This window comes from Asterias rubens, chromosome 2 (genome assembly GCF_902459465.1).
Source record: "Asterias rubens chromosome 2, eAstRub1.3, whole genome shotgun sequence".
Lineage (NCBI taxonomy): Eukaryota > Metazoa > Echinodermata > Asteroidea > Forcipulatida > Asteriidae > Asterias > Asterias rubens.
Window position 1 is genome coordinate 13,386,296 of NC_047063.1, and position 126,388 is coordinate 13,512,683.

The 126,388-nt window shown below is 39.2% G+C and overlaps 5 protein-coding genes, 3 long non-coding RNA genes, 1 other non-coding gene and 1 pseudogene across 11 annotated transcripts; 6 read left to right on the plus strand and 4 right to left on the minus strand.

Annotated features, from left to right (window-relative positions):
- Positions 1-7,898: 7,898 nt before the first annotated feature.
- LOC117303385 (monocarboxylate transporter 12-like) lies at positions 7,899-12,167 on the plus strand. Its single transcript, XM_033787567.1, has 4 exons — positions 7,899-7,956; positions 8,700-8,846; positions 10,197-11,057; positions 11,468-12,167. The coding sequence occupies exons 1-4, from the start codon at positions 7,899-7,901 to the stop codon at positions 11,593-11,595; spliced, it is 1,194 nt and encodes a 397-aa protein (XP_033643458.1). The 3' UTR covers positions 11,596-12,167.
- A 7,053-nt stretch (positions 12,168-19,220) lies between these two features.
- Positions 19,221-23,581, plus strand: LOC117307036 (monocarboxylate transporter 12-like). The gene is made up of 4 exons (XM_033791672.1): positions 19,221-19,626; positions 20,180-20,326; positions 21,522-22,385; positions 22,973-23,581. Exons 1-4 carry the CDS (start codon positions 19,416-19,418, stop codon positions 23,098-23,100), a joined length of 1,350 nt encoding a protein of 449 aa, XP_033647563.1. The 5' UTR covers positions 19,221-19,415; the 3' UTR covers positions 23,101-23,581.
- An 8,067-nt stretch (positions 23,582-31,648) lies between these two features.
- LOC117303423 (craniofacial development protein 2-like) lies at positions 31,649-32,542 on the minus strand. The gene has a single exon (XM_033787618.1). The coding sequence runs from the start codon at positions 32,540-32,542 to the stop codon at positions 31,649-31,651; it is 894 nt and encodes a 297-aa protein (XP_033643509.1).
- A 902-nt stretch (positions 32,543-33,444) lies between these two features.
- LOC117303433 lies at positions 33,445-38,005 on the plus strand (annotated as a pseudogene).
- A 16,712-nt stretch (positions 38,006-54,717) lies between these two features.
- On the minus strand, positions 54,718-68,031 carry LOC117304977 (inter-alpha-trypsin inhibitor heavy chain H4-like). Of its 2 annotated transcripts, XM_033789651.1 has the most exons (17): positions 67,657-68,031; positions 65,366-65,525; positions 64,465-64,608; positions 63,495-63,706; positions 63,216-63,326; positions 62,503-62,641; positions 61,689-61,967; positions 61,164-61,449; positions 59,858-60,438; positions 58,774-59,005; positions 58,381-58,470; positions 57,699-57,761; positions 57,651-57,668; positions 56,906-57,028; positions 56,042-56,155; positions 55,437-55,802; positions 54,718-55,053 (listed from the first exon to the last, which is right to left on the minus strand). In XM_033789651.1, exons 2-17 carry the CDS (start codon positions 65,504-65,506, stop codon positions 54,887-54,889), a joined length of 3,066 nt encoding a protein of 1,021 aa, XP_033645542.1. In that variant the 5' UTR covers positions 65,507-65,525; positions 67,657-68,031; the 3' UTR covers positions 54,718-54,886. The 2 variants fall into 2 exon arrangements, with proteins under 2 accessions (XP_033645542.1, XP_033645534.1); XM_033789643.1 differs by having other exon boundaries at positions 57,651-57,761; positions 67,657-68,030.
- A 2,517-nt stretch (positions 68,032-70,548) lies between these two features.
- Positions 70,549-84,298, plus strand: LOC117304990 (inter-alpha-trypsin inhibitor heavy chain H3-like). 2 transcript variants are annotated; one of them, XM_033789665.1, is made up of 14 exons: positions 70,549-70,566; positions 72,354-72,511; positions 74,660-74,803; positions 75,549-75,736; positions 76,008-76,118; positions 76,516-76,654; positions 76,926-77,207; positions 78,542-78,827; positions 79,131-79,678; positions 79,961-80,228; positions 80,532-80,588; positions 80,967-81,143; positions 82,614-82,982; positions 83,620-84,298. In XM_033789665.1, exons 2-14 carry the CDS (start codon positions 72,359-72,361, stop codon positions 83,841-83,843), a joined length of 2,946 nt encoding a protein of 981 aa, XP_033645556.1. In that variant the 5' UTR covers positions 70,549-70,566; positions 72,354-72,358; the 3' UTR covers positions 83,844-84,298. The 2 variants fall into 2 exon arrangements, with proteins under 2 accessions (XP_033645556.1, XP_033645563.1); XM_033789672.1 differs by lacking the exon at positions 70,549-70,566 and having other exon boundaries at positions 72,351-72,511; positions 80,970-81,143.
- On the plus strand, positions 73,098-73,170 carry Trnas-aga. Its single transcript has one exon. It is a non-coding gene; the product is annotated as a tRNA-Ser (tRNA).
- LOC117305004 lies at positions 81,861-85,942 on the minus strand. Its single transcript, XR_004520640.1, has 2 exons — positions 85,209-85,942; positions 81,861-82,141 (listed from the first exon to the last, which is right to left on the minus strand). It is a non-coding gene; the product is annotated as an uncharacterized LOC117305004 (long non-coding RNA).
- Positions 85,943-87,683: 1,741 nt separating this feature from the next.
- Positions 87,684-93,533, minus strand: LOC117307052. Its single transcript, XR_004521018.1, has 3 exons — positions 93,430-93,533; positions 90,314-90,487; positions 87,684-87,883 (listed from the first exon to the last, which is right to left on the minus strand). It is a non-coding gene; the product is annotated as an uncharacterized LOC117307052 (long non-coding RNA).
- Positions 88,602-98,604, plus strand: LOC117307053. Its single transcript, XR_004521019.1, has 3 exons — positions 88,602-88,745; positions 94,501-94,684; positions 98,570-98,604. It is a non-coding gene; the product is annotated as an uncharacterized LOC117307053 (long non-coding RNA).
- Positions 98,605-126,388: the final 27,784 nt, after the last annotated feature.

Consider the following 126,388-nt stretch of genomic DNA (forward strand, 5'->3'; position numbering starts at 1 on the left):
ATAGGGAAAAAGACGGCATGGAATGTATGGAATGTGTACCCTGAAGCGACTGAAGCCTTTGAGGAGTTGGTGACCATGCCAGATAACATCAGCCACAAGTCTATTGCCTTGATGCAGCGTTTTGTGGTGCTTCTTTACTGTTGAACCAGTGACCTTGACACTGTTAATGAGGCAAGAAAACAACTGTTTGCAAATAAGTCTCGTTCAATAGAGAATATTCCACCGACCTTTGCTTCCCTTCTTCAACACATCAAACGTGCTTGCTTTCAAAGTAATTGTTGGAAGTTCTGTCTTCATCCTGATCATCATCAGCCAAGTCCTTCGGATTGGGGATGGACAAAAGTGTCCGGACTGTGGCATCCCTTTTGGACCACACTTCCAGAAGCATCCAAGACATGCTCGGAGTTACTACACTGCTCATGCAAGAAGTCATGCGGTGGTCGCTGCAAGTGTGGAAAAGCTGGATTGGCATGCACTGTACTATGTGCATGCTCAGGAGAATGCCAAGATTAAGACCTGTTGTTGTGTTCCAAGAAAACCTGCATACCTTATCAGAGTACTATTTTATCCTTGTTGACTTTTTGTGCAATCACTTGGTTTAATTCACTTTCAGTTTTTAATAGGCAAAAACTAGTTCGCATTACCAAACAAGCCAGTAGGATTATTGGTTCAGATAATGACGGTCTTCAGGAATTAGTTAAGAATAGACTTATGAGTAAGTTCCACTTTATTTTGTCTGACAACACACATCCCCTTTACCCACTGATTGTTCACAACAAATCTGGTAGGATCCGTCAACTAAGCCTTAAGACTAACAGGTTCAAGAACTCATTTTTACCTATTGCTATCCATAATTTTAACTGTGATTTTATTAGATAACTGCAATGCATCCAGCCCTATGTACTGTCTTAATTGTTTATTATTGTTTTATTTGATTTTCTGGCATCTCCTGTGCAATTTGGCCTCTTTTAATTTGGGGAGGGGGTCCACTACCCAATCATGCTTTAGCGTTTGACTGTTTGTTTGTTTGTTTGTTTGTTTGGTTGTTTGTTTGTTTGTTTGTTTGTTTTTTTTTTTTTTTTATATAAACTTTCATTTTTTTTAACTTACATTAAGGTTATTGTTTATGTAGTATTGTGGTAATTCTTGTGCAATTTTACATTTTAATATTTTATATGTTGCTGTACAATAGGATTGTAAATTTCATGTATTTTTATATACTTGACGAACAAACCATTCAATTCAATTCAATTCAATTCAATCAATACTTGCAATGTCCTTAGCTATAGATATAAAATGATTATTTATCAAATTAGCTACATATTCAAACTTTCCATTGCAATCAACCCCAGGAACAGTTATGGGTGGCTGATCTCGTCGGCCTTGGGTGAGTAACTTTATTTGTCGGTGCCAGCCAGCAGGGTCATTGGTTTTCAGATGTCGAACAATGAAGTTATATTAGCACACAACTGGCGTATCAGCCCTAACATAGGCTAGTACAACCCTTTAGCTTCGATCTGAAGTACTGTCTGTGTAGTCCAGCAGGCAGGTAGGTTATTGGTACACCGACCTTTAGTTCTGATATACTGTTATCATTATTGGTTTAATGACAATATATATGGGGTCACATATAACACAAACGAAACACGGGCAACAAATATAATATGTACAGCGAAGGGCTTGTTTCTATTGTGGTAAGTGCAACCATGGTGCAACAGGCAATACTTGTAATTTTGTCAGCTCTTCAAGCGTTAAAAACAGTGTGAGGCAACAGTAATCAGCAATCCTGTGAACAAATGGTACACGACACGGTAGTTTCTCTAGCTCTTTTTCTGGTAAGCACATTATTGTTTTGTGTTTCAGTAAGTATCATGTACAAGCAAGACTCAGCAAGTAGATATTTTTAGGTTTTAATAATTAAAAAGAAACTAAAGGGCTACTTCAGATACACACATGGTGTTACCGCAATTCACAGTGATACCTCATATCACATGCCTCAAATCACATACAAGCTATTGCAATTCTAACGTTTTGATTTTGCTGTACAGGTGTCATTTATAATTGAGCAACTCAGTTGTGCGGTATGGCATCTCAACGAAGACCAGTTCATCACCAGGACAGGGATCCTTGGGGTTGGGTCATTGTGGGCGCAACATTTGTCGTCTTATTAATCACATACGGAAATCTAAAGGCTCTGGGTGTCCTGCTCCTAGCCATGCAAAATGACTTCAAAAGTGACGTATGGATAATTGGTTGGATTGCCGTACTATACAACTCAATGAGTTACCTCTCTGGTAAGAAACTTACAGACTTTTATCCATATCAGTACATGGATTGAAAAGTACAGCATAACATTCACCTTACTCATGAAGCAGGCCCATATGGGGCCCGTATAGGGAAATATAAGGGCCATTTCGACCGGGGCCAAGTGGTGCAAATATGGGCCCTTACGTGGTGTGGGCTACAGGGAATATTCCCATAGTGAGTCCTAATAGGCATTTCTGATAAAACTTGAAGTTTACTCCATTAGTAAAAAACATAAATTTTTCCATTGAATAGTACTTTTTCACCTCTCGTTTTAAAACTAAAAGTGGTGGGCGTTTCCCGATCATTTTCATTGTATACACATGAAATCTACATATCAACAGGATCAAGTTAACCACAATGCTAGTTTTGGTATTACCAAAAAGAAAGACTTCGTTATCTATTGCAAGGGAGAAATTAGTCTGTTCTTTTATCCATGAAAACACTGAGGACCAAAAAGAAATAGTATGGGTGCAGGAACAGAAAAGATGGAAAATGGTCTCTTCTTCTTTTTTGCAGAATGTACATGTACAGAGATTAGTGTCGGTCTTATTGATTTAAACAAAAATGAATTAGTGCCCAGGATCCGATGGATTAATCTAAATTGAAACCATCTTAGTTTAGTGTCCACAGTACATGAGTAGGGAATGTTAAAAATCAAAGACCACTTCGAAGAATCGAGGTTGGTATTAAGTTTGACGTTCCACTTGTCAATAAATTTCCTTTTGACCTGTTTAGATAGGACTAAAACATGATAGATTCTTTGTGACCCCTTTTTGTCCTTTAAAAGGACTTCAAGGTTGAAAGGTAAAAAAGGAAAATTAAGATGCGAGTGTTCTATCAAGATGTCCTTAAAGGACGACTTAATAGCTCTTAACACCCCACTATACTCCAGGAAGTTAGTGTGGACACTAAATGTGTTCTTGAAATCTTCAAGAGGGAGAAAATCCCCATTCTCGTCAATAAGATCACAAATAAACTTAACTCCTTTGCTTTCCCAATGTTTATAATAAATACACTTCCCACCAACTTTAATTTGATCATTAAACCAAAGCGTGCTCTTTAGTACCTCCACTGTAGTTGTGGGTAAGTGGACCCGAGTAAAATTAGACCACGATTTGAACACATCGAGCCAAAAATTGGTATAAATTCTTTGCGTACCCACACATTTTGCTGAGCCACCTTCCAATAATAACAAACGAGTAATGCCAAAAATATGATTACATAAAGTGGACCAGTCTGACGACTGGTTAGCCTTGTAAAGTCTACGTAACCAGGTGATTTTTAAAGCGTCTATATAAGCACGGACATCAACCATCCGCAACCCACCCAGACCATAATCTTGGAGCATTTGGTTTCTAGCAACACGGTCGTGTCCTTTCCAAATGAAGTTAAAGAACATAGTGTTTAATTCTTTGATCATATTACAGGGTGGGTCGGGGATGGTTAACACAAGGTAAGTAAGTTTAGACAAAAGTAAAGATTTGACAACGGCAATTCTCCCTAGAACGGTTAAGTGTCTCTTAGACCAGTTGAAGATTTGTCCACGAATGGAACAAATAACTCTATTGTAATTTAACAAAACCATGGAACTTAGGTCAGTAGAAAACTCAATACCAAGAATTTTAAAAATGTGCTCATCCTCAACCCAGTTCACCTTAATCTCTTCACAAAGCTTTTCACCACAACCCTTCTTAGAACCAACCCAAATGGCGTTCGTTTTCTCAATGTTAACTTTCAATCCAGACATACTTGCAAATAGGTCAAGAATTTTAAACGCTGCTTGCAAAGACTTCTCGGTGCCATTCAAAAACAATACCGTATCATCCGCATACTGGGATATTCGAAATTCTGTACCCTCAACCTTAATACCTTCAAGAATTTTGCATACCAACATGGATAAAACTTCTGCACACAAAAGGAACAAGTAAGGGCTCAATCCGTCTCCTTGCCTACAACCTCTCCCGATCTGGAATGATTCTGAAAGGAACCCATTAACTAAAACTGATGACGAGGCTTGGTTGTAAAGTACCCGGATCCATTTTGTAACTGAGGGACCGAAATTAAATTTATCGAGCACTTTAAAAATAAAATCGTGAGAAATGGAATCGAATGCTTTTTCAAAGTCAATAGAAAGAAGTAAACCCGGAATACTATTATTATCAGTGAGGTTCAGTAAATCGTACATCAACCTAATATTTTCTCCAATAAAACGGTCTGCCATGAATCCTTTCTGACTTTCATGAATGATAAAGGGAAGACAGGATTTCACTCTCTCTGCAATACATGCCGAGGCAATTTTGTAAGATGTGTTCAGCAGCGAAATGGGGCGCCAGTTTTTCAAATACTGCCGAGGTTTGTTCCCTTTTGGCAGGAGAGTAATAATCCCGTATTTCTGAGTGACCGAAAGTTGACCTGAAACATAGGCACCATTTAATGAACGTAAAAGGTACCATGAAAGGTCGGGAGCAAAAAAATTATAAAATTCAAAACTAAAACCGTCTGAGCCTGGGGACTTCCCCCCTTTCGCCCTTTTTAACACTCGCATTAGTTCTTCATGGGACAGGGGCCCCTCAATGCTATCACATGTTGTCAGAAAGAATACTCTTGTCAGCCGCAGCAAAAATAGAGTTTAAATCAATATTATCTTCAACTCTCCGAGTAGAATAAAGTTTTTGGTAGAAATTCCTAGCCTCCTGTAAAATGTCATTGGAACTAGTAAGTTTACAATTAGCGTCATTAATAACACATTTCATCGCTTTGTTGACGAAATTACGCTTCTCCAAATTTAAAAAGTACTTTGAGGGTTTTTCACCACCCTCCATCCAACGAGTCTTAGACCTAATTAGAACACCCTCCATCTTAGCTTTACGGAGAGCAACAAGATCGGTCTGCTTAGCATTTAAAAGATCAACCGACTCAAGATCACCCTCCGAAACTTTAACAGAAAAAACACTAATCTCTTTCTCAAGCATGGACTCTGCTTTTCTGGTTTCTTTCGTCTTCCAAGCGGAGAAGAGATCGTCTTGGATCTAATTTTCATCAATAACATTTCAAAAAGAACTTGATCATTAATAACAAAGTGAATGTCACGAGGATGCATTTTTCTTAGGCTGGAGCGTAAATAAGGGCAAGCGGCATATTTATCTACCAACTCCCCAATAGTGTCTTTAACTAAATCGGAGTAAGTATTATCAGTCAAAAGTGAATTATTAAATTTCCAATACCCTTTACCACGTTCCATGTCGCTAAAATCCAATTTAATATCAACCAAAGAGTGATCAGTTCTGTACCCTGGCTTAGTATCACTACAAATAATTTTAGAGTTAAGCTCCGAGGAAATTAAAAAATAATCCAACCTGGATTGTTTCAGAGTTTGGTGTTGTCTCCAAGTGTATCTACGAAAATCTGGATTGTGAACTCGCCAAACATCTATTAAATCAAAGTCGTTACATAAACTAAGCACTCTGTTTCTAGCCAGAGGATTATTCAAATTAATGTAATTAACACAACCAAGGAAATCATTTAATATCAAGTTCCAGTCCCCACATAAAATAGCATGAGTATTATCCAAATCATTCAGGGCAGTACATATATCATCATAAAAGCCAGGGTCATCATTATTTGGCCCATACAGGTTAATCAGGGAGATATTGTACTCTCCAATTTCCAAATCCAAAATTAAAAAGTTACCATTGTCGTCATTTTTGACACGCTTGACTTTATACTCGAAATTGTTATTAAAAAGGATAGCAACTCCCCTGGAATTACTCCTAAAAGAACTAAAAAAAACACTCAAAACCCCATTCATTCCGGACAAGATTTTCCATGCCCTTATCAAAATGAACATCTTGTAAACAATAAACAGAATATTTTTTACTTTTAAGAAAATTAAAAACATCTCTTCTCTTGGCTAAGTTTCCCAACCCTCGGCAGTTCATCGAGGCTATCGAAAACTGACTATTTTCCATCGCAGTTGTATTTACGTGAGGAAAAAAGGAGTGTATTGGCAATCATTATAAACTTACTTTTCATGTACATACTAACAATTCTTTAATTAAAGAAACGAAATACAAGATAGAAATATCACAGTGAATCGACGATATGAAAAGAATATATGCTGCCCTGGATTTTTGCATTGACCCCACCCACTCTCCAAACCCCTTGCATCCCACAAGACACAAAAACCCTTCCCGCAAACAGAGGATGAAAAAAATCCTCCCTCCAAACCCCCCTGAAAAAAAATCTTCTAGGTCGACGAATGACCCGCAAAAGATGGATCATTGGGATGGAACCTACTAATACACAAGAGCTCCTTTCCAAAAAGCATAAAACGAACATTAAAATCGCCCCGAATGGCAGTACTGAGGAAAAAATTGTACTCAACTAAAGTCACAGTTTTCTTTATGAAGAAAAACCCCACCAAAGTGGAGAACATAGACTGGTTTTTCATCTCGAAAGGTGAAAGGCCTCACCGTTACTCGATCGCCATTTACCAGCGAAAAATCGCAGCTTTATACCTTTATCGTAAAGAGCCTTGACCTCGGTTTTCCATCGTTTCTTTTCTTGCCAGTCCTGCAATGTGAGGTCGTCCAGGATGTGTAGCTGTGTACTCGATCGCCATTTACCAGCGAAAAATCGCAGCTTTATACCTTTATCGTAAAGAGCCTTGACCTCGGTTTTCCATGGTTTCTTTTCTTGCCAATCCTGCAATGTGAGGTCGTTCAGGATGTGTAGCTGTGACCCCTCCAGAGCTCGTCGCCATTCCTTCATTACCCTCACTTTATCTTGGTACGAAAGCAGCTTAACCAGTATATGGGGTGGTCGACCGTTGTTGTCCCGTCCGTCCCGGTGGGCACGCTCGATTCGCGGGGGGTTTGAGTCCCAGTCGAACTTACTAGTGAAGATGTTGGAAATCTTTTCTGCACAGTTTTCGCTCTCCGACCTGGTCACTCCCACCACACGAAAGTTGTTTCGTCTTGCAAACCTCTCCTGCTTGTTGATTTCCTCTCCCTGTTTGGACAGACGGTCCTTCACCTCAGAAAGTTCCCCTTCGAGGGCGCTGACGGACATCTCGAGGCCCATTTTAGCCTTCTCTAGAACAACGATTCTCTCGCTATTAAACTCTATTGACGCAGCCAGTCGAGCCTCGAGTTGCTGCTGGCCCTCCACTAACTTGGAGAGGGTAGACCTCACAAAGTTTTCAAACTCCAGGTGGTCGTCGTTGTTATCACCGACAGTGTCGCTGTCCTCGCCTTCCGAGGCTACTGGAAGCTTGGCGGCAGGGCTTGCTACACGGCCGGTCCTCTTTCCCCCTCGTAGTTTAGGCGGCATGGCTATTACTAGTGTGAGTACTCAGTGAGCACGGTTGGGCGATTATATTCAATAGACGCGGAGCTCTTTTAGTGCACGTCCTTTCCCTACGGCGTCATTAGTCCATCTGCATCATAATATGGGGAAAATGAATCCCATTTGGGTAGACTATGCAGTACCTGGTTTGGGTTTCTTCTGGGGGAAAACTAGGGCAATCCCATATGGGCCAAGTATGCAGTGTCCCACATTGGAAAAATGTGGGTAATCCCATATGGGGAAAAATGTGGGCAATCCCACGTGGGAAGAGTATGCACGTGACCCATATGGGCACCATCCTGGGTAAGCCCATGATTGGACAGGTTAAAGCAAAGGCCCAACACCAGTATCATGCGAGGAAAATGTGGGCATTCACATTGGTTGAATATGCGAACGACTATTAATGTGTGTAGAGAAACACTTACGGACAATCTCATACAATCCCATACCTAACGTGTTGGAAAAAGACTCCAGCCATTGGGGACCTCGACTTTACGGGGTTAATATTCAATGTTCAAGTAAAAACCTGGGTGAAAAAACTATAGAAAGGCCCAAATAAGAATAGAGAAAACCCCAAATAAACCAATCATTGTGGTTATTGATATAAAAAGGTTCGTCTGGTTTTCTAGGGAAATCACCTATAAGCAATAAAGTTATTGTTCAGCACGGTTCGAAAAATCAACTTGTCAGGGGAGCCCACACTGTTTCCATGTTCAATTACCATGTTCAATTAGAGTGTTATATTAACATGTAAATTTTTATTCCCAAGGGCATGAATGCAAAGACTCAGTTCAGTTTGTCAAGTTCAGTTTGGTTCTATAAGTGTTCTAAAAAATGAGTGTTAACAACATTTTTTGGATTACGAACAAACGTTAGGTCACTGCATAACCGAAGACCGTCTCGCAATAAGTTGTTGCGCTTGACAATGTTACCAGTCTTGTCTCTGTACAGATGCTGTACACGCAAATTGTCGTACTTGTCTAGTGAAAATAACTTGATCGAATGCTTTTAATATATTAAATGAGTTCATAACTGTTTGGATGCAGGTCCCATTGTCGCCAGCATTGATCGTCTCGTTAGCAGCAGACGCAGCGTTGTTATCGTCGGTGGAGTAATGGGGTCTGCTGGATTCATTATCGGCTCGCAGTCGACTACGGTGTTACAGTTAACATTTTCTATTGCCATTCTATCAGGTAAGAATATACGTGACTTAATTCATTCTGATGATTTGTTTCAATGTTTCATTCGAATACCAAAGGGCCGGGGAAGATTTGAGGTTCAAGTTGTGTTGTCACCATCTTCCTGTGTAAGATTTACATTTAAAGCATCTGTTAATGCTCATGCGCAGCACATTGTTGTCCATCGTTTACGTTTAAAGGTAGTGGACACTATTGGTAATTACTCAAAAAAGTAATTTTCCACGAATTTGATTTCGAGACCTCAGACTGAGAAGTTGAGGTCTCGAAATCAACCATCTAAATGCACACAACTTTGTGTGACAAGGGTATTTTTTTCTTTCATTATTTTCTCGCAACTTCGATGACCGATTGAGCTCAAATTTTCACAGGTTTGTTATTTTCTGCATATGTTGAGATACACCAAGTGAGAAATCTTGTCTTTGACAATTACCAATAGTGTCCAGTGTCTAGTGTCAAGTATTCTGTTTGAATCAAATAACAACAGCTGCGGCATTACCATCGGTAAAATGCAGTGAAATGGAGTCGAACACCGCGGAGCGTTTTTTTTTTTTTTTTTTTTTCATTTCATTCCATTTTATTTGCCAGCAAACATGAAAAAACACAAGTATTAAACAAATTGCCCATCAAAGAATTACAAGAACAAGCTATAATGGTTAATAAGAATACAATATGTAAAAACACAAGCAAATTACTGCGAAACCTGGCCTGGCCGCGGGAAGATATCAGGATTGTGTAGGAAACACCTCCAGTAGAACACAAAACACTGGAGACAAAACAAAAGACAAGAACCCTGGCAGGGAAAGCCAATAGCGACAGAAAATCACTTACAAAGTGGCTGACCTTTTGGTTCAAGACAACAATCGAAAATTAACATGACAAAACAAACCCTCCAGTGTATTACCCACCATCAAGCCAAGCAAGGCAACTCAGAAATAAAAGACAAGCAAAAAATGCCAATAACACATAATAATTTAAACAAATAAAGGGGTGAGATTTTGATTTCATTTGCGATGATGCATTGATTGTAAACAATCCATTCTGCGGACTTGTCCAATAGTCATGTTTTTAGACAAAAACGGCAATATCAGCATATTAAGCAGAATGAGCAGCAGTGTCAGCAGCAGCAGTAATAGCAGCAACATCAACAGCAGCAACGACACAAACAGCAGCAGAAGCAATCACATTAACACCACAAACAGCAAGCACCAGAAAACGCCAATTTCCAAAGGAATCAGATCGCGATGAAATAGTTGGTTGGGGTCGGTTTATCGATTTCCTCATCTTCTACAAATCGTTACTTTTCAATGAGACTTTTAGCTACTGTCTCATTCTTTTTCTCTGCAGGTATAGGTAAAGCTTTGAGTATTTTCCCCTGCAATGGTGCTCTGGCGTCCTGCTTCACTGACAACTATTCCGATGCAATTGCGTTAGTAGGATCAAGTATACCAATCTCGATGATCGTGTATGGTCCCCTGACACAAATACTTCTGGATACATACGGCTGGCGTGGAACCATGCTGATAATGGGTGGTATTACTTCCAACCTTGTAGTTTGTGGTGCATTGCTTAAAACTCCTGCAGTAGCATCACCAACAGATACAGAACAGTACCAACAGGTACCAAACGATGCAGCGAACGGTGACATTTCAACGGAGGGAGACGACATTCCTTGTGCTAAATCTCACCATGGAAAGTGTTTGACGATAAAGGAGAACATCCAGCGTGTCTTTATCTCCATGGACTTTAAATTACTGGCAAACACAAGATTCATATTTCTAACTGCGGCAATGAGCGGCTATGATTTCTGCTTCGCTGGGTGGATAGTGTACATGGTGTCACACGGTATATTCCAGGGGCTGAGCAGTTACCAAGCTTCACTGTTACCAACATCATTCGGGATTGGATACTTCATCGGCAAGTTCGCAGCTCCTTTGTTGGATCGCACCCGGTTCAAGCTTCATACATGCACATGGGTTTATCTTGGCTGCGTCCTCATGTGTGCCTCGTACCTCACCGAAGCTTTCATTGTACCGTTCCATGTGCAGATGATCGTTACGGGTTTCATTGGAATAGGACAAGGCATTACATCGCAGTCACATGACGTCCTTGTACGGTTTTTGACGTCCGTTGATCGGCTCGTAGCTGTGCTGTGCTGGCAGGCGCTTATAGGTGGATTTTGTGGGATTGGAGGTGGATTGCTAACAGGTTGGTATTAATTAAGCACGTTGGACATAGTTTTAAAGTTTTTTTTTGTGTTATTTTAAAATATAATAACTAACTCATCTCAATGACTTCGATTATGATTATGAATCTTACAACCAAGTACATGTTGATTACTTACAAGAGACAATACTTATTCTAGTCATTGTGAAATCAGCGGTTAGCTTAACTGGTATCAAACCTGCCACCTTCTTTTTGCCAGTTCTGCAGCCTTGACCATGATGCTTTTCCCTCCCGAAAGCAACAGAGTAATACAATTCTGAGTCATGGGGACTCATTATAGACCACCTTACAGTGGGCGAAAAACACACTGACGGGAACTGAATCTTGACTATCACAATAAAACACACAATTAAATGAAAACTATGTCATGTTTTTCCGTTGTTTGCTTTCAGGGTTGATTTACGAATGGACAGGAAGTTTTCAAGGGGCTCTCATTATGTACAGTGGCATCATGCTGATCTCGATCCTGTTGTTTTTCATATATGAACAAATAACAAAGCGAGAACAAGACCAATGCTAGCTGCGGATCTATGGATTAGACAGCAACCAACTAACTAAACCCGGCCCCAAATAACAACGAAAACAAGATAAGAACGAAGAAAATGATTACAATTGGTTCATGACATACGCCCTCATAGGGCTTCTGCTTCCGTATATAGTGCGGCGTACCAACTTGATGCATCGGAAGTTCAGGACCGATCAAGTTGCTTGTGTCTGAAGATGAATTTTGGGAATCAGCCACTCCTGCACCCCGTATTGACACTGGCTTCCAGTCCGACCGGAAATTACGTAAAATACAGTGAAACGGAGTCAAACTCTGTGATGTGGAGCATTTGTTAAGTTTTTGAATACCTGTCCGACGAGATTATGTATAAATTGTAAAAAAAAAAAAAAAAAACATTCTGTGGACTGGTTCAGGAGTCATTTTTGTTTTCCTCTTCAATTATTAAACTTGGATGTGTATTTATTTATAGCTAATGGCATTGAACTGTCCCATGAGCTGCAGTATTTTAATTCAGTAAAAATTGTGAAGAACGCTGAAACGAATACTGTTGTGGTTTTCCATTTACTGGGCGAACTAACACGGTTTAAGGAAGTCAACCATTTGACTCCCATAAATGGCCGACCGTGTTAGTCGACGGAGTAAAAGAAAAACCATGTAATTTCGAGTCATGTTTGTGTGGATCATTGTATTCTACATTTAAAATATCTTTCTACCCATATGCATATAATAACAAACGGTTACAAACGCTTTTCAAAGACCAAATCGACCGATCCAAGGCAACGTGTTCATTTAAGCTCAGATAGGACTGTTCTTGTACCTATTAGTTCTGCATTACACAGTGGTGTGATTTGCTCTTCCACTATTTGTGTCAACCACCCAAGTCTGTCGGAAATGGGATGAATACATCTTTTTAACTACATGTCATTTGTGAGGGAGTTTTATAAAGTAGCCACGAGTATTAGAATAATGCGAAAGTCACCTGTAAGTGGTATTTTGTCAAAATAAAGCTTTTGTCACAAAAATGTCTTTTGATGAGTGGAATATTAATAAACAATTAACTAAGGTTTAAAAAAATTAGTTTCCATGTTATTTACAAATTAAAAAATAAGCCCGACCCGAGAGGGCGCTGTTGGTTACGTCAATCGAGGACCGATATCTGAATAGAAAATGTGTAGTCTGGCCCCGTACTAGTCTGGTCCCCTGACCAAAGATTCCTTGACGTCTCTCGTTAAAAATCTTAGGTCAGGTATCACCCACGGTTAAAAATAGCGCATGACGCAACTTGTCAGGGTCGGGGGTCATCTCCAGGGAAACCATGTCTGCACTAGTTGCGATGATAACGTAACCCTCCTCCCGACGGCCGCCAGGCCGGAGGAGATTCTTTTGATCGGCAAATGACAATCTGGTTCAACACGTATAATTTCGACAGCTAGTCACCAGATTTGCCCCATTTTTACCACTTTCAAAAATCACTCAAGTCAAAACACCCGTGAGAAAATATTTTGAAGAAAAAGGACAAAAACTTACCAGATCCCGGAGCGATTTCCATGGTTTATATTTTGAACATGTCGCATCGCTTTGCAAACGCTTTATTTAGGCACAGCGCCTTCATTGGCTGTAAATAGCAAAAACTCCTGTATCTACGGCCGACAAGACTGACATTTTGATTCAATACCGACCATCAACGATACTGTCCGAATGTTGACGACAACACATTCGGAACATTTCGGATAACTTCGAAAAAGGAGGAATTCCTCCTTTGGTCACGTGATTTTGGGTGATACCGGACCCTAAATTCGACAGAGCCTAGTCGGGGATTTTTGGGTCTGGGAACCAGACTAGCCCCGTACACTACGTCTGGATACCTGATCGGTATGATGCTCACGTACAAAACTACGTTCACGGAGCAGACTGCACGCACTGTATGGCTGCTGTGCGGATGGTCCACTTGGATTAACCAGCACGATGAACCGCATGCAGTGCCAACACAAGAAAGTGACACTTGGCGCAAGCTAAAAACATGCCCTCAAAGTTGAAACAATACCTGATTTTTTTTTTACGGTAGGCAAATGCTCTTTTAGGTTCGTTACCTCTTTCAGGTATCTTCTTCGACTTCCCCACTAGCTGGAAAAATGGTTGGGATGGCGTCATGTCTTAGAAAATAACTTTTCTCATCATGTCAAAATGTGTAGTGTATGTAGTCCGGATTCTCGAGGCACGACGGCTCGAAGTTTTTGCTGCACAGCGCTGGAAAAGTCGTCGGACCGGAAAAATGGGCGTGTTTTTGCCCGAAAAATACTCTCGCGCATGCACGAGCTTTAGTGATGACCGCAAGGGACCTTGGGCCACTGGTGGTATGTGGAATGAAAATAGTTGTGGCATGGAGGAGAAATAAATGGGGACCACACAACCTGCTTTTCTTCTACTATCGCTTCACACAATGGTGTACAGGTTGTGATGAAGCAATCTACCTCATATTTCTTCAGCCATGGTCTAACCATGGAGATATACCATCCATGGTCTACAAAAAAGCAATTATTTTTAAACTGGACACACTTGGTAATTATTGTCGAAGACCAGTATTTCCTGCCAGTATTGTTTTTTTGCATAATTTTGTGTGCTTGACCGGATGCATAAGTGCTGTTTGTAATGCAGTGTACTAATTTAAAAGAAACAAATATTGTAATGTTTGAAAAAAATATATATATATTTCCAGGTGACTTTAGTTGTTGTTGCAGCCAAATATTAAAGTTGTTGCATAGTTTTTTAGTCAAGAAAACTGAAAAGGAGATGCATATTCATAGGGAGGTCTTATGTACTGTATATACACAACAATTCAAACCGGTATAAACACAATTTCAGCTGTCGTGGAAGAAAACGTTTATGATTAAAGGACTGACGCATAAAACCAATTTGATCCCATTTTAAGGTTTATCTGAAAACCGATGAGTTTAAGGTACAAGTCTTGGCAAATCAGCAATCATCAAACATTCCCACGAACAAGACCACATCATCGATTGGCATCAAGCCAAACTCATCGCACCTGTACCTGTACAGTCCTCCTGGCACCAACGACGAGTCAGGAGGCCATCGAGATAGAAGCACATCATACAGTTCCATAGGGTTCTTCATCAACGACATATGGTCCCTCATCCTCAAGCCCACCCATTTTAGCTGCGCACACACATCCAGCCAGCAAACAACTCTTACGCATCGCCGACAAAGAAAACTTGGATCGTTCCCGCCCAAGTGGCATCCATCCAGCGCTACTTGCTCAACCACCACAAGCAGCCCAGCATTCCCCTGAAGACGAACAAAGTATACTACTCGAAACGTCGAGACCAAACCGGCTCTTTTCAGTGACATTCACTTCTGCACGTTAAACCATTGTCTTTTTATACGACCTAAACATTTTCAAAAAAAAAAAAAAAAAATCATGGCTCTCATTTTTGCGTGACGTCACGCCAATATGGCTGATACGCTCTTTGTAAACACAATTTACTGTTGCTACTTTTTGTACCCGTTTTGTATTGGTTTTGGCGATGAAATTCGTTCTTAAATTTGGAGCCTTGTGTGGGAAAATGTTATGTACTTCTCTGCCACATGCAAAATGTCATGTAGGCCCTATATATTATATGAAACACTGTGCTGTGATAGTAGTGGATTTTTTTTATATATATTTGTTTATTAAAAAACGTCTATGGGTGTGTTTCTTATGGTCAGCCATGACATTCATACGTTTCTTGTTCTGTTTGTCCATTAGGGTGGACCTTAAGTGTTTGACGTTACATAGTATGGTATCTTGTAACTGTTCAAACTCTTCAATAGAGCATGACTCCTGGAGTTGAGACTCAGTGTTTGTTATCTCAAGTAACTGATTATCAATGAATTGTTGGCATTGATTTTCCAGCAACTTGATCAAACGGAAAGACGTATTAGTGAGTGTCTTGTTCCATTTCTTCAAAAAGGATGGGTCAAGGTCCCCAAAGGAAGGGGTACACTTGATCTGTAGGCCTTTGGGAATGATACGGGACAAACGATAAAAACGGTAGTTATCAAGATGTGACATGTAACGGGTGTTCTTTTCCTTAAGCTTACGAAGCTTGCGGAAAGTGCACTTGGTGTCGGGAGCAAGTGCCATAATAGATGGGGGAATACAGTCAAGGGGAAATATCTTAAATCATTCCTGTGGAGAGAACGGGTTATAAATCCTGTACAAAATTGATTATTAATTAACAGACGTGAAAGCAAAAAGTAAAATAAACCTGCGAAAGCATAAGGAATGTAACTTTGATGTGAATTATTGTTTGCGTACAGCACGGTGGCTTTTGACATCAGTCATGAGTAAATTTGGTAAATTGCTGACAGTTCATCGTATGGATGCCCGGCGCAAAACCACACTCCTAATGCACACCCATAAAGATTTAAAGAAGGCTTTGCATCAAGCTCATGCAAAAATTCGTTTGCTGAGGTTAAAGCAAAAAGATTCAAGTGATTCCTCTCCACCACTTGCAACTGATGCAAGCACCAATTTTAATTTGTCACTGGAGCACACCATCCCAGAGATAGCAAGGAGATTAAAACTTCAGTCAAGAACAGTCACTGAATACTATAAGCAAAATCCTTTGGCAGTTGTTGAGTTTAATTACGAAAAATTGCTTGAAATGATAGACCCTGTCATATTCAACTTTATATCTTTCATTACCATGAGTGACAAAGAGCAGAGGCATGCACATTTTTCTGATTTCCAAACATATGCACTTCCCTCTGCTGTAAGTGATCAAGCAAAACTTCAGCGGTAAAGGCGTTTGAATGCTATTTTGATCTTGCACTTCATTTTGAATGAGTGCAATAATTACCCTTTTCACATTGTGACTGCAAACTGCATACGTCGCTTATCAAATTCAAGTAAACTTATGCAGATGTTTAACAAGGCTGCACTTTGTTTCTCCACATGTATGACTTATTTTCACAGAGATACATTGGATAGATTTCTTGAAGAGGTTAAGGAAAGTAGATCTGCAAATAATAAACTTTCTACCTTGCATAAATCTTCCTTTACTATCCTCTCAGTAGATAATGTAGATGTACTTGCATCATATGCAGCAGTTACTTCTAAAGGTTTTGCTAGAAGCTGGCATGGAACATCCATTATGGCTCAGCAAACAAAGCCTTCAGAATTATTGTCTGATGTGGAACTATTATCAGGTAATAAGACATCTGACTTCTCAAACATTAATATCTTTGGTGATGGAGCTTGTTTCTATCGGTGTCTTGCAGTTTTTGGAGATTCAAATTTACTGAAATGTCCAAGAAACTCGGTTGGACTTCCAACATTTCTTTATTAATTAGGCAAGGAGTGTGTACTGTTTTAGAAAACCATGTAGGTATTTTTGAATTATTACCAGATGCGGAGAGACGGCACCTTTTAGAAGTAGATTCAAATAAGTCGTATCCAGATTTCATTTCTCGAATTAAGGATGACATAAATGCTGGTACTTATGCAGGTCACCTTGAGATTTGTGCTGCGTCTTATGCTACCCAGACTGCAATTAGAGTAAACCCAAAAATCGGCACAGAGTTGAAAGAAGTTGCAAGCTACCCTGTTGATAAATCTGTTTTGCATAACGATTATCATATACATGTATCTTGTAAACACCTAGTTCAGTTACGTTGTGTGGTCATTTCAATCTTCTGTTCAAAGATTGTTGCAGACCTGTCGGTATTGGATCACTTGTCACTGATGAAGCAATGCCCCTTATTTTTGACCGCGCGAGGGCGCTATAAATAGTATTTTGATCACTTCCGGGGGTACACGCGATTCGCCCTGCACAAATTAATAGGCGTTCTGTCACTTTTGTTGCGCCGTAGTTTCAATTTGCTTTAGAGGTGGATTATAACGGCTCCTTTAAAAGTCTTATTGTCTGTGATGGATTAGATGTCTGTGGTTATAATGTGTTCCAATCTTTAAAAACTGTTTTGGGTATGAATGAATATACCCCCGGAAGTGATTGAGAGCGCCCTCACGCGGTCAAAAATATGGCCCATTGCATCTGGTAATATTTTTGATGATTGGCAACTGCCAAAGCATACAAACATTAGCTTTCAGTTGAGTCTTATTCATTATTTCAACAGTAGCACTGACATTCTTTCAGAATTGTTTGATGATATCAGTGATACCAGTGACATGAACGAAGAGACTCAATTACATGGCACTCAGGTAAATTTTGATGGTGCAACAGTTACATGTAACAAGCCAAAGCAAGTAGTAAAAACTGAATTGAAGTCACTAAAGATAGTCAGTCCAGTCATTTTGTTCACAATCATGAAGAGTCTGATACACAAATTTGGCTCCATGTACAAGAGTGTTTGTGTTCAGTTGTTCAAGTTTATTCTATTGACCGTGACATTGCAATGATTGGTCTGCCATTGCAGATAAGCAACAAAAATGTAATAATTCAGTACAGAGCCAAGCCTGGTGATGTTAAGTGTTTACATCTGCAAAAGTTCAAAGATTGTTTACATAGAGATCCTGATCTAGCTGGTCTTGTTGACAAAGGCTTGGATGTGTGTAAGATTATTCAAGTCATATTTATTTGTAGTGGCTGTGATTTTGTGTCGTACTTTGTTCGTTTAGGAAAGCGATCATTTTTCAATACATTTTTTTAATATGCTGCATTCATTTGTGGATTGTTTACGGAAAACACTGAAGGGCTGCTTTCAAACACCAACCTTAATGAGGATGATGATCTTGGGTTATTAGCATTTTACCGTTTCATTGGTTGTGTTTATTTCACAGCTCACCGTAGCTGTCTGAACAAATATACATCTCCTGTGGAACTGTTTTAGACTCTAGATTACCCAACTAAGTATGAGTGTCATATTAAATTCCTTGATATAATACGTAAGGCTACCCAGGTCGAAATTCCAGTTGAACCTAGTTAAACTGGGTTTAACTGGAACTAGTTGAAACCAGTTGATAAACTAGTTAAACACAGTTAAAACCAGTTGGTTTAATATGGAAAATGGACAGACACCAACTGGTTTATAATTTCAACCTAGTTGAACACAGTTAAACCTAGTCCAAACCAGTTGGTTAATATGGAAAATGGACGAGTTTGATCATTATCCAGTTGAACCAGTTGACCCCAGTTAACTAGGTTCAACTGGAATTTTGACCTGGGTACTTGGAAGGGGACTTACGAAGATGAGCTACTTCCTTCTAACTTGACTGTTTTGAGTATCCTCAGAGATGACGAATACAGCGAATGAATACATCAATAGTGTATCTACCATCCATACGGTAAAATTCTTCTGCACAGTTTCGTTAACTATTTAAAAAAATTACTTTTTTGAAGACCGTTATTTTTGCACAAAGATCGCAATGTTTTTGGTCCCATATTTCCTTGTTTTGAGCCCCAAAAATGGTGTTATATTTTTTGTAGGTACAATAAAACGTTTTTGCTCCGGTATGTGATAGTATTTTTTCGATACAGTATTTAATAATCCAGAAATGGACGTAACAAATGAAATAAAGCCCTATTCAGACCGGTGCGCAGTGACTGCACACACACAAAAGGAAACAGTACGGAATGTTGACGTGATGAGTGCGCAGTGACTGCACACACACACACCCACACCCAAGGAAACAGTACCAAATGTTGACGTGATGACCTTCCATGTTAATAAAGTGGCCAAGTAGTCGTACCATGGAGGAATAAATTCCTGTATATCCCAGCAGGCAGGTCACTTGGTTGATGTTAGCTATTGGTTTCATCCGTTAGTATTCTACGGTGCCAGGTGCCATTTGCAATTGAGCGACTCCGCTGTTCTTTATGGCTTCTCAACGAAGACCAGTTCACCACCAGGACAGGGATCCTTGGGGTTGGGTTGTTGTGGGCGCAACATTTGTCGCCTTTTTCATCACATACGGAAATCTGAAGGCTTTGGGTGTTCTCCTCCTAGCCATGCAGAATGACTTCAATAGTGACCTGTGGATAATTGGTTGGATGGCCGTTCTATATAACTCAATGAGTCTCCTCTCCGGTAAGACATTTATGCGTAGCCCTTTATCAAAAACTTTACCTGAATGGGAAAAGTACTATATAACTCTGACCTTAACAATTAAAGCGGTTCGAAAAGAAGGGGAAAAACGTTAAGGGAACCCGCACTGTTTGCAATTCGATTTCCATGTCCAATTAATTACAGTATTATATTGACACGTAAATGATTCCTAAGAGCAATCCTTCGGAACCGGAGTTTTTGGTTAAGTTTGATAATAATGAGTGTACAACAGAAGTGATTCGTTTATTATTAATAAACGTATAGCATTATTGAAACCGAAGACTGACTCGTAACGACTTGTTGTGTTTAACAGTTTTACTAATGTTGTTTGTTTACATGTCAATTGTAACAATTGTTGAAGTGTTTTTTATATTGCGAAATTTGTGCACGTTGGTAAGGTTTAATAAGCGTTTATTTTAGATGCTAAAATCCAACAAGAAAAGTGATTTGAGTGAGAGGGTAGTTACAAACCGTGTACTGTCTTTAAAATTATATCTCCCTTGTTTTTAATGAATGTATTACTGTTTTGATGAAGGTCCTTTTGTTGCAAGCATTGACCGTCTAGTTAGCAGCAGACGCTGCGTTGTTATCGTCGGTGGAGTACTGGGGTCGGCTGGCTTCATCATCGGCTCGCAGTCGACTACAGTGTTACAGCTAGCTCTTTCTATTGTCATTCTATCTGGTAAGCAAATAAATAAACAAACGCCTGGATATTAAAACAAACCTGGCTTGTGTCTGAACACCTAACCAAATATGTTTAATGACCGAAACTGAGAGCAACCAAAACAGCAGCAAGGCAACAACAACGGCAGCAGCTAGCAGCAGTAGCAGCACCAGAAGCAATAACACCAATAAGCACTGTACGCAGCAACACCGGTAGCAATAGTAGTAGCAGTACAGCAACTAGACTTGATTCAAGTCCCATTCTCGTGTGAGAGGTCCTTCATGCATATCACTCCAACATGCTCCAACTTACTAGCAAACAACGTGGGATACACAGTACAGTGCGCGCTCGTCGTCAAAGTGCACGTTGTTATTCGAAAATCTCCCCAAATGGGGAGATGTACAAAACCAATGGGAGCGTAGAAGCGCTGCCATGTCGGTAAAGTATTCATTGTACCCTGTTACATCACAGTAGAAGAGGTTGTAAGGCACGCGTCTATACGCCGCGTGCGCGTGGGGCGGGTAAACTCATTAGCAGGCAAGGGGGTGTCGGTGTCATAAGTCGTTTTATTGCACTTCCCAAAATTCATCTTTTGCAAACAAAACCGACCCCAGTGTATGTTACAACGTATTAACTTAAATTCAAATGAACATTTAGTGCTTTATTTTTTTTTATAATTAATTGGTTATTCAAAAATAAATTTCAATCATCAACTAAGTACTTAACCCACAAAAAATAATGACAAATGAACTAGTTTTTTTTGTTTTGCATTTGATTGATCAAAACGTATCACGTAGCAATGTTACATATTCATAAGTGAATACATTTACATACCCGGCGACTGTGACATCGTCAAGTCCCTGCCCCGCATGCGGAACAGGTTGGGAAATGATGCAGAGCATCACAAAACAGTAGTTTTCATGGGGTGGCACGGGATTGGGACTTGAGTCAAGTCTACACAGCAGCAACGCCAGCAATAGCACTAAACCCGCACCACATACAGAAGCACAAGCAGCAACAAATGTGAGCAGCATCAATAAGAGACTCTACAAATTTTCAAATGCAATTCAATTCAATTCAATTCAATTTTATTGAATTGAATTGAATTGAATTGAATTGCATTCAATCGATGAATTAGTTAAGTTGGTCGGTGGAATTAAATATTCCTCTGTAAATGACACGTTTGACTAAAGTAAATTGTCTTGTTATACAGGTCTTGGTAAAGCTTTGAGTTTTTTCTCCTTCTTTGGTGTTCTGGCGTCCTACTTCAGTGAGAACTATTCTGTAGCTATTGCAATATCAGCATCAAGTATACCAATCTCGATGATCGTGTATGGTCCCCTGACACAGATACTACTGGATGCATACGGCTGGCGTGGAACCATGCTGATAATGGGTGGTATTACTTCCCACATCTTAGTATGCGGTGAATTGCTTATAGCTCCTGCAGTATCTTCACCAACAAATAGAGAACAGTACCAACAGGTACCAAACGATGCAGCGGATGGAGACGACATTTCAATGGAGAGATACAACAGTAATTCTGCCGAATCTCACCGGGGAACGTTTTTGACGATAAAAAGGAGCATTCAGCGTTTCTTTACATCTATGGACTTTGAAATACTTGCAGAGAAAAGATTCATATTTCTGACTGCGTCAATAGTTTGCGTTGATTTCTGCTTCAATGGGTGGGTAGTATACATGGTGTCACATGGTGTATTCCAGGGGCTGAGCAGTAACCAAGCTTCGCTGTTACCAACAACCTTTGGGATTGGATACATCCTCGGCAAGTTCGTGGCTCCTCTTACGGATCGCACCCGATGCAAGGTTCCTGCCATCAGATGGATTTATCTTGGCTGCGTCCTCATGTTTGCCTCATATCTCACCGAAGCTTTCATGACACTTTTCCCTGTGCAGATGATCGTCACATGTTTCATTGGAATGGGGCATGGTATTGTATCACAGTCACGTGACGTCATTGTGCGGTTTCTGACGTCCGTTGATCGGCTCGTAGCTGTGCTGTGCTGGCAGGCGCTTATAGGTGGATTTTGTACGATGGGAAGTGGATTGCTAACAGGTTGGTAATATAATGTTACTTTGGTTTGGAGATGTTATGTGCAACGTTACAAATTGTGTTTTCTCGCCTCGGCGACTTCCTTTCATGCGAATTCACTTACTCGCCTCTTTGACTTTGATTATTGGTATATTGCGCACTATATAAATTGTGATTCAGTTAACTAAAGACGACAAACCTTATCCTAACTATTATGTGAAATGTGGTTAGCTCGCCCGTTTAGAACCCCGCACCTTCTATTTGCCAGTCCTGGGGTGGATTTCACAAAGGTAGTCCTAACTTAGGACTAGTCCTAGGCAATGCTAAGAGATAGGACTCGTCCTAAGTTAGGACCAGTAACTCATCCTAACTTAGGACTGGTCCTATCTCTTAGCATTGCCTAGGACTAGTCCTAAGTTAGGACTACCTTTGTGAAATCCACCCCTGCAGCCTTACCAGTTGACCAAGGCGATTTGTCTCCCTCCCCAAAGGAACACAGTTCTAAAGTTCTGAATCGTGGAGACTTTTTAAGACTCCCCTTACAGTGTGCGAGCTCTGACGAGAATGGGCAATCACAATAATACTCATGTTATTGTGTTGTTTGCTTTCAGGGTTGATTTACGAATGGACAGGAAGTTTTCAAGCGGCTTTAATTATGTACAGTGGCATCATGCTGATTTCCGTCATACTGTTCTTCGTATATGATAAAATAACGAACCGAGAACAAGACCAATGTTAGCTGCGGATCTCTAGGTTAGGCAACAACCAACTATGCCCTAAACATAGACCCCAACCCCCAAAACAATTGTAATATTTGTGGAGTCCTTTGTCTATCCGTTGAGGGCCTCCATTTTCTTATAAACAGTATAGTGTTACGTGTACCAACTTGAAGCTTAAACAAGGATGGCAATAAATTTTGTTTTTGATAAGCATGACCACACGAAACTTAATCAAGAGACAAGGAACAATATGATACAATTCTTCTTTAAATTGCATTTTACAGTGGATAAATTAAAAGTGGTATAAAAAGAGACCAATAGAAAAAATGACAAACATAAAGGGCAGAAAGGACTAAAATCAGGATAGGAAAAACAACTCACACGATCCTGGTGGCTAATCCAACTACTTGGTTAAGCTTCAAATACAACTGTTCATGTATACATGTTGTTTCTGCATTAACGTCACCTGGAAATATAATTTTTTTTCTTTCAAACACAAGAGTATATGCTTACGAACAATAAGAATTTTTTTTTATTTTTATAAACGTACAAACTCACGACTTGGTCCGTACATGTACTTTGCAATTGTGTTAACTCTACGCATTACAGGCAAAGTCTGCCTCGATTGACGTCACGAACAGCGCCCTCTCGGGTCGGGGTCTACACTTAAATTTGTAAATAACATAAGAACTGATTTTTTTAAACCTTAGTTAACTGTTTATTCACATTCCACTCATCAAAACACATATATTAGTGACAAAAGCTTTATTTTGAAAAAAATACCACTTCCAGGTGACTTTAAACAGTGGGATGGTATTCATTTTAAAACCGCTATTCCTACAGTGAACTGTTTGACTGAGGTTTGACTTGCCCAAATTGAGTGTCAACCTCTCAAGTTTGTCCGATGTATTATTTCACATCAAATTATGACATTTCAGACAGAAATATTTCAAGGGATGTTTTCAACTATCATCATCATTAGACCGTGTAAGTTTTATGTAAATCTGTGGTCTTCACGTTTTTTTCTTACCAATTCTGTAACGTTCCTTTAATTACAAATGACTTCATATGGAAGTATATACAGCCATCATTATTTTGTAAGAATAATGCGAATAATATAGCCAAATATTCAATTTGCTCCTTAATTACGCAAGGAAACCAAACAGGAGATGAATATCCAATGACAGGTCTTATAAGGAAACAAAAAGGTAGCGACGAGTTCTCAAACGGCCGTTAAAACCGGCAGGGTTGTGGCTGTGCAATAAAAGGTCACGACTCTGGCACGTTTTAAACGGTCGTTTATGAACGAGTCACTCATATTTTATTCCAGTTCTAGAGACTGTGATACACACGACATGAGCGTGGGCGACCAACACTCAAAGCCAACCGGTCTTAAACAGCTCCAGCTGGTAAGGGACCGATTGCGCGACCAACGTCACGTGACCTGAGATGGGTATTAAAGCCAAACTAAGAACAAGCAGATGTTTATTACCTTTGTGCAAAAGTTGGAGCAGGCTCAAGAGCCAAAGATCTGATGTATACAAATTGTGAAAAAAATGAAATAAGTAGTTCTTGAGTTCGGCTGGAACCGAAACTCAAGGTCAATGGGGTCGCACTCGATTGTCGAGATTTTGAAGAACTTTCCGACGACATGATTCGTAAACTGTAAACAACCAATGTGTTGTAAAGAAGTCTTTTTTCAAATATTAATTTTGATTTAATTTAATATAGGTTTTCTCGGTAAATTTCGAAAAAAGAGCAGCCAATTTAACCACCAAGCTATTCTATTTCGCGCAAAATCGAATGGTACTCAAAAGGGTCATTCGATTTCGTTTTGGGATTAGTCAAATGTAATTTTGCGTCATTCGAATTAACAAAATAATTATTCAATTTAACAATTCATCAAAGCAGCATTCAAATTCGCAGACGCTTCTTGAGGCGTGTGTGTCACGAAAATGAATGACGCTACGCTAAATTGAACAGAGTGCTTAACGAATTTGACTCGACCCAAGACGAAATTGAATGGCCGAATTCTGAATTTGAAACGCAGTAACAACTGGAAAAGCAAAACGGCTTTAATTCGAACGCATGAAAATTAAATTGACTGCTCATTTGCCGAATTTGACCGAGAAAACCTATACTGAAATATACAATTTATAATATTTATAGGTTTTCTCGGTCAATTTCGGAAAATGAGCAGCCAATTTAACCACCAAGCTATTCTATTTCGCGCAAAATCGAATGCTACTCAAAAGGGTCATTCGATTTCGTTTTGGGATTAGTCAAATGTAATGTTGCGTCATTCGAATTAACAAAATAATCATTCAATTTAACAATTCATCAAAGCAGCATTCAAATTCGTAGACGCTTCTTGAGGCGTGTGTGTCACGAAAAAGAATGACGCTATACGCTAAATTGAACAGAGTGCTAAAGGAATTTGACTCGACCCAAAACGAAATTGAATTGCCGAATTCTGAATTTGAAACGCAGTAACAACTGGAGAGGCAAAACAGCTTAAATTCGAACGCATGAAAATGAAATTGACTGCTCGTTTGCCGAATTTGACCGAGAAAACCTATAACATTATTGTCCCGCGTTTCATTGTGTTGACAGTAACCACTAGGTTGCATTCGGCCGCGTATTCTACAACAAAGAGTAAAACTAGTTGAAAAAACCAGTCTGAATCATATCAAACGTATCACGTGTTGTTCCAAGGGGTGATCTACCGGCAATTATGGCCGAATCGAGGTGAAAATCGGTAGTTTTAAAGTCGGGGTTCGAACTTGTACAATGAAAGCGCCATACCGTATAGAAACAGTTTTCGTAAATCTGTTGTTACGGTGGGATTGATGAAAATTCTGACATATCTGTCTAATAATACTAAGCTTCACACTGTCAATTTGCCAATACATTACACATTACTTTTACTAAAAATGATGGTTAAAATAATCGAACCCATATAGTATCTCCTTTTTACCGATATTAAGGGGCTCTTAAATTTGTAAATAACATAAGAACATAAGAACTGATAATGCCACTTAACATTTTTGATGGACGTGTTGCATATGTACCTTCTCTCTCACATGGACGCAGCCAACCTACCGTTTCTAGAGTACCCTCTATTAAGCAAACCAACAAGAATTACAAGTTATAGTTCAACCTTAATTGACAATATATTAACAAATGATTTTCTGAACCATTCTGCTGGTATTTTAGTAACCGACATAAGTGACCATTTACCTGTATTTCTTATTATTGATCAATTTAAAGAAAAAAATCAGGGTGAACGAAAATATGTCAGACGTGATTTTAACATGAATAACGTAAAATGCTTTAATGATGATCTAAATGAGACTGATTGGAATTTTTTAAAGTCTCCAAATGATATTCATGATATATACAATACTTTCCTAGAGCATGTACAAACATTGTATGACAAAAATTTCCCTGTTCAAGAAATCAAATGCCGTTATGATAAATATAAGTCTCCATGGCTATCGGATGGTATTTATAATTCCATAAGAAGGAAAAATTACCTGTATAAAAAATTTCTTAAAAACCCTACTTTACAAAATAAATCTTGTTATACTGTATACAAAAACAAGTTATATTCTTTAATTAGAATATCAAAGAAAAATTACTTGAGTAAAAAATTCAACCAAGAAAAAGGCAATGTGAAAGGTACATGGAAGCTCATCAATTCATTATTAAATAAGAACAGGCAAAAAGCAAACCCCTCGTATTTTATTCAGGACGAAAAGAGAATAGATGATAACAAAGAAATTGCCGATTCATTTAGTGATTACTTTGTCAACATTGGCACCAGGCTTGCCAGTAACCTCCCATTGTGTAATACAGCGTTTGAATCTTTTCTGAATAACAGATGTTCACATTCTCTTTTCTTGACGCCCATTACGCAAGAGGAAATAGTGGATATTCTTAACAACATTCCTCATGGTAAAGCGTCTGGCTGTGACGGTTTAAATTCTTTTGTTATTAAACAGGCTAGTTACTCACTAGCGAAGCCATTAGCTGAGCTTTTCAATATGTCTTTAGCTTTAGGAATTTTTCCTGACGGGCTAAAAATAGGCAAAGTTACACCAATACATAAGAAGGGCAAGAAGCATGATATTAACAATTATAGGCCCATAACAGTAGTATCTATTTTCTCAAAAACTTATGAAAAGTTAATATATTCTAGATTAAACTCTTTTATAAGCAAAAACAATATTCTGTCTGAATCACAATTTGGATTCAGAGAAAATCGCTCAACTGACCTAGCAATTACGTATGTAGTTAATAAATTATCACAAGCTATTGACGATAAGAACATCTCTGTTGGTATATTTTTGGACTTGTCCAAGGCTTTCGACACGGTTAATCATGAAATCTTGCTTCGTAAATTAGAACACTACGGTATCCGTGGAATAGCATTGGACTTGTTCAAAAGTTACTTATCAAATAGAAAACAATTTGTTTCGTATAATGCTGTCAATTCTATTGATCAACTTATTTCTTGTGGTGTTCCTCAAGGTTCTGTGTTGGGTCCCTTACTTTTTATTATTTACATCAATGACATTTGTAACTCATCTGATATTATTTCATTTTGCTTATTTGCAGATGACACAAGTTTATTATACAGTCATAATAATGTAGATGCCGCGATTCAGAACCTTAATTTGGAACTTCAAAAAATAAGTACTTGGCTTTTAGCCAATAAGTTATGTATTAATGTCCTAAAATCTAATTATGTTATATTTTGTGCAAATCAATATAAATATACTCAATCTATTCCCTTAGTTCTAAATGGTATCAGTTTGAATCAAGTGAAAGTTACGAAATTCTTAGGTATATATATTGATGAACATCTAACTTGGAAATATCATATCAATGATGTATCAAGTAAATTATCAAAAAATGTGGGTATAATGAATCGTTTAAAGTTTTTCTTACCTAGTAATATTTTATTGACCATCTATAATTCTTTTGTTCTGCCGTATTTAAACTACTGCATTCTCATATGGGGTGGTTCTTCAACTCGGTGTGAGAGACTATTTACTTTGCAAAAGCGGGCTGTTCGCATAATTTCTAATGCTGGTTATCGTGATCATTCAGCCCCACTTTTTAAACAATTTAAACTTCTAAAATTAAATGATCTTTATTGCCTTAATTTAGGTAAATTTATGTATAAATACAACCATAATGCATTACCTTCTTGTTTTAACTCTTTCTTTACATTAACTTCAAATATTCATTCTTATGATACTCGAAGTACTCGTAACAAAAAACTTTATGTCCGTTTTAACAGAACATCATTGTTTAGAAATAGTCTTGTCCAACGTGGTACTACATATTGGAATAGTCTCAGCGATTCGTTAAAATCTTCACCTACTTTGTCAAATTTTGCTAAAAAAATTAAAGCACAGTTCTTTAATTCTTAGTTTTGAATGTAAAGTTATGATATATTTTCCGGATGATGTTTTGTCTTTGTACCTACATGTATCATGTTTCTATGTAAGTCAGTGTTGTGATAGTCTGTTGGTGTGTTTATTTGTTTGTTTGTTTCTTGTCTGTCCGTAGGTACGGGAACAAAAGCTTTTGCTTCACCCTATGCCTAAATGTTGTCCTGTCTGCGATTATTTATTCAACTTCCGTGTAAATTGTTATTGTTTTTATTTTATCTCTGGTTTGTCATTATATACTCATTATCATGTATCGTAACTTTAACGATATACACAAATGTAACTTAATGCATGGCAGCATTGAAATAAATGTGAATGAATGAAAAAAACATGTGTTTGTATTGCATCTCCATGCATAGAGCTAGGACCTAGGTCTATGGTCCATGGTCCGTCCGGGGCCGGTCGTCCGCAGCGCTACAAATTTAAATAGCTTACTTTAGGACGGGAGCGTTATGGAGTTGCACAACACCAGAAATAAGGTGCTTGATACCAAGTAGCCTCATCTTCCTAGCAAACAAAAACAATTTTTTACCGTCCTGTGTGCTGCCGTCCCGAAAGGTCGCTACTAAGTCATGCATAGCAGGGTGCTTGCATTAAGAGCCTTGGGCAAGGCTATAGATGTAACAGCTCTATAGGAATTCTGGAACAAAAGCAGAATTTGTTTTTGTTGTATGCAGTTGGAATTTAGTTTGTGGAGCGCATCCGTGCACGATGGAAAACGGGAAATGTGTTATAATAGCCAAGGACATCCACTGACGCTTACCCAGGTATAGAGTGCAATACAAATGGAACATTACCAAGAGTGTGCGAGAGTACAACATATGCCGGTGGGTAAGTGTATGAGCTTAACCGTTGTTTCCCTGTCGGTCTGGTCTACTATTATCATACTGATTGAATCAACGGCAGTGGGAAATGGGGGTAACACATATAGTTAAGAAAACACACATAAATGGGCATTCATCTCATCTCATCATCTAGGCATTGTCCATCCACTGCAGGATGTAGCCCTCTGTCAGATCTTTCCAGGTATGCCGTTCCTTTGCTATCCTTGTCCAGGTCCCCCCCACCAACTTTGTTATGTCATCCCTCCATCTTTTCTTCGGTCTGCCCCTGGATCTTTTTCCTACTCGGGGTTGCCATTCTGTGGTTCTTATGGTCCATCTGTTATCTGTCATTCTTGACACATGGCCTGCCCACTTCCATTTCATTGTGCTGACATATTGGATAATGTCTTTGACTTTTGTTATATCCCTAATTGCTTGGTTGGGTATCCGGTCTTGCAGTTTAATCCCTAGCATCCTTCTTTCCATTGCTCTCTGCGTGGTGGCTAATTTCTTGTTTATCTGTTTGGTAGTTGACCATGTTTGGCATCCATATGTTATTGTTGGGAGTACACATAGGTCAAACATTCTTTTCTTCAGGGAAATTGGTAGTTGTTTGTCGCATAAGATTTCTTTGTATCTTCCAAAGAGACCCCATCCTGATTTGATTCTTATGGATACTTCTTCTTTGGTTGTGTCTTGCATTTTTAATGTTTGGCCAAGATACTTGTATTCATGCACTTTCTCTATAATGTCGTTATCGATTCTGACAAGACTTTGGGAGTCGATGTTGGTCATATATTTTGTCTTTCCTTTGTGCATTTTAAGTCCCAGTCGGTTGCTTTCTTTGTGGAGCCTGTTAAATTGTCTTTCCAGGCTTTCGATGGAGCTAGCGAATATAGCCACATCATCTGCAAATCGTAGGTTTGACAGCATTTCTCCATTGATGTTTATTCCTTCCTCCTCCATCTCTGCTTTCTTGAAAACTTCTTCAAGAGTAGCGTTGAAGAGTTTTGGAGACAGTGGGTCGCCTTGTCGGACCCCTCTGGATATCTTGATTTCGGTTGATATTTCATTGTCAAGATGAATTTTAGCTGTAGCATCTGAATATATATCTTCAAGGAGGTTGATGTAGGTTTCATTTATTCCTATGTTCCTTAATGCTCTAAACATTGCTGGATGTTCTATGGAGTCAAAGGCCTTTTCGAAGTCCACAAAGCCGATGTATAGTGGTAAGTTGTATTCGTTTGTCTTCTCTATGATCTGGTTAATTGCTTGCATGTGGTCTGTTGTTGAGTATCCCTTCCTGAATCCTGCTTGATCTCTTGGTTGATTCTCATCTAAGATCCTTTCTATTCTGTTGTGTATTACTCTTATGAATATTTTGTACTGGTGCGAAAGAAGGCTTATTGGCCTATAGTTCTTAACTTCGCTTTTGTCTCCCTTCTTGAAAAGTATGATAATTTTCGCTTCCTTCCAGTCTTTTGGAATCCTTGTTTTGTTCAGAATGTCATTGAATAAGGTGACCATTTCTTGAATGATTACTTCCCCACCTACTACCATTATATCAGTTGTCACTTGATCAGTGCCTGGAGCTTTGTTTCTTTTCATTTGGTTTATAGCTGTTTGGACTTCCGAATGTAGAATTGGTGGTATTTCTATTGCATCCGGGCTTGGTATATTTGTATCTTCTCCTGTCTCTACTTCTATTTTTGAAGCGTACAGTTCTTTGTAGAAGTCGGCACATATTTCCAGTATTTCTGTTCTGTCTGTTGTTTTCTCGCCATTAGGTTTTTTCATTGAGCAGATTTTTGGTTTGTTACTGTCCTTGTCGATCAGCTTTGGACCCCTTCCGCTTTTAATGATTGATTCAATCTTTTCTGTCCTTCTTTTCCTTTGTCTCTGTCTCCTTTTCTTTTTGACAAGCTTACTTGTTTCGCAAAGCTCAATCTTCTCATGTAGTGGTAGATTGCTCTTATTTCTCAGAGACTTTCTTCTCTGGTCGAGTGTTTGTATTTCTAGGTCATCCTTTGTTGGAACCTGCTTCCTAGTATCTTTGTCTCGTTTGGCTAGTTTGGTTGATTCCTCTTTTATTATATTGTTGATTTCCTCGCATCGTTCATCTATATCGATGTCTTTTCCTTTTAGTACCTCGAAACGGTTCTTGAGGTTCAGTTGGAATTTGTCCTTGTTCTCCCATAATGCTTGGTTGTTTACCATCATGGGTTTGGTTCTTCTGATTGTTTTCAGTCGGGCTAGTTTTTTGCTGATGGATATTTTTGTTCTCACCATCCTAAGTGGTCGCTTCCAATATCTACCTTGGTGATGACTTCGCAGTTGTGTACGATACCTCTCTGGCTGACTAAGCAGAAGTCGATTTGATTTGTTGTGATGGCGTTTGGGCTCCTCCATGTCCAGTATCTATAATGCGGTTTGTTGAATAGAGTGTTGGCAATGATGAGTTTTTCTTGGATGGCGAACTCTATCAATGTATTTCCTCTATCGTTCCTTGTACCTGTGCCAAATGGGCCAATGCATGAGAATGTTTCATCCTGTTTTTTTATTCCAATTTTAGCATTGAAATCTCCCATTACAATGGTGTATTCTGACAGTCTGTTGTCCTGTAGTACCTTGCTTAGGTCCTCGTAGAATGATTCAATGTCCTCTTCACTATAGTCTTGAGTTGGTGCATAGACTTGCACAATTGTCATTGTCCCTTCTTTGATGAGGTTTATATTCATGGAAATTATCCGGTTTGAGTGTTTAGTGAATCCTTTCACATGATCCTTAATTCTTGGGTGAATTATGAAGCCTAGACCTTTGTTGTTTGGATCTTCTTCCATTTTCCCTGAGTCATATATCCATATCCCGTCGTTTGTTTGGGTAAGTCCCTCACCGTGCCTTTTGGTTTCACACAACCCTATTATGTCCCAATTGAAGTCTTCTATTTCTTCCAGAAGTCTTTCTAGATCATCTTGTGTTCTTAAGGTTCTTGTATTGTATGTACAAATGTTCAGGTCGGAGTTGCCTTTCCTCTTTCTTTCAGCCCCACAACTCCCTGGTGAAGGGTTTAATCGTGACGCGTCATGTTGAGGTCTTCCCTCTGAATTTGGATTTGGCATTTTCCTTTGCTCCATTTGGCCTTGAGCGTTACGGCCTCTCTTTTCGTTACTCTTCATATCTGACAGGTTTTTAGCCATACACCGACGCGCTGGCTAGACGTGTTGCCGGTGGGTTTTCGATAAGGTGACCTTCCTGTAGCCTTTGACTGCATCCTGCTGTCTTTCCCACAAGGCAGTGGGTGGGTGGGGTGGGTTGAGGTTATTTATGGGCGCCTCATACTCGCCCGGTGATTCCTTCATTGAGCACGATGAGGTATTTAGTTAGAGTAGCTGCCCCACACAGACTACTCCACCTCACTCTCGGAAAACACCGCCAGTTGGTCCGCGACTGCTTATTTGGCTATTTCGCAGCTAGCCTCCATATCTGGAGGTCACTCCACTATCCGCCACCTGTGGACGCGTGAGGTTGGGGATTGGTCGCCCCCATTTGTTTGTAAAACAAATCCCTCAAATGGGCATTAATATTGCATAATTATTTGACTCTCAATTTAATCCTATGTGCAAGTCCGTGGCTATGGTGTCGTGTTACAGATATAATTGCCTTGAACTTTGGGAAAATACCCCCTTAAACTTGAGTTTCTTATAATATTTTATAACAATGTCTACGGTTAAAATTTGCTATAACTTCCTGAAACGAAAATGCAAGAACCCTCAACTATGCTTATTTGTTAGGCGATCTGCAGTAACATAGAATTCAAACTGCCTCTAGCTACCGGGCAACCGGTGGTCTAGTTGGTATGACACTGCTCTAGAATTGCAAAGGTCGTGGGTTCAAATCCCACCCGAGTTAAATGCCTGTGATTTTTTCACAGGATTCGGGAAAGTACTGAGTATACAGTGCTACACACATCAGTATATATGGGTAAAAACCAAAAACTAATATTCGATCTTATGTAATTGAAACCTTTTATTTTGTAGGAACAAGTATCATTAACACTTTAGCAGCTCAGCTGTGCGTTATGGCATCTCAACGAAGACCAGTTCATCACCAGGACGAGGGCCCTTGGGGTTGGGTCGTTGTGGGCGCAACATTTGTCGCCCTTTTCATCACGTTTGGAAATCTAAAGGCTCTTGGTGTCCTCCTCCTAGCCATACAGAATGACTTCAATAGTGACGTGTGGATGATTGGTTGGATGGCTGTCCCGTATAACTCAATAAGTTTCCTATCCGGTAAGAAACTTACGTGACCTTGTCAACATTTGAACCTGGCTTGAACGAGCACAGTAAACAATACCCAAGTTAACAATTAAAACGATTGCCAGCAGAGAGCCTGCACTGTTTGCAATTTGAGTTTAATGTTCAATTTCGGTATTTTTGACGCATCAATTCTTCCCAAGGCAAGCATGCCGAGAACAGGGGTGTCAGATTAAGTTTTGTAGTGATGATCTGTTCAACAAGGTGTGTTTTGTGAACAACAAGGATGTTTGATTATTATTAATAAACGTGGATCATTGTATAGCCAAGGACTGACTCGCAACAGTTTGTTGTGCTTACCAATATTACAAATGTTGTGTCTGTACGTGTCATTTGTCATACGTTCTCAGGAAAATAACTCGTTCATCAAACTGTTTCATATAATTGCCCGCGTTTATAGAAGCCATTTTTGTTATATATTTCAGTTGCGACAGTCATAGCAAAGTGGTTTTAGGTGAAAGGGTGGTTACAAGTTTTGTACTTTGTCTTTACGTATGAATCTTCCATGGTTTATGGGTTCAATACTGTTTGGATGCAGGTCCTATTGTTTCCAGCATAGACGGTCTCGTTAACAGCAGACGCAGCGTTGTTATTGTCGGTGGAGTACTGGGGTCAGCTGGATTCATCATCGGCTCGCAGTCGACTACAGTGTTTACAGTTAACACTTTCTGTTGTCGTTCTATCAGGTTAGAATAAACTTATACTGATGATAGGTCACAATATTTATTTGTTTCACAGCGTTCTTTGAATCTCAAATAGCCGAGGTGAAGATTTGAGGTTTCGTTAAACACCATCTTCCCCGAAACAATTTGTGTCAGTAAAGCACCGGATTGTCATTGTTCCCATTTCATTTCGGTTGTTTTAAAAACAATAATAGCAAGATACAATAAACACTAGGTGTTTGGCTTCCGGAGTACAAGCCTGGGCGAAAAAAAAAATCATTGCAGCTTGTTTTATTCTCAAAACACGTAATAAATGATCGACATGAAAAAACAAAACAAAAATCAAAAAAACACGCGGTGCCAAATTTAAAGGCACCTGGAAATAGATTGTTTTTCCTTCAAACATTAGAGTATATGGTCCTGAACAATAAAATAATTTTTTGAGTAATTGTTTTTGACGATTATATGTTTAACAAACTAAATAAAGTTGTGTGGGGGTGACTCCGCCTACCCCTTTTGTGACGTCAATCGAGGAAGACTTTGCCTCGATCGAACATCGAACCCACGTACGTGCAAGTACATTCAAGGCCTGGACGTGAGTTTGTACGTTTGAACAAGTTTTTTTCTTGCATTTTTCCGGCAATGTCAACCAGGTGTATTGCTGCTGGATGCAACAAAACAACTAAAGGTGGTGTCAGTTTGCCAAGTGTCCGGTCCGACGTCTTTTCCAGCGCTGTGCGGCAAACACTTCGAGCCGTCGTGCGTCGAGAATCCGGAATACACTACACATTTTGACATGAAGAGAAACGTTCTTTTCTAAAACATGACAACATCCCAATAATTTTTCCAGCTGGTGGGGAAGTCGAAGAAGGTACCTGAAAGAAGTAACGAACCTAAAGGAGCATTTGCCTAACGTGAAAAAAAATCAGGTATTGTTTCAACTTTGAGGGCATGTTTTTAGCTTGCGCCAAGCGTCACTATGCTGTGTTGGCACTGCATGCAATTCATCGCGCCTCGGACAGCGCCCTCTCATATTCCACTCATCAAAACACATATTTTAGTGACAAAAGCTTTATCAAGGACATTATGTATACAAATTGTTAAACAATTATCTAATAGATGTTAAATTTGCATCGGGGATAAAGAATATATATATTTGTTATACCCATACACCGATGTGTGTTAGCACTGTATACTCGGTACGTTCCCGAGTCCTGTGAAAAAAATATATCACAGGCATATTACTCATCAACAATATTATCATCAACTCTGCCAAAGATTTCTAGTCAAAATGTATTTGGACTGTTTTCAGTTTGCCGCTTGAGGGCGCTCTAACATTTGGTGACGCCATTGGTCTTATTTCTTTAAACCGGACCAAAGGTCTACATGTCAATCTACAAACCATTTAACAACGCCTTACAAAGCATCCCCAGGCACCTCCGGTTCGGACATATCAAATAAGTTAGTTGGTCGGTGGTTCAATTACCTTTATATGAGTGTTTTTTGTTTCCAATAAAAATTTAGCAAACGTCACTTTTCTTTTTGTACAGGTCTTGGCAAAGCTTTAAGTTTTTTCTCCTTCTTTGGTGTTCTGGCGTCCTACTTCAGTGAGAACTATTCGGTAGCTATTGCGATAGCATCATCAAGTATACCAATCTCGATGATCGTGTATGGTCCCTTGACACAGATACTTCTGGATACATACGGCTGGCGTGGAACCATGCTGATAATGGGTGGTATTACTTCTCACATCTTAGTATGCGGTGAATTGCTTATAGCTCCTGCAGTATCTTCACCAACAAATAGAGAACAGTACCAACAGGTACCAAACGATGCAGCGGATGGAGACGACATTTCAAAGGAGGGAGACGACATTCCTTCTTTCAAATCCCACCAGGGAAAGATTTCGACGATTAAGGGGAACATCCAGCGTTTCTTTACATCTATGGACTTTAAAATACTGGCAAACAAAAGATTTATATTTCTATCTGCAGCAATGAGTTGCGTTAATTTCTGCTTCAGTGGGTGGGTAGTAAACATGGTGTCACATGGTGTATTCCAGGGGCTGAGCAGTAACCAAGCTTCACTGTTACCAACAGCATTCGGGATTGGATACTTCCTCGGCAAGTTCATGGAACCTTTGTTGGATCGCACGCGACTGAAGCTTTCTACATGCACATGGGTCTATCTTGGCTGCGTCATCATGTTTGCCTCATATCTTATCGAAGCTTTCATGATATTGTTCCCAGTGCAGATGCTCGTCACGTGGTTCATTGGAACGGGACTTGGTATTGTAACGCAGTCACGTGACGTCCTAGTGCGGTTTTTGACGTCAGATGACCGAATCGTAGCTGTGATGTCCTGGCAGTCGCTTTTAGGTGGATTATGTGCGATGGGAAGTGGATTGCTAACAGGTGGGTTACATAAAGTTACTTTTTTGCAGCCGTGTGCGATGCCGAAACATTTACTAAATGGCCTGATTGACTTCCATTCAACTTATTCACAAAATAAATAAATTAATAACTGTGATTAAGTAACTAGACGACAATACTTCTACTCATTGTGGAAACAGCGGTTAGCTTCAAGCATTCCACCTTATGCCCAGAAGTCATGCAGCTGACCTAAGGCGACGTTTCTCCCTCCCGAAAGGAACACAGTATAAAGGTCACATTTAGGTGGACATTTTTAAAACACCCCCTTACAGTCGGCAAAAAGCACACTGACGTGCACTGATGTTTAACACTCAAAATAAAACTATGTTTATTGTTGTGTTTGCTTTCAGGGTTGATTTACGAATGGACAGGAAGTTTTCAAGGGGCTCTCATTATGTACAGTGGCATCATGCTGATTTCGATCTTGTTGTTTATCATATATGATAAAATAACAAAACGAGAACAGGACCAATGTTAGCTCCGGATTTTTGGATTGAGCAACAACCAAGTACCCTAAGCCTGAACCTAAAAAAAAAGAAGCAAAAACGAAAAATCAGTACATTGGTGCAGTCGTTTATCTAGCTGGCCCTCGGAGGCTTTACACGTTCTTTTTTAAAATAGTACAGCGTATCAAGATGCAGCTTAGGCTTGCTTTATTTTCCAGAAAGAACACTTAGTCAACCCTCTGTACTTAAAACTTTAAATAAGCAAACTTTCAAAGTTCTAATCTAATAACAAATCATCAAACACCGAATTTATTTTCTACTCACCACGGTTCCATCACTCACATGAAGACAAGATGACAAACTTGAAGAAAAAAAAACTCATGAGGGCCCAAAAGTGTGTTTGGGTCAAAGGTTGTACTTTACGCTTTGTCAATAGAATTGAAGTCTTAAGACACGATTGATATCAATCTTTTCTCACGTTCGATTGATCTTACGCTAAGATTGTTTTTTATGAAACATACTTTTACAATTAATTGTAGACTAAGATTGATTCAGAAATATTTATAGTTAAGATGAATTGTATACATGTTCTTATGAAACATCCCCAGGTAGAATACATGGGGCCCTTTTTACCGTTGAGGAAAGGATCCCACGCCTTTGGACTTGGGACAAATTTTAACTCGTCCCAACTCCTAAGCTGTAAAGTTCCATATCCATAGACCTTAGGACGCAATTGAACCCATCCTAAGTGTAGGACGAGTTACTCAACTCAAGATAGTACTGAGTTTTCAACTTTGTAGTAGTCTTGTGTTTGGACGGTAGACCATCTTTTTTTAATGTATAAATCATCTGATGAGGTTCGATGCTTGTCACCGCTTTCTGATCTAGAGGGAATAGTCTTTTATAAGAACGCATTATCTAGAGGAGCTTGTATAACTTTAAGAACCTGGGATGGAGTTTCCATAAACAACATGTATGTTGGCGATTCCGTGGTAACACGCGTTATAACTCATTAGAGGGTCCTTCATCATTCTCCATTCTCATCTACGGCTGCAAGACTAAAATGATTTGAGTGTTCATCTTTTGTATTTAAAACCCAAACCCAATCATCAATTTAAAATAAAAGATCAACTGGTTTAGCTGAGAGAGCTCAGCGAAAATCGGTAACACGCGTTACGCTGAGTGCAAAGGCCAAACAAAAGTACAAACTTGTATCTAAATTTTGTCCTAAAATTAACCAGTCTACAACAAATTGGTGTCTTTTGTCATCAAGTACTATGCTAAAGGTTTGTTAAACTGGAATAATCAAAGTAATTCAAGTGTTACTTTTTTAGAAAATTGCAAAATTGTCGGTAACACGCGTTACAATTTTCCACATGCTACATTGTTTATAAAATTATGTTATTTCAACTGTCGAGTTACAATTTCTCTAAAATATCAACCAATATCGGTTGCACAGGTATCGATTTCTCATTTTTAGAACATCGGACAAACAATTTTGAAAATGTTTGTACGTCTCGTTGTCTTTCAAGAAGTAAACGATACACCAGAAATACTTGAATGCATTTTAGTTTTCCATACCGGTACATTTTGCCCGAACAACATGATATGGCCACACACGTATATATGTGTATGCAAAGTGGAGACCTTCGAGCATTTCGCCTTTTCTGGGACGGGAGATAAGTTTGGGGCTTATCCATGAATGATGATAGTAGAGGACAATAACATGGCTGACAGCATCCACTGATGCTTGCTTAAAGGAACTCGTTGCCTTGGATCGGTCGAACAACATGATATGGCCACACACGTATATATGTGTATGCAAAGTGGAGACCTTCGAGCATTTCGCCTTTTCTGGGACGGGAGATAAGTTTGGGGCTTATCCATAAATGATGATAGTAGAGGACAATAACATGGCTGACAGCATCCACTGATGCTTGCTTAAAGGAACTCGTTGCCTTGGATCGGTCGAGTTGGTCTTTGAAAAGCGTTCTGTAACCGTTCAAGTTCGATGACCGATTAAGCTCAAAGTTTCACAGGTTTGTTATTTTATGCATATGTTAAGATACACCAACTGCGAAGACTAGTCTTTGACAATTACCAATAATGTCCACTGCCTTTAATGGAACTCATAGAACTGTACAAGCCAGCCAGGAGCCTCCCATCATCTCCAGATACCAAACTACTATTTGTAGTACCCAAGCCCATAGGCGACAGAAGTTTCAACGATGCTGTCCAAACATTCAGGAACAATTACCCAACAACAGTCGCCACTCTCATTAGCAGCTTTAAATATATCAATTATAAGTTATTTGCTTAATAAATCACTCACGGGTGTTTTACTGTATGCTTGTTGCTTCATTGTGTTTCAAGCGCTTACTTAGACGATCTCGTAGTTAGAATGCAATATAAATGATCTGCAATAACAATTTGTATTTCTAATGTAATCAGTAAAGCTCACATTAATTAATTATGAGTCAAGGTCACATTTTTTGTAACGCCTGTGCAACTTTATTTAGTAGTTTAAAGGGACACGTTGCCATTGGTGGGTCGAGTCGGTATAAAACAGTGTTATTTTATTTGTTTTTTATTTTAATTCGTGGGACAAAAAAGCAAACACTAAAACAAGCACAGGCCGTCCAGGGAAGGGCAAACGTCAACAAACATTCATCAAAAAAGATGTTCCCTCCCAGACCTTGCTCATAAAAAGTACACATTTATGTACTATACATTAAACACTCTAAAATTGCAGTACAAATTTAAACAAACGATGGCAAGTAAAAAGCAATTACACAAACGATATACACAAGGTACTTTTTCAAAATGTCCACAGACTCACACCAAACCTACAGGGCCCGAAGACAATGACAGTAGAAAGCTCTGCAGCCCCTGAGAAATGAGCGAATCGAGTCACAAAACATATTGCGTCTCAGTGAGATGAACATAATTTTAGTATGCAAAAACCCATCAACCAGCCATGATATTATACCAAAACATCCCATAACTGACCAATAAGCCCCTGCACGCCAAAACTGAGACGAAAATTAACTTGTTATACACCAACTCGCCCTATCAAAGGAAATGTGTCCATTTAAACCCTTTCATAAAATGTGCATACGTGTAGATTGTTAAAATGGCTTATGTACTTCAGAATTTACATTTTTTAAATTGTGAAACCATGTAAATCATCAACTAACGGCGTCATGAAAACATTCCACAGAGCTGTCATTCACTAGTGCAGATCTAACACAGCATGAAGTGTAAAGAAACAGTCTGGTGTACACAAATCGTGTTCCAATGATAGAAGTTATTATAAGTAATTTACATTTTTGTTTTAAGCTTCCGGCTTGAACGAAACTCAAGGTCAAATGCGGTCACACTCTGGGAGCAAATGTTTAGTTTTTGAAGACCTTTCAGATGAGGATGATGAATACACTAAAAAAAAAAACAATGTGTGGTTCAGGATGTTTTTTCTTTTTGAAATGTTATTAAAATTTAATCCAATTCAATTCAATTCCATTTAATGTAATTCAAATCATATCATTACCCGTCCGCATTCAAACTGTCTGATGGATATCAGTGTTATTAGTTGTAATTTATTTATGAGTTTCGCTTTAGAGAAATGAGAGAGAATATGAAGACGAAGAATTAACCAGAACAGAACAAACACAATTTTAAAAAAGGAAATAAAAAACACAAATAAAACCAAGATTTGTCTTTGTAATTTCCCACTTGTGTCAAATGTTGAATTTGGCGGTATGGGTCAATTCTGAAGGTGTGTCTTTCTTTTGTGTCTTCGTTAAACTGGCCATTCCCCGAATACAATTTAAAGTTTGAGCTCTAGTGAGTATTTTTGTAGAATTAACTCCTCCTTCAATTACAAAGATGTTATTGTAATTCTCATATAAACTTAAATCGATTATTGTAGACTTGCCCGTTGTTTTAAGTCTTGTTGGCCTATTGCCCTTTTCACTGTGTGGTGTTTTTTGATAAAGATAATTACATAATCGTCATCATGTGGGTTTTACTTTCTTCAGCTGTGGGATATATAGTCCTTCCTCCCATTGGTGGACATCATACAGTCCTTCCGAGATGGGGGACATTTACAAGTCCTACATCAGTTGGGGACATACAGTCCTTCTGCAGTTGGGCGACCCACAGTTTTCTCCACATACAGTCTTATTTAAGTAGGGGGACATACAGTCCTACAGTTAGGGGAACATACAGTCCTTCTCCCATTTTGAGACATATAGTCCTACTTCAGTTGGGGGACATACAGTCCTTCCCAGATGGGCGACATTTACATGTCCTACATCAGTTGGGGGACATTCGGGCCTACAGTCTTTTTTCAGTTGGAGGACTGTGACATACAGTCCTTCTCCCATTGGGGGAAATACATCTACAGTTGGGGACATACAGTCCTTCAGTTGGGACACATACAGTTTTTCTCCACATACATTCCTATTTAAGTAGGGGGACACAGTCCTACTTCAGTTGGGCGACACACAGTCCTTCTTCAGTTGGGGGACACACAGTCATACTTCATTTGGGGGACATATACAGTCCTTCTTCAGTTGGGGGACATACAGTCCTTCTTCAGTTGGGCGACACACAGTCCTACTTCAGTTGGGGGACATACAGTCCTTCTCCCGTTTGGGGAAATACAGTCATTCTACAGTTTGGGGACATACAGTCTTTCTTCGGTTGGGGTACATACAGCCCTTCTTCAATTGGGGACATACAGTCCTTCTTTAGCTAGAGGCCATGCAGTCCATTTTCAGTTGGGGAACATTAGTTTCTTCTTCAATAGGGAGACACAATCCTTTCTTAAGTTGGGGACATGCAATCCTTCTCCTATTGGGGGTCAGTCCTTCTTCAGTTGGGGGACATACAGTCCGTCATCATTGGGGGACATACAATCCTTTAGTTTGGGGACTACTCAGTCATTCTTCTGTTGATGGACAAATAGTGCTTTTTAAATTGGTGACAAACAGCCTTCCGCTGGGGGACATACAGTCCTTCTCCCATTTGGGGATATCAGTCATTCTTCAGTGGGGGGACATACAGTCCTTCTTCAGTTGGGAGACCTACAGTTTTTCACCACACAGTCCTATTTAAGTAAGGGGAAATACAGTCCTATTTCAGGATGGGGAAATACAGTCCTTCAGTTGGGGGACATACAGTCCTTCTCCCATTGGGGACATACAGTCCTATTTCAGGATGGGGAAATACAGTCCTTCAGTTTTGGGACATACAGTCCTATTTCAGTTGGTCTTCAGTTGGGGGACATACAGTCCTTCTCCCATTGGGGGACTAATCATTCCTTTTTCAGTTCGTTTTCATCAGTTGGGGGACATACAGTCCTTCCCCCCATTGGGGGACATACAGTCCTACTTCAGTTGGTCTTCAGTTGGGGGACGTCAGTCCTTCGTCCGTTCGGGGACATACAGTCCTACTTCAGTTGGGGGACATACAGTCGTTCTCCCATATGGGGGACAAACAGTCCTTTTCTGTTTGGGGACATACAGTCTTTCTTCAGTTTGGGGACATTCAATCCTTCTCCCATTGGGGGACATACTGTCCTACTTCAGTTGGTCTTCATGAGTTGGGGGACATACAGTCCTACTTCAGTTGGTCTTCATGAGTTGGGGGACATACAGTCCTACATCAGTTGGGGGACATACAGTCCTTCTCCCAATGGGGACATACAGTCCTTCAGCTGGGGGGACATATATATGCTTTCAGTTCGGGAACTAACAATCCTTCTTCAATTGGCGACATACACTCTTTCTACAGTTGAGGGACATAATATAGTCCTTCGTCGGTTCGAAGACCTACAGTCCTACTTCAGTCGGGGGATAGAGTCCCTACTTCAGTTGGTGTATCACAGTCATACTTCAGTTGGGGGACTTTTCAGTTTAGTGACATACAGTCCTACGTTAGTTGTCGACATATAGTCCTTCAGTTTAGTGACATACAGTCCTACGTTAGTTGTCGACATATAGTCCTTCAGTTGGGGACATACAGTCCTTCTTCAGTTTGGCGACATATAACCCTTGTTCAGTTGGTGATATACAGTCCTTCAGTTAGGGGGACCGCATGCAGCCCTTCTTCAGCTTGGCGACATAGAGTACTCCAATTGGGGAACATACAGTCTTTCTTCAGTCGGGGGGCTAACCGTCCTACTTCAGTTGGGGGACACAGTCCTACTTCAGTTAGGGAACACACAGTCCTACTTTAATTGTATTACATACAGTCCTTCTGCAGTTGTATTTCAGTTGGGAACTTTATAGTTGGTGACATACATTCCTACTTCAGTTCTACTTCAGTTGGTGACGTAAGTACCTTAATTGTTAAGTTGATGACACAGGACCCTTCATCAGTTGGTGGCATACAGTCCTCAAAGCGTGGTTGGCTCTATCACCCCTGCGATAGTCACACCTTCTTCAGCTGTCGGGTGTTTGTCAACTCCAATGGAATCGACTCAATCTGCAGTAGCAATTAGAAAATAAACCGTTTTTAATATTAATTTTGATAAACTATTTCGTGTCAAGTATTTGCTAAAGAATAGATAAAATTTGAATGCTGTCATGGAAGAAAATGCTTGTCCAGTTTAAATCAGTTCTGTATCCCACTGAATTTACACAGCATGACAAAACATTAGAACATAATTTTTGTGTTAAGTGTATTTTAAAGCATTTTCCCACCAAACCAAAGGAAGGGAATTCATGGATTGTTTCAAACTCTAATAATGTTAAACCCTCTAATATATTCTTATTCTGAAGTTTCAATTCTTTTGATAATTAGTGTATGGTCCTTTTCTTTTAAGAAATGATTCAAAGAGGCGACTTTTCTTCAAGTTTAACAACCGCTCTGTTGGTGGCTCTGATGCTTATTGGGGCCTGCTTTTGTCACCACTTCAAAAGAGACTGCCCAACTGAGTGAAGATTGAGACAAAGTTCTCTCTTCACATTTACACAATCTTAGTTTTGACCTCGGTGAGCTGGTTGTACAAGTTTGCTGTTGTATGATCTCAATTAATACAATAGATTTGCATTGTAGAACTGTCTGGACCACTTTTTGTTTTGTCAGACATCCAAAGACACATGCCAAAAGATACAAAGCGCCAGGTATTATTACTGCAAGGAGTGGGACGAAGTTTGAGATATAAGACCTAATCCTTAAGCACCATGTAATGGTTTACAAGGTGCTGTGGCGCAATATGCTGCCAATCCAGCCAGGAACACCGGGGCGGACCCCTTCTCTTTCCGATTAAGTGTGCTGGGTTCTTTTACATGCATTTACAAAAACACATGGGACCAAACGGCTTTACGTCCCATCCGAAGGACAAAGCAATGGTTGTGTGTCTTGCTTAAGGACACAAGTGTCACGGCTTGGGATTCGAACCCACGCTCTGCTGATCAGAAACACCAGAGTTTGAATTCGGTGCTCTTAACCGCTCGGCCGAGAGACTCCCAACAGTCCTTCGCCCCATACAGCTGCTGGGCCGATTTCATAGAGCTGCTCAGAACACAAACATACTTAGCATGAAATTTCTGCCTTGATAAAAAAAGAATTACCAACTATATTTCCACATGATTTTCAGACAAATAACAGCTGAATAAAAGTAACAAGCAATTTAATGCAATAAATGGAAATGGCGTTGGTATGTCTGTTTTTATATAATTATGAGATATTTCATGCTAAGCAATTTTTGTGTGCTTAGCAACTCTATGAAATTGAGCCCATGTGATATACAGTTCAAACATTATTAATTAGCCTCACGATCCCTACCTCACTTCAACAGTTCAATGTGTAGTTGATAGTCATCTAACTAGACTGACACAGTACTTCTTCAGTCGGTGACAGACAGTGTAAACAGGGTTTTTGGCCTCATCCATCATGACAATGATGGCACCTTTTCAGATGATGGCTGTATGTTGCCTCCAACATCATTGTCTCAAGCTGCAGTAGAAGAAAAGAAAACGATTTGCAAAAAGATTATTAGAGTAAGCTAGTTGAAAACAAGTATCATTGGTCGCCTAAAAAATATTTTAAACAGAATGCTCTCAATCATGTGCACAAAAATCTCCTCTGTTCAGTCCTTTAAACCATTGACTCGGAACTGTACACAATGTCACAATATTCCAGGAAATGTTCATTTTGTGCTTTCAAAACCTTTTCCCCTTTATCAGTTGGTTGACCGTTGCATTGCATGTTTTTAATGCAAACAAACTGAATGTTGAGTATTTTTTCCACACTACTTTACCACAGCAAGTGCCTTCCATGGAGTCAAAGAGCTGTCATCTATGCACAATTGTTAGCCACAACAACTAGTTTAGCAATAACCGGTCACAGACTTTACAAAACTAAACGTTTGGAGCCTGTGAAAAAGGCCCTGTTTAGCGCTCTACATGAAACGGGTTAGTGGCTGCAGGAGGTAATTAAAAGCTGCAAAAAGAAATGGTAAGAAGCTGTTGAGAAAAGGGATTGCTGGTTTTCTTATTACTCTTGACACTTACACTGATACTTGACCTGTTAAACTTGACCTTTGCTGCAAGGAGTTGACCTCACTGACCTCCAGTCACTCATCAGGGACATCAAAGGGAGAGTCTTCAGCGTCAACTCAGTGTTTACTTGTGATGGTGCAGTTTTGAGTTCTTGGTTCAGAAATGAAACATTTTTTTTCGTTTAGGGACTTTTAATTTCTGCCCTTAAAACCTAGCATGAAAATACAATAAAAGAAATGAGTGAACATCTAGGAACCAAGACTATAAGACAAACGCCAGTCACACCTTATAATTAACCTAATGTCAGTGAACCTGCTGATGAAAGAGTGTGTTAGAGTTATAATTTAGTCTTTATCTCCAGGGCAACACTTTAGATACTTTACTCCTTTTACTGTCTTAACATTCATACGCACCTAAACATCACTGACGTCTTATCTCCAACTGATGATCTTCCCCTTTCTCCATCCGTTGCACCCTCCTTTTCTTCTTTTTTGTCCATTGTCCATTGTTTATTGTTGTCCCTAGTTTGTGTTTCTTACTTTACAACAGCGCTCGCAATTGCTGGTATTGGGTTTTAAACATTTATGTGATTGGAACAGGAACCAACCCCTTCTCTTTTTGACATGACAGAGAAGGAAAGGTTACAGCTGCATTTTGTTGTCTTATTATTTTCATTTTTGAGTGACTTAATTTTGCCATTCTTAGTTGAAAACGCATACATTCACAATTAATTTTATGTTGTTATTAGCAAAAAAGTAATAAAACTTTAGCTGGTATAAATTATCTATTTATCACTCCTTAACCAAACACTAATCATTAAGTGAATGTGATTGCCAACTGTAGTACTGACTACCATACTTTTTAGAAAACATTAATGCTTTAGTGTTTCGGGGACCCACATTGCAAAGCACAGCAGCAAGGATGACACAATGTCTAAATCAAGTACATTGATCAAATGTATTGATTTACGTTTTGACTACTTTAAAACCTAGATGTTGATCTAGATAAGTAAAGATCACAGCTATGTTTTTATTTGAATTTGTGTATTCAAAGAATTTAGGTTATTCGTGGTCATGCTTAGCTGAAAATGTATCATTCAGAATTGATGTAGTGCTGATCATAGGAATGTGTAAACATGTATTTAGCACACATGTCTAAACTATATATATTAACACTCCCACGTCAAACATTAATCGTCAAATGAAAAATCGGACTGAAATATTTTACTGCACAGTTAAATCTCTTAAAAACACTTTAAAATGGTGCAGGGTTTTATGGTCAACCTTAAGAGCATAAAGCACCAACCAAGGGGTCATAATAACAAATTTGTCTAAATCTTTTTAAATGTTTTTTTTTAATTATCTACTTATTAGTTTTAATGCTTTTGCTTTAACTTAATGCTTTTTGCTTTAATGATTTTTTTGTAATGGTATTTTGTACTCCTCATATAAACATAACGGTATTTTAATTTATTTTTAAATGAAACGATGACAATTACATACAATGAACATGACAACTGACGACTTGAAGTATTAACAACTGCAAAAATGTCCAGTAAGACTAGTCTCCTAATTAAAAAGCATCATTGGCTTCGACCAATATGCAACTCAAGAAATGCCAAGACAGTGTGACGTCACCAGAAAAGCTATACAAGTAAGGACAACATCAACAAGATTGACGAACATCGTGGGGGGAAGGGGAAGTACTAGGGGTGGGACTCTGCAAGAGAACGGGTTAGCTCTTCTCTTACTCTTTGAAGTCTTCAGCTTGTCTTGATCTTGTCTTGGTCTTGAAATTCAACTTGCGTTATCCGACCTCCACTTAAATCCATCAATAATTTGACTTTCAATCTTATTGTATGATATTTCATGTAATGAAAAGTCTTTTTATTTCCTGAACCACCAAAATGAGTTTTATGTTCTGAAAACTCAATTTCATTCAATTCATTTATTTGTCGAGTGTGAAAAATATGAGTTTATTTGCTGCAAGTTGCTTGAGAGATCACAAAACACCACAGAAATGGAAATGAAGTCCATTTTTAAATGCAGTGAATGTCATCAGACAAACTGTCAAAGTGGAGGTCGGATATAGTGCAAAGTTGCTTTTACCTTGGTCCTTTGGTGACCTCCATTGACATCCACATATCCAAAGATAGTCAACTGCTACCATATCACAATTTCTTCATGGTGGCCATCAGCTCACAGTCTCATCTATCTGTTCAATTGGCCCACCGCTGGGTGTTGGGTCCTGGCTGCTGTGAGCTGGGTCTGCCGCAGTCAATAGTCGTCCCCAATCGTGGTCCTCCTACCAGAACAAAACAGACATCAAACAAAGTTCATCAACAATGCAAAAATTTAGATGGGGGTAATTTGGCTATCATTTTAGCACAGTTTAGGGAAGAAACGTGTCCTCCCCCACGTTTTTACCAAAATATTTGCCTGGCGTCATAGTGTTGGAAAAAACACACAATTTTGGGGGTCAGCTGTTACCAGGGCAACCACATAACAGTTTCCGATTCAACTCAATGCAATTTTAAAACTAAAATGTCAGTTAAAAAAAATTAACATTTTATCTAGGTACAACTTACAGTAAAGAAAAGAGATAAATTTGTAAAAATGTTTACAGAAAGGCAAAAGGCCCCCCCCCCCCTTAAAAAAAATAAATCAAAATACAGTGACAGAGTTCTTTATTCACCAACACTTATAAGGGCGATGACCAACAATTAATACACACCTAATGGTTACAGTTTTGTAAGTACTGGAAGGTTGCGAAACACATGAACAAAGGAGGCTTAACAAATCTGTAGTTGATACGCAAACCAGGAACAACAAAAGAGGGACAAAAAGCAGGGGAATATCTTTTGAATTTGGTTTAATAAGTGGCAAGCATTGGGCAAGATTGATATTCTTAAGCTATTAGTGTGGGTTTGTGGAGGAGGGCGAATTATTTTTGATTTATGTGTTTTGAGGCATTGCATACGGTGAGGTATCAATATGTATTTGGTTTGTGGTAACACCATGTGTGTATCTACTTCTCAGAGAAACTCTACCTGGCAAGTATGATGGTGTTACCGCAAACCAAACATAATAATATTATCCTCCTCTTACCAGTTTTCCTGGTATTATGGCTTTTTCTTTGAATTGGGAAAAAAAATTATGATGCCATATATGTCAACTGATGCCCTAATATAATTACCTTCATTTGTTTATAAGTATGCAAACTTATATTAAAACTTGATGAACATTGAAATTTTCACACCACTCACTGATCTTCGATGACTTCAACTGGTCCCATGTGTTTCGAGTTTTTCCTGTTTTCAAGGCAAATGAGAAAGTATGGTTTCCCAGTGAAGCCACTCATTCAAGAAACATCCGCAGTGAATACAAGTGGTCTGTGAGACTGTGTGTATGACTCTATAGACAGCAGTTGTCTTCATTTTATTCAAAATGTTTTTTTATGCCATTTTAAATATTACCATAGTAATTTCCAAAAGATACAAAAAAATAAAAATTAAATAAAAAGTGTGAATAATTGTTGGCTTTCAAATCTGATTTTTATATAATTTTTTTTCTTCTTTAAAAACAAAAAATATTTATAATAAAGCGTAAAATAAACAGTGATAATTGAATCACCTAGCCCATGTTTATATTTCAATATTAATAATAATATTGATATGAGGGTTATAAAAAAAAACTCCAAAAATATTACAAAATGATAAGGCACATGGCTTCTTTAAGCCTTTGTATTTTATTTCCAGAATAGTCAGCAGAATGTTCAGTCACAAGATTTGATCATCATGAATTGTGAATTGAAATAGTGTTTGATGCAACTTTTTCGATGAGCAATTTTTTTTTATATGGCCTGACTCAACATTATGACATATTTTTGTACCTTGTAGAAATGCCTAAAATACCAAACTTTTTGCATTACAAGTGCAACAAACCAGTGGAGCCTTATGTGTTTCTAAGTTTTGGTCAAGGGAGAGGAGACTCTTTGCTTGGCAAAGAAAACCACACAAATTTTATCTAGGGACTGTTTACATTGCGCACAGAGAGGTAAAAGATTTGCCACGATTTTAGGGACACCTTGAAAACAGGACCTCTTACGATATATTGTTTGATTTGTTGACAGAACCTGAAGAACAAAGTGGATGGGTCAGACCTTGAATTAATGCCCAGTTCAACATTACAATGTAATTTCAATCTTGGTTACAGGCATTCATGATAATCTAGAGTTCTTTATACAAATTCAGAGACAATTGATACAAGCTTTGACACCTAGTTGTTTTGGGTTGCTCACAGTGGTACTGGTACAGGTAGGCTCAAAATTACTGCACTCTGCAGATAGCTTTGTTCACCAGCTACAGAAAATTTAGTACACAAATGGATCCATAAATCTTATAAATTCGTATGTCATGTCATGACCATCCACCCTTGTTCACATTTTTTAAAGCATGCATTGAACAGTAGTTATACTAATCCATACACTGTGTCAGCGCACATGTCATGTGCAATTTATTTGTCAAACAATTGTTACCGAATTTTTATCCGAAATAACATTCTAAAATCCTACTCACCAACCTACCGCCTCTCTAGGTATTGTTAATTAAACTGGCACCATGAGCGGGTCTCCTCACTCGCTTTCTCCACCCAAAATGTTGGATTTACTCTCTCGTCGTTTTCGAAACGTGTCAACTTTTAGAGACCAACACAGAAAAATGCCGCAACAAATAGACCCGACCGCCTAACCCAGCCAGAAATACTACGCTTTTCACTGATTTATTATCAATCTCACCTAGATGTAGAGCTGAAGATTGAAAACAACATAGTGAATTATTTGTATAAATGTGTACAAGTAATTTACATACCAGGTGTGACGACGAGATTGAGACTAATTCATTGTACGACAAAATAATCCCAAAAGTTATGCCTTTTTACATCCATGAAGTGTGTATCAGTGCGACTACCAATAGAGCACATTTGCGCCCTCTATTGGTTAACAAAGTCATTCAACCAAACTTTGTATCGCCGTTAATTCCCATTGATTGAAATACATATTTTTTGGTTCGTTACAATAAAATTTGAACGTTTTCACTCTTCAGTGATAATATATATTAAAAAAACGTCAGCAAACCTTTTACTCTGATCCTAAAGAGTCGTATCAATCATATCAACATTCCTTAACCACACTGATACAGTTATAATTAACAATGTCATTTCACGATCAAAACATTGTTTTCACACGCTATGAAACAGAAGACAATTATTTTATTATATTAATCCAACGAGTATGCCTTTTCGGAGAAATTGGTGAAAATGTGTAACTTAATAGCCTTACCTCCAAAAAGTTACTGGAACAGTGTTCGTCTTTAGTCGACGGCAACTCACTGGCGGCTCTGCTCATACTGCAACTATACACCGACTTACTGGTTTTCAAAGTTCGTTGACGGAACAAAGTTATTTCTGTGAATCTCATGATAAAGGCCTCAAACCGTCATGTTAATTTTGCACTGTGGTTTTCGTAAACCAACTGGCCAGTGACAAATATAATCCACAAGGTTGATACAGTTCTTGTCCTTCAGATCTTGTTAAATCCTCAGAAGAAAAAAAAAATCACAATTAGTCCCAACAGATATTTGCCGAGATAATTCTGAATGCACATAATTTCGACCATTGTTAGAATTATGATACACTATCAAAAGTTCATCAGAAAACGCGATGTCCATCCTACGCTGAAGTACAGACGTCCGCCCTGCTGCGCGCGACTCGTCTATCTGAATGACAGTTGAATGAACTATACAACGACTACCTCGAAGACGCCGGGGCTAAACTCCTTGTTGCTTAACAATGAATATCCTATACAGGTGATGACCGCATTCCACAGTAAACCCCACCCCAGTACAAAGGAATGTACTGAATGAACTTGTTAATGTATAACTGTCCCAATTCATGATTTTTTTTTGCTTCAGTTCAAGAATACAAATAGGCGCAATTTAAAAGGCAGTGGACACTATTGTTAATTACTCAAAACAATTACTAGCATAAAACCTTGGTGACGAGTATAATGGGGGAGAAGTTGATAAAATAAAACATTGTGAGGAACGGCTCCCTCTGAAGTGACACAGTTTTTCTTTTCAATTGTATAAAATTTTAAATCCATTACTAACCTTAAATTTAACTATAAACGTTTACAATGATTGCCCCTTCATTATCAAAATATCATTTCACCGACTGTATATTTTAATTACCAACATTCTTTTATAAAACAACATTCTCACTCAAGGCAAAATTATTATATGTTTTAATTTGACATGTTTTGATCACCATCAAAATCTGTGTGTACACTCGCATAATCTCACCATGCATAGTTTATTCGGGTGTAGACCCCAAACGGTCTAAAATCAAATAACAGAGTAGGCCTACTCGGCAAACAACAAATTCCAAGCCATCGGTAAGACTTCATTATGTTCTGCAAGGAAGGGTAGCATTAAATTGTCACGTTAGATTTGTGCCCAAAGCTTTGGTTGAGTTGGTCTATACATTGTCATTGCAAGTTGCGCGGTACGCTGGCCCGCCGCCTACGAAATCTTCACTGAATAAACATTGTACGAGAAAAAGGCACTGGAAATGTACTTGCCGAAAGGTAAACATGATCTGGGTTTTTTTTCCACGGAGGAAATTATTTATTTACACTGAAGAACCACTCCTCATATTACAAACACGCTGGAAATCAATAACATTAACAGCAAAACAAATAAAATAAAAATACATTATACAATGTTAACCTTGAACCAGTAGTTTGAAAGAGTCCATTTTTGTGTGGAAATTAACAGTGGAATCATTGGTGATGGAGAGGTATAACTCTTGTTCAGATTGAACATTAAATCGGAGAAGGGGGAATTTACCTGAATAAATATTTTGTGTTTTTCTCTTTGACAGCTCTGTTTACGAAGACCCTATTGGGGAGGCTGTTGAGGAGATTTCGAAGCGTCCTAACTAACTTGTTTGTTCCAGTTTGAAGAAGTGACGTAGCCGCACTCAAACTTTTTGGTTTGGACGCAGGGATATGCCAGGAAATGTCAGGTAAACTGTATTTCTCTAGCATGCTTAGTACCGGAGTTATTGTCAAATTCACCGCAAGTCAAACCATTTTCCGCCGGCATATGTGTGACACGCTGTGTACAGCGCAATCCCAGTGCGTTAGTTTTGTGGAGGAAATAAAAGCCCAATTCCTGGCCCATGGAAACAGCAATGCAATGAGTATGGGAAGGGAGCCATAGAAAGGGGCTTTCCGATGGTACGTAGAACTTGTTCACATTAATAAGCATAGCTAAATTGACCTCAATTAAACTTGTGATTGACATTTCTGTGTACACAAATTCCAATGGGGTGGCTGTTGATGAGCGTTCGAAACGTCCTTACTAATCATTTCCAGTTGAAGGAGTGTCGAATCCGCCATTAAACTTTGATATTCGGATGCAGGGATATGCCAGGAAGTTCAGGAGTTATGGTCAAACTCATAACTTGGAGCAAACTTGTATGCCAACCATTTTCGGCAACCCGCCCCTTGCGTTTTCAAACATTGGTCACTGACACAAAACAAATAATGAACTTGTAGCCCTCGAGTAGGTCTTCGAATACAGTTTTTTTTCTTCAACTTGATACAAAAAAAAGTTTTGGTTAATCCAATACCAAACCCTAAACTTTACAATTAAAATGAGTGTACTCTTCACTATCAATACATCATCTCACCGACTATTTTATTATTAACAACATTCTCGCTCAAAAGACAACACTATACGTTAATTAATAAGGAGTGCCAGGCAAAATTAGTTGATAACAAACAAACAACCGCGCGCACTCACTGCGAAAACATACTACGTACATACATACTAATAATGTAATCATTTATACAATGCTACAAAAAGGATCTCTTTACATAGTGACTGGGATGTGGGATGATATGTTTCCTAAGTGTTGTTTGACAATGAAAGATGTCCATGAATTCATGGCTGAATGAGCTCAAGAATGGTCATTGTTTCTTTCGATGTGTTGAAGTGATGAAAAGAGGACAAAATTACATGTATGTAAACATCCCTTTGCCAACATTTCTGTGCTATTTTGCCTGATTAAAAATGTTCTTAGTTTATATTATACCCTTCCCTGAAAGGACCAGTATTTTCCCCAACGATCAATACTTGGTGGAAGGATTTGTCCCACTGAAGGATTTGAAAGGCAAGATGATTCCTCACCGTAATAAGTATATAACAATTCATAAGTTTCGTAAACGTCTCTACAGACAACTACATTAAACAAACACCTGTATAGTCCTTATACATATGACATTCAAACAACACTTCATAATTGAGATTGGAATAATGTCAGTTCTTTTTACTATTGTTCTCCTTTCTGCTGTACCAATATTACCAATCTCTCTATGACTAAAATGTTAACGAAATTCATCTATTTACAATATGGCAAACTATAACAACCACAGTATATTGTAATCATTCAACCAGCGCATGATATTTTTGTTTGTATCGACTATAACATATTCGTGCTCTTTAAAAAAACAAATTAGTTGACTATTAAGTTTATTTTTAATAATCCATTATAGACAAGTGTATTATAGGCGAGTATTTAAAGTAGCCTCTATAAGCTGACAAAATCGGTCATCGAAGTTGCGAGATAATAATGAAAGAAAAATAACCCTTGTCACACGAAGTTGTGTGCGTTTGGATGGTTGATTTCGAGACCTCAAGTTTTAAATCTGAGGTCTCGAAATAAAATTCGTGGAAAATTACTTCGTTCTCGAAAACTATGTCACTTCAGATCGAGCCGTTTATCACAACGTTTTATACCATCAACCTCTCCCCATTACTCGTCACCAAGAAAAGGTTTATGCTAACAATTATTTTGAGTAATTACCAATAGTGTCCACTACCTTTAACTTTGGTTGTAACAATCCAAATCAGCTGTTGATCTTTTAATGTTATCAATACAGTTTTCTCAATAAACGACTTCATTTGAGAGGGAAACACAGAAGAACAACATTTCAACTATGGACTTCACATAAACTTTCAGACTATTAAACAATGATTTGTTGTATCTTAACCAAGCCTGCACTGGCCTGACCTTTAACCTAACATAATTTTTCTTCAAGCCGATTTACTGCCAGAATACCAACATGACTTAGCTGTGTCTTCCCGAATGTCCCGCATGACCTCTAGTGTGACCTCTTGTCGTTTCTTACTTGCAATGCGGATGTAACCTTTGATATCTCCACTGTCTTTGGTGAGGCGGATTTCTTTGCCAACGAAGGAACCTAATTGAGGAAGATAGTTTGCAAGAACTTTAACTTCAATCACCACGATAAACGATTTAGCTTTATACACATAAAATAATGGTATAAAAAGCACTAAAATTATTCAGTGAGAAATGTTGCATATAGCTGACCAAGTTGACAGAAATACCGCACGAGTTTGCCCATCGAACGAAAAGCATCACTTTATACAGCTTTGATTTAAGAAAAAGTAACGTTGGTTTTATTTTCAGCTGGTGTAATTTCCAATTATCAGTTAAAAAAACAGTTGAAATTTTAGTAAAATTGCATAACATTACTCTAATTTTGATGTTAGTATGTTTTACTCGTACTAAATTCTGTTCTGCTCTCTTCTTTGACACCGTATTATGATAACGTTGACTTACCAATCAAACCTCCTACAGAGTCATTAAACCCTTCACCACTGTCCGTGCTGAATCCCAAATAATCGGCTTTATCCTCTTGGTGGCGCCCTACATGCTTTGTCACAACGAGGCTGATGTTTGCACTTGGCTGGAGGGTCAGACGGGCACCATCTTGAGACACCGATATAACCAAACCGCCGTCTAACCGAATATGGTTGCCAACCCAAGGGACTGAGAATGTGCCATTTGCAGACGATATTTGTTTTGTGGAGACAACGATGTGTTGACTGCCAACTTTCACGAAGAGTTGTTCGATAATTAGCGGGGCGGGGCCATTCCCTGAGTGACTGTTCAACGCACTTGCTACTTGAGCCTTGACTTCCAAATCTGAAACACGAAAGAATTCAAGTAAGCTAAGGACTTTTACCAGTTTGTAAAGAATAGGAAACATCAACCGAAAGCTGTACGTATTTTGCTCAGCCAATTTTATCCTTTTCAACACGTTGACAAGAAAATAAACATTTATTTAAAATTCCACCGAATCTCAAGTAAAGATGGCCAGGTTGCAAACATTTTGTGGAACGAAAACATGCAATTTTGTACGCTAATGAATAACATTAACTCACCGTTAAAAGGATATGTCAGCAGAATCAGATTATCTCCAGGCACCGCGATGACATCAAAGCACATTGTGACGTTGGTCTGTCCATCACGCACCAAGAAATTAGCATTCTCGTCCACTATGGTGTGGAGAAAAAGGGTGAAAAGATTTGGAGACAAAGAAGAACTCTCTGTAATTTGAGGACTGCATGAGAGATGAGATCACCTTTCAAAAAGGTAATATTTGTAATAATAAACTTGATTTGTTTGCCTCACAGGATGACCTCCATAAAGTTGTTCGTATTGTGCTGCTTGATGAGTTAAATTGTTTGTTATGTTCTAAACCTTGATCTGTTACCGATATATCAGCCAAAATTCTGTACACCGCAGTCCCGATTACTTTCATCTTGTTCATGTATACCTTTTCTGAATGCATTCATCTCATTGCTTGCATTCTACCCGACTGCTTCAGAAGTAAACTATGTCTGTATTGTATTGTATTTTATGCAAACTCTCGAGAGATGGACCCCAGCTACTGTTGGCAAAAATTTGGCAATTTACGCATTTTCGTTTATAAATTTCAGTAAATAAATAGCTTTAAAGAAGGACAAAAATCCTTGTATTGACATGAGTCATTGCTTTAGACGAACATAATATTGTTTAATTTGGTTGGACGAAGACGGTTTAATGGTCGTCTTCTGTCAATTAGAAAAAGTCCCCGGTGATTGTCACTAAATCCGGTAAAATAATTGAGGGCGCTGTCATTTCTACCCAATACGGAGGACAGAATATCCGGGGTGGGTGGAGGGGTGGAAGGGGGGGGGGGTGGGGACACCACAGAATGTCCTGCTAGCTGCTACCTAGCCTATACACCATACTAACATACTCACCTCTTGTCGAAGCTGGGAGCGTGGTGCGTGTTATATGCGTAGTTGGAACCGTTGTATGCGTAGTTGGAACCGTTGTAGTCGTTGTACGCATCATCATTGTAGGCATGAAGACACTGTGTGTTCCTGTGAAGAAAAAACAACAATACATCATACCTTGATTATAATCATTGTAAGTTGATTTTGTATTAATATTTAGTTCACTGTCTAAATTTCATTTATTTTCTTCTTTCTATAATGAGTTTCAAAAGGAGATAACACTGATACAAACGCCACGGTCAGTATACAAATGGTTATATACGTAGAAAAACACTTTGAAATGTTGCGCCCCTGGGGGATTACAAAACCTAAATTCTTCTCTCCCGAGTTAGTATTTCACAATTCACTATTCCCTGGAAAAAAAAAAGTACATTCAAGTTTATTAGGTCGCAGAGATCGTTAAATTTTACAAACCAACAAGAAGCCATAAAGGCTTGTTTTGAAATGCCTGACAAAATAATACAAAACGAAAGACATGACGGAAAAAAAACCTCTCGAATGATAGCGAATGGTGGGAAAGTAAGAAAGACAAAACAAAAGGATTCAGAACAAAAGAGACAAGCAACAAACTTACAATTTAAAGAGGATGTAAACAATAAGATGATAATGAAACGACAATAAAAAACGAGGAAGGAGTTTTGAAGATGACGAACGGAACAGTATCAAAGGAACTTATTTATAAAATCAAGAAGAAATTCAAGTTACTTACGCCGTGGTCTAGACGTAGGCAACACAGGACGGTGGCGTCGCGGTGTCGAAACAGGGATCCCCCGACTAATTGAGCCGTAATTTTTTTGTCTGTAGGGCCGACCGATTGGGCCTAGCAATGCAAACAAATTGAGGAAGACACATGATGAAAACAAGATCAACAAATGAACAAGTCTCTCACCGTGCTTGTCAGTCAAAGACGTCTTGCGAACAAGAAATGGTTTTTTTTGTGTTGAAATTTGGAACTCGAGGAAACATTTTCTATCTGTTTATCAATTTTCTTTCCATTTAAAATTGAAACGTGATGGTCGTTCATTTTTTAAGTAATATTTCACTTCAAACTTTAATAGCATTCACAAATCGTGTATTGCTTTTACCTGGCATCGTTTGCTTTAACTTTTACTTCCAGTTAAAGATTTCTGTGTAATGTTTAGTACTTACATATGAACTTTAACACTTTTATGGGCACTCTTTTTTGATGACAGTTTTGTTTCCACTTTTGCCTTTCACTGGACGGTCTTTGCTTGTTATAAGAGTTATTGTGTTGTGCGAAGAATAAATAAAATAAATAAAATTCCTTGTAGTGCGCAGACGAGTATATTTATATAGGAAACTGCGCAATATAAATGTCCGTTTTATTATTATTATTATTATTATTATTATTATTATTATTATTATTATTATTATTATTATTATTATTATTATTATCATTATAAAATAAATAAACTCACCGGGTTGCAAAAAATGTCTCCCCTGTGATGATACTTGTTGTATGCTTGGTAATTGATCCTGGTAATTTTCGTCCTGAATTCTAATTGGCCCTGACCCGAAACAAAAACGTTAAGAAAATCCATCAACAAATAAAATAGTATATCATTACTGAGAATAAATATAATGAGAAATCATTTTAAAAGGTTAATATTAAACAGAGCAAACATTGAGAACGATCTAAGACAACCAGAAGTAATTCATTCCTGGAATTTAGGCCGTTTTCGGATTAGCGGCTACAGCCACGGCTACGGCTAGGTCTCCACGTCATCATGCGTTTAAGTGTGGTTCGTACTTAGCAACACCTTTAGCAACAGCCAATAGCCGTACCCGTATGTCCTCGCTTCGATACTTACCTCCATCAATCATAGGTTCTTCGTCTGGTTTCACCACCACCAATGACGTCAGTGGCGTCACAAAGTGATACTTGAGAGACAGCTCTAGCGCCCTCTCCGTCAGGTTTGCCTTCTCGGCGTCGCCGTCGGCTGCACTACGCTTGCGTAGAAGTTCCTTAATGGTCAAGAATGCCCACAATCTCTGCGCAAAGTCGTCAACGGATCGTGGACTCAACATACCCTCCGTCTCATTCTGCACGAGAAAAATCATTCGTTCCAAATTAATTAATTTACAACGAGGACTTCTATAGCGTCTTTCCAACTATAGTTATCATGGCGCTCAGCAATAAGATGCCATGAAAAACAAATGCATTTGAAGGCGGTGGACACTATCGGTCAAAATAATTATCATCATAAAACCTTTCTTGATTACGAGTAATGGGGAGAGGTTGATAGTTTAAAACATTGTGAGAAACAGCTCCCTCTGAAGTGACGTAGTATTCGAGAAAGAAGTAATTTTCCACGAATTTTAGTTCGAGACCTCAGATTTAGAATATGAGGTATCGAAATCAATTATCAGAAAGCACGCAATTTTGTGAGACAAGGGTGTTGTTTCTTTCATTACTTTCTCGCAACTTCGACGACCGATTGAGCTATAATTTTCACAGGTTTGTTATTTTATGCATATGTTGAAATACACCAACTATGAAGACTAGTCTTTGACAATTACCAATAGTGTCCACTGACTTTAAAGATTTACTTAGAAACATGTGACGAAACAGTGCCCATTGATCTGATGTGCTCAATTGCCATTTTTTATATAGGGCTATATTGATTTCAATGTAAAAAAAAATGCGGGAGTGTAACTACCACAAAATGATGTTTTGATTTAAATTCTGGGTACCTTTTTAATTTCCCGGGTCACAGTGACCTACACAAGGGTCAGCCCCACTAGGACATGAGATACGGCCTAGCCCCTCATGTTATCCATGTAAACTTATTTTATCTGATCCCATGACCGGAATCAAGCCACTGGTTTAACAAGCAGTGTATAATTGTTAGGCGAGATGTATTAGAATTGTGTAAGTACACTTCTTACACCTACCTTGACTTCAGTTTCGGTTTCAAGTATAATTTCATCTTCCCAGGATGTAGCAAGGACTGTGCAGATAATCCTCACCGGTTCTGGCGAAACTTCACCATCGGTATCATCGAGCAGAGTAGTTAACTTGCCTGCCACAACCAACTCAGTGCCGTCAAAGTACACAGGGAACTCGCTCTGGGAAATGCTGTTGACCTGGATAGCGTTGTTGGTGTTTTCGTACTTGATGACAACATTAGTCAACAAAGGGGTGGCTACCTCGTCGAAGAACCCCACCAGCTGCAGCCCTGCGTCGGCATCCTCGTAGATCTTCCTGGCGAGACCGCGATTCTGAAGGGAGAGCTTTTCCAGGAAGGAGAAATCCACATTGTTGCCGAAACCGAGGCAGAACAGGGAAAATCTCCCTTCCATTCTCGATTTGATGTCTGAAACGATGCCGTCAGTGTGTGTGATTCGACCGGAGGTTGGCTGCCCGTCAGTCAACATGATGATGAGTGGGAAAGCACCGTCAGACCCGAGCTCGTTACGTTTGAAGTCTTCCAACATATCAATACCTGCTACGATCCCTCCATGTAAGTCAGTTCCTGTATAGAATAAACAACACAATAATTCACATTCAAATTTACAACAACAAACTAGCCCGATACCATTTAATATTGGACAGACGACACTGTAGTCAATGAAACGTTTAACACTTTCACATTATTATTGTGGTATTGAATTTACAAACCTGACTTGTTGGTAGTTACTTATTCACCAATAACACAAACAGGCAGAGGGTTGTGGATTAAAACAAAGAACTTGAGCGTTGTTCAAAGTGCACAAAGAACGACCAGTACTATTTTTTACTAAAGGAATCTTGCTTTTGATAAATGTGTACGAATATAAATGAGCCTAAACTGTAAAATTAAGCGCAAAATCAATCCCAAGCTTGAACACTTTCAGTTTTCTGTGTACACCCGTATACCACGTCGTTCCAAATGTTACACCACAATACTAAGCTTAATGCTGCAGCCTTGGGATGTTTTTTTGCACAGTAAGGTGATCACTACTAAGCCCGTTCACAATAATATATTGCCCGGGGAAACCCTGCCGAATAATGCCTCCTAACCCCTCCCAGTGGGCATACCCTGGAGAACAATTTACCCGGCTGCTCTGGAGTAGGGGGCAACCCCCCTGGGATGAGGGACATTTGCTGGTACAGTGTGAAAGTACGCACGGGTAACTGCGGGGGTAAAACAACCCCCTGGGCCTCATAAAGGGGTGTGTTCCGCGCAGAAAAGTGACTGATAAAGAAAAATCTACTAACCTCCGTTTGCTCTCAGTTGACTTATCTTTCCCTTGGCTAACTCGATGTTATCTTTATTCGCTGACATCATGGTCTCACGCCAAACTGTGGTCTGAGACGCAAACGTTATCAATCCGAAGTTGTCTTGCTCGCGCAATTCCGTCAGGATTTTCCCCATTGCTTCTTTCGTTTGCCGTATCTTGGTACCACTCATGGATCCGCTGGTGTCCAGAACGAAGACCACATTTTTACTAACTGGACGTAATCCAGCAGGGGAGAAGTGGTGCACGAAATAGCCGTTGACAATCTGTTTAAAAATAGCACGGTAAAACAAAACAAACTTTTACGTAAAGTTCAATATTAATTTGTGTTAGATTGGGCCTAACTCTACAAGTTTTTTAAAGTTCTTTTGTTGTTGTTGTTTGTGCTGAACGTAACTGCGACTTTCAGATTAGCACAGGTTGAGTTGACCTAAGGAACAAAATTTGAAAAAGATAATAACTATGATTTTTATTATTTTTTATTTCAATATTTTCAGAAACAAACCTCAATTTTGCCAGCATTTTCTCCATGGATGACGTCATATCTCACTATAAATTTACCCAGCACGCCATCGGATGCGAGGAGCTCTTGTTCCTCAGTGGTTGGGTGAAACTGCACGTGGACACGGTCACGTTGAAGTTGTTTCATCTCTGCCCATTGAGGGCGCACTATAACCTTCTCATAGTCTGTCGAGCTGGGCCGCTCCAAAAAGAAATCCATTTTACCTTCGTCGATGCCCTGAGGTTCTTCGATGTGAACGTTGACAATGAGATGCTTTACAAGCTGAAACCAATAATAACAAGATTATTACCATGGAGCTCGATGATGCCTACTCGGTCCTAGCTCGCCCTGTTTGGAGCCCAGGCAACGGCCCTAACTTGGTGCAGGGATAGCCTCAAATCCCGCAGAGCACGGCAAAGTATGAAGTTACAGGTACGTTAATATGACTTTCTTGGGCATAAAACAAGAGCGTTGCCTTTTTATTTTTTTTATTTTTACACGCTGCACACTTAACCTTACATTATTGAATGTACAGTGTAACTGTATAAATTCCAACTGTGTCATGATGGTGAAATACAACCTAGTTGAAGTCGTCGAAAAAGGTTTAAAGGCAGAGTATACTTAAAGACCAGGATTCTCACTCGATGTATCCCAACACTTGCATAAGATAACAAACTTGTGAAAATTTGCGCTCAATCGGTCATCAAGAAAGTAAAGAAAGGAAAAAAACAAGAAAGTTGTTGTGCATAGAATGTTAATAGGATGTTTAAAAATCCTTTCTGTCGGCCTTGGAATATATGGTATCTTGGGATTTTACCTGGCGAGGTGAAATCGAAATGGCGTTTTCGAAATAGCCATTGTGGCGCTTTAGCAGCTCCTCGTAGGTCAGATTGAATGAAAGGGCGCCCTCGGCGGCAACGTTGATGGACACCGTAAAGTCATTCCTCTTTTCCGACCTATACCAAAATAGCCAAATAATAATAATTCAGTCAATTAGTGACGTGTATAGTTTTGTGCCTACCCCAGAAGAAAGGTAATACATTATGTATACGCTCTCTATGCGGCGCCTTCTGGAAAAAAAGGAAAAAAAAAAAAAAAAAAAAAAAAAAAGGGAAACAGATAAAGGTGCTCCAAAGGGAAAGTCTAAAGACCGGGATGCTCTACAAGAAAGTTTGTGTACAAAGTCTGAGGGGAAATCTTAAGTGCAGGCACAATGGAAAGAAACAAAATATGTCTCCACAGGGATGCATAATTTGAGAACAAGTGAGGAGGTATACACATTTAAACAATAGAGGACAATAGGGTTCACGGTTCACGGTTCAGGAAAGGTCCACAGTTGGAAAACGTGTCAAAACCAATAGGAGCCTTTGCAACAAAGTTAGAGTTTAAACACAAGAGGGACGAAGAGGTCCATGTGATTGCAGGCGTATACAATATTGTGTGTGTTTCTAAATGTATGACCAAGCTCTGTGGCAGACAGCTGAAATGTAGTATTAAAGTTAATGGAAACAATTCGCTACTTGTACTCACGTCTGTGACACATGCCCAGTTGTCTGTCCCTGTTGCTTGGCTTGCTCGTAAGCCGCCTTCGCCTTCTCTTTCTCGTCAACCCTGGAACGGTACACTTTCCCCTCTGTCTCACTGTTGGATGAAAGTGGAAGACTGTTTATAACTTGGCCCATTATATATAATTATATCCAATATCTTTCTGGAACACACAAAAAATCACATGCGCATTTTTTATAATACATTTTCATCTCCTTGAATGTCCCTTTAAGTACTGAAGTTAGTTTCATGTCTTGAACTCACATCAGAAATCCCGAGATGAACGCCTCTTTAGGGAGCTCGATGTAAAAGTTGACCTCTTGACCCTGACTCGCTGGGTTGGTCACGTGACATGTCACAACTGTCTTGGCGAAGCGGGCTGTTATGGTTGACGTCACGCGCAGACCCCTCAATCTCAGAGCAGTGTCGGTGTCGGTTGAGCTTTTACCATCAGTGCCTTTGCCAGCAGTTTCAACCTGATCAGAAAAAAACAACGTCAACACTTTTCTTGGAAAGGGCGAATTTTAAACAGTTCGTTTTAGTTGTTTGTAGTCATTTCTTAAGGTTTCATTTAGGTAACAACTGGTCTGGCCAAATTCACTATATTTTGTTGGTGGGCTAAAGATTCGAAATCTACAGTATAATTCTTAAAGACAGAGTATTTCGGTTTAGAACATTTCCGTTTAGGAATCGAATCTAGTGTTTTGATCCCATGTAAAAGTAGATACAGGAAGAATTGATCACTTTTTACTATGAAAACACAATCTAAGAAACTTTATTAACAGTAACGCTTGTCATGTTCATTATTGTAGGGCATACACACTGATTATTCTCACATAATCAAATAACTTTCGAAGTTTTTATTTTTTATTTTTTTTCCTTTAAAAGGCACTTCTTTATGACAGACACGTTTGGTAGTTGCCAATTCTATCAAGCCTGTGAGAAGTGGGTGATCAATTGGTTTTCGAAGTTGCAAGAAAATGACGAAAGAAGAACACCTTCGTTGTAAACTCCTTAGTGCGCTTTCAGGTAGAAATTAAAGGCTTCCGCTGGAGTCTTTTTAGTGACAAATTGGCCTTTTTCTAAAACAAAAACAACATTTCAACAGCTTTACATTGCCCGTTACAATGTATTTTTGTTTTGCTTACAATTATTTGGAATAATTTTTTATTATAAAAACTGTCCAGTGCCTCATCACGGACAGTTTTCACCATAGAGGTATAAAAGGACCCACCTTGTCCGCCTTGGGTGTTGGCCTCGTCCTGGTACCCATTGTGGTGTGTCTCTTGGTACCCAATGTGGTCCCCACCGTGCCCAGTGTGGTTGGGCTCATCGTGGGAATCAAACTGGGAGGCCTCCTCGTATCTCTTCTTTCACGCTAATAACAATTTCAAAGAATAAAAAATGCTGCAGAGTTTAAATGCAATTTTTATCTGTCATATTATTATTAAGCCCTTTTCAAAAACACGACTTCGGCTTTTGGATTCGGCTTCAAGCTCCATGTACGCGTCTGGAGCCCTGAATGCCAACGCAAATCAAGCGCGATTTTTTTTTTCAAAACAACCGCGGGGCCAGGCTAGCCAGAGCCGAATCCAAAGCAGAAGTCGTGGTTTCGAAAAGGGCCTTATTTTCACGTTTTTACTTAATGTTTACACACTTTCTGAGACAAGCTTTAAATGCCAACGTTTTGCGTTAAAAAAACACACCTAAAACTATAAACATTCAGAACTACAGTATATAATGAACACATCATGTGGATTTAATCTCTAAGCATTGAGGCACTCATGAAACAACAGAAGATCTATTTTTCAGTACAGAGGCACATCGAATAAAGCACCCCACGTGAATGGTCATTTTTAACTAGTCCTTTCATGTAAATCATGTTCTACTTTTGCAATATATTTCCAACCAAATCCATGAAAAAAAAAAAACGCCTTTTATAGCCCAGAGCGTACAATCTGCACACAAAATGTCCCCTTACACTCCTATTTTTCCACCTAACAGATTCAATTGTTTACACCCACAGAAGCTCCACATGGATGAGGCTCACGCTCCGGTTCAGAATGAGCTTCTTTCAACAAACATACTCAACATTTGTCCCTCTACGTTTTGGTCAACAGTTCGAAAGTATTTACCGGGACAAACTCCTCCAATTCCTTCATGACCGCCAGGAACGACGGGCTGCCGAGGGCCGCAGGGGCTGCTGAGGACCCGGTGATACTGTAGAGCAGCCCGGTGGCAATCACTGCCGTTAACAACGTCAGCATGGACGCCATGTTTCGTCTTGACCGGCACCTGGCAATAACAAATCCCGTTGACAGAAATTATTGGCTGTGGCTCCTCAGGTTTACAAAAATAACGGAAGTTGGACATCAGTGCAATTCGAGACAGGTTTTGGTAAGAATTTTATTCCACCTATAATATGCAACTTTCTAATTGCAGAAAACAAAAAGGAAATGGCCCGTCACACTTAACGTTGTTGTAAAGTGTTTTTCTATGACACTGTTTTGAAAAGAAAACAAAAAGAAAACAGCTGATCAGCTGAAAAGTTCCATGCCTGTATACATACACCGTGGTCCAGTGGTAATAACTGCGTGACTTGGAATTACAGGAATTACCAGATTGCGGGTTCGAACCCCCAATCACAGTACACAGTACACACGGTGTGCAAACACGTGCATTGTTTTTTCAGTAGACTTTCAAAAGTCTCCACACGTGTTATCTTTGCTGCACCAGCAAGCGCATTACACGCAAACATTATTGAGCCGTACCACTATAAACGAAGCAAGGAATGAGGCAAGTTTATACATCTGTCGCTGCTGCTGCATGCATGCGCGATGCCAGCTAGGAAGACAACAAGCCGTAAATTGGGCCAGCTGCTGGACGGCAATTTTTATTGTTTAGGTGCCGGTGTTTCATGAACGACGTGTGAGGATCCGCGATAATAACAATTACAAAGGTAAACTTACATTGTCTGACTAGAGAAGAGGGATTAGAGAAATCCAAATGTATACATGTACCCCCAAAAACCTACCCCCCGAATTTTATAGCAAATTCACATCGAACTCGGAGACCACAATTTTTAAAGGAAAAAAAAACCGGAATTCCGGTTTAAACCGGAAGATTCTCATGCCTGAACTAATGGTTTCATAACAATTATAATACGTATACCATAGCCAATGTTTGTATAATAATTATAAGAGAGATTGGCTGTTTGCCAGCTTGGAGTTTATACCCTGTGGAAGTTTGCCGAGTTCATTTGATGGGAAGTTCATCTAAACAAACATCCTGAAAAAATTGTCTATAGTGGCAAGGAAATAGCAAAGTAAACTTGACCCCATTGTTTAAACCGAATGCAGAAATCCCCATATAAATGTTCACAAACATTATTCACTTAAACATGAACAAAATCTGATAAAATGCTGACACTTTAATCAAAGAGCATTTCCTTGCTCTGGTTTTATGGATACAAATTAGTTAGTTATCACATTTCTTGTATTACGACAACTGCTCGTGTTAATGTGATTATATTGGACTCAATTGTTTACTATTTTGGGGTTCTCTGTTTCTTTCCCAACATACATTCAACGTCATTTAATTACTTAAAATTAATTTCTTCATGGTGTTGTTTTGATTCATAAATCGGGCGCGTGGTCATAATCATATGACGAATAAATAGTTCGGTTGCTTTCACATGATTGATCCTCTAAGAATTCATCATCTAAAATCCAAAACCAGGGGCTGATATTTTTTTACAAGCAGACACAATTGATATATTATCGTGATGGATGATCATTGAACATAACTCCATTAATGAACTAGTATAGCAACAAAGAGTAGTCTTTGTTGTCTTTACTGGTTAACCGTTTGGAGGTTTAGCAAAATTTGTCACTAAATTTTGCTTAGAAGTGCCAAAATAGTCGTAGGCAGCAGAGTGTTTAAGTTTTGTGTGATCAACTGGTAATTGGTAGTGGAAAACAGACACGTTTTCAGCATGTAAACATTTTTCGTTAGTGTTGGTTGTAACAAACGTTTTCTCGAATATGACTTGACTTCAAGAACAATATTTGACAGAAAAATGTGTGATTTTCAAGACCGGTAAGCCTTTTTTAAAGACTAAAATTAAACAATGATGTTTAAAACTTCCGAATAAAGTATTCACCATACGAACTTACACATGAATTTTTGCACGGAGGCAACCCATGGTCATAGGAACATTTTGGTAACACACGAGTCCCTTTTAAAACAACGTTTTAAGTGCATGAACATATCTCTTTGATGATTTCTGGACCTGTAAATTGCCTTTAATTGTGTGACATGGCCCTAGCAAAAAGAAAAAAGACAAAAAAAGACAACAAATAACAAGCATACAATTAAAACCACCCCAATACACCATTAGACGATCAATCCAATAAATATAACTTACCTTTTTAATGCCGATGAGGTAGGAAGTAGATGCACGAACTCGTTGAGCAATGTGTACTATCGAAATAATAATCTTGACACAAAACTAGACCCTGTCTCTTTGCTCCTTCACTGAGTGCCCCAGATGACCAGAGTGACTTAAACCAGAGAAATAGTTTCCTTTATATAACCCTTCTCTCTTCCTTGTACCACGTTTTCTTTTCCAAGTGGCGGCAAGGTGTCTGATCTTTCGATTGTGCCTGAAGAAAACAAAACAAAAAAACTGATCAACAGCCCACTCAATCACCGGATTTTCCTAGAAACTTCCGCATCAAGCGACCATTCGTCCGTGGTGCCACACTGTTGTGCCACCCCGTGTCAGTCAGCGTCTTCCCCCGTAGACTTTACTCGAGTCACTTCGCATCCTAAACGATCTTCTACTTGGTCAGTGTTGGCTGTAGGTGCCTTGAAAAAATACCACTCCATACACTTGGTAACCCTCTGCGCCTGCTGCATCGGTTTAACAGCAGCTGCTAGGTGAATTAGTGACCTACGCTCCTGCATAAGACGTGGTCTCCCGCCATTGTTTACTTCTGGATGTTGTTATTCTATAGCCGCTCGTGAAAATGATAACTTGGTGTCAGTTGATGTTTATCACAAATGAAATGTGTCTCTTGTAAACAGTTTTAGAAAAGAGGAATTTCAAACAATCGTTGTTCAAGGATACTGTGTTTATGAGTTTCAGATTGAACCCCCCCCAAAAAAAAAAACCCAAAATGCATGGAGGTTACAGTATGTGTGGAAATGATGCAATATTTCCCAGAGCCAAGAATGTTGTCCTTGATTGAAGAGTTGGTGACGAATCTCTCCCAGTGTGTACTAGACTCCCTGTCTCATATGATTATTACCCCCACCCCACCCCCGTAGCTTGACCCATTATATCCGTACAAAAGGGTAATTGAAAAACCCTTCGTACCAGTCATCATAACTTTCTTCCACTATGTGCTTTTTTTTAAAGAGCCTCCATCCCAAACTTCACTGGAACTTTAAATAAACTTTAAAACAATAATTATCCTGTGGCTAAGCTCTTTTTCCATATTTTTGTGATTGTGGACGTATATTCTTCTGGGAAGGTACATGTTTGGTAATTACTCAAAACAAATATTAACTTAAAAACTGACTCGGTAACAAGCATTGGAGAGCTGCTGATAGTCTATAACATTGTGAGAAACGGATCCCACTGAAGTAGCATAGATTTTGAAATAGAGGTAATTTCTCACTAAAATAATAAAAGACTTCTAGATAGAAGTCTTTTATTCCCATCTGAAAGCACACAAATTCGTCCAAAAAGGGTGTTTTTTCTTTCATCATTTTCTCCCAACTCCGATGACCAATTGAGCTCAAATTTTCACAGGTTTGTAATTTTATGCATATGTTGAGATACACCAAGTGAGAACACTGGTATTTGACAATTACCAAAAGTGTACCTTCCCTTTAAGTGTATTTCCTGTCTTTAAATGGGCGTTCTTGTAAGGAGCATGGTTTTCTTTTAAACTTTTTTATTTTGTATAGTGTTGATGCCTTTACTTCTTAAAAATGATACACCTTTTGCCTTGGGGCTGTGTTTTTCACTTTAGAGCAAACAGACAAATCTTTCTCCGGAAGACGATCAAAGACTATTGATCGAAACCAACGGTTCTTTTCTTTTAGAGATTATCATTACATCGTGTTACCGCAAAATATTACTTTATCGTATTTTAACCGTGCAGAGTTCCAAATCCTACTCAAGTGCAAACCTTTGCATGACATCAACATTATACTTGTGTCTTGGAGGCGTTTTTTTGTACACCGCAGCGAGGGGTTTTGTGCTGTAACACTGCCAATTTCTGTCTTGACACGCATATCACTTTTGAAAGTATATTTCAAAAAGGGAAAGAAAGTCCGATTGGGCGGGAATGCACGGTTGCATAGTTGCTTCTTAGAAAATGACGTCATAAACGCGTATTATGAAGAAGTCCATAGAAAAAGCAAGCTCGCGAGCTCCTTAACACTTGGAGACCTCACAACATACAAGGACATATAGACACAAAAGATCAATAGGATTTTGGTAGAAAAAGAGGGTACACAGACAACAACACCAGACTGACTAATTGGTCTTATGTGTTATTTGCACGAGTCTTGTACGTGAGTCTTGTCACTGTACATTGGATACTACACCCCCCCCCCACTTCAATGTGTGCATACCTCTGTGAAAATAATAAACCGGAACTGCAAATCCCGAGAAAATAGTTGATTGGTCATCCGCCGGTATCTGTCAAAAGTAGCCCCCTTGATGAGAGAACAATATTATTCACTTCCAATTCTGGCGAGATCCTCAAGTCCCGTGAAATAGAAATGTAATTTATGGTCGGATTATACAAATGGTTGCCGAGCGTTGACTAGCGGGTCAAAGTGAATGGGGGCTGGTTTGAGTAGTGCACGTGTTTAATGCCCCCCCCCATCCCCTCCCCACAGACAATGGTGTAATCAATATCATTGGTTGAATTACTAAAACGAATGGAAAGTTTATGTGGATTAAAAAGTTGTCACTTGAAGTGGAAAGTGTGACTTGGGGGGGGGGGGGGGGTTCTTTTCTTCATGACCAACATGACCATGTTCATCACGTAGTATACCATTTCGTCGAAATCTTTAGTGACGTCAGTGCCGGATTTACTCCCGTATTAAAGTCCACGGGAGATTCCTTAATCCGGTTTGGCTCGAGAAGTTGTTTCATAAATTTGATATAAAAGAGAAAGTTCGTCCATTGAAATTGTACATAAAATTTTTATAAATTGAGCGTCTTCAATCTTGAGTCATCCATCGCTGTTTGTTGTAAGCGTGTTTCTGCAGGAAGAAAAAAACTTCCTGAGTTTTCCCCGATCGTTTATTATAGGTATGTATACAAGATTATTATAACATTACGACCTAAATGTTTAGGTTTTTGACATAACTTTTTTATTTGTCATGAAACACATTTCAAATGAGGATATTAGGCCTGTGTGTAATTAACCCGTTTCCCTTTAAACTGATATGATATTGAGTAGGCCCTACCAATGATCACGTGTTCGATAACGGGAGGGTCGTCATCTACAAAGGCGTAGGTAGAATTTCCCTCAAAGGATATGAATTTGTATACCACTCCGCACAGTTTACTATTGTAAACTGCTCACAAAAAGTAAGGAAACTTTTTTCAATCCAGTATATTTGTTATTATTTAATACTCTCTTTGTATATGGTATGTAACATTGCAAAGCTGAACTGTTCCTCTTTAAAATGATACCACAATTGCAATGATTACATGTTGCTGGACTTGACCATGTTAATGAGAATGAGACAAAGTCACAAATCAAATGTGCCAAAATTAGCAATTTTGTGTTACCGTGTGAACAATCAAATTGACACTGTAATTCAAACAAGCAAGACACCTTACTGATCTTAATCCACTTTATTGAGACAAGAAGTTTGGTATAGAGCAAGACAACTTACTGATCTTAATACACTTTATTGATACAAGAAGTTCAGTAACGAGTGGATGATCCGAAGGCGTTGATGACAGCCTGGCACCTTCTTCTCATGCTGCACAAAAGTCTTGTGATGCACTGATGATGAGGGATGGCGTTCCATTCTTCATTAAGGAACCTGGTCAGGTCAGCCACAGTTGATGTGTTGGTGGTTCTGGGGCGGACAGCAAGGCCAAGCTGTGGTCCCACAGATGTTCCATGGGATTCAGGTCTGGACTGTTAGCGGGCCAATCCATCCGGTGCACCCCAACATTGTTCAGGTAGTCAGTCAACAGTCGGGCTCGATGGGGGCGAGCGTTGCCATCTTGAAAGATGGCATTTTGGTCCAAGAGTCTGCAAGTATGGGACTGTAATCGTCTTGCAAATACCCATCAAACAAGGTGTTTTTCAAGAGATGAGGGTTAATTGTGTCTGATGAGCTCACTGGTGCAAATCTTTGTGTAAACCATTAATGGTTCTGAAAAGCTTGATCGATTTGATTATTGAGCATTACCTATTGGCCATTTAGCACAGACAATGGTAATTTTGGCACATTTGATTTGTGACTTTGCCTCATTGTTATTCATGTAGCCGAGTTCAGCAACATCTAATCATTGCAAATGTGGTATCATTTTAAAGAGGAACAGTTCAGCATTGATATATACCATATACAAAGAGAGTCATAAATAATAGCAAATATACTGGATTGAAAAAAGTTTCCTTACTTTTTGTGAGCAGTTTAGTTGCTTCTTTACTCTTAAATTCAATGAACTTTGATGTTGGATTATTTACACTCTGTTATTACTGCAGCTGTTTTGGTAAAATTGACTCCACCGAAAGGCAACAGTCCTATATAGGCCCCTACATACAATAATTATCTTCCTAAACACAATAGGCCTCAAAGTATGTTTTTTTTTGTTTTTTTTTAATCGACACCCATTGTTAGTCTACTCAAATATTTACACATAGTGTTAGGTTGTAAACAACAAACTCCTCTCTTTGCGATAGATTTTAATCAACATGTGTTTCATTTGTTATCAATCTCGAATCGGTCTTTCGGATAGTCCGAAGGTTTACAAAATAGTTGTTAGCTTGAAATGTATAGCAAGTATAAAAGTTGTGTACAATCACCACTTCTCAGTTTAACCATACTGTAATCATTTGATGATATTATCTACAGCTATCATGTTTCGCCACTGCGTGGGTGTCGCGTGTGTTTTGATAGCCGCTTTGCTTTCATGTCTTTCCAACCCGGCTGATTCGGCGCCGAATCACCTCGCCATACTGGACGAAGAGCTGGAGTCGGATGATTTGATCAATTTTGAAACAAACTTAAAGGTATAGTTTCTTAACTAAGGGGAAGTTTCTAAGTACTCACTTAAAAACTTCAAAGTTGTTTTAGTTTGCTTGTGTATGCACCCAACTAAAAATCTTTATAAGATTCATCTACACTTTGTACTGGATGGAGTCTTGTCCATTTCCTTATAAATTATACGCGAGACATTTTCTCACAAACACAATAGGCCTAGTTCTTGAGTGTTAAGATTTGGACGAAACAAAAGCAAAGAACATCGTGACTCCAAAGCCACAAATGCGCACACGTATCGCATATTGTCACAGTCCCCAATCAGTATCGCAGTCGAGTACTTTCGGCGAGAAAACAAGTACCGCTGAATACCAGGATGGCCTAGTACATGTAGTACTAGGGTACTAGTACCTGGGCAGTTCGAGTATTTAAATAGATGTTAAAATTTGCATCGGGATAAAGAATATTAATTTTTTTTTTTTTTTTTTTTTATTCTATATATGGGTTAAAAACCAAAAATTAATATTCTTTATCCCGATGCAAATTTAACATCTATTTAAATCGTTTGCAGTACCCGCTGCTAAACATTGGATTCGAACTGCCTCTAGCTACCGGGCAATCTCGGTGGTCTAGTTGGTATGACATTGCTCTAGAATTGCAAGGGTCGTGGGTTCGAATCCCACCCGAGTAAAATGCCTGTGATTTTTTTCACAGGACTCAGGGAAGGTACTGAGTATACAGTGCTACACACATCGGTGGATATGGGTAAAAACAAAAAATTAATAAAGTTCGAGTATTATTAGTGTCCAGGTATTATAATAACTGAGTACCAAGTCCAACAGCCAAATACCAAATACTTGGATCTTCGAGTGCGAAAACGAGTAGTTTACAAAAGAAAGACTGCAACGTGAGGTTCAACAATTTTTCAATTTGACCATAATAATGTGCTTATGATTATCATATAAACATGTACGTAATGGCAATTGCCATTATATTTGTGACAGATCTTTGATTCTTTAGTATTGGTGCAAGACTTTCTCGTTTTCCTCTAGCACAGCGCGGCCAACAGTCACCAACAGCGCCCGTAACGACCCATACACTCACCCGGACTTTTTTTTATAGCCAACGAACTGCCCTGCGAGAAACGGTCTTGCACTAAGACTTTGTTTCTAGCGCACTAAACTTAGGAACGTACGAGACTTACGTGCAGAGCGGTATTTACTCACAACGCAATGCATTATCATGGCGTTGATTTCGGTGAAGAAGCATTGACCTTGAAGGCCAATAAGAGAGCAACGGTTGAAACTTTGGCATTGAGCCAGTTGGACTTATGTATGTTTCGTTAAAGTTAGGATGTGGTCGTTTTGAAAGTCGAAGTGTTTGTAGTTATTTTCTGACAAAAGATATTCGCTCCTTAAAAGGTGTGGACCTATTGGTACCCAGTCTATAAGAGACAACGCACGCGCATAGCGAAAAAGATAAAACTGTGTTCAGTTAAAAAATGACGTCATTTCTGCGACTTTTAAATGGAGCATTTATAGTCACAAGATGTTGTCAAACAGCAAAGTATTTGGATTGGAGTTGCTAGAAGTATCGTAGTTGAGATGGTTGGATATCTCATTGGGGGGGGGGGGGGGCTAGCTTTCTAAACTCGGTGTGCTACCACCGCGAGTGAACAGCGTTCTCCCAATTTAATAGATGTTAAATTTGCATCAGGAATAGTATAAAGAACATTCCTTTTTTGGGTGTGTGTGTGTTAGCAATGTATACTCAGTTCTTACACGAGTTCTATGAAAAATCACAGGCATTATACTCGGGTGGGATATTCGAACCCACGAACTTTGCAATTCTAGAGCAGTGTCTATCAATGTCCCCAAGTGACCGTTTCGATCTGGTCTCTCAGAAACAGCCCGTGGTGGGTGTAGAAAGAGCGAAATTGTCCCGATCGCAATATTTTTGTTTATAGGCCTATAGTATTGCCTGTCTCATAAGACTCCTGATTTGTTTCGATTCCCTTTTATGATACCAACACAACCATTCCCATTGAAAACCACTACCACAGTGGCAATTTTGATGTACACCCAAAAAATGTGTCCTGGTCTAGTCTCAGAAACAAAATGTTGTAGCCAAAGAAAGAGAGAGTTGTTATAAATAATACACTTTTTGTTATTACATTGTAGCGTGATGAACGAGCTGCAGGTTGTGGAAGTGGAAGCGGGTCTGGAAGTGGAAGTACAAGTGGAAGTGGAGCTGGGACTACTGGAAGTGGGGGTGGTTATGTATCGACCCAAACCACCCACAATGTATTTACGGATATAGATACGGTGAGATTTGATTGAACTGAACTGCTTAAAGCAGTTTAAGAAACCAGCTGTTGTGCTAACAGTCTTCATCGTGAAAAATAAATAGTTCCAAAGGATGTATCTTTTATACTTGAAAAGCCATCGGGTGGATTTTGCGTTGTTTGTGGATGTTTGAATGTCATTTTTTAAAGGAAATGTATACACGTTCGGTATATCACTCTTAAATTTATTGGTAATAAAAACCTTTAATAAGTCTACAGCAGCCTTCAAAAGTATAAGCATAATGATAAACATTTTCCATTTAAAAAATATCACTTATTGTTATCCCCCTACACTTTAATCTTAAAAAACGTGTTCCAGTTACGGATAATTTTTCCTTCATGGACATGATCGCTCCCGACTTTCGCTGATTTGATTTCGAGACCTCAGAATTAGATTTGTAGGTCTCGATCGAAACCAAGCTTCTGAAAGCACACAAGTTCGTGTGACAAGGGTATTTTTTCTTCCATTATTATTTCGCAACTTTGACGACCAATTGAGCTTAAATTTCTATAGGTTTGTCATTTTATGCATAAAACATTGAGATGCACCAAGTGAGAAGACTGATCTTTCACAATTACCAATAGTGTCCAGGGTCTTTAAAACAACAATCGAACAGTTCCAAAAAACGTCCCCTTCAATGATTGTCAGCTATCATAAAAAAACAAAGTTGTTAATGATTTTGTTGTCTTCATAAGGAGATAATAACTTTGTATACACGACACAGGTACAAGTCACTACCAGGCAACCAATTATTCCCTTACGTATACACCGTCTCCATGTGACGTCATCAGTCACGGCTCGATTCGCCAAGACCGTGGTCACGAGTCACGTGGTCAACCCGGCCAATCAGAGTCAAGAGGTCAACTTCTACAGCGAGCTGCCTGACGAGGCTTTCATATCGGGATTTTTAATGTGAGTTCAACTTTTGTTGTATCTGCACAAATTTCCCGGAGTCACTTTTAATGATAACAACAACAATCCGCATGAAACAGTTGCAGTACTTGTTTGACTTACGTAAGTTTAAAACCCAATTAATCAACTTGGTTCTCAGAAGTCGAACGTATATAAGAAATAATTTTGCTGAACTTGATAAACTGACCTTATGGCTACGTAATCAATGACCGAATCTTCGAGGTCAACAGGTTACAGCTGGTTTTCAATAGTTTGTTTCCTTTCCGCGTAGTGAGGTTGATGGCAACGTGTATTACTCTACGGTTGACGAGAAAGAAAAGGCGCAGAAAGCGTACGACGATGCAAAAAAGCGCGGTCAGACTGCGGGCCAAGTCAAACAAACGTGAGTAAGAGCCTTTTTGTCAAACATGTGCCCTATAGAGCTGCTAAGCACATACATTTGCTTTGCATGAAATTTCATCCTTGATAAAAATAAGATTACCAACCAAATTTTACACGTTATTTTTAGAATAAGTAAACAACAGCTGAATAACAAGCAATATGCAAATAATCCTTTTTTTATCAAGAAAGAAATTTCATGCTAAGCAAATGTTTTGTGCTTAGCAGCTCTATGAAATTGGGCCCTGGACGTGGCCATAGTCACCAATTGAGAGCAGTCTGCTTTTTACACTAAGCTTCAATATTGTATAATGGTTGTTGTACATTAACTTTGAAATCATCTTTGTTTATCCGCCTTGAGAAAAAAACTTTCACGCATACCGCCCTCTGGTGTTTTACAGATCGGAGAAGAAGAATGACTTCACCATATCAATCAACGTTGAAGGTGGAGGCACGCTGTCGTTTAATCTGACCTACGAAGAGCTCCTTAAACGTAAAAACGGTTACTTTGAGAACCCTATCTTCATCTCTCCTGGTCAGGTAATAAAGGGTTAATGTTGAAATTATAGACCTCGCTAGGCTCGAACCGCGGAAGTTTAATGTGTGTTCACACTTACTTGCCTCTGTAACGATTTATCAAACTTGAGGAACTAAAGAGTCGCTCCTAATCTATTTGGCTGGAGCGCGCCTGTCTGAAACTGTTGTAAATTACTTTAGATGAGTTTGTACTTCTCATTTTAATTACTTTGAGAAAACTGTAGCGACCCATTGTTTTTATATCATTGTTTGTTTTCCCTCCACCACATTGCAGCCAGTTGAGCATCTCACTGTAGACGTACACATCAACGAACCTCAGGGCCTCGACGAAAGTAAGTTGGAATTCTTTTTGGAGGAGAGACCCTCATCGACTGGCAACCACAGGGAGGTAGTGCGCCCTCATTGGGCAGGGATAAAACAAATTTACCGTGACCGTGTCCACGTGCAGTTTCATCCGGACAGGGCAGAGCAAAAGCTCGTTTCCCCCGATGGCATAATGGGTAGATTCATTGTGCGGTATGACGTCATCCACGGACAAAACGCTGGGAAAATCGAGGTGTGTATCACATTCATATAAAAAAACCTTTAAACTGAAAGACTTCGTCAACCCAATTTTGTTTCTAGGTTTTTCAACCTCATACAATGAAGCGGCTTCGTTTTAGGCTTCTTCGTACGAGGTTGGAAATCCGTGCTTCGACCCCACGGTTCCAAGTACTGTATATATCAAATCCTGAGTACCTTGCCAGTACATGTTTCTATGCAGTTCAATGTCGTCCATAAGAGCCTTGGACAAGGGTACCCTGAAGCCAGTTTTAGGCATCTTAAAGCCGGTGGACACTTTCGGTAAACAGTGTTGTCCAAGGCCCACACTTTGTGTACCACAACTTCTATATCAAATAACAAACCTGTGAAAATTTAGGCTCAATCAGTCATCGGAGTCGGGAGAAAATAACGGGAAAACCCACCCTTGTTTCCGCACGTTTCACCCTGTAAGTTATTTGTAAATCTGTGATTTTTTTTTTTTTCTGTTCCGAAAGTGTATAATGGCTTTAAAGGCAGTGGACACTATTGGTAATTACTCAAAATAATTATTAGCATAAAACCTTTCCTGGTGACAAGTAGTGGGGAGAGGTTGGTGGTATAAAACATTGTGAGAAACAGCTCCCTCTGAAGGGCCATAGTTTTGGAGAAAGAAGTAATTTTCCACGAATTTGATTTCGAGACCTCAAGTTTAGAACTTGAGGTCTCGAAATCAACCATCTAAACGCACACAACTTCGTGTGACAAGGGTGTTTTCTTCTTTCATTATTATCTCGCAACTTTGATGACCGATTTAGCTCAAATGTTCACAGATTTGTTATTTTATGCATATGTTGAGATATATACCAACTGTGTAGGCTAGTCTTTGACAATTACCAATAGTGTCCACTGCCTTTAAAGCACACAAATTAATTGTGCGACAAGGTTGTTTTTCTTGCATTGTTCTCCTGCAACTTCGATGACCATTGAGTCCAAATTCTCACAGATATTATTTTATGCATATGTTTGGATACACCAAGTGAGCATACTGGGCCCAATTTCATGGCTCTGCTTACCGCCGAATTCTGCGCTTACGATCACGATTCCCCGCTTACGTGCAAGCGCCGAATGTCTGCGCTAGCCTTGTAAGCGAAGAATGCCTAGTAACGTGGAGTACGCACGCGCAGAAGCCCAAATTCGCCGCTAACCCGTGAAATACGCTCGCCGTAAGCACAGAATTCCCTGCTTCCGTAAGCGCCGATTCCGTGCTTACGGTAAGCAGAGCCATGAAATTGGGCCCTGGTCTTTGACATTAAATACCAAAGGTGTCAAGTGCCTTTTAATCACATGTGACATTTTTTGAATCTGCAGATTGTCAACGGCTATTTCGTGCATCACTTTTCCCCGGATGGCTTTTTGCCCATGCGCAAGAACGTCGTGTTTGTCCTCGACACGAGTGGTTCCATGGGTGGATTCAAAGAAAGACAAATGAAGGAAGCCATGGCAACCATTTTACCGGACTTACGGGAGCAAGACAACTTTGGGATTGTCTTCTTCGAAACGACAACAAGATCTTGGAAAGAGCACTTAGTGCCTGCATGTAAATCAAATATTGAAGACGCAGCATTCGCAGTCAACTATGTACGTGCGAGGGGAGGTTGGTACCCATGTTGTCTCTTAACCCTCAGAGGAGCCGAGGGGCGCATGACCCTTCCATTACAAAACAGCCTAACTCGAAAATGTTTGTTTCTTGTGTTTTATAATTTCTGGGTAAACTGGTGGTGTTTTTCCATTTTAAAGAATCAAAGCACGCATGGTGCTCAGAACTACAACAATGTATAGCAATTGGCCTGCGGATGGTAAGTCTGCTGTCACCTAGAGTTAAAAAGCGTTACAATAATTATAACGGATTATTGTTTGTTGGTTCGAAATTAAGTATTTTACCTTAAATTAACCACAGGTACTAATCTTCACGGGGGAGTAATGGACTCTATCAGCTTATTAGAAGACGCTGAAAACAACGAGATATCAACCACAGGTGTGTTCTCTCTCATCATCATGCTGACCGACGGTTCGCCCTCTGCTGGCATCACGAACTTCGAAGCCATCAAGACTAGCATCCGCGAGAGGTTGAACGGGAGGTATTCTCTCTTCTGCCTTGGTTTTGGGCACAACTTGAACTACGAGTTCTTGGAGCAGTTGTCCCTGCAGAACAGCGGACTCGCCAGGACGATCTACGTTGAAGCCGACGCTGGGCTGCAGCTGGTGGGCTTCTACAACGAAGTAGCCACCCCTCTGTTGTCGAACATTGTGATAAAGTACGAAGACAACCTAGTTGAGATTAACAGCATCTCCCAGACGCTGTTCCCTTCATACTTCTCCGGGACCGAGTTGGTGGTGGCAGGCAAGTTGGCTGTCGGTGATGATCTGCCTAATGTTTTGACATGCGTAGTGACGGCGGATACGGAGGGTGCGCAGGTTCTACTTCAACTTGATACTGACATCAAGGTTCGTATACTACACTGTATTCTGAATAACTTCTATAGATGATCCTTTGTTATGATTATGTTATTATGTTACGAGACTCATTCAAGCTTTTTTTTTCATCATTTCAACAAAAACACAGCAAATTATGCTGGTATTGCTTTAACTACTAAACAAACACACTCCTTGGTATTGTTTGGTTAGCTGTTTACAAACTGTGTTAGCTAGAAGTCAAAACTCTTGTTTGTGGTGTCATTAAAACTTGCCTTAAAGACAACCTCGTTCTCATATTGAAATTTAATATAGAAGGAGAGCGAATCAGTCCTGAGCCCGCACGCCGTGGACGACTTCGCTCAGAGACTATGGGCCTTCCTCACCATCAAGGAACTACTGAGCAAGCGCATTGCGGCCGACGGGAGCGCTGAAAAGGCCTCACTGACAAAGAGGGCGCTAGATCTTTCTCTCAAGTATCACTTTGTGACTCCACTGACGTCACTGGTGGTGGTGAAACCGGAAGAGGTCACCGCAGCTGATGTCGAGATTCTGCCACCTGCATCGGCTCATGAAACGTCGAGTAAGTTTCGTACCATGGCCATCAGCAAAGGCAAAGTGTCAATGATTTTTTGAACAAATCGATTGTTTCAATCATAATAATAATAGATACATACATAACATGTAAATATTTGATTTTCAAAGTTTGTAACTTCGATGACAAAATACATTCCAAACTTATAAAGATTTCATATGCTTGGAATTATTTTGTTGAGATACACCATTAAGAAAATTGGTCTTTGGTAATTACCCAAAGGTGTCCAATGTCTTTAGTATGGACACCCATAACAACTCAAAAGGAACATTAATGCGTTTTTCTAAATAGGTTACGTCATCCCACCACCGGTTTCATCGAAAGGAAGGCAAGGTTCGCCCATGTTACGTAAGTGTTAAGCTTAACCTCTATATTACTTTGAAATCAAAACCTACAGTGTGAGATATTATAGCGCCCTCTGTTGATAAGTGTGGTCCATGTCATGTTTTGTTAAGGATGGCATCCGTTTTGGTTGTTTTGAAATACTTTCATGTATAACATGAAACATGAAATCAGTATGTCAACGTCATTAGTATTAATTTGAATTGCCACTTGCGTGTTTGAGTGTGCGATGTTTTTTTTAAGCAACTTTCCGAGCGGGGGCTACTTGGTTGGGCATACTGAGACTAAATGAGTATGGGGGGTGTGTTCGATAGTGATTTGTACATAAATTCATAGTATTTGTTTGTGTTATATACTGTTATCACACAATGCATAACGGACAAGTAGTACCTCCACCACCTTTTGCACCGGTGGCACCGGTAGCACCTGTGACAGCACACTTGAGTGTGGACAGCGACCCTCATTTCATGGTGCACGACACACGTGACAACCTTACCGTCTGCTTCGACATTATGGGTACCCCTGGTGACGTCATTAGTCTGGTCCACGATCCAATATTAGGTGAGTGTAATATTTTATCATGAGTATGTAAAGTGGTTTTAGTCAGGTAATGACTTTCGAATTATGCCGTCAAAAAGAGGTGAACTTTAATATCAATTTCATTTGAAAGGATAATTGCAAACTGAGCAAGGTGGAGTAGGCTGGTTAGATACTGCTGTTCTTCTCACTATTATTCGTGCAAAGGCAGATCAATAGTAATGTGCCGCTCATAAGTGTTGCTGTTTGATTGGTTGAACATAAAGATAGGACGTGAGGTGGCAGTGTAAGCACTTTATGTAATCCACCCAAAGAGCTATGAATCCACCATCCACAATACACTAGTATCTAATGTTGCAACAGCCCAAAAAAAGAAGCAGTTTAATGTTTACTGTATGGTTTTAGCAAAACTGCATTAACTCATCTGGCAAGTGTTCACTATTGGACTTGAACTCAAAACTGAGTTTGGATTATGTATTAATTTGTTTATATCACTGCAGCACTACACACGTGTACTCATTATTTATCTAGCTACTTTAAACAGCACAGTCAAGTTGCTGCATATATAATGAGCGTTTCAAATAACGCGCGCGCCGTGCTATTTTTAGACCCAGCTATCGCACATGCTTCAAGGGTTCAAAGTTGACCTATCGTGGCACGAATTTTTCGTTTGCTCGTTTGACGAGCGGACGTCTTTAATACATCTACTTATTAATGAAGTGAGGAGATCAGCAATGAAAATAATATTAATGATTTTGTACTGCCTCATTTATTGTAGGATGAAATCCTATACGTATATAAAAAATATTGTTATTAGCTTATTTTGTTTTGGAAATAAAATGCTGACAGTAAGATTATGCCATAAAAACCTTCTTTCTTTTGTCTTAAACTTCTTATTTAATTTCTTTCACTGAACCCCGGAAAATGGTAGACGTCGCTAATCCTTTGATTAACTTTGACGACGAGTACGGAAACGTACTTAGTAATACTTTAGCACTCGCGCTCCAGTTCTTCTCGAGTACCTTTAATATCAATTTCATTTGAAAGGATAATTGCAAACTGAGCAAGGTGGACAAGGCTGGTTAGATACTGCTGTTCTTCTCACTATTATTCGTGCAAAGGCAGATCAATAGTAATGTGCCGCTCATAAGTGTTGCTGTTTGATTGGTTGAACATGCGTTGTCATACTTTATTTTGCCATGTATACTGTTACGAAACTCTAAAATCTAGTATACGAGTCATTTGATAAAATATAGGAGTCCTATATTTATAACTATAGGACGTTTGGGACGCTTCGCATCTTCTACGCTTTTCGGGTTCCTACTATTATTATATTTACAATGAATAACATGCATCGACTGCGTAACACATCATAGTGCGAAGCTTGTCGATCATGATTGAGGTATTTACATAGTCCATCCCATATAGCTCTATTGCGATTTTGTGTAATTATTTCTTTTCTATTTGGTAAATAATTGAATTATTCTTTCCCAGGAATTGATGTCAATGGTCACTTAGCAAGCCCCTATCGCGATTATGACCTGTCGACAATGCCGACACCAACAATATTCGACAGTCTGTCGATGTCTCTAGCCGGCCATCAAATCCTCATCAATGCAGATATTGTTAACATCAGGTCGACTCTGTCGATGAAGTGGGAGGCAGACTGGGACGCGAGTCTGGACGAGGGTGTACACATTAGCGCAAGAGACCAAAAGTATCTGACCGTCCGTTTGGGAAAAGGCATCACGCTGGTTGTGTACCGTCACGATGTAGCGCGCCACCACGCGCTCAAAGTGGATTACTTTGGCCTGTACATTGAAGATGGGGAAGGATTTTCGCGCCAAGTACATGGTATCATCGGTAAGCCTACAATCATTGAACAGTAACACTCTAATGCCAACGAGGGGGTTCAAAGTTCAACTTGAATGTTTTTGCTCTACATTTCCAATAGAGTCCTCATGAAAGTAGGGAAAATTACAAGACGTAAACTTGACATTAAAATGGTGTAAGAAATCATATTATTTGACACTCCTTAAAAACATAACTAACGTCATCGGACACATGTCTGTACATCAGTGAAAAGGTCAATGTCAAAGACATTTTGGTTTAATATTGGCAAAACTCAAGAAGGAATTAAAAATACTCTGTACAAAAAAGGACAATGCTGTATTATTTGAAATGTGATGTCATTTCACACCATTTTATTGTGAGATTAAAGACTAATTTTGTTGAGTAATTTCTCCCCTTTTCATTAGGACTCTATCTATTGGCAAATAGGTGGATCACAAAACCTGAATTTGACATTGTAGCTCCCGTTTAAAATGTTACGGCTTTACCTTCGAGGGAGAGCCCCCCTCCCTCCCCTTCCCACCCCTTCCCACCCCACACACACGGAAAGAGGGACAAGCAAATTAAAACAAAACCAATGCCTACTATACTCCTTTAACATTAATGTCAACTTAAGTTACTTACTGTACTGATGATTTTATCTTGACAGGCCAATTTGAACGCAGAGAGCTACGTCTGGATATGGACTCCGTAACTGTAGATGAAGACTTCCAGGTCAAAGGTTACATCAAGGCAAACAACAAACGTATCGAAGCTATCCAATCAGAGAGGAGGAATCTCTTGACAGACATAGTCTGGACGTGTTGGTATGTAGATAACGACGCGTACGGACTGATTGATGGCAACTTAACCGACTACGTGGTTAATAAGTAAGGAGTTGAAACTTTGCTTTGCGGGTTTACAGACCTTCAGATAAGCCATTTGGAGGTATGGTGGCCGGACACAGAAGGCTATAACACTATTAGATTTGGGTCAATCTAATCATATTCACTCAAACCATACAGCGATTGCCAAAGTGCTCACCATTTTTCAAAAAGGCTTATTACAACTTCACAGTTTCTGCACACCGATGTTATAAAACTATAGAAAGCTATCAAATGTAAAAGTAAAAACAAAACCACACTTTGTAACAATAATACCAAAAATATTCAACATCGTTTAGGCTGGGTTGATTTTTTTTAAACAATGCAAGCAATCATGGGAGATATTTTATCTTACTGAAAGTTCCAGAAAATGTTGAATTTTGTTGAAATAATATGTTAACACGATCGAAAGTTTTATTCTGCATTCTGCCGTCCATGCCAACCAGCGCGGTTTGTTTATCAACAATAGGAGACTTTCCAACGCTAGGTGGCAGCAGACATACCGGGTAAATTTCCATTGTTTACGTAGTTCTGAACATGCGCATAATTCTGAGAACAATGGATTTACCCGGTAAGTCTGCTGCCCTCTATCGTCCCAGAAAGTCTCCCATTAGAAAGATAGGACGTGAGGTGGCAGTGTAAGCACTTTATGTAATCCACCCAAAGAGCTATGAATCCACCATCCACAAATACACTAGTATCTAATGTTGCAACAGCCCAAAAAAAGAAGCAGTTTAATGTTTACTGTATGGTTTTAGCAAAACTGCATTAACTCATCTGGCAAGTGTTCACTATTGGACTTGAACTCAAAACTGAGTTTGGATTATGTATTAATTTGTTTATATCACTGCAGCACTACACACGTGTACTCATTATTTATCTAGCTACTTTAAACAGCACAGTCAAGTTGCTGCATATATAATGAGCGTTTCAAATAACGCGCGCGCCGTGCTATTTTTAGACCCAGCTATCGCACATGCTTCAAGGGTTCAAAGTTGACCTATCGTGGCACGAATTTTTCGTTTGCTCGTTTGACGAGCGGACGTCTTTAATACATCTACTTATTAATGAAGTGAGGAGATCAGCAATGAAAATAATATTAATGATTTTGTACTGCCTCATTTATTGTAGGATGAAATCCTATACGTATATAAAAAATATTGTTATTAGCTTATTTTGTTTTGGAAATAAAATGCTGACAGTAAGATTATGCCATAAAAACCTTCTTTCTTTTGTCTTAAACTTCTTATTTAATTTCTTTCACTGAACCCCGGAAAATGGTAGACGTCGCTAATCCTTTGATTAACTTTGACGACGAGTACGGAAACGTACTTAGTAATACTTTAGCACTCGCGCTCCAGTTCTTCTCGAGTACCCCTTTGATAGTACAGGTACTCGTCACAGAGAAAGTTTTAACACACTGAAACTCTAACTTCGTCGGAAAAAATATCGACAGCAAATAAAAAGTAATATTTATAACAAAATGGTGAAAATTATGGAGATGTAAGTATTGGTTTGGAACAAAAAACAAGAATGACCTCCCGATCTTCGAAGCTTTATACTGTACAGATCCATCAAGATCAATGAACCTAGTTTTGCATGAATGTCATAAAGCACCTTTGTTGGTTTACTTTTTTTTCCAAAATGGAAGCAACTCACAAGTACCCGACAATTCATCGTGCCCAGCTTCACAAGTGCACGACAACCTCGTATTTAGCTTCACAAGTAGCAGACAGTTTCGTACTAAAACCATTAACGAGTCCAATTAAATGCTTCAATGACGCAGTATTTAACATCCAATTTCTACAGAGCTATTAATATAATTACTATTAATGTACCAAGAGAGATTAGGAAACGAAATACAGAGCTCCCATCTCAAGAAATTGAAGTGGGAAAACGGAGAAAAGCTTTAAAGACACTGGACACTATCGGTAATTGTTAAAGACCAGTCTTCTCACTTGGTGTATCTCAACATTATGCATCAAATGACAAACCTGTGAAATTTGAACTCAAGTGGCCGTCGAATTTGCGAAGTAATGAAGAAAAAACCCCACCTAATCACACAATAAAATTGTGTGCTTTCAGATGCTTGATTTCGAGACCTCGAAATCTAAATCTGAGGTCTTGAAATCAAATGGGAAATTACTTCTTTCTCGAAAACTACGTTACTTCAGAGGAAGCCGTTTATCACAACGTTTTACACTATACCAACCTCTCCCCATTACTCGTTACCAAGAAAGGTTTTATGCTAATAATTATTTTGAGCAATTACCAATAGTGTCCACTGCCAAAAAGGAAAAAGAAAGAAAAATGTTTTATAAGAAACTGTTTTGATTTTTAAGAAAGCTTCTCCGTCAGCCCGCAGCAACACACATTTGTTCTAAACAATGGAATATTTTAGGCGTGAATATAAAAATAGGACTTTACTCAAAAACAAAACCGCAAAATACTCCGCCCAAAATGCTGTATTGGGATGATACAAGTACTGTTTTTCGGCAGAGTAAAATTATTTAATGGTTTTGTTCGAGTAAACATTTTATCAAATTTAAGGGGGTATTTTTTGTGTTTGAAAACAAGACGGGTAAAACCAGTCTTAGTCAACCAGCGTTGAATTAGCAACCTTCACCGCGCCGTAGTTTTACTATACAATAAAAACGCTCACAGTATTGCAAATTACAAATTACTTTGTATCTTACTGTACTTAATATAATTACTCAGAATGGCATCTTTATTGTTGTTCAAGATCACAATATAATTAATTCTCAGAACGATTGGTCGCAGTACCAGATCAAAAACTGACAAACAAGTTTGTCGCTACTTTACCCCAATGAACTACTCGAAACGACGTAACCCTCTTGATTGTAAAAGACCAGTGTTCTCACTTGGTGTATCTCAACATATGCATAAAGTAACAAACCCGTGAAAGTTTGAGCTCAATTTGTCATCGGAGTCGGGAGAAAATGATGAAAAGAAAAAACAGCCTTGTTGGATAATTTCGTGTGTGCATTCAGATAGGAATAAAAGACTTCTAGCTAGAAGTCTTTTATTATTTTAGTGAGAAACTACCTCTTTTTCAAAAACTACGTTACTTCAAAGTGAGTCGTTTTCCACAATGTTTTATACTGTCAACAGCTCTCCAATGCTATAGTTACCAAGTCAGTTTTTAAGATAATATTTGTTTCGAGTAATTACCAAACGTGTACCTTCTCTTTAAAGCTAATTGGTTGGCCCGAAAGCTTAACACTGAGCCAACTCTGAGTATGGCCATTTACACCATTTAATTTAATACTCTCTATGAGAACTTTGAAAAAAAAACGTCATTTGCTTTTACGATACAACATGGGTCGAGACATCCGTATATTTCCTGTTTATTTTTATATGCCAATGCCATCAGGAATGTGACTTCATTAAATTATGAGTCTATATTAGCTTTGTTAAAACGGTTTAAAAGCCATTGTGTTTGGTGCCTACCCTTCCAATACGAAGTTCTTCAAAATCATAATTTGATGTTTTACGGTGTTGACGAACTTCGTATTAGAAGGGTAGGCATCAAACACAATGGCGGTTAAACCGTTTTAAAATGAAGTTAGGAGATACTAATAATGTTTACCTCTGTAGTATAGGTTCTGTATATTTGAAAATAAATGCATCATTAAAAAAAAACTTAGGTGGACGTTGTGCACCTGTTTGCGTTATTCATTACAAACTGAATGACATGGTTTCGTTAAAATTAAAAACAATTATGCACCCAATTCATATATCTAAGTAAAAAATAGGTTTACACCATATAACCCCATTATCATTCTAGCTCATTACGAAGTATTCCTACAAAGGCGACCTTGATTTACTTGCAGATTTCTACCAAGGCGTCATTGATGTACTTGTAGATTTCTACCAGCTAAAGGAATCAAAGCTGTACATGCTGTTTCGGCAAATGCAGCTCTTGTTTACACAGGTTCCTCCTTGGTAACTATAGCAACCCATGGAACCACAGCATGTTGAGATGTCCGGCGAGCATCTGGTTCCTTGGGTTAGACATTGCTTGCCGTACTGTGAATGAAAGTAGGAAATAATGATTCATTGATGATGGCCGTGATTGTGTCAATGCAACGACAGCATAACGAGTATCATCACGGACAACGACATGGCAGCGACAGCGACAGCGACAGCAACAGCACACCAACACCAACACCAACAGCATCAACTTTTGTGTTTTAGCTATATACCGGGTTAATCTCGGTGGTCTAATTGGTTTGAGACTGCTCTAGAATTGCAAGGGTCGTGGGTTCGAATCCAACCCGAATAACATGGGAAAGTACAGAGGTAACAGAGTATACATAGCTAATACGCATCGGTGTGTACGGGTGAAACCAAAAATGAATAAGTTTTTGTATTTGTTTCCACACATAGTTACAGATGTATAACAACATGATTAATGCATTCTCAAACTCAATTGATTCGATTGACCGGATATTGGGGCCCGTTGGTCCTGAAACATTTCTGTGTACCAGTTAAAATCGCATTTTAAAACCACTCTCCGTGTCAGGATTAAACGGGTCACGCCCTCCAAACCTGGAGTAACTTTAACCCGTGCGGTTGTTTTCAAGACTGAAAGAAACTTCGCTTAAACCCGTCGGAATGTACAACATGTGTAAACCACACGTTGGGAATTCTTTTATTTGTGATTCTTAAGAATTTTGTAGGGAATAGAATAGTTCTGCTCATGGTTGCGTAACGTGTTTAATGGTGTATAATACAATCTCCTTCTCTGACTACTTGGAGAGGCCGGGGTCTAACAGAAGAGCGCCATTACTTAGTTGTTTTTCAGCCACATTACTCCTTCACCCGCCCCGTCGGTAACTGTGGGCGAAACACAGTACCATCCACCACCCTTATATGTGCTGAAGACTTGGTGAGTTCCGTATACATGAAGTAAATATCTGTTGCAATTTGTGATATGTAGTCTACAAGTCGATTCGTGTTACCTGAATACTTCACTTGCTAGACATTATTTGCAGGACCGAAGTCAAGCAATGACAATAATGTATACTTAACTAGTAACTTAGACTCTGGATGTTCTCTACATTCAAGTTCGATGCTGAAAATTCAGAAAATTTCTTACGACTGTACAGGTCGAGTTTTTCCTAAGATATTTGACACAGCCGAATAACAATTACAAGTTTCTAGAGTGGTTCAATGTTCTTTCTGTTTTATATTTGTTGGCATCTGAATTGGATCTTGTATATAATGTTTAATTAAAAAAAAATAAAAAAAAATAACAAAAAACAAACATCAACAAACAACAACCAAAACCCCACAAAAAACAACAATAACACCAACAACAACAACAACACGCAGCATTAACAATATTAATAAACAGCAACAACCGTTAAAAAACCCAAAACACCAACAGCAACAACACCATTACCGAAAGGTAAAAATGTAAATTAAATACTGCAAATTGAAAACACCAGCGTAGTAATTGAGAATTATAAAAACAGGTGATCCAAATCTAATGAAAGGTTAATAGAGCATGATATTAATTAAAACATTACCATACAACCTAAAGATGTGTCGTGTAATGTATGAATAGACCAGAGTTTGAATTCCTCTGGGATCCCATGATTCACGCTACATATTACATACATAGCTTGTAATAGCTACTTAAAAGCTGTGGACACTATTGGTAATTGTCAAAGACTAGCCTTCACAGTTGGTGTATCTCAAATATGCATAAAATAACAAACCTGTGAAAATTTGAGCTCAATCGGTCATCGAAGTTGCGAGATAATAATGAAAGCAAAATAACCCTTGTCACACGAAGTTGTGTGCGTTTAGATGGTTGATTTCGAGACCTCAAGTTCTAAATCTGAGGTCTCGAAATCAAATTCGTGGAAAATTACTTCTTGCTCGAAAACTATGGCACTCCAGAGGGAGCCGTTTCTCACAATGTTTTATACCATCAACCTCTCCACATTACTTGTCACCAAGGAAGGTTTTATGTCAATAATTATTTTGAGTAATTACCAATAGTGTCAACTGCCTTTAAAATAAATAAACTGTAACAAAAAAAATCGTCACTTTTGATATTATGAAAGACCAATGTACTAGTGTGGACAAGTCGTTAAAATGTCTGTCGCGTTGATAGCGTTCCGACTCACCCTGCGATTCCCGCGTGATTCTCGCCCCCTACTGCTCTCGCGACTACGGTCCCATCGGGGAGTAGAAGTCGGGGCAACCAACAGTTCGCGCGAGAGCAGTTGATCTCGCGAGAGCACCGCACCGCCACAACTCGACTATCTCACCGCGTGGGACCATTAACGACTTGTCCACAAGTCTACCAATGTACATGTACCAAGTTCAACGGATTGAAATGGCCAAAAACATTGTAGAAAGATATAGATAGATAGATAGATAGATAGACAGATGGTAGAATTCCAAAGCCGAAGCCATGGATTTGAATAGGGCCTATACACTCACCATAAGCCCTCTACGGGCAAGAAGCATCTCATAAGGCATGGGTTGTTCAATGTCGTTGGTTTCCTCGCCGAATGTTGACGACGAGCAGACGGTACATACTCCCGCCAAAACCACCAGCACAAAGCAAACTTGTAATGTGGGCATCATGTTAAGTTCCTGATGACTGTTACGAACCTGATATAAGATGTGAGAATACAAACTGCTTACCAAACCCAATGGACTGGTATAAATAAAATAAAAAGTATTAATGGCCTGACGTTTCGACCCTCAGCAGATTCATTCTCGAACTTTCTCGAAGCCTTCGAGAAAGACCCTGCTATAAGTAGAAACGCTTGGCCAGTAACTTGTTTTTTGCATATTAACACATAGAACTGAGGTGAAGACTAGAGTAATATTTTAGTAAAGAGACATCTGCGCTTTCTTTAAAAACAGGTTTTAGTCGGATGCCTTATAACCTTTTAATACATTGTTGGTCTTTGGTAAAGAAGTATTATGTGTTGCAGAATGATTTTGTATGACATTCATTGGGAAATCAATAAACACACAAGACTGTTCTATGAATATTGTGTTGAGAAACGACACACGCGTTTCATTCATTGGGTGCGTTCGTTTAGCTTCCCTGGGTCGACCACGGTGTGTGGCGGTTTTTTTTCTAGGACGAACGTGGGTAGTTATCTGCACACGTTTGTCCTTGAAAAAACCCCGCCACACACCGGGGTCGACCCAGGGAAGCTAAACGAACGCACCCGGCATGTATTTCCAATGACAAATGTAAGCTGACTAAAACAACACAACGCAATATGTGGACACTCACTGGCTCCGGCTTGACAAAAAGGCAAGCAGATACAAAAATTATCACTTGCCAAATTTGCCCTTATTTTTGTGGAATGATTCAACATTGGTACAGTGTTTATAGCAGAATAATCAGTTCTGTCTATATATAAAAGATGTTTGGGTTGTTCTTTTCTTCCCCTTTTGAAAGATTAGGAAATTTAAGTTTCACAACCATAGAGAACAAATTTAACCAACTGGTATTTTGTGTTTCTGGTCAGAACATTTAATACACACAACATTAATATGTGTAAGGTACTTTGTTACGTTCTGGAATTTAAGACAAAACGGCCCAACGCCAATTAACGTTTTGGAGTGTCACAATCATTATCAATTTTTTGTGAAATCTGAAAACCTAATAAATTATAATATTGCCGGAAGTTGGCGTTTAACAGTCCGTAAAAATATGAATTTGAATGCATAAAAGTTACCAGTTTTGCACCCTATATGAACACTTCATTATGCAGAATCTTAGTATGCCTCAAGGAAGAGTTAAATTGCTCCAGTAATAATTTGTGTAGAAGTCGTGGCCCAAAATGAATACATTTATCGTCAATGACTAGTCGACGCTGGCATACCATTACAAGGTCCTAATGTCACTCAGTTCACAGGACAAGAACTTGCAGACAGAAAAATTTAAAACCTTTGCTATAATTCAAAATGATTGAGTTGTTCTTTTTGCCAAACACGACACTGTATTGACCCGAATGCACATGCGGGTACGGGTATTGCACTTTTTGTAGCATTCAAGTATAGGGTAATAAGAGACAATTTGAGTTCCATTAAAGGTTGTTGATAAATGACGAATTTTGACGGCACTATCAAGGTTGTTTAATTATACATGCAGATAAATATTTCATCGCGCTTGGGAAAGTAAATTTGACCGAGTACGAACTTAAGCAGCTAAGCTCTAGACTCTAGACCTCCTTAAAGGAAAACATTAATCAAATATGAAGCTAATAATATTTCACTTTGTCTTGGTTCAATCAGCAAACACTTAAATATTATTACCAATGATTTATTGACTCTTATTGACACTGAGGATACCTAATGTATTTTGTTTCTACTATTCTCTTAAGTTGAAGTGGTTAAAATTCCCTGTACTAGAATGTCCATTATATTGAGTCAAATAAAGTAAGGATGTCTGTATATTATTTATAATATTGTTCAATCGGTGAAAGGTAAAACATCACTTGTGATGTACATTATGTTGATTCAAAAACAGTTAGGAAGCATGTATTTCATCTTGGTAGAAGCGGCGACAAATTAATACAAGATCACCATTCGTATAAATTTTCTTAATTCAAATAGTGAAAAGGTGCCTGCATTACATTTTTCCATCTGCAGTGGGATCCCTCTGTAGCCGTTTCATATGTTGTACCGTAAACTTGGGTGTGGTCCCAAGGCTACACGACAGTTACACTGGGTGCGTTCGTTCAGCTGCCCTGGGTCTACCCCGGTGTGTGGCGGTTTTTTTCCCAGGACGAACGTGGGTAATTATCTGCACACGTTCGTCCTGGAAAGAAAAAAACGTCACACGACGGGGTCGACCCAGGGAAGCTAAACGAACGAACCCATTATATATGGCTTCTGACTGGCTCTGCCGACTGAAACCTGGTTCATACTTCCTGCGAATGCAATTACGAAGCATCACGTCACAGAGCTGTTTTTCGCCGCGAATGTTTCGCAGGAGTTGAGCACAGGGCAACTGTTGTAAACTGTTCGTTGATAATTTTTTACAACTTCAAGATTTGTATCGTATCGCATTCGCATGAAGTATGAACAGAGCCTAAAGGCAGTGGACACTATATGTAATTACTCAAAATAATTGTTTGCATAAAAACATACTTGTTAACGAGTAATGGGGAGAGGCTGATAGTATAAAACATTGTGAGAAACGGCTGCCTCTGGAGTGAAATAGTTTTCGAGAAAGGGTTGTTTTTCCACGATTTTTTTTCGAGACCTCAGAATTAGAATTTGAGGTCTCGAGTGTTGTTTAATTTCACAGTCATCCCGCAACTTCAACGACCAATTGAGCTCACAATATTTTCACGATAATGTGTTATTTTATGTTGAGATACACCAAGTGAGAAGACTGGTTCTTTGACAATTACCAATAATGTCCAGTGTCTTTAACGATACTGGCAAAGTAGGGAAACCGCCAACACATTGTTAGAAAGCCTGCACGTAAGCCCTGGGTCGCAGGTCCAAGTCCCGCTCTAGTAAATTTGTCTTTGTTCAACCCACAATTATATTTTCAAAAACAATGTGACAGAAGTTCTTACCTTGTTAGCACGATTAAGAAGCTTTGGAGGAGACCGGTCACACTACGTTGTACAAACTGAGCACGTCGACAGAATGTGAGCGCGCAATCGGACTATTTTTTAACACATTCAGCTTCAGAGACTAACGGCCTGTCAAAAATAAACATATGTTTCTCATACAGACACACGTATTTTTTTGTGACATGGAGTATTTTCGATTCATTTTCAGTGACTGCGATTTCATGTAACAGTTTGAAAATCGTGTCGCACAGAAAGTATTCTTGAATTAATCAACAGATTTTTAATTTGCCTAGGAGCAAATGATAATGATGTTGATAAACAATGGTGAACATATTGTGTAGATTATCTCAAAAAGAACTGCAGCGCCGGTGTGGTCAAGACAGGACATTATTAAATAAATAGATAAATAAATAAATAAATAAATGAATAAACAAAAATACAGAGACACATGAAGACCATGCGATGAGAAATACATTTAAAACAGATAAAATATATGGGTTGAAGAACACGAAATTAATGTATAATACAATATAGTACACTAAACGTGAATACTAAAATGTAGGTATACTTTTAAAGGCAGTGGACACTATTGGTAATTACTTAAAATAATGATTAGCATAAAACCTTACTTGGTGACGAGTAATGGGGATAGGTTGATAGTATAAAACATCGTGAGAAACGGCTCACTCTGAAGTGCCATAGTTTTCGAGAAAGAAGTAATTTTCCACGAGTTTGATTTTGAGACCTCAGATTAAGAACTTGAGGTCTCGAAATCAACCATCTGAACGCACACAACTTCGTGTGACAAGGGTGTTTTTTGTTCTTTCATTATTATCTCGCAACTTCGACGACCGATTGAGCTCAAATTTTCACAGGTTTGTTATGTTATGCATATGTTGAGAATACACCAAGTGAGAAGACTTGTCTTTGACAATTACCAATAGTGTCCACTGCCTTTAAACAGACTATCGCTCCCAGTCTGGCGTCATTGTTTTTCTATCTACACCAATATTGAAGAGAAGAAGAAACAGCCATAGGGCCTAATGATTTTCTTTTTCTGTATACCAACAGGTGATCAAACCGAGGCTAGGGAAAGTTAGCTCGTTTTTTTTCTTCGTATCAACACATTTCGTCGTGTCTGCTGTACACCATTACTAATGACGTTCAGTATGTAAAAGTTGCCCGACATTGCTCAACATACAATTCGAAACGGTGAAAGACAAGATCAACTTATCGATATAGGATATGGTAATTGGTAAGTCTATTCAGTTGTTAAAATTAACACTTCTATGCATGAGCAGTTTGTGTTCATATTAACCTTATATCTGAATTAATGCCCTTATTCTGAAATAATGCCCTTGATCTGAATTAATGCTCTTGATCTGAGTTAATGCCCTTGTTCTGAAATAATGCCCTTGATCTGAAATAATGCCCTAGTTCTGATGTAATAATAATAATAATAATGGAAATTTATATAGCGCCTATCCATGTAAACATGCTCCTGGGCGCTGAACAATTAAAAGAAAACATATTCAAATACATACAATTAAAACACTCAATAGAAAATACAGTAAACATGTAATAAATGCAGAATTTGTACACAACAATCAATGATTAAAAAACACTGAGAATAAACCCTAGTTAAAAAAACTGGAATTGCTACAGAGAATACCCTTGGTCTGAAATAATGCCCCTGATCAATCTTGAATACTACCCTAGTTCTGAAATAATGCCCTTGATCTGAAATAACGCCCTACTTCTGAAATAACGCCCTACTTCTGAAATAATGCCCTAGTTCTGATGTAATACCCTTGGTCTGAAATAATGCCCCTGATCTGGAATAATGTCATATAGATCTGAAACAATGCCCTATCGATTTGAAATAATGTCCTTGGTCTGTAGACAAAAATATTCTTAATCCTTAATAATGCCCTTGATCTGAAATACAACCCTAGTTCTGAAATAATGCCCGTGATCGGAAACAATGTCCTTAGGTCTGAAATGATGCCATATATAGATCTGAAATAACATGTTGTGAATGGCATACAACAATTGAAGTGTCAAACCTCAAGGGAGCAACATTTATGTAACGCTAGATAGAGCGATGGATCGCCCTCTAATCGTTTGAGCTTACGGCTGAAGTCGTGGCCATATCCCATCAGGCAGATTGGTGTTGATTCTGAGAGTAGTCAGAGAATGCTGAGTGTCATGTTGTACACATTTATTGCGAAGACCCCGATAGACGGCCTGCATTTCCGAAGACGGGCATCGATATTACAAACCCGTTGATTTCATTGGATTCACTGATTTAATTGATAAACGCTCCTGAAGTAATAATAGTAATATTTTTTTTAAATAATATTCATTCGGGCAATCACATTTTACAAGCACATGTACATACTTTGAAAAAAATTAAGAAAACAAAGTAAAACAACAGTGGGGTGCCCAGGAGAGCATAAAAGTAAACAAAAAAGTAACTATCGCCAAAAAGCGTATGTCTCCTAATGCTTTCCATATCTGTGTTTTGATTGGTCTGACGTGATTTTTTTGTCAGCTTTCCTTTCGGTCGTCTACACGCAGTGTGCAAACTATATATTACACACGCACTTTACATGTAGGTCCTATGTAATGTTGTTTTATGCTCACGTATACGTGTGATTTGACTGCGAATCTTTTTGTGAAGTTAATGCAAGTACAAATGTATATATCTTTTCCGGCCCTACGGATCCGTACGCTCGCTCAAGGCCACTGCAGGTTCATGGCGCAATTCACGAGCCTCGAAGTGCGACGTTGGATGTTCAGGCTACACGACCATGGTTGCATGCTGAATGAAATGTCAAGTTGTTAGACAAAATGGCTCTAATAATGTATTATTGTGTAAAACCTCACCCGATGTAATATTCATTACGAACACCCCCTTCTTCCCGGATTTCGTCTCGTACCCCATTTCTTTACAAAAAAAATCCATGAAGTTAAAAAGGTCATCAGATGAGTCAGATGGCAGTTATCGGAAAAGGACTTGTTTTGTATCCGTCGCCCCATTTTGGTTGTATTGTCATTATTTTTATTATCTGTAAGTATGGTATACTAACCGACGGGTCGAAGAAAACCGAACAGGCCACCATGGCAATCAATACTGCTGTGAGTATCGCTCCCGTCACGCTGCGGTCCCTCGAGCAGAGATTCCAAATAAACCGCAACACTTTGTAAAACATTCAGTGCAACGTCTTAGTCTATGCAAAATACAAGGTAGTTATTCCTTGGTTTGGTGGACATGCAACATGCACTATTAAGCACGAATAGTTCCGTCAATAGGAGACTTTCCAACGCTAGGTGGCAGCAGACATACCGGGTAAATTTCCATTGTTTACGTAGTTCTGAACATGCGCATAATTCTGAGAACAATGGATTTACCCGGTAAGTCTGCTGCCCTCTATCGTCCCAGAAAGTCTCCCATTGAACTTCGTGATTATGTACGATAGGATGCATAGATGTTTCTATTATAGTGGTAGGGTGATTATTTTGTTGGTATGGTATGTGTGTGCCTGGAGACGCAACATCATACGAGCACAAACAATCCGGTCAAGTACATGATTATGTAAAATAAATAATATTATGATACATGGAGTTTATGTTGACTGTGGTATATTGTAATTTTCTAAAAATGTTGACATATCATGCGAACATACAATGGGGGTACCCTACTGGGTTGGTGAAGATTCAACATAAGATATACAAGCACGAACGATTCCGTCAAGGAAACTCATGAATTTGTATACAATGTATACAATACAGAGAGAGTTATATTTCTAGTAGATTGTGATTTTCGAGACAGAAATGTATGATAAGGTTACTCCCACACCTCCCCACCCCGCACCCCCACACCCCACCCCACACCTCCCCACCCCACACCTCCCCACCCACACCAACGGCATAATCAGAGTACACAGAATACCACAATGACATGCGGCGTGCAGAGTGTTGTGCTCCCTGATAGATGTTTGGCCATTCGACCAAGTGAGAGATATTCTTTCATAATCGACGAAGAACTCGAGCACCGACCGAGCTTAATTTGGCCGAAGATAACACCCACGGTCCCCCGCACAGTCGGTCACAGTCCGACACCTTTACCCTAAGAATCACTGCGACTTAACCACAGGGTATTAACATCCGCAATAAGGTGCTATCGTCAATTCCAATAATTGTCATCTTCAATCAAACAACGTGCACGTTTTTAACCATTAGGCAATCTTGCGAGGAGCTGGTCTTCACTGGTTGGTAATGACCTTGTGTTCGGCCGTTAATGGACCGAGCCGAAATGACCGGGTTCGAGGTTGACCGAGCGAAAGGCGAGGTCCATTATAACAGCGGTCAGCCACCAACCAAGGTCATTAACACACTAGAAGATGATTCACATTGCCACCAATTGTATTTAATAGCAAAGAAAACCGAGAACAAATTATAAGCATTTTTATATTGTGTATGCTGTTGCTGCCACTGTTCCTACTATAATAGATAAAGTTACTTTATTTTATTTTCGAAAACAAAAAAATCTAGGTCAAACGAGTTCTTGCTACTGACCCAAATAAGTCTCAAATAGTAACATCTCTTTCCCCCTACCCCCGTCTATGTTACACGTTGATTACTTTAAGTCTGCAATATGATCGATATTAGATTCAGACTATAATATTTTGATATCATAGTGTGCATTAAAACGGTTATTCACCCGCCCGCCCATTATAATTCTAGCTCAGAGCTACGAAATGCTATTCGTAATTTCATTCTAGTTACAAAATTTAGTCTCAATTTCCAAGAAAAACCGTATACATGCAACATTATTAGTAAATAGGTGGAGCGTGTGGGGGGGGGGGCTACTGTGAAAGTCGTGAGAGAAAATACATAACCCACTGATGATCACATAGCGTTTCGAGCCCAACTATTTCTTTATATAGTCTTGAGCTTTTAGTCTTCACCCTTTTTTTCATGTATCCATGATTTGATAGTCATGTGATAAGCTGAGAGACAGGTTCTTTGATGTTTCTGTATATGAGTGCACTGCAAGTCTTCTTTTCTGCTGTTATATTTTAGTAAATAGTTTTGATTAATTTCCATACAGTTTTTGTCTTCTTTTCACATACAGTACGTTGTGTACTCCAGTGTACATGCAAGCACTACACCACTGTTCTTTTTGCAAGACAAAGTCGACGAAATTCTAAGATGCCCATAAACTTGTAAGCAAAGGTTAGGTTTTGGGGCCAATCGATTCTCCCGTCTTAATTGAAGACCAGCTTTACATTTAAAATTTAATAGTTCTTTAATGACCTATCATTTCACACAACCGGATAGTCTTGAGGGCTTACGGCAATATTTGGATGATGTTTTGTGTTGCGTTTGGTAACATGGACCATATATAACTCATGCATGCTGGACAGACTCAATCCGTTCGTTTGTCAACATGCCCCCCTCCCCATTTTTAGTTTCAACATTTGTTTCCTTGTTTTCAAATATGCAATAAACATACAAAGACAACAAATCACGTTAACACCAACATTTCTGTTTACCTCAAAATTACTGCTTTACAGTGTTTCATACGCCAATGCATATTGTTTTACCAAAATCAAATTAGTATGATTTGCATTGTTATAACTGAATAATGGCATATATTTTCCTTGCTGAGAGAGTAACGACTGGTAAACGAGTCTAACATGATACGTAACAAAAAACTGTTTGCAATTTGTAATGTGTGTTTGCAAAGATGGATGTACTATTTTCTCCTCAAGAGTGTTTATTTTCTTAGTACGAAAACGATTATCTGACACAAGGTTGAACTTCATTGACCTTCATAACCCTCTGAGACTCTAAGAAAGCATTACTCGTGTTTTCATGTCTACCATTGGAGATGTAAAATTAATATCATGAATGAGTAACTCTACATGTTTATTATTGGATTATATGGAGAAGGTTTTGTTTATTTGGGTTTGCTGAATGTCCACCATGGTTCAATAGTCCTTGAAGATTCGTTCAAGTAAGTCGTCTGAAATATTATTCCGTTTTGGGGGATACTATTTGGGGGAAAATATAATTTCGGCTCTTCTCCATTTATTTAAAAACTACACTTAGCCCTTTCATTTTGATAGTAATTGGTGTTGGCGAACCCTGATTTTATTTTCAATTAAACTAGTTTTGTAAGTCCGTAACCAGATAAGTGGCTACAGCTGTGGCTGTGACTATTTAAAGACCTTTATCATGGTGCAGCCATCTTGAATTTTTCTTGTTGATACCAATGTAACCAATGTAATTAATAGTCTGGTTCATATTCGCAAAATGATTATTAGCATACTTTATTTTGAGGAACATGCCCAAGATGGAGACATCATGAGAACGGTCTCATAAGGGTATTGCAAATGACGTCCCATACTTAAAGCCATTATACACTTTCGGTTAACAGTATTGTCCGAGTCCCACACTTCGTGTATCACAACTTATATATAAAGTAACAAACCTGTGAGAATTTAGGCTCAATCGGTCATCGGAGTCGGGAGAAAATAACGGGAAAACCCACTCTTGTTTCCGCACGTTTCGCCGTGTCATGACATGTGTTTTCAATAAATCCGTAATTCTCGCTATCGAGAATTTATACTGTTTTAATGTTTTCTCAAAAAGTAAAGCATTTCAAGGAACAATATTTCAAGAGAAGTCTTTCACCACTACCTTCTGTAAACTCTGTAAATTATTTGTAAATCTGTGGCTTTAATGCATAATGATGAGGCGTTATGAGCCATAGCCGTGTAGCCGCCATTTCGGGCCAAAGATTGAACAAAGAAAATATTGTCCAACATACATAATTACAGCACCAATGATAACTAATAGCGAAAGTGAGTGCAACATTAAATTGGTTTTAAATATCATGTTTATTTATTTGCAACGATTTATAATAGCATGAAAAGATGTTGAAAACAACTCCAAGATTGACTTAAGTTGATTCATGTCAGCCGTTTTCAAACAGGGTTCTGACATACACCAACGTTAAGGCGGCACTCGAGAGAATTAAAAGTCACCATAACAAGGACTTTGATGTTGCTAGATGTAGACATAGTACCTACCATCAGGGAATACTAGGCGCAGATTATTAACGTCCGGGTAATGCATCAATTAGGGGGAAGGTGATGTCCATTCCCATTATCCATTTTTATCAAGAAAATGTTATCAAATTAGTAGAGGTTCACGCTGTCAAGAAAGAGCAGAAATTGGACCGTGTTTTTTAAAAGGAATTTCGTTCATGTCCTTAAAATTGTCTTCGATCGAATTGGCATAGCTATCGAATTGAGAGTTACAATGGCGAATGGTTAATGAGAGTGGGAGCATAATGATATATTTCAGACAGAAATATAATTTTGGGCACTTGGAGAAGGTTACATTTTTTTACAAGTTATCTTCGATGTCGTCAACCCTTTTTAATCGCCAATCTTGTGTTGCACCTTTAAAGTCTATATCATCACCCTGAAAGTATCACGTTAAATTATGAATCCCAATGCTAAACGAATAAGTTTCACCGTCATCATCCAATATGGAAACAAGACGGTTCGTTTTACAATCTTAATAGTCCGGTTTACATCACTCCTGTAATTCAAAACCACCAAGGACCGTCTATCGATTCCTCATCGTTAGAAACCGCTCTGATAAGATCTTAAATAAAATCAAGACGTCTTATAATATATCTCTTGACCTCGTGAGTCCCTCTCTTCTCTCTGTGTCCCGAGCGAGCCGAGGTTTCCCCCGTATTGAAACGAAGCATCACTGTTTCCGTCTTGAGACGCGATCGCATTTATCTGAAACACTCATTTCATTATAACTATTGGCTGAATCAGATTTCTTTGGAACGGGAAACTATGGCTCGCCGTGTCTGAAAACAAATATGACCATTTGCGACCAATTAGAAGCAATTTCACCTATTACATGGATGGTTCTGGTAGATACCATGTCAGGCCGTGGTATCAAGTTGTATAACCTACTTTGTAATCAGAACGGAAAGGTTTGATTTGAAATAAAATTACTTAAAAAGCTGACCTTGGTATAAGGACACTGGAATAATAGAATCAATTCAATCGCATCAATATGTGTTTAAAATAGTATCACGGTGAGTTTTTAAAAGTTTTTCCTTGCACACACGTTATACATTGTCACGAGTTTGAGAGTTAATAATTGGGTATACGACTAAAAGCCGCATCGCCTAAAAACATAATGCACTATAATCACATTCACGCGAAATATGGCACAACCGAATTACTTATTGTGGTGATGACGTCAGATGAGTTGGCTCAATTGATGTGTATATGCCTACTGTGCTAGTGGGTCAATAATCATTTTAATTTTGCAAGTGAACCTGTGTAGTTCAAATTTGGGTTTAATTTTGTTTGTGACACTGACTGAGATGTGACACTGAAGCACTTTTTCAAACAACAGCGGTTTCTTAAAGGTAGTTGTCAAAGACCAGTATTTTTAACTTGGTGTGTCCCAACATTATTTAGTATGCATAAAAATCAAATAACAAATCTGTGAAAATTTGGGCTCAATTTGGTGATCAATGTTGCAAGAGAGTGTTGGGTGCTTTCAGATACACACTAAAAAACTTTGGCTGAAGTATTTTAACATTTGAGTGAGAAATGTTCTCAAAATCTACGTTACCGCGTGAGCCGTGTTTACTACTATCAACATACACTCCATTGATCCTAACCAAGTATGTTTTTATGCTAACAACTATTTTGAGTAATTACCAATAGTGTCCATTGTCTTTAATTATCTTAGATAAACTAGACACTCCGAATCGTCATTCAGCCTCAGAATCCAAATAATGGCATTTTACGCTTTAACTCCTCGTCGAATAGCCTTCCATTATGTTTGTTGGACTGGATAGGAAGCATGTGTGTTTGGATTGATATTATTAAACAGAAACCCAATATGATACATATAGCTTATACGCCCCATTCATATTATTAAATAATTTATAGAGAGTTCACCTCTTGTAATTTGATCTGAAATTGGATCTGTGTTTACATGGCGTATTTGCGGCCCATTCAATAATTATGTGTGTAGCCAGAGAGTACAAATTAGCCGATACTTTTGGAAAAATAAAAATTGTCTTATACCGGTATCCTCATTTTGTGTAAACCACAGATCTCGTGCTTTAGCTGCTGAAAAATCCTCCTCCTTGCCGCCCCTATACGTGACTTTGGAATAGTCCCCCCCCCCAGTCTCTTCGCTCTGCTGATTCACTTCACATTTTCAAGAAGCATCTGAAATCACACCTGTTCCCACAATGATTGTTTTGCTGTTTGATTTAACTTGAATTTTGTCTCGTCGTTTATTTGTTTCTCTGTTTCATCACAACCCGCAGTGGTCTTGATGAAATGGCGGTACTTAAAACATCTGTATATGTATGTATGTATGTATCCGAGACCCCCAAAACACAAAAGTGTTCTTGCAAAAACCAGAGAAATGCTGTATGCTTAAAAACGAAAATAAAATCAGAAAAGATGGCCTGAAATAACTTGTCTTGATTGAAAAAAAACCCGAAACAGTTTGAAAAATTATAATTACAAACGGTAAAACAAACTTCTATCGTAACTTAAAAAGAAGATGGCTTGAACCTAAAACGTAACAGGTGCACATCCATTATAAATTGCAGTCACGGTTCATCGAGTGCACTTCCACTAAATCATGTTCATTATAATCGTAATTGAGATACTGTTTCTCTGTCAGCCAAGGGTTATAAAATGTCCCTCAGGGACTATCAGTATCTCTGCCGCGAGAAGATGGCTCCCATCGGGCTGAAACCATAACCTCAGTATCATGGCTGCGGCAAAGCAGGGCCATTTATAATAAAGCTGTTAATCAGAAAACATTGCTTGACAACGATTTTGTGTGTGCTAAGCAAACATTGAGTGGGGCACAGTCACAACACTGTTTAACTCATGTATTTTTGGCTGGTATTTTGTTAGCAATATCGTCTCTGCTTACAGCACGTTGTGCCTATAAGCTTTAATTGGGGTGTCGCATGCAACTATGTCCTCTATGCAATAGTATCCGGAGGACATTGTTGCATATGCAATAATGTCCGCCGGACGGTTTTGCATATGCAGTTGTGTCCGCCCCGTGCAAAACCGTCCTTGGAGTAAATTAAACGCCCTCCGTCGACGGAACACGTTCGCTTTTTTTACGAGCTTAAGTGCGTCTGAATGACATAGGAAATGTTCGGCCATGGTTATTCGCTGCAATCATAAAATACGTGAATATTCATGCTGCATAATAATATTATACGAAGGTTCGGCAGTGCATGCACGCTCGCTTACGCGCGCACATACATACAGTGATATACATGTCCACCGGACGGTTTTTGCATAGCCCCGGACACGATTGCATATGCAAAAGTGTCCGGAGCGGACAGTATTGCATGGCGGACACGATTGCATCTGACAGGGGCCTCTCCTACAACATCGGACTCGAGATCTGAGGGGTCGCTATTCGAATCCCGGTCATGACACTTTGAGTCCTTGAGCACCCTGATATGGTTCCATTTGTTTATGAGCACCCCACGAAAGCTGTAGGTGTAATGTTAAGTAATTGCTGATCATTACAAACGTAATACTAAAATTAATAATAACTAATTTCTATAGTGTGTTTTTTAAATGACGTATTAGGGCGCTATACATTTAGTGCCCAGTAGTCGATTTCAAAAAGAGTCATGACTAGTCCTAACTTATTAGGACTAGGCCTAATATAATAATTTATAATATTAATAAGTTTGGATGAGTATCTCCGTCCTAAACCGAGATACGACTAGTCATTAGGTCCATAACATTCATGTAATCTTTCTCAGCTCCTTGAGGTTGAAATTTAAGTTTGAGGGAATAGTATAAGTAGCCCATTATGCATTAAGCTACTGTAGGATGTGCTACAATACTATTGTTAATACTTATAATACGGATTTGTTTGTGTTTTTTAATACTCGTACAACCCGAAGTTTATCTGAGCTCAACTTGTACCTGTTCTAAAACAGGTTAGCACGTCACTATGCAAAAATAATTGCTCTACTTTTGAACCGCCTGCATGCGCGCTGCAGGGGGTCGCAAGAAAACACACTGTGTGCCAGCTCATTCTAAAAATAGCACGGGGCGCGGGCGCGCGCGCGGTTTTTAAGACGCTCATTAATATGCAGCAACTTCTGTTTGGCATTTTAAAAAGTAGCATGGTGCGCATAGCAATGTACATAGGCCTAGCCTGCATGCGTTGGAGAAGTGGTGGTCAAACGAACCGTATAATTATATTATACAAACACTCTTAATTATCATCTTGGTGAACACAAGTAAATAATTATAACGCAGTGAAAAACCCACTACAGAATATTGAAAGAAAGAAAAAATAGTACAATTCGTTTTATCTTATTTGTGCAGGGTGTAGGCCCAAGGTACCCATACGAATGCATGGTGGACTCACATATTTCATTTGCAATGGTCCATTTTAAGGGCATGCCTTGTCGATTTTCTGCAAAATGGTCGCTCCTTTTTAACAAGGGGGTATACATGAACAAAATCAGATACGAAACAAAGCAAATAAAGCACACTTGTAGAGTTGGGTCAACAATAAATATTTATGAGAACAATAAGTTCGAGCCGTTTCTAACAGTGTTTTTGAGAACTCGGATTTAAAATTTGAGGTCTCGAAATCAGGCATATGAAAGCCGCCACAACTTCGTGTTTTTTCTTTCATTAATATCTCGCAACTTTGTCGACCGATTGAGCTAAAACAAATTCACTGGTTTGGTATTTTATTCATATGTTGAGATACACTAGTGAGCAGACTGGTCTTTGTCAATTACCAATAGTGTCCAGTGACTTTAAAGAAAAATTATACCATGTCCTAAGCTGATGTTTGCACTTCGAATAAAAAATTTCCCCAAATGAAATTCTATCTTAAATCCCAATGAAACTTTATCCTTTAAACATTGAAATTGCTTTTTTCGTATTCACATAGCATACAATTACAACACACTCGCACATCTTCAACTATAGGAACTTGCTAACATGATTACTATACTCTGCACGTACTTGTATGCCCACGTTTTGTTCAGCTAAAAGGGCCAGGGAACATCTATTTTGTTGGCACGTTATAGTCTTGTTTAAAAAACGGCAGCGATGCTTAATTTATATACTCTTTTGAAATGCAGCCTTCTGTTTCCGAAACCGTTCGTTTGTTTATTTCAAATCTATATAAGTGTAGGAATATTAGGCCTATATGCAATAAAACTAACCCGTGGAAATTTCATTTCATTGGTAGAGTTTTTTTTAGATGTCGCCGACAAATCTGGAACGCGCAATATTACGAAGTATTAATAATCTGCATACACAACTTGAGAAATATTGCTGAATTGTAGGAGATTAAACTGATATATTTTCCATAACCGCATTACTTCAAAGTGAAAATGATTCTCAAAAAGCTATTTACAGAGGGCGCTCTTTTGGTAGTTCATAAAATCTTCAGCGCTGCAAAACCAATATAATATTGTGCGAGTACCCCCCCCCCCCGACACACACACTTTCTTAGGCTAACTGATTCAGACGCTTGGGATTATGCGTCAGATAGGGTTTTACAGCTGTCGACAATTATTTTAACCTTTTATTTCAAAGGAAAGCAGAATCTTGTTTCGGGAAATATAAGACCCTTTAAATGGCCTCGATGTCAGGAAACACTTTAATGTGAGTATATTAAAATTAATATCAACATGGGCCGGGCCCGATGGTGTTACGGTCATTCAACGATTAAGTGATATACGCTTACAACAGGTGTCTTCTCTTCCATCATGTGGCATACAGGTCCCTTTTGTAGTCAGTCAATCGCTCAAACTAATAGAGTTGCTCAAACGGAAAATGTTGCTTAACAGTTTTCTGCTTAGCAAAAGCGAGCAGCCCTGCATGATACATTCACAAATTGTACACCTGCCAATAGTATAGTTTTGCTGGTAACCTTATTCATATCATTTTATCCAAAATCCAAAAACGAAACGGCGAGGACCATGAACTTCCAAGGTACACATTAATTAAACCAAACCCGGAAATTACCACTTCCTCTATTGGTGTCTTTTGGCAAACGGATATTTCACATTATATTATAAGGCTATTTTACGTGCCACTAACTTGTCACTTGTTCGGAAATATGTTACAAGTCATAAACTAAACGGTGATCTATTCTTGAACTTACAAATCACACCCTCTCGACCCCCCCCCCCCACACCAACCCTTCTCCCATGTTGCAGCTCATTCAGTAACATTCGGTAACATTCAGCTCACAGCTTATTTCCACAGTCATATACACTCTAAATTCACCCCCAGTTTTCCACGTGATTATACATGCCTTGGCCTATAACGCAGGAAACTTACCATGGTCATTGACGAGGATGGCAAGAGTGTTCAATTACTGAAAGTGGTTTTAATTGTCTCGATTCGTTTGATAATGAGTCTGAAACTTAATGACAATAAGCTTTGGAGATTCTGTTCACTTTGAAGAACTGCGGTGATGGATTTTTTATACTTTTGTATTAGTATCCCATCATCATTATCATGATCGGTTAGCATCATGCATTTCTGCACCGGCTACCTGACTTGAGACGCTTCCAAATAGACCGGTCTTGAGCTGCCACTTCTGCCTCCTCCACAGACCACCCAGTGCCCAGTCTGGAGAGGTCCCTCTGAATTACATTTTCCCATGGTGTCCTAGGGCGCCCTCGTCTGTGTTATTTATGGGTTGGTGACCAGTTGTAGAGTTGTTTAATGATGCGATTTGTTCACATTCGTTGGAGGTGACCAAACCACTGCAATCTGCGTTTTCTTATGACCCTTAGGGCTGTTTTACCCCACAGAGTGCTGAATAAAAAAAAGCGTTACTGACAGTAACGCTTTTCAGATTGTGTTTGACATAAACGCTCCGGATTTCGGAAACCACTCTATGAAACATGTTTTCATCGATTAGAAACAGACAGTGGGTTCCAGTTACCAAAAGTATCCTCAAAAGAGAGCGTTTGTTCTCAAACTCGAATCTGCTGAGGAGATCTAACAAAAAATACCAACATATTGAATCTGACACCGACCCGCTACATAAACCAAATCGTAAGAAGAGGACTGATATTAACCTGTTGAATTATTATTATCCACATTTCCTAGTGAATGTCAAAGGGTAAAATTCGGCAACAATCCCGTAAACTATGTTATGAATATTGCAAGATCTGTATAGATGTCTTCAGTTACGTCTTTTGTGTATACTTGTATACTTGTACTGGGAGGTTGGAGGTTGTTGTGAAATAGCAGTTCGTGTCTCTTCTTATGCCTTGGTGTGTTGCATCGATTTTAATGTTTGAAGAAAATTAAACTGTAGTGCCATTGTAAGTCCATACTCTACTGCAGGCTTATCAGACTGCATGTTAAAGGGAAAGGACACTATTGGTAATTGTCAAAGACTAGCCTTTACAGTTGGTGTATCTCAACATATATGCATAAAATAACAAACCTGTGAAACTTTGAGCTCCATGGGTCATCAAAGTTGCGAGATAATAATGAAAGAAAAATAACCCTTGTCACACGAAGTTGTGTACGTTTGTGTTGATGGTTGATTTCGAGACCTCAAGTTCTAAATTTGAGGTATCGAAATCAAGTTCGTGGAAAATTACTTCTTTCTCGAAAACTATGGCACTTCAGAGGAAGCCGTCTCTCACAATGTTTTATACCATCAACTTCTCCCCATTACTCGTCACCACGAAAAGTTTTATGCCAATAATTAATTTGAGTAATTACCAATAGTGTCCACTGCCTTTAAAGCACGAATAGCGTATGTTTTACATTACTTACTCTATTTAGTCCAATCACATCCAGTAACCATGACTTCACTTCCTGTTTCGTAGAAACTCAATGCACAACTGACGATCTTTCATCAGGTGTTAACAAGGCCAAATACTGAACCAGTAACTACAGCAATATTAGTGTTCAAACGGGAACTTGTTTAAACCATCACACCTCCTTCCCCTAACAACAAAACCAACAGCTTCATGGCCACCAGGAGCTATGAGAAAGACTCGTCCGGAAATGCTCATTTCCCCAAGACCGGAGAAAACTGCCCCTTCACTCAACACGCTTGGGAGAACTCTCCCTACAATTGACGTGTCACTTGTGACAGTGACACAAATCTTCATCTGTGACTTGTTCCGCATGACATGAAAAGTTCAATTGACCTGAGTTTTAAGGGGAATTAGTTGCTTTCGGAAGAGTATCATTAATCCTATTCTTCAGTTTCACCGTTCTAAGCTACACCCCCCCCCCCCACAAGAACCAAACCTCAGGGGTAGATTTCACAAAGAGTTAGGACTAGTCCTAACTTAGGACTAGTCCTAGGAGATATACAAATTGCATGGATAGTCCTAAGTTAGGACGAGTAACTGGTCCTAACTCGAGATAAGACTAGTCCTAACTCTTTGTGAAATCCACCCCTGCAGAACCATTACCCCTCCCGCAAAAAAAATAAGTATCTGGTAACGCCATTACTGCCAACCCGTACACAGATTTTGACTGAAAACTCATACAGTTCTGGGTAATTTTGACACAATTTCATAACCAGCAAATAGATGAGGCCCAAAATCCCGATCAATTCTGACTGTGTAGCTGGATATGTCATAATATTCAGCGTTGATCTTTCGAGCCATAAGTTATGGGTAGGAATTTGAGCCAACGAATGTCGTATAAGAAAGTGTGTCAAAGCAACCTTCAGTTGAACTATGACCATCTATTTCGTTTAATAGACATAGGCCAGGGTAAAGCTGGTATAGGCAGAGTATGTCAACGGCAATAGCCGTCCAAATTGCTTAACGTGGTCCAAAATGCTAGCAGCTTTTGCAAGCAGATAAAGCCACGCAACAAAGCAAATCCATTGTCAAATTAATCTGCTTTTATGGTTTACAAACAAAGAAGACACCTTACAGTAAACGGCTTCACGAATTGTCCCTGATCTGGCCACTTGTATACTATAGGTCGCAAGTTAGGCCATCGGGTCAACTTCCTAGTTGTTCGCCTGAGTCATTAACTTAATCAAATTTTATTAATTTGAATAGTTGTTCTTATTCTACTTAACTCATGTATGTAAGTTATAACAGCAGACAGACATGAACCTACTGTTTTTTGTGTTTGTGGTGTTTTGTGGTTAGCATACCCGTATGCTTGGGCTTGCTTTTATCTTTGTACTGAAGTACAATGCAGTATGGTGCGTTTACTTTATATAAGCCACTCGAAATGAATTGTTTTGTAAAGTCGAAACCATTTCGTGCGCTAGAAATAAATTATTTCGTGCTGCGCGAAATAATGTCCTTTCAGGGTCTCCGTAATCTTTTTACAGTCTCGTAAAATACATTTTCGTTCTATTTCTCCAACTCAAATCTTTTGTTTGATTTTTTTCAGAAGTAACTAACCTCATGACTTGAGTGGACACGCTGCTTTATGATATGAAGTAATACATGAGTATAAATATTCTGTCGGCATCAAATTGAGCATGAACCAAAGGCGTTTAGGTGGCACTTTCTTGGCGCACCTTATCGTAGGTTTAGGCTCTTACGACACCCTTTCAAACATGTATAGGCCTATGTAGGTCTTTACCTCCATGTCATAAAGCACACCGATTGACAAGACGAGTTGTTACGTTCTGCCACATTGGCCTATATTGTGACATCATACTTTGCATATGATTGGGAGTTAAGATCAGTCTTGGTTCTTTTTGAAATCAAGCCCAATTATTTTCTCTGTAATGCCTAAAAGATGTGCCCCAACTCAAAAATACGTTCCAAATTTGTGAACGTTTTCGTTAACGTTTTTAAAACAACAGTACCTTGGGCACTGTGTCCTCTGCTGCACTGCATATAACAGATGGGTCATTATCTTACACTGTAGCCGACGGTAATTTTATCAGACTAAATAGAGTTAGAGTAAATGTAAACCACCAGACTACAAAGTCCATCGGGATTTAAGGAGTTGTTTTCATTGAAAAGCCAGGCTCTGTGCCTTTAACGAAACGTCTGCGTTCATAGGGGGCTGCTCGGTGTCATCAGTAATCAACACAAACCAACAATCATGATGCACTTTACAACGATGACTGGATACCAAGTTGGAACTTAAAAGGCACTGAACACTATTGGTAATTACTCTAAATAATTGTTAGTATAACAACTTACTTTGTAATGGTCAATAGAGAGCTGTTGATAGTATAAAACATTGTGATAAACGGCTCACTCTGTAATAATGTAGTTTTTAATAAAGGTAATTTCTCACTAACATATTTAAATTGAATTCGAGACCTCAGCCGAGGTGTCGAATTCAACTATCTGAAAGCACATAACTTGTGTGACAAGGGTGTTTTTCTTCCATTATTCTCTCACAACTTTGACGATCAATTGAGACAAAATTTTCACAGGTTTGTTATTAATGTGCACATGTTGGGATACACCAATTGAGAAAACTGGTCTTTGACAAATTACCAAAGGTATCCATGCCTTTAACGTCACCCCCCCCATACTCTCTCAAACGAGTCAAATGTTAATACATCTTGACAAGTCGGGTCTGGTCCCCTGAGTGCCTGACAATTATTACACATCAGTAGCGTTTCCTCCACTGTCTGGATTAGAAGCGGGACCCCCTGTCTAATTCACTGTCGTGCATCCTCTTGCTAACTAGACCGTGCAAACTGCTTGTATGTCCATAGGCTACTAGTCATTATTTTAGTGTCTTTTTGCAAATGAGCGCAACCGTTTGAAGATAACGCGAGAAGGGATGTAGGCCCTACACTATTAATGGCTATCTTTCCTAGTTTTTACGACGGGTCTTCCTTGTTGCAAGGGCAGATGATACACCAGGAATTATTATTAAATTGTTATGCTAACAGATATTTTGAGTAATTAACAATAGTGTCAAGTGCCTTTAAAAAAAACACTTGTTGGTAAACTCGAGCCGTAATTAAGGCGATGAATTAGGTGTTGACAGTTCGTCTTCATTATTTTCGCCTTTAGTGGAAACTTGACTGCAGAGGTATAGATCATGTGACCTGTGACATCACATGTTACACGAAAGAGCCAAAGCCTGGACTTCCTGCAGGTACGATGTGTACATAGCTTCATAGGAAACAAAAACACAATTAAAATCTTATAGTTGTTTCAAAGGGATTATCTCCAACTGTTTTATTATAAACTTTGTATGTAAGCAAGGGGGACACATCTCATAAAACTTAAATACACTAGACACTATTTGTAATTGTCAAAGACCAGTCTTATCACTTAGTGTATCTCAACATATGCATAAAATAACAAACCTGTGAAAATTTGAACTTGGTTGGTCGTAGGAGTTGTGAGATAACTATGAAAAAAAAAACCTTGTCACACGAAGTTGTGTGCTTTCAGATGCTTGATTTCGACCTCAAATTCTAAATCTGAGGTCTCGAAATCAAATTCGTGGAAAATTACTTCTTTCTCAAAAACTACGTCACTATAGAGGGAGCCGTTTCGCACAATGTTTTATACTACCAACCTCTCCCAATTAATCATTACCAAGTGAGGTTTTATGCTGCTAATTATATTACCAATAGTGTCCAGTGCCTCAGTTGTTACCTGGGCCCATTTTCATAGAGCTGCTTAAGCACAAAATCAAGGAAAATCGGATTACCGGCCAAGACTCCACTCAATTGTTATGCTATGTTAAACAACAGCTAAATAGCAGTCACGAGCAATATATATGGCATGAAATTTTGGCCAAGTAACATGTGTAAAATAAAGCGAGCTATTTTCGTGCTTATTAAGCAATAAGTTTTTTTGCTTAAACGCAGTCTACACTATTGGTAATTATTCAAAATTGTATGCATATGTTGAGATACACCAAGTGAGAAGACTGGTCTTAGACAATTACCAATAGTGTCCACAGTCTTTAAGCAGCTCCATGAAATATGCCCCTGTGTAACTCTTGAATAACTGTAGAAATAATGAAACAAAGTCGTGGGGCCATTGCAGTATCTTACCTGCCCAAAAAGATCTGGAATAGTACAAGGTCACCCTCTTTGTAAACAATGATTGCATGGTCTGTATTACATTGAGGCAATGAATAAGTAAAAACTTAAGTAGAATCTCTCTCTGTGGCCCAACATAATGTTTTGCCGCCTCTTAATCAATATACACAAATCCTGCAAAGCGTTTCTGTTAACACCCGATTTTCACTGGGACGATGTAAAAAAAAAAAAAATCCGAACGAATTAAACTACGACCTGTGATTAAGTGCAACGTGTAAATGAGTGCAGGGAAATTCGGAAATGATAAAGTAATCTTGAGTGAGTAGTGGGTAGCAATCTCGATAGAGAAGGGTATTTTGATTGCCAAGTCTCTTCTCCGGTTCTTGACTCATCTAGGAGCGCTGGGGGCTACGACTCGACCCCCCCCCCCCATCCCATCCCCGCAACACCCCATGCATGCCCTTTTTGCCAACCCTAATCCTTTTGCATCATGCAAGGTCGTGAGGGTATGAATGTGATGCAAACCAACAGGTGTATTTGATGAGTGAAGTAAAGATGTCGTGACATTTTTGAAACAATGGTTGAGGATGTTCAATCAAGCCATCTTCAGAGCAAGGGGCTCAATCAACATTTTGGTTTTACATCAGTTCGGGTTGGGATACCTTTTGTGTATCATGTTTTTGGATCATGACATGAGTCCCTTCGCACTATGAATAATGTAAAACTAACCTGTACAATTTTCAGCTTTATTAGTCGACAAGAAAAGGTGAACATCACATACTAATATTTTTAGATGAATCGCGTAAAAATCCTTTGCTCAGCGAGATAAAAACTGACCCCGTAAAATAGTTCTACTCATCTCTCACGAACTACAGCACCCCAGTAGATAATAATTATTTTAAGGGAAGCTTTCTAACATAATTTTGTTAAATCATGTTAGTTTCATGTTAATCTGTGGACGCCAATGGTATGTGTCGTGCAAAAAGTACCCAAACCGTGTAAAGGCTTACAGCTAGTATGACCAATGTTTGTGGATACTTTTGTCCCAAGTTTAAAAGTGAACCGTTGTCTTTTATTAGTTTGATGATACACTGCTCGTCCCTTTTTTTTGTTAGGTCATTGCGCATGCGTGCTTCATTGATGTGAGTGTCAATGACCTGAATATTATATTATTTTGTGGCGTGTCATGGCTTAGCTGTTAAGAGCACCGAATTCAAACTCCGGTGTTTCTGATCAGTAGATTGTGAGTTCGAGTCCAAGTTGTAACACCTGTGTCCTTAAGCAAGATACCTATAAACAACTTGCTTCGTCCTTCGGATTGGACGTAAAGTCATCGGTCCCGTTTGCTGTGTGATACACGTAAAATAACACAATGCACTTGTCGAAAAAAGGGAATGGGATCGCCCGGTGTTCTTGTTTTGGTTGGCAGCATATTGCGCCAAAGCACCTTGTAAACCCATGTTACAGGCGAGGAGCGTAAACACAATGCGAGCTATAAGAAATCACCATTGAGCCTCATTCAACTTTTCGAAAAAGGATGATTTGAGCCTGGTATGCAAGTGACACATAACTGAAACTATAAAACTATGACGCCATGACCCCGTGAAGCAACTATGTATTATGACATTGGGATCTCAAATTGAAGCAACTATATGAAAACTAAGAAGCATGATGAGTAAGAGACCAAAACTCACTTGGGACCTAAACAGTCACATCCCTCGTCCTGACTAATCTTGAACCGTCTTTCAAAAACTAACCATGCGAACATTAGTGTGTTCTAAAGTATGTTTCTACACAATGATGCGTGCGTTCATAATGTTGAGGAAGGGAGAAAGAAGTTCCAAATTTGAAAGCTCACTGCAGGACTTCATCCATTGTTGTTTAACAAGTTTGTACCAAAAACAAAACATTGGAGAAACATCTCCGTCTTCAAGACAATAAAATGAAACCAAGCTATCTGTTCTAAATACCTACTAAAAATAATCAACTTATCGTTGTTGTTGTTGTTACTGTTGCTGCTGTTGTTGTTGTTGTTGTTGTTTTGGATGTATCGTGTACGGACACGATAAGTTTTGATGTATCGTGACAATAATATATATGTTTTTATTCATGCTGCGGCAATAATGCTTCTGAACATCAGAGCACAAGTTGAACAAAAGAGGGCGTGGTGGTTTATAATTTAAGTGGAGATCTAATACTTGAACCTTGGCAGGCGGCACATACAGATGTAGTGCAAAGCATGCTCTTAATAAACCACTTGACTGAGATTGACAGTCGGTTTCGGGAAGATTTTCTATGATAGGATACTTGAGAGGTCGACGTTTCCGTTCCATTATTCATAATACTGGCCTTGAAAAATGAACTGCCCAACAGGGACTATTGATACAAGGTCATGTCTAGAGCACCAACATGCAGGGTGGGGTGATACAACCTTTACAAGTAGGACGGCTGGGTATTACCGGCGGGACAGGAGAAGCTGAGGGTTTAGGGCACATTTACAATGGACACATTACTACGCAACAAGGTTTATTGGGAATGAGGGGCATGTTAGGGCTTGTGCGGGGCTGGGGGGGGGGGGGGGGGGCAGGTACTTGGTGTTTGGTATAAGTGGCATAGGCCGGCAATGCTTTCAGGCTTGTATGTAATTGAGCAGGGTGTTGCCGGTCAAGGTAGATCAGGGCAGGGCTGGAAAATTACACGCCCAGTCCCTCTCAGGAAACGGTCAGGGTGCGGCAATGCAGGTCAGAAAACTACAGTTGAGCTGAGACAGTGCTAAATAGATAGTGACATGGGGGATTGCTTGGATATGAAAAACCGCGTCTCAGCAGGTGGAATAAACTAACATTTGGGCGGGTTGAGCGTTTGTCGTTTGGTGTTTGGTAGAACAAAAACAAACCCAACCAAACACGCCAACTCCGGACTTCACAGAAGGATTTACCGTTACACGAATGTTATCAGGAAACATTACCGACATACGGATTTCCCAAACTTGTCCCTTGAAACAACCAATGACACTATTGCGTGACAAAAATGGCGATTTTTTTTTTTTTTTTTTTTTGGTACAATGATACAAATGTTTTAATCGCATCCGAAGAGCCAGAAAGTTCATCAGTAAAGGGCAAGGTATTCTGCCCAACCCCCATCGAAACCAATTTTCACTTGGCAAGGAAATTGTTTCTTGTTATTCGTGACATGATTGGGCCACCTGTTACATCCTCGAAACCTTGATGACTGACTCTTGGTTTCGTATTTAAAGACACTGGACACCTAACATGCATAAAATAAAATATAAAAAAATTCATATATGGATTCATATTGGTCATCGAAGTTTCAAGAGAATAACGAAAGAACAAACTTCCTTATTGCACAAATTGGTGTGCTTTCAGATGCCAAAAAGGGATTCAGTAAAATATTTAACCTTAAAATATTTAAATCCATTGTTTGGCTATACCGGTCATCGCAATCCTCAATTCCGCGACCCCTCTTTTCCGTGACCCATTTTCCGCGGCTCTTTTCTCCGTAGTTCTTTATTCCACGGCCCCGTTTTATCCGCGGCCCCTTTTCCCGCAGCACCCCTTGTCCCGCAGAACTCCCTTTTCCGCGGCACTTTTCCGGGGCTCTTGTCACAACGGTCCTTTATTCAGCGGCCCTGTTTTTCCGTGGCCCTTTTTTCTGCGACCCTTCTTCCCGTCTCATGTTTTATCAAAATATCAGGAAGACTCATCTCAAGATTGTAGCTTGAGTTTAACAAGTTAGGGGAAGGGACCCGGGTTAAGAAAACATTGTTCAAAGCTGCATACCATTGACGTTGATAATTCTGACTAACGCATGGAGGGGAAAGACGGATCAATCTTCAACTAAAAGGAGATTTTTTTTTTTTTTTGGAGACCAATAATTCCAGTCGCTTTGCTCATGGAAGCATAATCACAAATCGGCAACCTAAGAACTCCTTGGTCAGAATGGACTTGGTTCCGGGTCCCAGGGGGTCTGACCCATTTCTGGGTCAACGTGACCCGGAATCGTTTTTAAAATGACCCATTAATGAGTCAAACTGATGTAGAATCTTCGCTAGTCTTCTAACCCTTCGCTGGTCTTCTAACCAGGTTTCAGGCCAGCCTGACCCATAAATGCATCAGGTGCCATTAACCCTGAATCCTGGTCAATTCTGATCCACTTTTTTTAAGTGTAAAACTGACATGTTGATACCTCGGTTTTGCGAGCTCAACACCTATGATTGTGATTTTTAATTGCAGTTTGTATAGTTCGTTAAATCCTGTAAGCAAAGAGTGGGGTATTAATTTGTTGAAAACATTGAAGTGGTCAATGTCACACCTGCCAATCTCGGTGCCATTGGTCCTTGTGTCTGTGTTGATCTTTGGTCATTGTTTGTGGTGGGTCATTAATGGAAGTGTGAATGTTTGAGTTCCATCTTCCTTCTCCTTGGTTGGACCGTCCCTTTATATTAATGACTCAGCCGTCTGCGGTCGACTGTGTCGGTCTATTGACTAGCAGAGTGGGTTTAGTGGTTTGAGATGCCTAGATTGTAGTAGCATAGCCTACTGTTGTCGGGGGATTCACAGGGTGTATCCTTGTGAGATGTAGTAGTCACAGTTTGGGAGTTGACTAATCTTAGAAATCTTACATGGATCCTACCATGGAGGTAGAAATACAGCGCGATTATAATAAGAACCCCTGCTTACTTATAACAAAATAACCCCTGCTCAAAAAAAAAAAAAATACCCCCCCCCATCCACCATGAATTCATAGACAAGTCATATGTCTATGTTTAGACAAAGCAGCTTTGCTTTTATTTTTTGTTCAGCGGTGTTTTAAAACATCTTTTTTGTGAAGTGCAAACCGTTTGGAAAACTCATTCATAGGCTTTAGCAAGCACTATCAGTGAACATGTTTTTTGGTAGGACTTTAGCTTCTTTAAAAAGCCCCCTTCACGATAAAGCAAGACAAGATAGGTATAGTAATTTCTCCACCGCAACCCGAAGTGGTAGAGTTGGGGAGTGTCATCGAAGTGTTGGTTCGGGTCCCGGTCGTGACCTTGATTTCTTGAGCAATACTTGCTTCTCTTCACCCAGGGTACCTGCTGGGTAGATATTGCGTATGAACAAAATCCATTTGGAGTGCTACGGTTGCCCAGAGTTCCACAGAGAGCTGCGAAAGATTAAATGAATGTTACTGGCCCAATGACCTGATGGGCACAAATGTGAGACGCACTGAGACGGTTATTGTGAAATGTGCTATGAACTAGTTATTTAAGGAACACGTTGCCTTGGATCGGTCGAGTTGGTCTTTGAAAAGCTTTTGTTACCGTTTGTATAAAATGCATAATTTTTATAGTTAGAAAGATGTTGTAAAAGTATAATAAAATCATCCACACAAACATGCCTCGAAATTAAATTGTACGGTTTTCCTTTTACCTCGTCGACTGACACGGTCGGCCAATAATGGGAGTCCAAATTTTGACTCCCATTAATGGCCGACCGTGTTAGTTCGCAAAGTAAAGGAAAACCACACAATTTCGAGCCAAATTTGTGTGGATCATTGTATTCTACTTTAACAACATCTTTCTACCCATATGCATTTCATAACAAACGGCTACAAACGCTTTTCAAAGACCAACTCGACCGGTCCAAGGCAACGTGTTCCTGTTAATGAAATGTCGGTAAACGACACTGTATATAGTTCTCTGCATGATGGGGTTATGGTGGTGACCCAACACTTTGTACCGGTCTTGCATCTCACCGGTTCATTATTGCACCCCCTCTCGAGGATAGAGTTATAACAGTTACCAGTTAAGGGTAAAGCTTTGTCCAATCCCACCGCCGCGCTCCAAACCAATCGTCTACCGTGAAAACGTCCAGATTGTCCCGTATCTCCCTTGAAGGTCCAGTCTAAATTTAACAATTTCCCGAGGAATGCCCCTGGCCTGCACTTTGTCCCGAGAGCGGGAAATAGAACACGTTTCTGCGTGTGTACCCCTCGGTCCCCTTGGTACAGGTCAGACACTCTTACCCTCAAATGACCCCCTACCCTTGGGGTATGTTGTGGATAATTGCTGCCTTAATATCCAGAACACCAATACATAATTAATATAATTGGTAGGTATTAACTACCGCTATGCTTCCCGATGTAACGCTTTTGAGTACACATAGCAGCCTTTGTACAAATTTAATTTCTCTATGGTTAAATAGATCGCTGGCTTTTCTATTAAACAATGTTTTATTCGTAACGGGGGAAACATTATCTGGAAAAAGGGGTACACATTTCAGGATTTATTTTATTGTATTGTTGACCGTAAACCATTGAAATTCAATAAGTTTTAATGTGTGATATGACTGTATGATGGATGACACTCTTGCCTGCATCCTTACGGGCTGTGAAGGCGGTAACACTGTTTCAGCCCCACAGCCGTATTTTGGGGAGAGTTACGACAATTTCCGAATAGAAGCCATTTTGTTCCCCAAAAAACGCATGGGCGAACACTGGGTGCCAGACTAGTGCCAGACTGCGTTTGGAGACAACATGGCGTCCAGCAACCATGTGACCAAAGAAAATTGGTTCCCCCATGTCGCAACTCTCTCAATACACAACTCTGTTCAGCCCTACGAGTAGGTGGCAATGTGGCCATCTGGTGGCAGTTGATTTGGGTCGACCATAGAGGTCGACCATAGAGGTCGACAGCCCAAATCAAGTGTAGCCCTCACCTTAAAGTGGCAGTCCGGCCTTGTGATATTAGGCGATATCTCATACAAATATACCTGTTTCAAGAATTTGTATATTGAGGCTTTGTTTCACTTTTTCATTTTGTCACGCCCCCCCCCCCCCCATTGTTGAAGACAGCCTCGCTCAGTTTCAATAGCCAGTCGGCAAATCAGTTCAAGTCAATAAGTGAGCGACCCGAGAGAAACGGTGTGTCCCGTGAGAAATGATGTTCGGCTCATGTTCCTTATTAACTCCACTTAACCAGTTGATTGAAGCCTGGGGAGATTTGAAACATGGCTACTTATCCCATCAATCATCACAACCTGTTTTTGTTTGTTTGTTTGTTGGGATGTTTCTTTGACGGATGTTTCTTCGTTTGTTTGTTGGAGTGTTGGGTTGTTTTTTTTACATGATCGCACTCTTATCGTGATTTATTTTAGATTTGAGGTATCTGTAACGCCCACGAAAACCACCAGGGTCTTTCATAGATCTGCTTAGAAGCAGAAAATCATGATTAAAAATTGTGTGCTACGCAGAAATAAGCAGGATTGTAATCCTTATTCCGGTAAGAATAATGTTGTTGCGCGAGGCTCCTTTTCTTTGAAAGTCAAAATATGAGCCATCTTTGTCGTGATTTACACTTTAATGAGAAGTAATACAAGTGAGGTTGAGAGACGGGAAATAATGCTGAGGTGTACTTTGCTCCAAACCGCCCCCAACGTCCGTCCGCCCTTGGAGGTAGATCCGCCTAACGTGATGTACCGGTACCCGGTGGTTTGAGATCTATAAATACATGTTCATGTACATGTATAATATCAGGCCTATACGATGTGGATTCAGTTGCACCCTGTCGACACATGACTGAAATAACCCTGTTTCTAAGAGGTTTTTTTAATGTCGAGTTTGGCTCTATGTTTAGAAACATGATAGGGCCTATCCTTATTATGCGAAACATGAAAGTCATGTTTTCAAAGACTCGGTGGGGATTTCACTTGAATCGGATATAACACCGGGTCGGAACTTGTCGGGTGTTTAAAATTGTTTTGAAAATCAAACTTTCTGTCAGAGAAATTTGTTTTGTTTGTATTTGTTTAGGTGCATTACGTTTTAAACACTGTAGTTGTTACCAATATTTTAGTTAGAAAATCGAGGGGGGGGGGGGCTGTTGTGTCAGGTCGTCTATGTTTTCTAGTTTGTATTGTTTGTTTAATCGCTGTCCCTTTGTTTACTTCGCATACATGTTCTGCTTCAGAGTTTTATATACGTTGTTTAACCATGGTTAAACCTTTGTGTAGTTATCTACCATAGTGGTATGTATTTATTTATTCGTCTATTTAGTGCTGTTATCCTGTTTTGTTCTGTAATCTTGTAACGGGCACATCCGCCACAAGCCTCGGCTTTTAGGATGATGCCTCCATGTGATGTGAATGTGGAAATAAATGTTTTATTGAGGTTTGTTTTTGTATGTTTTTTGTTAGGGCTGAAAAATGCATATTATAACACACTATGGTTAGCGTGTTCACCTGCTAAATAAATCAAAATTCCGCTTGACCGAGACGAAAGCGATTAGTAATCGGTCAAAGACCAGTTCCCCCACTTGGTGTTTATCCAAACATAATGCATAAAATAACAAGCCTTTGTGAAAATTTGGGCTCAATTGGTCGTCAAAGTTGCTCGAACATGATGAAAGAAAAACAAACCGTGTTATGTGCCCAAGATGTCCGAGAAAGGTTTCACGCCTCAAGCCTTTCTCACAGGTTCAAATAATGTTGGTGAAAAATTGCCCCTTTCTCTAAAACTACATTTCTTCAAAGGTTGTCGTTTCTAACTTTGTTTTATGGTATCAACAGTCCCACAGGGGCTCTTTACCAAGTAATTTGTTGTGGTCATTATCATATGGAGTAATTACCAAAAGTACTTTAGGTTCCGTGGTTCCAAAGAAATGTTTGCGTGGGCACTAACGGCACCGGACATCCCATGATATAGCGGTTGTCTCCCTGTTTAGCCCTTTTAACACAAACACAAAATTCCCATGGTCCCTTGCTACGAATTTTACAAGCGCTGTTGTTGTTATTGTCATCACTAGCCCATTTCACATAAGATAAATTTAGCAAGGGTCCCTTGCCAAATTGTAGCATGGTTGTAAAAGAAATGTACCTCTTGTGAAAGGGGAAAAATACTAGGGGCCTATGCTACAATTTACAATCAGGCTAAAATTAAGCAAGGGAGCCCGGTTAAATCGCTGTCGTGTCAATAGCACTTTAGACTAATGCATCATTGTAAACTTAATCAATAAGTCCTTACATGACGTATGTAAGAAATTAACATAAGATACCTAACATGTCTAACATGAATCCAAGTCTTCATTCACGACTTGTGGCACAAGTCACAAATTTTGTCGCAATATAAGTAAGTGGCGTAAAGGTTTACGTCTTGGGGCACAACGTCGACCTTTTTTTTGTCGGAAATGTTGACGTCACAATTCACGACTGAGGGGGTATTAGTCGTAACATTTAGCACGAATACTGACGTCAGTGTTTACGTTCCATGTCCCTTCAGAGTCATTGGCCTGTAGTTTCGACCCTATCTGATTTCTTTCTCAGTGGCCAAATGACGACATAACAAAATGAACAGGCAATTAAGTGTAACCATGGATGCATATTAACAGTGAAAGGAAATACATGAATAGAGGGTAGGGGAGAGAGTCAGAAACCATACAAAAAGGGCAAAGTTTAAACAATGAAAATGGGAAAAGGGTGGAGAGGAAGCGGCTGGTTGGACAACAAGCGAATAAAAACACAATATCAAGGGTGGGAAGTTGTTCACAAAATATGTCCAAACTGAAACACAATACAAATTTTCGTCAAAGTTATACGAAGCTTGTTAACGCCGACATCTTATACCTTTAAGACTCAGACTAATTTTATTAAACAAACTGTGGCTGTCAAGATAAACCTCAAAAACTCCGGACCACCATTAACTTGCATTATTTATCTACCGAAGAAATAATAAACGAAATGCAAACCAGAGCTTATAGCCCGACAGTCACGAATCATTGGGGACTCCTTTTACAAACGACAGAACAAGGGGGTAACTCATAATTTGTTTTATTAATCTAAAACAGATACACTCCTCTTGGTTCATGGTAGTCATTGTTAGTTTAGAAGCTCTCAACCCAATGACAAATATAATTCAAGGTGTGTTTTGGGTCAGGAGAGAGGGGGTCTGCAGTCAATTTCACGGCCCCCCGACACGGCCAGTATTTTTTTGTCAAAGAGCCGGTGACAGTTTTTACAACTTAATGTGCCGATATGGTTTATAGCTCTTCTTTGATAAATATATATTTTGAGCTTTATCCCACAACCGCACGGTTATGGTATATGTTATGAAAACATCGTGGTCCATCCGGTGAAACGATTACAGCAGTCAACTGACCCCCCCATCCTTGTGGATGAATTATTAAACGATGAAACAATTTGTCATTGTTAAACAAGCCACAGTGTATGAGCAGACTCGGTATATTTGTCAGCAAGTTGTAGTTATTAGTTCTCGCTGTGCTGAGAGAGTAGAGTCACTGGAGACCGGTTTGTGGAAGAGTTATGGCAATTGTAGGTCGAGTCGTCAAACTAGTTACACTTATTCCACGATTCACGGAATGTGAAAGGGTCATTTTAAGAAGTTGTATATGGTTGTAGAGCCGTGGCTTTATCGGCGACCGTAAACACATTGTGGCAACTCGTGTATTTGATTATGGCAGCAATTGCAACAACATTGGGGACTTCGTTTTAACAAACCATTTTCAAACTTTAAGCTGGAAATCATTTACAATAAACTGAAGAGGCTATAGAGGTAACAAGACCAATAGACTATAAACCAGCCCCGTATGCTTCGTTTTTGAAAGGGCAAGGGCACCAAGGTATATTCTCTTTGGCAAAGGGCACCCTATGAGGAAACTGATAATTTCTATTGGAGCAGATCAAGGGCACCAAGGCAATAACCTGGGGGCACGGAGGCAATCGCCTTTAAAAAAAATCAGACCTGATAAACATTTCGTATGCCCTAAAGAAGACGTAAACAAAGCTACTGTAGAAAAGGCATAAAGGCAATTAATGCGCAAAATATTGCGTCTCAAGAAAACTGAGCGTGATTTATTGTTATGGTTTGATCGCTTTCTGACATTCATTGTCATAATTTACAAATAGGAAGGTCAAATTCTGCATGGGAATGTAAACAAATATATATCTGATGATCTTAGGAGTAATTCTAACAAGTATAATATAGGAAGAATGTAAATCCATATTGTCTGTCATAGGTCATTGTATTGCTTACGGCCCTTTGTTACTAAACAAGGGGGTAGCCCTATTTTGATGACGACCGAAGAGCCTTCCGGCTTCTTACACTCCACACGATGATTACATGTCGATAGGCTTACTTTCTAATTTCAACAAGAGCGAAATGGCCGATCACACTTAACTTTTGTAAAGTTCTTTTTCAGTTTTTCTATGGCACTATTTTGAGAGGAAAAAGAGGGAAATCAGCTGACCAGCTGTAAAGTTGCATGCCTGCTTGTGACAGTAATACTTGGGCATAAAGTTTACGCAAATAATAGAAAAACACTTTATTACAAATTTGTTTTGTTTTCGAGAAACATGTGGGCACCGGAAGGAATAGTCTGTGGTTTTAGCGAAGGACGGCCGTAGCGATAGCAACGACCAGTTTATGATGAAACCACCGATGTAATAAACTCTCTATCAGAGATGGACGAGACGGCAGTAAACTGAGGCTTTTGCACGCGGTGGCACATCCAGAGCGTTATGTCCAACCTGTCATATCTCGATGGTATAATCAATTTACATTTTCACTAAGGATTTGTTCCTTCTTATTTTCAACCTGTTGTCTGGACCAGAGAAAACACACACAAATAATTGCTGATTGTATTCATATCGTTGAGTGGGGGGGATACAGTTCGTTCGTTAAGACGCAATTTAACACTTTTTTGTTTTCATCGGCACATCTCTCAACGAAGCCTATACATATAACTTAAACAGCTTCTAGTATTTACGAACATAACTTTTGCTCACCATTGTTTACCCTTGTGCTTACACGATAGACACTCGGGTAACATTTAGGTACTATACATTGTGTACTACTTTTGTTTGACATTGTGTGGTGGACCGGCATCCTACAATGTTTTTAAAGTGAACAATTCAAGACAACACCTTGCTGAGAGCCCAAAATGTCGCTCCACTAAATTTCGAGTATCCATGAGACGTTAATCAATTGTCATGACGATGACCGAATTGGGCTTAAAATAGAACCATACCAGACGTTTCTATTTTGACAACATAGTTTCTCACAACATGAGATAATGAATGGTCATGTTTTGTGGTTTTGTTATTTTTGTTGGCTGGGTTTTCGTTTCGCACATTGGTAAAATAATAGTCCATGTACTCATCAGTAGCATTCAATTGGATACAAGTGTAAAGTTTATAAATACTTCTCCCATTGCATAGTCTGTTGTTTTTGTTTTGCTTCAAATGTGAGTTTGGTCTCCATGTTTACAGTTTGTCTGTCTTTGCTGTCTACTACAAACAGTCAGCTTACCCTCTTTTAGTTTGGTCTATTATTTAACTCTTTCCCGTCCATCTTCGGTGATTAATATTTCGCTTATCGTTAATATTGTGTATGTATGGTTTATTTCGAGAAGAGCTAGAATTAAATCAATGTTGACACGATTTGAATTGAAATCGCGTGTTCACCATGAGGCAGTGTACACCAGTCCAGCAGTCAAACCATTTTGTTCACAAGATTAAAGCGAATTGGATTTGATCGAGAACTCTTGAAACATAATCTACTTCAAACAGCCGTTTATATAGACGCTTGAGTTTCATTTTGAAATCCATTACTTTATGTAAAGTCCTAATTAAAGAATACTGCCCTTGAGAACTAAGGTGTGTCCCATACGTTGGAATATAAACGCATATGCCGAGTGACCTATGGGGTCAAACATTGCTCCTTTGTAAGCAAATAGTCCAGCCAGTTGCCCTCTTGTTTTTATTTCTATACCTCTGCAATGGAATAACGAACTTGTATGAATTTATCAAACTGGGTCATACAAACGACATATAATTTGATAAGGTTAGGTAAACATTTTATTTTTAGAGGATGATGAAACTCATGATGTCATATTTTTATAAAGGGGCCAATTGGGTCAAAGGTTAGATGACTTTGTGAACACTGGTTACTCCATGGTTAGACACTCTTCACTGGCGGGTAGATTAAAGTCATTGATCTGTAAGTTGTAAATATTTGACTATCAGCCACAGCCTAAGCCCTAGCCGCTAAGAAGTACTATATACATCGTGGTACACTAAACCATACACTCAATCGTGTTTTAACCAAGTTCAACATTTTCTGCAAGCTATCAATTACCAGAGGTATTCTATTTAAAAAAAATAGAATTGATCCCATAATTGGTTGCTTTGTTTCAACACCATGTTTGAAATAAGACTTTCCATATTTTGCCAACCTTGGACTGTGCACGTTGCTTCTAATGATTGTTGCATACTCACTGCAAGCCCGTTTCTCAAATTCGAATTTTTGGGGAAACTGATAACTCTATTGCATAACCACATTATTGTGAAGTGTGTCGACCATACACAACCAATGGCCACAGCCGCTAAGGTATGGTACCCAGTGTCATTGCAATCATATGATTCGTGTTAAATCTTCACTAGACGGAGGGAAGCGAAGGAAGTGTCTATGATCGCTGAACAGCTGTAACCAAAATGGAAATGAGAGCAAAAACATGGACTCGTGTAATTCAACAACGTCCGGTTTGAAAAGACTTGACATGCACTTTTGCAAACAGAGAACGGTGGAAACCCCAGAGGTAGGACGTGGAACCCGTCACTGGAACCCCAAAACGACGGTCGTTAGTTTTGGGTTCTCGTGTGAAAAGGGTTATACTCCACGGGTTCAAGTTGCTCTGTGTGTTTTTAGAGGATAGCAGTATTTTAATCTTGTTCAGCCCGCCAAGACATTGATACTTGTAAAGGGTTACCGATGTAGGGATATCATCAGGTGTTTAAGTGGTGAAAGTTCACTCGGATACATGTAACAAATTTGTATCTGTACAGCGAGAAAAACACTAACTTCTTAAACTTTG

What these genes read in the sequence shown, in the direction of transcription:
- LOC117304990 (XM_033789665.1), top strand. Translation starts at nt 72,359, where the DNA reads ATGTTTCGCCACTGCGTGGGTGTCGCGTGTGTTTTGATAGCCGCTTTG. An exon ending in AAAACGCTGGGAAAATCGAG is followed by an intron (nt 77,208 to 78,541) that starts GTGTGTATCACA and finishes TTGAATCTGCAG; the next exon opens with ATTGTCAACGGCTATTTCGT. An exon ending in AACTTGATACTGACATCAAG is followed by an intron (nt 79,679 to 79,960) that starts GTTCGTATACTA and finishes AATTTAATATAG; the next exon opens with AAGGAGAGCGAATCAGTCCT.
- LOC117307036 (XM_033791672.1), top strand. Translation starts at nt 19,416, where the DNA reads ATGGCTTCTCAACGAAGACCAGTTCACCACCAGGACAGGGATCCTTGG. An exon ending in CTCAATGAGTCTCCTCTCCG is followed by an intron (nt 19,627 to 20,179) that starts GTAAGACATTTA and finishes GTTTTGATGAAG; the next exon opens with GTCCTTTTGTTGCAAGCATT. An exon ending in TTCTATTGTCATTCTATCTG is followed by an intron (nt 20,327 to 21,521) that starts GTAAGCAAATAA and finishes CTTGTTATACAG; the next exon opens with GTCTTGGTAAAGCTTTGAGT.
- LOC117304977 (XM_033789643.1), bottom strand. Translation starts at nt 65,506, where the DNA reads ATGGCGTCCATGCTGACGTTGTTAACGGCAGTGATTGCCACCGGGCTG. An exon ending in GCCTACGTCTAGACCACGGC is followed by an intron (nt 57,029 to 57,650) that starts GTAAGTAACTTG and finishes TTTTCTTCACAG; the next exon opens with GAACACACAGTGTCTTCATG. An exon ending in GCTGACATATCCTTTTAACG is followed by an intron (nt 55,803 to 56,041) that starts GTGAGTTAATGT and finishes TTCGTGTTTCAG; the next exon opens with ATTTGGAAGTCAAGGCTCAA.
- LOC117303385 (XM_033787567.1), top strand. Translation starts at nt 7,899, where the DNA reads ATGTGGGCAATCCCACGTGGGAAGAGTATGCACGTGACCCATATGGGC. An exon ending in TTCTATTGCCATTCTATCAG is followed by an intron (nt 8,847 to 10,196) that starts GTAAGAATATAC and finishes TTTTCTCTGCAG; the next exon opens with GTATAGGTAAAGCTTTGAGT. An exon ending in TGGAGGTGGATTGCTAACAG is followed by an intron (nt 11,058 to 11,467) that starts GTTGGTATTAAT and finishes GTTTGCTTTCAG; the next exon opens with GGTTGATTTACGAATGGACA.
- LOC117303423 (XM_033787618.1), bottom strand. Translation starts at nt 32,542, where the DNA reads ATGAAGAGTAACGAAAAGAGAGGCCGTAACGCTCAAGGCCAAATGGAG.